The 144,179-nt window shown below is 45.5% G+C and overlaps 2 protein-coding genes across 4 annotated transcripts; both read left to right on the plus strand.

Annotated features, from left to right (window-relative positions):
- Positions 1 to 2,614: 2,614 nt before the first annotated feature.
- LOC119954265 (G protein-activated inward rectifier potassium channel 3-like) lies at positions 2,615 to 15,371 on the plus strand. 3 transcript variants are annotated; one of them, XM_038779354.1, is made up of 4 exons: positions 2,615 to 2,969; positions 5,982 to 6,220; positions 9,388 to 10,651; positions 13,149 to 15,371. In XM_038779354.1, the coding sequence occupies exons 1-4, from the start codon at positions 2,951 to 2,953 to the stop codon at positions 13,466 to 13,468; spliced, it is 1,842 nt and encodes a 613-aa protein (XP_038635282.1). In that variant the 5' UTR covers positions 2,615 to 2,950; the 3' UTR covers positions 13,469 to 15,371. The 3 variants fall into 3 exon arrangements, with proteins under 3 accessions (XP_038635282.1, XP_038635283.1, XP_038635284.1); XM_038779355.1 differs by having other exon boundaries at positions 2,616 to 2,918; XM_038779356.1 differs by lacking the exon at positions 2,615 to 2,969 and adding an exon at positions 3,926 to 5,442.
- An 8,996-nt stretch (positions 15,372 to 24,367) lies between these two features.
- zw10 (zw10 kinetochore protein) lies at positions 24,368 to 59,206 on the plus strand. Its single transcript, XM_038778979.1, has 16 exons — positions 24,368 to 24,522; positions 29,104 to 29,238; positions 30,337 to 30,438; positions 31,468 to 31,545; positions 32,364 to 32,535; positions 34,177 to 34,326; positions 35,702 to 35,893; positions 38,643 to 38,806; positions 40,584 to 40,766; positions 41,846 to 42,075; positions 46,620 to 46,691; positions 48,919 to 49,088; positions 51,871 to 52,001; positions 55,867 to 55,998; positions 57,499 to 57,701; positions 59,015 to 59,206. Exons 1-16 carry the CDS (start codon positions 24,418 to 24,420, stop codon positions 59,133 to 59,135), a joined length of 2,340 nt encoding a protein of 779 aa, XP_038634907.1. The 5' UTR covers positions 24,368 to 24,417; the 3' UTR covers positions 59,136 to 59,206.
- The last annotated feature ends 84,973 nt before the right edge of the window (positions 59,207 to 144,179 follow it).

Consider the following 144,179-nt stretch of genomic DNA (forward strand, 5'->3'; position numbering starts at 1 on the left):
AAGTTGGCGTCATGGTCCTGCTGGTCATGGCCGCAGATGGTGACATTGTCTAAGTACGGAAACGTGGCCCGCAGTTCGTACCGGTCAACCATTCGGTCCATTTCCTGTTGAAATACCGAGACCCCGTTAGTGACGCCGAAGGGAACCCTAAGAAATTGATACAGGCGACCGTCCACCTCGAAGGCAGTGTAGGGATGGTCCGATTTACGGATGGGGAGCTGGTGGTAGGCAGATTTCAGGTCAATTGGAGAGAAGACCCGGTACTGTGCAATCTCATTGACTATATCAGATATGCGGGGGAGGGGGTACACGTCGAGCTGCGTGTACCGGTTGATGGTCTGACTGTAGTCCTCGACTATTCTGTGTTTCTCCCCAGTTTTAACCACCACCACTTGGGCTCTCCAGGGACTGTTGCTGGCCTCGATAATACCCTCCCGAAGCAGCCGCTGGACCTCGGACCTGATGAAGGTCTTGTCCTGGGTGCTGTACCGTCTGCTCCTGGTGGCGACAGGCTTGCAATCTGCAGTCGGATTGGCAAAGAGGGAGGGAGGCTCGACCTTGAGGGCCGCGAGGCCGCAAATGGTGAGTGGTGGTAGGGGTCCGCTGAATTTGAGGGTGAGGCTCTGGAGGTTGCATTGAAAATCCAGGCCTAGTAAGAGTAACGCGCAGAGGTTGGGGAGAATGTCCAGGCGGAAACGGTCGAATTCCACGCCCTGTACAGTGAGTTTAACCAGGCAGAAGCCCCGGATCGGGACAGAGTGGGAACCGGAGGCTAGGGAGATCTGCCGGTTGGCGGGGTGGACCGCAAGGGAGTAGCGCCTTACCGTGTCCGGGTGAATGAAGCTCCCGGTGCTCCCGGAGTCGATGAGGCACGAGGTCACGTGGCCGTTGACCAGCACCGCCGTGGAAGAGGGTGCCAGGTTGCGAGGACGGGACTGGTCGAGCGTCACGGAGGCGAGTAGCGGGTGATCGGCTGACGAGTCTGACGAGTCCGACGAGTAGCGGCAGCGACCCGAGTCTCGTGGTCCCGTCCGAAGGGAGGACAAAATGGCGGCGTCTGGAGTACCTGTGAGGAAGAAGATGGCGGCGGACAAGATGGCACCGCCCATGGAACGCGCATGGAGGCGGAGGGTGAAGATGGCTGCTGTGTTCTGTGTGTTCACTGGTCATCCTGTGTGTCAATCACTGCCTGTCTGCACACCATCATATACCTGTGTGTACATTATGACACCGGGGACGGAGCCCCCCTCTCCCCCCTCCCATAGGCCGACCCCCCTTCCGTTCCCACAGAGTTCCCTCCGGCAGCGACCAGGGGTGAATGGCGCCAGCAGGAATCTGTCGTATCTGCGCGGCCGCTCGGCCCATCTGGGCCGGAGAATCGGTGGCCCCGCCGATTCCAGCAGCCCTCGGCCGGGGCCGCGCCAACCACGCTGGCGCAAATGGCACCGATTCTCCGCACCTCGGAGAATCGTGCGCTGGCGTCGGGCATCGTGGTGCAGTTGCGGCGATTTTCTGGCCCGGCGAGGGGCTCGGAAAATTACCCCCCCCCCCCCATATATCAGCTCACATGCAATGTATATGAGGTGTACTATTTCATTAAAAATAAAATCAATTGATAAGTGATTGGAAAGATTTGCAGTTAGGAAACACCTTATCCTATCTCAGAAAACTTTCACACTCAATTAACTACTTTGAAATGCAACTGATCCCAGAGAAGAACGATCAAGTTGTCAGTGTTCAGGACTTTTACCCACTCAGATGTGATTTGAGATTATTCTCTAGCCAACTGAAATTTCCACCCCATCAGCAGAAGCTGGATATTGAATGATCCAATACGTAGTCCGATGTACCATCCAGTCCCTCTGTTTTGCTCTGCTTTTACTGTGTCCGGTTCAAATGATCTATCTGCTAACCAGGACAGAAAAGCTTTTCAAGTAAAAGTACGCACCATGGAACGGATCCCAAGAACCTGGGTTTGATGGAGTTAGTCGAAGGACGAGAGGAGGCTCACATACAGCATAAACACCGACGCTGGGTGTTGTTGCTGTAACTGTGCTATGGCCGACACAGTAGCACATTAGTTAGCACTGTTGCGTCACAGCGGCAGAGTCCCGGGTTCAATTCCTGCTTGTGTCACTGTCCGTGCGGAGTCTGCCCGTTCTCCCCTGTGTCTGCATGAGTTTCTTCCGGGTGCTCCGGTTTCCTTCCACAAGTCCCGAAAGACGTGCTTGTTAGGTGAATTCAACATTCTGAATTCTCCCTCCGTGTACCCAAACAGGTGCTGGAATGTGGCGACTAGGGACTTTTCACAGTAACTTTATTGCAGCGTTAATGTAAGCCTACTTGTGACAATAATAAAGATTGTTGTCATTATTTAATTTGATTCACAAAAACTAACATGCCTAGTGCTCTGAGCAGCTTAACTGAACATTTACCATTAGGTACATTTAAGGTGACAACATGAGAATGGTGCAATTGATGGTCAGGAAGGCTTTGAGAGGAAACTGTGGTGGGTAAACGTTCTCCGTCTGGTTCTCACCGGAAATGAATTCTGTGTAGTATCCTGCTCTGGGCCCTCCCTTTCTGCTTATCACATCTTGAATTAATGCTGGGTGACCTTGAGGCAGATTAGGAAGGAGCCTGTGCCTGAGGGATTGGAAGTAATTAGCCTCACTTCCAGATCTCAACACTTCCATTTGGAAAAACAACGCTCTATCGAGGGAAAATAACTACATTTTGCCATTGGACAATGGATGATGTATCAGACTAAACACTGCGATTGAGATTTCATTTTTTTGTCTTAGACCAGCTTGGTTCTTTCTGAAGGAAGGAAATTGAAAGAATCTTCTTTCCATCTTGGAGCACTGAAAGCGGCTTAAGTACAGGACTGGATTTTAAGTTGAACTGAATTGCAACAGGTACCTTGTTTAAAGAATGAGCCCTACCTTGTATGTATCTTCTTGTGAAAGGTAACACTTTATGCCTCAGTTTGTTGAGTAAAAGTACACATCTCATGTATGAAATATAAATATAGGTATAGATAATCCTATATCCTTCCATTTGCATATTGTATGATTGGCAAACCAGCAAAATCAAACCTCTTAAAATTTTTCAACAGAGCAGAATCTGATATTTATGGAGATTGATTCTTAAAAATGTATTCTTTCATGAGGTGCTTGCGCAGTGGACAATGCCAGTGTATATTGTCCATGTGAAGCAGGATACATTGGTATAGTGATGTAGAACACCTGTGTGGCTTATGCTCAAAATAATGATAATGATTAGGAATGAAATCTCTCACCTGGTTCCCTTATAAGCGGATTTCAATCCGACTGGACTAAAGCACCTACCTTGAGTGCATGACAATGGTGTGTGAGAACGGGAAAATAATAGTCCAAATTATTCTGAGGTTTGGGCTGAGGGATATTGTTGGGGCAGGGTAGAGGAAGCTCTACCCTCCACCCGACCTGGGATGCTTGGTGTAAGTGTCTGAATTCATCAGCGCTGGAAATCCTCACCTTGAAAATCGATTAGCCAAAAAACAAGCCATTCTTCCTGGATGAGAATCGAATAAGAGCGGTGCTCTCTCTATAAGCCTTTTTATTCAAGAGTTGAACATTTACATTTTAACATGCATGCATGGGTTAAGGACATAGAATATAGAACCTACAGTGCCATTTGGCCCATCGAGTCTGCACCGACCCACTTAAGCCCTCACTGCCACCCGATCCCCATAATCGAATAACCCCTCCTAACCTTTTTTGGACACTACACTAAGGGCAATTTAGCATGGCCAATCCACCTAACCTGCACGTCTTTGGATTGTGGGAGGAAACCAGAGCAGCCGGAGGAAACCCGCACAGACAACGTGCAGACTCCGCACAGACGGTGACCCAGCAGGGAATCGAACCTGGGACCCTGGCATTGTGAAGCCACATTGCCAGCCATGTGTGCTACCGTGCTGCCCAGTCTCCAGATTAGATAATTTTACCATGCATATGCTGACCATAAATAAATTGCTTAGATAACTTGAGACTGAATGAGAAATATTTAATGCCAAGAAACGGGCATTTCAATTTAGGAATTATTTAATGGACAAGTACATTACATGTTCAAACCACATTGTTATGTCCAGAATTTAAATGGTGGCATTTACCTATTCCGTTTAAATAGGCTTGCCCACAGGTTAAACTAAATCTTGGAGAAATTGGATGCAGCCGTGTTCACTGTTTGCTGAACTAACAACAACAACTTAAATTTATGTGGCACCTGTAACGTAATAACGTGATAAGGTGCTTTGCAGGAGCATCATGAGCCAAAACGTGACACTGAGTTACACAAGGTGATGTTAGGTTTGTGGAGATTATAGGGAGCGGGAGAGTCACCACAATGGAGGGATTAGAAAACAAGAAAGAGCATGTTAAAATCAAAATGGTGATTGTCCGGGCGCTAATCTAGGTCAGTAAGCGCAGGGTTGATAAATGAACAGGACCTGGAACGAGTTAATAATAATAATAGCTTATTGTCACATGTAGGCTTCAATGAAGTTACTGTGAAAAGCCCCTAGTTGCCACATTCCGGCTCCTGTTCGGGGAGGCCGGTACGGGAATACGAACCCGCGCTTCTGGCCTTGTTTTGCATTACAAACCAGCTGTTTAGCCCATTGTGCTAAACCAGCCCAGCTAAGTCACAGACAGCAGAAGTAAAAGTAATGCCTAGCTTAGAGACAGGCACAAACAACTGCCATGCAGAGGAAATAATAATGATTTATTCTCCCCACAAATGCCTTCTGTTCTCCCCCGAAGGCTCTTTCACTTGCTGAGAAAACATTTTATGACTGCTGGTCAGCTACTTGTCAGCACATACTCCAGGTTAACCACATGTACCCACAACTGTATTGGGGCATCACATACAAGCCCAATCAATGCATGTACATTTTCCACTAGGAGTCATTAGACAACAATTAGAAACTGATACATTGGGCTCATACTTCCCTGAGCTCACTAACTTCAGGAACATGGCAACTTAGAGGATATCTTTCCCTTCTAATTGGGCACTAAACCATACATTGACTCTGCATAATACAAGTACACAGTGCAGCTGCATGCCAACAGAAACCAAGATAAAGCAATCTAGACAGGTTGAATGCCCACTTATGTGGATTCAGCATAAACATAGATTCTAGAATATGCCAAATATCAATAATTAGCTAGCAATTAATAAAGACCATCATTAAGCAGTTGCTATCTAAGTGTTGCTTTGCATTGTAAGCCTTTGAGACTAATTGCTACATTTTATTCACAAATTACCGCTGTTTATCTGTCTGGGAGTTTGAAACTCGGCCTTTGTGGATCTACAGAATGACAGAATAAAGTGCCAAGGACCTCGTAATGGTCCAGATCAGTGTTCGTGAATGATTTGTGGGCCGATATAAATTCAAAGGTACCTTCCTCAAGTGGTACTTCAGGGTTACAGCAACACATGGGTCCAGGCCTGATATTCATGACACAGCTCAATGTCTCAATTATCACCCCTGGGGAGTGTCACCAAGCAGAAATCTGAGCAGAAATAAGTGTGATTGGATGCACAGTGATTATTAAATGACTTTATTCCAAGAGGGCTCTCTCACTTGCTGAACGGATGCTGAGATAACCCAGTCCCTTGGTGCCATTTTACTTGGCGTAGCAATGAACAACAAGATAATTCATATTCAGGAAAGGCATGCGTAAGGTTCTGAGAGATAGAGCAGCAGTAAGTATGTGGAGGGCAGTAATGAAAGAGATGTCCACAGATGACTCCAACAGTACGAGGAATACCACTGGCCATATCTTCCAGTGACCCTGAAACTACTAGAGATGTGAAGACATATTTAAAAAGTAAAATAAAAACCTAAAGATCTTTCAGTTTAAGGGAAAATTACCAAAGAGCATTTTATCTGGTTAATTTTGGAATAACAAAGAAAGGTTCTTCTTTTGTAACAGTGCATTTCGGAGTAAGAGATACCATGAAAACCACCACAATGAGTTGTAGCATGGACCTGTACAGGGACAATGAAGTCTGTGCCTATCATCGCATCAGTTCTTTACCAGCAAACTACAAGGAGCGCAAAAGTCATCGGAACTCCATACCTCCTGCCCAAACTCCGAGAGGTAGGCACATGTTGGCGTATCTCCCGAGGATTTCGATGGACAGAGGCCAATATGGAACGTTCTCAGTAAAGGTGGGTAAATATAGGAGAATTGCTTGAATTAAAGGGGAAGGTATGTAAATGGACTGATAGTGTCTCATTTTTAATGCAAAAACCATTCTGAATGTTGACTCTAATTGTTGAGTCTTTCGCAAACAGACCAAATCAAAAAGGTTTGTCACTTTTGAATAAAACCTTCACGTGACAGTCTGGTGGTGTGGTACGGTGTCAAGCCAATGAGAAAATTCAACCTCCAATCCCATAAATTGGCTTCTGTGAGCTGAAGTCACAGTGAAGTTCTTAGAACTGGGATAAATGCCCTGGATTAAAGGCAAGGGACTGCTGTCCTGATCACTTTTTAACATCCACGATAGGGAAGAATGTGTGAACGTCAAGTAAGGAGAGGATCAGGCTTGTTTGTGAAGCTTGTCAGCAACAAATAGATGGCTGATTCCCACTGTCCAGGTATATGATTTGGGTTAGAATTTTGGAGGACGCTCATGGAACAATAGTCATCAGAATCGACATCTTCAGAAGATGGGGAGATAAAAAGGGAAAAATAAGCCTTTCTGTATGCTAGGATTCTACTAGTCTGTCTCTCTCTCTCCTTTAAAGAGTGGGGATCAAATTTATTTTTGGTATTCACTTCAAAATGGATGTTAATGAATTGGCAGATTAATCCATCTTGATTCTCTTTCAAAGTTAATCGAAAAGAATGTCAAGGTGATATAAAGAGCGTTTCTGATTCTCTATCATCCATTTTGCTGCAATTGCCCTGGATCTATTTCCACCCTTTGATTTCTTCAACAGAGTAAAATTAATGCTCAGAACTTGATAAGACTTAGACCCAAGAGTGCATACCACAGTGTAGAACATTGTGAATTCACACTGCACTGACTGCTTAATCAAGACAGCAATACATGGTTTGAAGAGGTCTTGTGGGGCAATGAGTGGTGCTCTTGCCTGAGCCAAAAGCTCCGGGTTCAATTCCCAGCCAGGACTTGATGACCAAGGAAGGTGCGTTCATAACACAGCCAAACAGGTTGAGTGTCAACCTGCAAAATCTTTCCAAACGCACCAATAGCTGATGGTAAGAGCGGGAGAGACTCCTGGCCAGCCAGCTTGATGCATAGTGATGCCTCCAGCGACCTTCCATAGGAATAACCATCTATGGAAACAGACAAAAGTCTGCTTAGTGTACCATTGGGTGCAGGAAGCGAAAGAATAAGAGCACATGGTTTCCTGAAACTTTTCAGGAGCCTAGACATCCATTGCTTCCATTTTCCTAATATTTGGATTGTGAAATTGAAATCAAAACTGGAATTGGTCTGGATGCTTCTGGCATTTAACCAATGTGAGAAGGCACATAATGGGAAAGGAAATGAAGTGCGATGAGGAGAGAAGATAAGTACTGATGTAACAGTATTTATGACAGTACTAAGTGATAGCTTGTGTGGGTTTTAAAATGCTCCTAATTATAGGATACAGCTGAGGCCAGTCCTACAGCATTGTGTGGTTGGGAAAGTGAAAATTCAAGTAGTAGCCAATGAGCCTTCATTGTAACATGGCCAGGATAAAGGAATTCACCTTGCAGACATTGATCATCGACAGGACTCCAAGGTGTTATTGAAGTTACATCTACTTCCACCTGTTGCCTAAATGAGTTTATCTAGCCAATACATGAGATTAGGAATGGTCCACATTGAGGGGTCTGTCCATGCCGAGTTAAGTGGTGTTGTTAAGATCTTGGATGAGACTCTGACATTTGTTTGGAAACCGGACAAGAACCCCAAACACTCCTTTTAAATTTTTAAAACTGAAGAAAGGATACCTTGCTCCAGGAATGGTTCCATTGACAAATAGGTATCTGGCATATTAAAACAAACTTTATTCTTAACACATGTCAAAATACATTAAGATCACAGAAAATAGCTTACAATTAACAGTTAAACAACTCTTAACAATAAAAGGTAACACTTTAACTTCTAACTGATACCTTCTCCATCTTCAATTAAGCAAAGTCCATCACGGGTCAATCGCCACTTATAAATAAAGTTGGCAAACACATGGATACTTGCTTTCCTCAGGATTGAGGTTTATTGGAAAGATTGCTTGGAGAGAGCGAGAGAGAGACCATTTCACTCACAGCTGCAAATATTGCTGCCTTTGAGAGATTATTGCATAACCTGACAGTCATTAGCAAGAGCTCACGCTCAGCTTCAAGCTCTGAGCAAAACTAAAAGCTAAACTGGCTGTTGCATACCTGGCTCCTCCTATTGTTACATCATTTTTATCCAACTTAGATGCCCTGCTTACTTAAGTCTAAACAAAATGTCTACACAAAATTATCTACTTTCCAGGGAATCTTCTTTCTATAAACAAAAGTCCATTAGCCCTTACAGTACAGCACAGAACAGGCCCTTCGGCCCTCGATGTTGTGCCGAGCAATGATCACCCTACTTAAACTCACGTAACCCGTATACCCGTAACCCAACAAATCCCCCCATTAACCTTACACTACGGGCAATTTAGCATGGCCAATCCACCTAACCCGCACATCTTTGGACTGTGGGAGGAAACCGGAGCACCCGGAGGAAACCCACGCACACACGGGGAGGACGTGCAGACTCCACACAGACAGTGACCCAGCCGGGAATCGAACCTGGGACCCTGGAGCTGTGAAGCATTGATGCTAACCATCATGCTACCGTGAGGCCCTCTCACATACATGGTTGGAACAAATGATGATCTCACTTCTATGAATTCTTAATTGCATCGTTTGCAGCCACAGAGTCTGGATATCTTAACCTAGATTCTTTATTGACATTACTGCAACATATAAATATATGTGTGTACCTAAACCCAGGCTTTGAAAAACATTACACAACAGATATAAAATGCAATACATATACCATTTTTTGACCCTAGTGTCAATGGGAGAATTGCAGTTGGTCCAAATTGAGGAAGCTAAATTCGACTTCAGGTAATAATGTCAAACTGGTAATATAGGAGCAACTGCCCATTGTACATCTCTCCCCATCTACATTATGAAGAGATTTACGACCAATGGTTGATGATGACCCAAAGTCAAAATTGCCTTCAGCTTTTTTTTAATGGTCGGGTTGGGGCGGGGGGGAGTTAGATAACAAAAGATAATTGTTGAAAAAATGTAAAATATTTCAACAACTTCTCTGTTGCAGTCAGAAACCAAGTTGATAGCCACATTAGAAGATATTCCAAAATCTCCATCACATAGCAATTCCTCAACTTCTGGAAGAACCAGCATTATCTCAAATATAAAGCCACTGGTAGGCTGGAAGAATTGTGAGACACAAACAACGAATGATGATTCAGCTCTGCAGTTTGCTTCTAGTCCAACCACAAATTGCCCCCTACTTACGCCCAACTCAAACGTCAAGCAGAGGTTAAGTGTGTCCATTGATGTGGACGAGCACCCCAGGCATCGTCGCATATTGACCAGCGGCACAGCTTCCCAAGATATTAAAACAAAGTGGTACCCAAGGCATGCTGGCAGCTTACCCAATCTTCCTAATCATACACAAAATCTACGAGCTTCAGCAAGGAGTACCTTATCTGTTCCAGGTTCCCCTAAACAGCGGTGCAAACTGATGAATGACAATCAGCAACTCTTCAATATTGCATATCAGAGGAAGCGACAACGTTATGTACTGAAAGATGGGAAATGCCAAGTGAATCTTGGACACATTGAAGAGAAGCACAAGTTCCTGTTTGATATTTTCACTACAATTGTGGATTTGAAGTATCGGTGGTTTCTCGTTATCTTCATGATGTGCTACATTATAACTTGGATGACTTTCGGAATTTTGTACTTCTTGGATGCATACCTTAGAGATGACATTAATCATGTCGGTGAACCTGACTGGAAACCTTGCCTAGATAACGTGGATGGCTTCATTTCTGCCTTACTGTTGTCTATCGAAAGCCAAAGGACAATTGGTTATGGGACTCGTATGGTAACGTCTAATTGTCCAGAGGGCGTCATCTTACTCATTGCCCAGTGCATCGTGGGTTCAATGATTGACGCCATGATGGTGGGCTGTGTGTTTGTGAAGATCTCACGGCCCAAGAAGCGGGCTGAGACCCTGAAGTTTAGTCAATATGCAGTGATATCGCACAGGGATGATAGGCTTTGCCTGATGTTCAGGATTGGTGACTTGAGGGAAAGTCACATGGTTGATGCAAAACTACGAGCCAAACTCATCAAATCTAGACAAACAAAAGAAGGTGAATTCATACCTCTGGATCAAACAGAAATTAACCTTGGCTATGACACAGGGAAAGACCGTCTCTTCCTGGTAGAACCCCAAACCATCAACCACACCATTGATGAGAGCAGCCCTTTCTGGGAAATGTGTGCTGAGTCAATGAAGAGGGAACAGTTTGAAATTATTGTGATCCTGGAAGGCATAGTGGAATCTACAGGTTAGTTGTAGCCTAACCTCTTAAATGTTCCCTGTGAAATACGTGGGGCATGTGTGCATCAAGGTTACAAAATAGGAGCAGAAGGAGGCCATTCGAACATTCGGGCCTGCTCTGCCATTTGTTAAGATTATAGAGGTCAAGGTCCCAGGTTCGATTCCCGGCTGGGTCACTGTCTGTGCGGAGTCTGCACGTCCTCCCCATGTCTGCGTGGGTTTCCTCCGGGTGCTCCGGTTTCCTCCCACAGTCCAAAGATGTGCGGGTTAGGTGGATTGGCCATGCTAAATTGCCCGTCCTAAAAAAAAGTAAGGTTAAGGGGGTGGGGGGGGGGGGGGGGGGGGGGGGTTGTTGGGTTACGGGTATAGGGTGGATACGTGGGTTTGAGTAGGGTGATCATTGCTCGGCACAACATCGAGGGCCGAAGGGCCTGTTCTGTGCTGTACTGTTCTATGTTCTATGTATGTTCTAGGTCATAAAGGTTTAGAGCATGAAAACAGGCCCTTCGGCCCAACTTGTCAATGCTGCCCAGTTTTTAACCACTAAGTTTGTCCCAATTGCCCAGATTTGGCCCATATCCCTCTATGCCCACCTTTCCCATAAATCTGTCTAAATGCTTTTTAAAAGGACAAAATTGTACCCGTCTCAACCACTGCCTCTGGCAGCTCGTTCCAGGCACTCACCACCCTCTGCCTGAAAACTGCCTCTCTGGACTCTTTTGTATCTCCCCCACCTCACATTAAACCTATGCCCTCTAGTTTTAGACTCCCCTACCTTTGGGAAAAGATGCTGACTATCTACCATATCTGTGCACCTCATTATTTTATAGACCTCTCTAAGATTACCCCTAAGCCTCCTACACTCCAGGGAAAAAAGTCATGATTGTGTTCCCAGTTCTACATTCCCATCTACCCCGGTAAAGTTTGATTCCCTTGCCGAACAAGAATCTAGCTACTTCCAACTTAAGAATATTCAATGGCCCTGCTTCCATCACCCTCTGAGACAGAGAGTTCCAAAGTTGTACAACTCACTGAGAAAACAAATTCTCCTCGTCCCTGTCCTAAAAGGGTGACCCCCTAATTTTTAAACAGTGCCCCCTATCTCTGGATTCACCCACAAGAAGAAACATCCTTTCCATATCCACCTTGTCAAGAACCCATTCAGGATTTCATTTATTTCAATTAAGTCTCCCCTCAACCTTCTAACCATCAGTGGAAACAAGTACAGCCTTTCCAACCTATCCTCATAAGACAGGCTCCTCATTCCAGGTACCAATCTAGTAAACCGCCTCTCAGCTGCCTCCGATACATTTATATGCTTCATTAAATAGGCAGGCCAAAGCTGCGCACAACCTCACTAATGCTCTGTATAACTGAAACATCGGGCCGGATTTACCGGCTGTTCACGCCGGCGGGAAGTTACGGTCAGACGCTGGTGCACGGAACTGGGAAATCCCGTTGGCAACAGCAGGATCGGTGCATCCCGCTGTCAGACCGCCTCCGTCACCGAAAAATACACGGCAGAGTACTCGGTAAATCCCGTAGGGTGGCACAGTGGCTAGCACTGCTGCCTCACAACTCCGTTCAATTCCGACCTCGGGTCACTGTGTGTGCGCAGTTTGCACGTTCTCCCGTGTCTGTGCGGGTTTCCTCCGGGTGCTCTGGTTTTCTCCCACAGTCCAAAAAGATGAGCAGTTTAGGTGGTTTGGCCATGCTAAAACTGTAGCATCCAGAGGAAACCCACACATACACAGGGAGAAAGTGCAAACTCCACACAGACAGTCATCGGAGAATTGAACCCGGGACCCTAGAGCTGTGAGGCAGCTGTGCTAACCACTGTGCCACCAAGAGGAAAAGTTTCTTCCTGTCTACCGTATCTATGCCCCTCATAATTTTATACATCTCAGTCATGTCTCCCCTTAGTCTCCTCTGCTCCAAGGAAAACAACCCCAGTCTATCCAATCTCTCTTCATAACCAACTCCAGTCCAGGCAACATCCTGGTAAATCTCCTCTGCACCCTTTCCAGTGCTATCATATCCTTCTGATAATGTGGATTCCAGAATTGCACACAATACTCTAGCTGTGGCCTAACCACCATTTTGCACTGTTCCAGCATAACCTTCTTGCTCTTAAACTCTGTACCTCAGCTACTAAAGGCAAGAATACCATATTCCTTCTTGACCACTGTATCCACCTGTTCTGCTACCTGAAGGGATGGCTGTACATGCACACCATGATCCCTCTGATCCTCAGTGCTTCTCAGAGTCCTGCCGTTTATCATGTATTCCCTTGTCTTGTTTGTCCTGCCCAAGTGCATCACCTCACTTAACTGGATTGAGTTCCATTTGCCACTGATAAGTCAATCTGACCTGCTCCTGTTTCACAGGTTGTTATGGCCTTCAATCTATGTACCTAATCATGTTACATTGCTCTGCGAATTGAACAAACAACAGAACTAAGACAATGACGGATGTGTTGCTCTTTATTTTGTGTTCCTTTACAGGGATGACCTGCCAAGCTAGGACCTCCTATAAAGAAGATGAGATTCTCTGGGGCCACCGGTTTGAGTCCTGCATCACCTTGGAGAAAGGTGCTTTCCGAGTTGATTACACCAAATTTGAGAAGACATTTGAGGTGCGGATGTCGTTGGGCAGTGCAAAGGACATGCAAGAGGCAAAAGAAAAGGAGAAAAGTTATCTGTCCTCACTCAGTCTGTACTGGGATAATCTGAATCACTCCTGTACCAAAGAACTGGGCCATTGTTTGACTGGGAATTACAATATTACAGAAGAGAGTAACATGGAAGACGTAGAGAGTAACTGAAGAAAGTAACCTTCTCGCAATGAAAAGGATGCATTCTGAAATCAGCTGGATAATAAGGAATAAAAACTCTTAAAATCAACTGAGGATCAGAAAAAAATAGTCACCTGACCTTGACTAAGATCTTCAGCAAGAACGAGATGGGAAATGAAAGCACGATCATTGCAAAGACTGAAAAACTGACATTCGAATGATCCAAGATCAAAAACGGATGTGGTAGAGACAACGATAGGATGGCAACATTTGGCTTGTTGGACCGATGAGCCTTTCCTCATTCTGCGTTTGCAAACATCTAAGTTTCACTTCCCATAATGAATCTTCTCTTTGTTCCTCCATATTGGGGTGTGATATTATTGTTTATTTAAACTGTACAAGAGCTAACTTGATTTAAGTAACAAAGCCTCACTGATTTCAAAGTTATCCTAGTTTAAATGCTGTTGAAATATAATGCGTAACCTACAATGTGGTGCAGGAGCACAGGGACCTGGATATATATGTGTGCAGAGATCACTAAAGGTGGCCGGACAGGTGGAGAGCACATAGTGTTCTGGGCTTTATTCACGGGCGTAGAGTACAAGAGCAAAGAGGTTATGCTGAATATATAGAAGACATTAGTTAGATTTCAGTTGGAATATTGTGAGCAGTTCCCGGCTCCATGCTATAGGAAGGATATGAATGCATTAGAGAGAATGCAGAAGAATGGATCCAGAAATGGGAAAGTTCAGTTACGGAGATAGATTGGAGAGGTTGGAACTATTCTCCTTGGAGAGGTGAAGGCTAAGTGGAGATTTGATAGAGAAGTTCAAAATCATGAGGGAGGTGGACAGAGTAGATCGGGAGGAATTGTTCCCAATTGTAAGAGGATCAAGAGTGAGAGGGCAGAGATTTAAAGTGATAAAAGAAGTAAATGTGATGTGGGGGAAAAAAACCTTTTCACACAATGAGTGGCTTGGGTCTGGAATGCAATGTCTGGAAATGTGGTGGAGGCAGGCTCATCAAGGCATTCAAAAGGGCATTAGATGATCATTTGAATCAAAAAAATGTGCAGGGGTGTGAGGAAATGGCACTAAACCATGATGCTCGTTTGCCGGTATGGGCCGAATGGCCTCCTTCTACACCATAACAGTCCTATGATTCTGTGAAATTCCTGAACTCATGAAGGACAGAGTGGTTGTTATCCAGTTGGATGGAGGGCAGGTTTGAGGACAATGTGAATGGGGAGAAAATACATTTAAGACAGATCTAGGATTCCACTCCTTGGCAATGACGCTATATTTTCTATTAGGGAGGGAAGGGGTCTGGATGGGTTTACTTCCCATCTCATTCTAAAGGTTATCTGGTTAGTTACCTCACAATATCTGCCCCTTATAACCTGAAAAGGTCTCAGCAGAACCCTAGCAGTTGAGAGGTGAGATCAGTCCCCCTCATTGTCTTCAAATCTTTACTAAGGAAAAGGTGATTGCTCCCGGAACAGTTGCCTACTTTGAGAGGTTCACTTACTGTTGGGAGAAGGTCATTTTGTTTGGTCTCTGGTGCACTCTGTCATTAATGGGGTTGAGTCCCACTCCCACCTTTCAACTGATGGTTCAGCATAGGTCCTGATGAACTGCTTTTGCCATCCTTCCGCATTGGGGAAGTGAATAATCCCTTTCATGCAATTTTGGGATGAGGTTTGAGGCTATCGTGGCTTGGGAAAATGGGGAGTTCTGCTCTCCTACACTGACACCAGGGGAGGAAGTTCTCTACCCTCTCTATGGCTGTACCAATAACTACATATTTGCCCAAAAATTCTCTTCTGTTGAATCTTTAGTTTGGTATGCTTGTATTTTACTTATTCCGAATCAGATTATGAAACGTCATTTACTGTATTCCAGGATAACATCAGTATTAAATATTTATTGGTGAACCCATTCTATTTCATTCAGTGACGAAGGAAGCGGACATCAGTGAATTAACCTAAATCTATTTACTTAATATTTCTTCTGAAATATTCGTGCCACTGAAAATTATGATGGCGCATTGGGAAGATTGGTTTCATATGGTTAGAACATTTAAATACCCCCGTCCCTTAGTCACAGGACCATTTCTATTGTACAATGAAAGATCTCCACATCTCAGACTTGCTCTCCAGGAGTCCTCAATATTCAGGGCCTTGGTGAGGCCACACCTGGATTATTGTGTGCAGTTTTGGTCTTCCTACCTAGGAAAGGATATACTTGTCGTGGAGGGAGTGCAGCAGACGTTCACTAAGCTGATACCGGGGACTCTCCCATGGGGAGAGATTGGTTTGATTGGGCCTGTATTCATTAGAGTTTAGAAGGATGAGAAAAGATCTATTGAAATGTGTAAAATTCTAACAGGGCTGGACAGACTAATGCAGGGAGGATATTTTCCCTGGTTGGGGAACCTAGAGCCAGGGGACACAGTCTCAGGATACGGGTAGACCATTTAGGACTGAGATGAGGGGAAATCTCTTCCCTCAAAGGTTAGTGAATCTGTGGAATTCTGTACCACAGAGGCTGTTGGCGCGATTCTCCGCAAATGCGGAGAGTCGTAAAGGCAGCCTCCGCGCCCCCTCCCGGGACCCGATTCTCCCCCCCCGGTCGGGGCTAGCAGCGCGGTCCCGCGAAGCATGGCATCGCAGGCTTAGCGACCGTCGCTGAGCCCGCGCGCCAAGGGTCACGGCGGCTGACGTGCACAGATGACGTCATCACGCATAGGCGTCAAACCCGCGCATGCGCGGGCCGTCATGCCCCTCAGCCGCCCCGCGGACTGATCCTGCGGGGCGGCGGAGGAACAAAGAGTGCGCAGGTTTGCACTGATCGCGGGCCCATGCCACCCTTGGCACGGCCGTGGTTGTTTTCATGAACGGTGAGAGCAGGTGTGTTTGCGTTCGTGAAAACGGCCGTAAAGGCCTGGGAACTCGGCCCATCGGCCAGGGGAGAATCGCTGTTCGCCGTAAAAAATGGCGAGCAGCGATTCGTGTCGTGGGGCGGCCGTGGGGTGAAAGAGAATCTGGCACTGAGATCGAGGATCAGCTATGATCATATTGAATGGCGAAGTAGGCTCAAATGGCCGAATGGCCATCTCCTACTCCTACTTTTTATGTCTTTGTGGGTGCGATTCAACCCCGATCCGCCTGGTACAGATCCGGGTGCAATGGGTGAATCAATCGAGATCTGCGCCAGGCCGATTGCAAGTCACCCAACTCGCTCTGCCTGACGCAAACAGCTCATTTAAATACCCGAATGCTGGGTCAAAGGCCAAACCTGGCAGACCTCACCAGGGCACCATTTAGTACTGGTCTACACAAACATGGACCAGGTGTAATGGCACCTGGGAGGGGGGGGGGGGTGCCAGGTGGATTGTAGGTGGTACCAGTGCCGGCCCTAGGGTTGCTGGCGCCCCGGGCAAGCTGAACTTCGGCGCCCTTGGGGGGGGGGGGGGGTGGCGGGGGGGGGGCCGGGGGCGGGGGCGGGGGCCGGGGGCCGGGGGCCGGGGGCGGGGGGGGGGGGCGGGGGGCGGGGGGGCGGGCGGGGGAGGGGGAGGCCGGGGGGGGGGCCGGAGGGGGGGAGGCGGAGGGGGGGAGGCGGGGGGGGGGAGGCCAGGCCGGAGTGACCACCGGCGAGCCTGGATCCATCCGCCATGTTTGTGCGGGGCGGCCTGAGGGAGGGCGGCCACCGCGAATGCGCTGGTTGGCACCGGCCCAACTGCGCATGCGCGGGACCCGAGTCCTTTACACGGCGCCGGGTCTCTGACGCCGGTCACGCACTCCTTCATGGCGCCCCCTAGCACATGGCGCCCCGGGCGACTGCCCGTGTTGCCGGTACCTTGAGCCGGCCCTGGATGGTACACACCACTGGCACTGCCCACCGGAGGTGGAGAGAGTGGATGTGGTGGTGGATCGGGTTATACTCTGGGATAACATCCTGAATAGTGTCAAACTTCTTGAGCGTTGTTGGAACAAGTGGGGAGCGTTCTATCACATTCCTGTCTTGCACCTTGCAGATGGTGGACAGACATTGGGGAGACAGGAAATGAATAACTCCTCACACATTTCTCAGCCTCTGATCTACTTTTGTTGCCACAGTAATTATGTGGTCGGTCCAACTCCGCTTCTGGTCAATGGTAACCCCCCAGGGTGTGGGTGGGGGTATTCAGTGATGGCAAAGGCAGTGAATGTCAAACAAAGGTAGTTAGATTCTTTCTTGTTGGAGATGGCCATTGCCCGGCATGAATGTTACTTGACACTGATCAGCTTAAGCCTGAATGTTGACCAGCCCTTGCTGCATGCAGGCGCAAACTGCTTTTGAAGAAAATTATAGGCAAGTGAACCTTACATCAGTGGTCGGGAAATTATTAGAAAAGTTTCTTAGAGATAGGATTTACTCACATTTGAAAACAAATGGACTTATTGGCGACGGACAACATGGTTTTGTGAAGGGAAGGTTTGCCTCACTAATTTAATTGAGTTTGTCGAGGAAGTGACAAAGATGATAGATGAGGGAAAGGGAAAGGCAGTAGATGTTATATACATGGACTTCAGTAAAGCCTTTGACAAGGTACCTCATGGTAGACTGGTACAAAAGGTGAAGTCACATGGGATCAGAGGAGATCTGGCAAGTTGGATACAGAACTGGCTTGGGCACAGAATACAGAGGGTAGCAATAGAATGGTGCTTTTCTGAATGGATGGCTGTGACTAGCGGCATTCCACAGGGATCAGTTCTGGGGCCTTTGTTTGTGGTGTATATAAATGATCTGGAAGAAAATGTAGCTGGTCTAATTAGTAAGTTTGCAGACGCAACAAAAATTGGTGGAGTTGCGGATAGTGAATAGAGTTGGCAGAGGATACAGCAAGATATAAACTGGTTGGAGTCTTGGGCGGAGAAATGGCAGATGGAGTTTAATCCGGACAAGTGTGAGGTAATGCACTTTGGAAGGTCCAATGCATGTCGGAATTACACAATAAATGGCAGAACTCTTGCCAGTACTGACAGGCAGAGCGTGCATGTTCACCGTTCACTGAAAGTGGCAACGCATGTGGATAAGGTGGTCAAGAAGGCATACGGCATGCTGGCCTTCATCGGTTGGGGCATTGAATTGATGCGACCCTCAAGTCACTCAAGGACACGAGTAGAAGCAAACTGCGGCTTTAATTGACTTACAACTGAGCCTGCCTGCGACTAGCTGAATTGAAGGCAGGCTCACAAGACCGCAGCACTTTGGGCGAAATTCTCCCAAAACGGGAAAAATCGTCAAACCGCCGTAAAACCCGGGCGGGTTTTACGGCATCGCGCCCCTTCCCGACGGGGGACCGATTCTGGTCCCCCGTCGGGGCTAGCAGCCCGACGTCGGAGGCCCCGACAAGTCGGGCTTAACGAAAATCGTTAAACCCGCTTGTCGGACTTAGCGCCGGCTGACGCGTCATATGACGTCAGCCGCGCATGCGCAGGTGGGAAGATGCCACCCGCGCATGCGCGGGTGACGTCATCGCGTTTTTGCGCGAAACCCGCGCATGCGCGGTCCGGGTTGCCCCTCAGCCGCCCCGCGTATTGATACTGCGGGGCGGCGGAAGGACAAATAGTGCGCGGGCATCGGGCCCGCTGCCCGCGATCGGTGGGCACCGATCGCGGGCCCATGGCACCCTTGGCACGGCCGTGGTACTGCCGTGCCAATCGGTGCCATGGTTATTTTTTTCCAGGTGGTCACGACGTTTTTACGAACGGCAGGACCAGGTGTGTTTGCCGTTCGTAAAAAGGTCGTAAAGGGCTGGGACTTCGGCCCTTCTAACAGCTGTGAATCGCTGCCGGCCGTAAAAAAACGGCGGCAGCGATTCGTGTCGGGATTTCGGCGGGGGGGTGGGAGAATAGCGGGAGGGCGTCAAAAAAGTCGGGAAGGCCCTCCCGCTATTCTCCCACCCGTCGTGGGGGGCGGAGAATTTCGCCCTTTATACTTCTGGTTGTGGGTGGAGCCATGGGCGGAGTCAAGGGTGGAGTCCTGTACACGCTCCTCATCTCCCCCTGTGGGCAGAGCCACGCAATGGCTCACAGATGGAGCCCACAGGAACACAGTGATACACAGTGCAAATTCATATTATACATTCATCACATGAATATAAAAATTGACAATCATATTGCAGCTGTATAGGACCTTAGTTAGGCTTCATTTTGAATATTGTGTACAATTCTGGTCGCCACACTACCAGAAGGATGTGGATGCTTTGGAGAGGGTAGAGAAGCGGTTTACTAGGATGTTGCTTGGTATGGAGGGCATTAGCTATGAGGAGAGGTTAGATAAACTCGGGTCTGTTCTCACTGGAACGACGGAGATTGAGAGGTGACCTGATTAAGATCTACAAGATTATGAGTGGCACTGGACAGAATGGATAGTCAGATGCTCGTTCCTAGGGTAGGAGAGTCAAGTACTCGGGGACATTGGTTTAAAGTGCATGGGGAAAAGTTTAGAACAGATGTGCGAGGCAAGCTTTTTACACAGAAGGTGGTAAATATATGGAACACTCTGCCTGGAGAGGTGGTGGGAGAAGGTAAGATGGTGGCATTTAAGGGGCATCTGGACATATATATGAATAGGGTGGGAATGGAAGTATATGGACTCCGTAAGTGCATAGGGTCTTAGTTTTATGCAGGCACCATGGTTGGTGCAGGCTTGGAGGGCCGAAGGGCCTGTTCCTGTGCTGTATTGTTCTTTGTTCCTCGATGCGGAACACTTTCCATCAGCAAAGGTGGCTGGTCTGATAACGTTTTTGGCCAATGTCAAATCCCAGGAAGTTGATGTTGTGGTTTTGGCACCTATGATGAGGTAAAATGATTGGCGCCATTTGCCTAACATGGTCACTACTCCATAATAAATGCAAACAATGTGAATGGTGGGGACTGTATCAGTAAAAGGCCATTTATAAATCATTTTAACTGACTGCATTGTAGAGGATGACACGAGGCAGCAAAGCAAGCATGGAAACATTAAACAGCTCAGCTATTTTCAGCTGTACGTTAAAGAGGATTAGCACTGAGCACTCTCCGATCTGTCTCTGCAAAGGATGATTAAAATCAGATCGAGCTTTCCTCAGTGAAATGCTGCTAAAAGTGATGGCACACAACTGATATTTAGCAGAGATTTAAATAAAGGAAGTGACGTCCATGTCCAAATCGTTTGCAGATGACCCTCCAGAAACTTTCTATAAAATGTACCTGGATTCATTAGTTACATTAAAATACAGAAACATTATTGAGAAAACCAACACAAAACTGCCATTGAAACTACCTGAACTAACGGGTTTATGTTCAGTTAGCTGTGACAAGACAAGAATTTTAAGTTTGTTTTTGAATTTGAATTGTTAGATTTCGATTCCAATAATTTACAGTGGTTCCTGAAATGCAGACAGTAAAATTATAGTTTCCACTTACATTGGGCACTGGAAAATCACAAATCTAAATTAAATTTTAAAAACAGCAAAAACCTGTAAACCAGAAATGAAGTTTTTAAAACAATGAATTGTGAGTTTTTATTCTTGGATGCATGATACTTTTAGGGGAAATTCTTGATGAACGTATTAGGGTTTTCACAAGTTGCTGCTATATTGGAGGCACAACTATTTACTGCAAAACTGTCATTACTTTCCCAAACTCTCGTGTGCCGCTGTGAGAGTGACTGTGCCAGTTGGTGATTCCTGTGGTGTGATAGAGTTGAGGTTTTTACCCTCAGCAATGGAACCATTTCAACCCGTTCTCCCTTCGGGATAATCTACAGCACTGAAATAGGCTCTTCAGTCTGACTGGTCCACACAAATGCTTCCTGCCCGAACAATTCCCAAGCTAAGGATGCTTCTCCTGAATTTCCTATGGATTTATTAGTGAATATCTTATGTTTATCACTCCCTAGTTTTGGTCTCCACCAAAAAATGGAAACGCCTTCCCTTTGTCTATCTTATCAACTCCTTCAATAATCTTACAGGACCTTTACTAGGTTACCACTAAGTCTTCTCTTTCTCTAGCTCAATAAGTCTTCACTGATATCTATAGCCTCTCTGACCTGCTGTCAACCTTATAAATCGTTTTTCCACCTTCCTTTTGTGGAAGTAATTACAAGGAGGGATGTGACTTGGGCTGTCAAATTGCCATCTCCATCTTACACTTGTGCACAAAGTCAAAATTACTCCCATGGTGTCTTCAGGAAGCTAACAATGCATCTTCAGCAGCTTTTTGACTTGGTTCTCACCCACAACAGGAGATTCTTGGACTGTTTATGCCTTTAAAAAAATTAATTTCAGAGTTGTTCTGAGTTTAAAAGGAAGACTTATATAGCAGTTTATTCTTACTCTCAACAATGCCCTAAATTGCTACATACAATTCATTAATTTAACATTGTCACGTTGGCAGAATAGAGTGTTGTTGCATAGTTGGGCAGCTCACATACTTGCATCCCGAAGCTGTCAAATGGTAACTAAACTCCAGTGTATCTCTTGAACTATACGCAAAAAGGTAAAGAAAAAGATCAAATGTAAAAAAAAGCAAATTAAAAAGTTTGATATCATTATTGCATGGATCTGTGAAATGTGCCCCAAACAGGCCATTTTAATTCTTGATTTAATTCACACAAACTATAATCCTAACGTCAAGCCATACAGACTGAGAGCAAATACCTGTGATTGATGCTTCCATTGAGTAAATGTGTTCATCATCAATCCACTACAATCTTTAAAAAAAACATTAAGTGAGAGGTATTTCTGAGTCAGCACTGCTATACGAATCATAATCACGGAATTAGGAAAAGATTTTATAAAGATGGAAATGGCCAAAGGATTTTGTCATGGACAGAATTTCATGTTTTTTGTATGTGAGGTGAGGCGTGTGTACTTTCTTACCCCCACAGTGGTTGTCTGAATTTAAAAAATTCTCAAGTTAAATAATTCCAGCAGCAAGTTTTCTTATGAGTTTTAAAATAAACATGGTTATCGATAATAATAATCTTCATTAGTGTCACAAGTAGACTTACATTAACACTGCAATGAAGTTACTGTGAAAATCCCCTAGGCCCGACTCTCGGGCACCTGTTTGGGTACGCTGAGGGAGAATTCAGAACATCCAATTCACCGAACAAGCACGTCTTTAGGGACTTTCTGGGAGGAAACTGGAGCACTCGGAGGAAATGCACATAGATACGGGAAGAACATGCAGACTCCGCACAGACAGCGACCCAAGCTGGGAATGGAACCTGGGTTCCTGGCGCTGTGAAGCAACAGTGCTAACCACTATGCTGCCGTACATGTCAATACTTTTCAACTCAGGTACATAATGTTTAGTTCGTATTTAGGACTGAGTGAACTATTATTAAAGATTGCATAAAGAAGTTAAAGGGGGAGGGATGTGTTGCCCTTAAAATTACAACTACCAGAGAACGTCAATATAGTTCCAAGCCAGGATGGACGGTGGCTTGGAGGGGAACTTGCAGGTGGTGGTGTTCCCATGTGTCTGCTGCCCTTGTCCCCCTAAGTGGCGGAGGTCACAGGTTTGGAAGGTGCTGTCATAGAATCATAGAATCCCTCCAGTGCAGGAGGGATTTGGCCCATCGGGTCTGCACCGACCGTCTGAAAGAGCACCCCAAACCACGCCTATTCCTCCACCCTATCCACATTACCCCATAAACCAACCTAACCTTCGGACACTAAGGGTCAATTTAGCATGGCAAATCCAAATAATCTGCACATCTTTGGACTGTGGGAAGGAATCGGAGCGCCCGAAGGAAACCCCACGCAGAGTGGGAAGAATGTGCAGACTCCACAGAGACAGTCACCCTAGTTCAGAATTGAACCCAGGTCCTTGGTTTTGTGAGGCAACAGTGCTGACCACCATGCTATTGTGCCATAACTTGCCTGCCGAAGGACCCAGAAGGAAAAAAACAGTAAAACTGAGAAATAGGAATACTGGCCTTGTATATTTTCATAGAATTTACAGCACAGAAGGAGGCCATTCGGCCCATCGAGTCTGCACCGGCTCTTGGAAAGAGCACTCTACCCATGGTCAACACCTCCACCCTATCCCCATAACCCAGTAACCCCACCCAACACTAAGGGCAATTTTGGCCACTAAGGGCAATTTAGAAGGCCAATCCACCTAACCTGCACACCTTTGGACTGTGGGAGGAAACCGGAGCACCCGGAGAAAATCCACGCACACACGGGGAGGATGTGCAGACCCCGCACAGACAGTGACCCAAGCCGGAATCGAACCTGGGACCCTGGAGCTGTGAAGCAATTATGCTATCCACAATGCTACCGTGCTGCCATGTGGATCTTGGCGAGTTGCTAACTAGTTGCATCCAATCAAAGTATATATGTATATTTTTAAAAAGGAACATGAAATTCACATCACCAAAAGACTTGTGTCTTCAACAATTACAAGAATCCCAAAGTGTTTCACAGCCAATTAAGTGCTTTTAGAACATCAGTTTTAATTCAAGGAAACTTTAGGCAACTTGGACACAGTAAGTTCCTGCAACATGGCCAAAAAAAATAATCAATTTTTTATATATAGGACATTGACCAGGGGAACTCCCTTAGGCTTCTTTGGTTTCACATGCCAGGCAGCACAATGCTCTGCAGTACTGCACCTAACGTCAGTCTGCATCTTGTGCTGAAGACTGTAGTTTGGGGTTTGAAGCAATAAGTGACTTAGAGACAGGAGTGACAACAACTGACTCCTGGCTGAGACTTGCTGTTGACAAGGGGAAAACATATGAATAATAATGCTGGTGTCGGCTGCAACCCCGGCAGTGGCCTGTAGGTCGCAGTGTGCTGGAGCCTGCGCATTGGCTTCCCGCGCCTGGGTTTGAACGGGAGGCGCGCGGGGGCCGACGGGAAGGGTTGTAGTTCCCGTCCTGCTTTGCGGCGGCCGCCGCGCCTGCGCGGGGAGCGGGTTTGACGCCAGGGCAGAAATGGCGTCTTTCGTGGCCGAGGTGCTGGCATCGTCCGGGAAGCTGGAGAAGGAGGACATCGGCACCAAGATCAGCAAACTGGCGCGCCGCGTGGAGGAGGTGAAGGTACGAGAGGGCCCGCCCGGGCCTCGTCTGTCTGAGCGTCCCGTCTGTCTGTCTGTCTGAGCGCCCTGTCTGTCTGAGCGCCCTGTCTGTCAGACTGAGGGCCCTGTCTGTCTGTCTGAGCGCCCTGTCTGTCAGACTGAGGGCCCTGTCTGTCAGACTGAGGGCCCTGTCTGTCAGACTGAGGGCCCTGTCTGTCAGACTGAGGGCCCTGTCTGTCAGACTGAGGGCCCTGTCTGTCAGACTGAGGGCCCTGTCTGTCAGACTGAGGGCCCTGTCTGTCAGACTGAGGGCCCTGTCTGTCAGACTGAGGGCCCTGTCTGTCAGACTGAGGGCCCTGTCTGTCAGACTGAGGGCCCTGTCTGTCAGACTGAGGGCCCTGTCTGTCAGACTGAGGGCCCTGTCTGTCAGACTGAGGGCCCTGTCTGTCAGACTGAGGGCCCTGTCTGTCAGACTGAGGGCCCTGTCTGTCAGACTGAGGGCCCTGTCTGTCAGACTGAGGGCCCTGTCTGTCTGAGCGCCCCGTCTGTCTGAGCACCCCGTCTGTCTGCCTGTCTGTCTGAGCGTCCTGTCTGTCAGACTGAGGGCCCTGTCTGTCTGAGCGCCCTGTCTGTCAGACTGAGGGCCCCGTCTGCCTGAGGGCCCCGTCTGCCTGAGGGCCCCGTCTGCCTGAGGGCCCCGTCTGCCTGAGGGCCCCGTCTGCCTGAGGGCCCCGTCTGCCTGAGGGCCCCGTCTGCCTGAGGGCCCCGTCTGCCTGAGGGCCACGTCTGCCTGAGCGCCACGTCTGTCTGCCTGTCTGTCTGAGCGCCCTGTCTGTCTGAGCGCCCCGTCCGCCTGTCTGTCTGAGCGCCCCGCCTGTCTGTCTGTCTGAGCGCCCCGTCTGTCTGTCTGAGCGCCCCGTCTGTCTGTCTGAGCGCCCCGTCTGTCTCTGTCTGAGCGCCCCGTCTGTCTGTCTGTCTGAGCGCCCCGTCTGTCTGCCTGTCTGAGCGCCCCGTCTGTCTGAGCGCCCCGTCTGTCTGAGCGCCCCGTCTGTCTGAGCGCCCCGTCTGTCTGAGCGCCCCGTCTGTCGTGGCTGTCTGAGCGCCCCGTCTGTCTGGCTGTCTGAGCGCCCCGTCTGTCGTGGCTGTCTGAGCGCCCCGTCTGTCTGAGCGCCCCGTCTGTCGTGGCTGTCTGAGCGCCCCGTCTGTCGTGGCTGTCTGAGCGCCCCGTCTGTCGTGGCTATCTGAGCGCCCCGTCTGTCGTGGCTGTCTGAGCGCCCCGTCTGTCGTGGCTGTCTGAGCGCCCCGTCTGTCGTGGCTGTCTGAGCGCCCCGTCTGTCGTGGCTGTCTGAGCGCCCCGTCTGTCGTGGCTGTCTGAGCGTCCCGTCTGTCTGCCTGTCTGAGCGCCCCGTCTGTCGTGGCTGTCTGAGCGCCCCGTCTGTCTGTCTGTCTGAGCGCCCCGTCTGTCGTGGCTGTCTGAGCGCCCCGTCTGTCTGAGCGCCCCGTCTGTCGTGGCTGTTTGAGCGCCCCGTCTGTCTGTCTGAGTGCCCCGTCTGTCTTGGCTGTCGGTCTTCCTGCACTGCCATTCTTTCTGCTTGTCCGCCCACCTGGTGTGCCCTCTGATTCTGACTCTTTGTTTGCCTGCCCATTCTGCCCTGTATCCATCTGGTTTGACACCTCACCAGTGTCAGGTCCCTTTTATTGTTGGTTTCTTTGTTTGTCTGTTCACTTATCCCAGTTAAGTGAACAGGAGTTTGTAGCAGACCCTACTCTTGATATTTTAGGCTTGTGATTTGTTCTGAGAAACGTTCCTAAATGTTTAGCTTTTTTGCAAATAATTAACTGCTGTTGAAATGTGCTTTGTCTGGCAAAATAGTCGCATCCTTTGTCAGACTAACTCCAAACTAAGGTGTTTTTTGTTTAAGTAAGTACAAAACATTTATTCTGGGATCAGTTGGAGGAATGTTCGGTATGAACTGGAGCTGTCATTTGACTGTAAATGATACATTGTGTTACTACTGCTGAACTTGGGGTTTGTTTATATACCATCTTGGGTACAACTCACAACCATGTTTTCTGACAGATTAACAAGTCTGTAAAGAAATAAAATTGAAATGAGCCAATTGGGAGACGAGGCATTTAAAATTTGTCACTTTAATCACTGACCCTAATTGAATTCATAAATCTTACTTGATGCCACATGGCTATCGCTGGCAATGTAAACAACATTCTGTTTTTTCCTGGTCATAACCCTGGACAGGGGCTGAGATGGCTTTTTAAGTTGCAATAGAATCATAGAATTTACAATGCAGAAGGAGGGCGTTCGGCCCATTGAATCTGCACCGGCCCTTGGAAATAACACCCCACTCAAGACCATGCTTCCACCCTATGCCAGTAACCACACATAACCTTTCGGACAGTAAAGGGCAATTTAGTGTGGCCAATCCACCTAGCCTGCACATCTTTGGGCTGTGGGAGGAAACCAGAGCACCCAGAGGAAACCCACGCAGACGCAGGGAGAAATTACAAACTCCAAACAGACAGTCACCCGTGGGTGGAGCTGTGAGGCAGCAGTGCTAACCACTGTGCCGCCATTTGAACTTTAAATTAATTAACAAAACATACTAAAATATTAACTAATGCTTTTAAATTGAGATTCAGAGGAATGGATGTATAATTACTGATGATGCAAAGCAATGTCTTCAAAAAAAGCTAGAATTATCCAGTAATTAAGGTCAGAAACGTGCATAACTGCCTCAAAAAAGCTAACCATCAGATCACTTCACTTCAGTTGGCTAGGTTGAATCAAACGGGCTTAGTTTGTGATAATTTGGCTCTTTGGTGCCTGATTTCAGTTAACGAAATTCCTGGGGAATCTGGAACGTCTTATTGAAAATCAGGCTCGTGGCAACAGCCCAAGGCTCAAGTATTCAAAACCACCCCACCTGCTAGCTTTTCAAGTTCTCCGTTGCTGCATTTATGAGTTCCTTTAGCCCTACCATCGCTCAGAATCGTCCAATTCTGTACTTTTGTGCATCCCTCGCCCTCTTTGCTCCACTGCTGGTGGTTAAGTTAAACTGCCCGCTAAGCTCTGCATTTAGCCACCTGAGACTCGATGCTTCATCTCTTCTCTGCAGGTGTATCCTAATAACGTATCTCTTTAACCAAGCTGTTAGTCAGCCATGTCAATATTTCTTTCTGCTCCTTGTCGATATTTTATCTGATCACATTTCTGTGAAGGTGGGGTGTGTTCCTACATCACAGGTGCTATATAAATGAAAATTGTTGCTCCCCACAAAGCACTGTCAGGATAGGATAGGTGCAGACTGGAAATAACGGATTGGAAGTGATGCAGTTCTGTTGTTTTAAAGGCAGCAAGTCTATTGTTGCTTCCAGAAGAATCCAAAGTGCTTGGACTTTCCAGTTACTTATTTTATTAATGTATTTTATTGCTAACATGTATCAAAATGGTCTTTCCAATTGCGGTTGATGTACATTGAAAGTAGAATGATGGACAGATTTCAAAATGTGTGTTACAGCTTCATTGTAAATCTTCAGAATCTATATTATAATGAAAGTGTAGTTTGTGCATATTTTCACAGTTTTGTCATACTTAATAGATTGATACTGATGAGCAATGCAATGCATTTAAACTGATGCATTTGAGATGCCTTCAATACATTATCTTAAGTTGCTCCCGTTTATTGCCATCAGTGACAGCCCTAACCCTAACCTTGATGGCATGTAGCTACAAATGGCTTAAACTGCCCGAGTTCAGAAAGCCAAAATCTTTAATTGTGCCACCAGTTGTTTTCTCATGGATTGTAACAATAGTATCCATGCAATGCAAAAGGAAGCCACCCTGCCCATCGACTCTGCACCAACTCTCTGAAAGAGTACCCTATCTAGGCCTCTCCTTCGCCTCATCCCTGTAACTCCACCTAACCTGCACATTCCTGGACGCTTATGGGGCAATTTAGCATGGCTAATCCACCTAACCTGTACATCTTTGGACCGTGGGAGGAAACCGGAGCACCCGGAGGAAACCCACGCAGATATGGGGGGAAAGTGCAAACTCCGCGCACAGTGACCCAAGGCTGGAATCTAACCTGGGTCCCTGGCGCTGTGAGACAGCAATGTCGGATTAAGTGGACACAATACAAACCTTTCACATATCCCCAGCTGTATTTGCTGAAATCTGTTTGGGTGGAAGGGATAACAGCCACAAATTCAGAGCTACATAAATATTTAATCGAGCTGCCATCATATTTCACTGCAACCTGGCAATGGAAAACCATCACTAGCAAAAGCCTCAAAGGAAACAGCTCAGGATGAAGCATTAGCAGAAAATGAGCCAAGCTCCTACCTTCAGCAGAGGATTTATAAATGGATGACTGAATATTTATATACGTTATACACTACCACTGACTTACCTCTAGATGACAGTTCAAAATACGAAAATAACTTTGGCATTAAATCACCAGCTTGTTTTATTCAGAGATGATAAGCTTGTTTTAGCAGCATGGTTACTTGAGGGTTATGGTAATGCTATAGTGCTGCTAAGGGGATTTTGTAAAACTTGTGGCCTAAAGGTATTTTCTTCCAGGGTGAAGTATGTGACATGATCAACAAGAAGTACGAGGAGTTCATCCCAAGTTTAAAAAATGGAGAGAATTTGGTAACTCAAGTGGACGGGATATCGATGGAGATAGACGTTCTTAAATCGCAGATTGAAAATGAGGTAACTGAAAGGAAGCAAGAATCCCGCCGGAGTAAATGACAGCAAGGCCTCGTTGCCTCAGCTAAAGCATTGTACGGGGTGTGTTTGGGTCCTGGACTGGTGCTCACAATACATTGAACACTTGGCAGAGTTATACGGGCAGCTGTTTCTTGTTGCAAGTCACGTGGAGCTCGACCTCAATGGAGGTCAGCAAAATTGAGCTTGATTGCATGCACAGAACTCTGTTCCCATTTGCTAATTTTCGGTGCTGGATGTGAGCAGGAGTATTCATGAAATTCCACAGGACAGAAATGGGCCATTCGGCCAAACCAGTCCATGCCAGCATTAATACTCCACTCATGTGATGTGAATAGCAACATTGTGTGAATACAAAAGGAAAAATACTTTGGATGCTGGAAAGTGGGAATATAATCAGAAAATATTGTTGATGCTCAGCAGGCCAAGCAGCATCTGTGGAGAGAGAAAAGGAATTAGAATTCCAGGTGTGTGACCTGTGGGCGGATTTGGAAGGTGTAATGAGTTTTAAATACGAATAGAGAACAGGGATGATTAGAAGAAAGAACAGAAGGAAAAACTTGTGCTGGTATGAAAGGCAGGGTTCGTTTGGAACTTTAAAAAAAATTTAGAGTACCCAATTATTTTTTCCCAATTAAGGGGCAATTTAACATGGCCAATCCACCTAGCCTGCACATCTTTGGGTTGTGGAGGTGAAATCCACGCAAACATGGGGAGAATGTGCAAACTCCACACAGACAGTGACCCAGAGCCGGGATCGAACCTGGGACCTCGTCCATCGGGCAAGTGAAGAAACAAAGGACAAAGCTGGCGAGCTGTAAATGGCAACAACAGAATAATTACCAGCATTGCAGACAGAGGTTTAAAATACCCAGAAGGCCCATTGAACTACTCAGTGCCCTATTAAATTAATGCAGACAACATCAATTAATTTATTGTTCCCTGTGGACCTAGAAGGATGAAACGTCGAGATTCCTTCAGATAGATGTAATGTCACATCATATTAAAGTTGTAACTTGCACTGAATTTACCAATGCATGGAACTAAGTTCTCAATACGGTGGTGCGTTGTGTGTTTTAACAGGTTCAGAGAGATCTCCGTGTTGCTGTGACTGAGTTCAGTGAGCTGAAACAACAACTGGAGAAAAGCACAGTTTTACTGAGTGTGTTGACACAACTACACGAGGCGAGTAGCTGCTTCGAACTCTGGCATTTGGTTCCCTCCTATCAGGGTTCTTGTAAACTGCTTTGGCGGATTTCTGAGTTGGGCGAGTGAAAGCCGCCCAGTTATCTCAATATAATTCCTTCACACATCACCTGACAAAAAACAATCTGACAGCCGTTGTTTTTATTTGCTGCAAAGAGGAGAAAGTAATGATTGGTGGAGGGAGGAGATTCAGTAAATCTGGCATTTGCTCCAAACAAAGAGGATGGCAGGAACTTTGGACGAATCACAAATGGTGTATAGAGTTACCGATCAAATTTAAAAAATTGAAATAACAAAAGGATTTTCTTGGATCGCTTTCGTTATATGGTCCACAGTAAAAATAAACCTATTGGACTTAAACCTGGTGTTGTGAGGCTCCTTACTAGTGCCACCCCAGTCCAGCGCCGACATCTCATCATCATTATATGGTCCTGACTCTCATTTCCCCGCCCCATTGGCAACTTTGACGTTTGTTTCTGTATTGCGCTCTGAATGCTATGTTTGTGTTTTCAGCGACATTGGCAATATTCAGTGTTGAAGCTTTATGCAAATACTTTGCTCAACTAATGACTTGCCTTTACTAAACGGCATGCCTTTATCCTGTACGAGAGCAGGAAATGCTGTAAAAGTAAAACCAACCAGGCAATATTTCCGAAAGTTTTTTTAAAAAGAGTTAATATTGATAGTGTGAACCTCACCAGAAGTGGAAACTTGGTGTACTTTTAGTAGAATTAAATGAAATAAAAAAGGAGAACTATTGAAATTTACGAATAGATTTTCATTTGAAAACCGAGAGAATTCAAAACTGGAAGAGAATTGTTATCTTTGGGAGGATGAAAATAACTGGAACAAATCAAACAAAAAAGTGGTTTGTAACTGAAAAGTCAAAAAATATGTGTTAAAACCACCCTCCTTATTGAAGCTCCAGCGCGAGTTCCTTTTTTGACACTCAATTGCCTGGGAAAGTTAGTAGAACTAATTTTTGTTTTTGCTTGTTATATTTTCCAGTTTGACACTGCCCTTGAAATGCATCATCAAGCTTTGTTTGAAAAAAACTACATAAAATCTGCTACTCACCTCAATAAAGTAAGCGCAATTGTCCCACACAACTGTTTTTTGAACCATTATGTCGCTAATTGTTTGAGATTGAACAGGATCATGCATACTGTAAATGTAACTTTAAGTTGGTCCTTGTGCTGCTTAAAGGTTGATCGAAACGGAATATAAAAATAAATTGTTACCATTGTCATAGTATGGGGGAATTGATTTATAATTTAGATTCTCTGAATCTTGCTATCTGGACCAAGTTTGAAATTTGCTGTAACTGCTCCGTGCAACTTGATTTTTCATTATTTCCCACTCAATGTCTCCAGAGCTTAATTGTAAGCTTGGTGTTCTAGGCATGTTGCTATCATTATAGTTTCAAGCACCTTAATATAATCCAGTTTTGCCAACTGCAATCACAGAAAAATTTGTATTTATATGCAAGCCTATCACATTTACCAAACATTTTGAGATACGTTGCCTACAGCGAATTAGTTTGTGCAGCAAATGCTACGTTGGCAATTATGGGAATGATTGGGCATAGTATGATCTCAGATTAAACTATTAATTTATCTGGGGAGTTGGTTGAGGGATTGTGTTGATTAGGGCACCAGGAAGATTCTCTGCTCTTCCGTTGTAGGCTTGTGAATTTTAAAATCCATCCCATCCATCAAATGGACAGACAGGCCTCTTGCAGTTTAACATTTTTAATTTGTCCATGAACGGATGTTTTTTTTTTTGGCTTGTGTTCCTGAAGTGCAGCATACATTTGTGACCAGACGAAAACATGCACAGTTTAATGTCCAAGTTATGGCTATAACTAAATCAAACAGCCACTTGTTTCTGCTTGTGTGTATCAGGCACAGTCCACTCTGACCCTGCTAAAATCGAGGAAGGGAGTTGAGCTGAAGATGTTGCAAGTGCTTCACACGGAGCTCATTGTACAGAAAGAGAAACTACTGTACCATCTGGGTGAGGAGTGGAAGCAGCTAGCAGTTTGGAGCCTGCCCCCTTCACCAGCTCCCACAAAAGGTGAATCAAGTATTCAATTTTTTTGAGGAAGTAGATAACATAACTGAGGTTGGTAGCAGGTCTTATGGCACAGTGGGTAATGTCCTTGCCACTGGGCAAGAAGCTCCGGGTTTAAGTCCCACGAGAGGACTTGATCGCCATGGAAGGTGTGCTCCTAATGTGGCCAATCAGCTTGATTATCAGCCTGCAAATCCTTCCAAATGCACGTGATGGAAGGCAGTAAGCACGGCAAAATTTCCCGGTTAGCGGCATTGCAGACTGCACTGCAGTACTTTGCCGAGTATAAACATGGACCAATCCAATGCAAGTCTATCATTGCCAATGCCGTCTTGGGGAATGGAATTTGAAACAGGAAGAGGGACTAAGGTATGAACTGTGAATACCTAGCCACATTTTATGGGGAGGCGGTGGCGTAGTGGTATTGTCACTGGACTAGTAATCCAGAGACCCAGGGTAAAGCTTTGGGGTGCCGGGTTCGAATCGCGCCATGGCAGAAGGTGAAATTTAAATTCATTAAAAATCTGGAATCAAAAGTCTAATGATAACCATGAAACCATTGCTGATTGTCGTAAAATCCCATCTGTTTCACTATGGCAAGGAAATCTGCCATTCTTCCCTGGTCTGGACTACATGTGGCTTCAGACCCACAGCAATGCGGTTGACTCTTAACTCTCTCTCTTCCCCCCCCCCCCCCCCCCCCCCCCCCCCCCCAATCAAAGGGCCTAGCAAGTTACTCAGTTAAAGGGCAATTAGGGATGGGCAACAAATCCTGGTCCAGCCAGCGACGCCCACATCACAAGAACAAATTAAAAAGAAATCTAGTTATATCAGTCTGACAAATATTCTATGCAAAACACATTTCCTGCTATTTTCGACTGACAATTCTTGTGCCCTTATTTCCAATGAAAACTGCCGATGAAATTACAGTTGCTGCTGATGAAATTACAGTTGCTCACGAGTGAAATTGCTGCAGTATCACCATTTGGAATGGGATGTAATTTGTGTGACGGTTTACATAGACTGCATAATAAGTGAAGTAAGAGTTTATGATCGAAATGTAAAAATAAAGACAGAATGTAACGTAAAAATAGGGACTGAGTTACACCCATGTACCTTGGTCCAAATAGCTGTCACCCTCTGACTTTTACCTGAATGATAAATTGGATGTAACTCCTCATGTGCGTGGTATTGGGAGATTGACTACTACGCTGTGTACACCATGCTAATATAGCTTCATGCAATACATTCTCCCTCTCACTTTGTTGACAGGCCTATTGTAAAGCAGCATAATTCTCTGATGAGGAATACCTTGAGAGTTGTAATATAAATGCAAATATCTATAATTAAAATAGTAAATAGGCTTTTTTACCTTTTATCTATTCTCCCAACTTAATCTTGGCTTTTCTGAAGTTTTATCGGAATTTGAATAACGTTATCTTTGTCCTTTTCCTTTCCGTGAATTGGGAACTCTTGTATCAAAATAGCTTGATTTTAGTCTCAACTAATTTTTCACAAGCATTGCAGTACAAAAGAAACTTATGCACCATTGGCCAGTGCATAGAGCAGGTTTTTGATGTGGAGGGATGATTAAAACTGTTGACATGAGGGCGGAACTGATCACTAGTTTCTGTTTACCTCCAGCTGAAGATTTACTCGCGTGGTCTTTGAAGACTGAGCTTCGCTTGTGCAACATGCAGTCGAAGAAGAAGAGCGAGCTTGAACCTCTGCTGGTGTCGATACTTCAAGGCTTTGCTATCCTCGGTGAACTGAGCAGGAAGCTGAAATTCTTCAGTAAGCAATTTTTGCAGTAAAATATCTCCAGATTTATTTTTTTTCCTTCGCCAGGATATGGGCACAATAGATTGCAAATGTTGGTTGTACAATCATGACTTTCTGAGTTGGATAAAGTCCTTGCAGCCAGAGGACATGACGGATATACAGATACTGTGGCATGGATTGGTAGGAAATTTGACTTTTGCCCTTTGAGTGTTGGGAAGAAAAGAATATTATCCGTTAAATTAATTCTTATAACTCTAAATGTAAAACTTGTCTATTCACATTCCATATGACAAACCTGAACCACTCCAACTACGTAGAATTCAAGTCTGAGATACAGACGTCGCACAGTAAGTCTACAAGCGCAATGGAATGTGCCGCAGAAATTAGCTTATCCAATCATAAAATAATTTCTGTCTGCAGATCAAAGCTTTTATATCCATCATAAAACTAAGACTTATCTCTGTTAACCGGTTTCAAAAGTCAGAATTACTGAAATAAAGGCACTCGAGCTTCAGTTAACCATTCAAAATCTTGACTGTTGTACAATGTAATGCATTCAGTGCACTGTTATTCAAATAACGGAACAGATACAAATGTGGAGTTACAAGGAGCTTGTATCTGCAAATAATCCATAAATAGTAATTTCCATATTGATTGTATGTGGTCTTCAGTGACCAGATTTGCTCGCTCTCTCTACCTTCATTGATTGCACTACTAAAATTCAAAAGCTGCTGTCTTATACAATTAAAGTTCCATCAGCATGTGCTCTGTTGGAGGGGGTGGGGCAGATCCTTACCTTCGGATGTTCTTTGTCTGAACTCGGTTCAGGTTAACTAAGTTGGCAGTTTTCCAGATGTGAAGCCGAGTGTGTGTTTGTTGGCAAATAATTAGTTGTGCTTATCAGTTTGTCAAGATACTGAATAACACAGATCTGGTTTTCTGGATTTTCAAGGTCTACCTTCTTTTAAATATCTCTTCATTCTCTTCTGATAAGTGTGGCTCCCGTGTAAAGAAATTACTTCAACAGACAGCCCACAGTCGAATAAACTTGAACAAAAGTTTTCCACTAATTTTGCTCCCAATGCCTTAAACCATGATAGCAGACAGTGATGCTAGAAGAGATTGAGTTTTGTTTTGCAATGTAAGCCTACTTGTGACACTAATAACGATTATTATTAATTGATTCCCTGCAGTTGTGAAGGAAGAGACTTATCCCTTTGTGAGCAATGGTTGAGGTCATATTGTAATTGTCATATATATGTGTCTATTTTTGATGCCAAGTTTGGAAAAAATTCTGCACTTTACAGTTAGAAGTAGAATGTCATTCATGGTTTTGCTCTGGACCTTTCATGACTTTAATGTGAATTCATGTCTCTGAATTGTGCAGGTCAGATCCTGATGAAATATATTTTGAAACCATTGGTACATGACCCTTGCCTTGATGTTGAGATTGAACTTCAGACGCACGATGCGATATTACGGTTCCATCCAACTGAAAAGCAATCTGATCATGACTCGCCAACAGAGGTTTACCAGAAGGTGATCACTGTGTTGGAGTTTCTACACCAACATCTTCTTTGTACGTACACTTACTTTACTTTGTCCCCTCTGCAAGAGAAATTTTGTTTGCATAAGAACCTAAGGAATTTTGTTGCCTTAGTAAGGAGATCGCAGAATTGTTACAGTGCAGAAGAAAGCCATTCAGCCCATCATGTCTGCACCAGCTCTCCGAATAAGCATTATAACTTGGTGCCGTCCTCCTGCCTTTTCCCCATACCCCCCTGCACATTGTTGCTATTCAAATCATCTAATGGCCTCTTGAATGCCTCAATTGAACCTGCCTCTACCGCACTGCTAGGCAGCGTATTCCAGACCCTAGCCGCTTGCTGCATGAAAATGTTTTTATCTCTTGCCGTATTTGTTTTCTTCCGCAAATCACTTTAAATCTGTGCTGTTTCATTTTTGATCCCCTTGCAAGCGGCAATTTCTCCCCATCTACTCTTGTTCAGCCCCCTGGTGATTTTGAACTCCCCTATCAAGTCTCCTTAGCCTTCGCCTCTCAAAGGAGAACAGTCCCAACTTCTCCAATCTATCTTAGCTGAAGTTTCTCGCCCCCGGAACTGCTTATGAAAATCTCCTCGGTGTTCTTCTCCCCAACACCTGCGCGTCCTTCTTAAAGTGTGGCACCTAGAACTGTATACAGTATTCCAGCTTAGGTCTAACTAGTATCGTACACAAGTTCAGCATAACCGCCTTGCTATTGCATTCTATGCCGCTATTAATAAAGCTGGATACTGTATAACTGCTCTTCCCGCCTGTCCTGCACACCCTTCAGTGTTTTACCCCTTATTTTATATTGTCTCTCCATGTTCTTCCTGCTAACATGAATCACCTCACACCTCTCCAATTTATCTCGAAATTTATCTGCCCACTCCACCACCAACTTGTCTGTCCTTTGAAGGTCCACATTTTCTCATCACAAATTAGCTTCCATATTTAGTATCACTTGCAAACTTTGAAATTGTGCCCTGCACACCATGATCTAGATCATTAAGGTATATCAGGAAAAACAAGAATCCCAATAAAAACCCCCTGGGGAACTCCACTGCAAACCTTCCTCCAGCCTGAAAATAATCCATTAACCATTACTCTCTGTTTCCTATTACTTAGCTAATTTTTTTATCCATGTCGACACTGTCCCTTATATTCCATGAGCTATAACTTTTCTAACAAGTCTATTGCGTGGCACTGTTTGGAATATCATTTGGAAGTCAATGTGTGCCACATCAACAGCGTTATCCTTACTCGACCCCTTCTCTTCTTCGAAAAAATCATGCAAGTTTGTTAAACATAATCTTCCCTTATGAAATCTGCACTGGCTCTTTCTATTCAACCCACATTTTTGCATTTGTCTATTAATTCTCCCCTAAATAATTATTACTAGAAGTTTCCCTAATTGCTGGGTTTATAAGCTTTTTTGATCAAAAATGTGATGTTTGCAATTCTCCCAGCCTCTAACACTTCCCCTGAGCCTGGGGAAGACTGTGCATCTGCAATTTCCACACTTCACTCTCTTCAGTATCCTTGGATTTATCTCATCTGGTCCTGGTGACATGTCACTTTAAGTACCGACTGTTTATCCAATACCACCACCGTATCAATTTTGAACCTTTCTATAACAGAGTTTCCTCTTCTGTCACCATGTCCTGGGTAGCATCTGCTTCTTTGGTAAAGACAGATGCAAAGTATTCATTTAACACCTCAGCCATGCCCCCTGCCTCCAGTATACCTTTTGCCCCCTAATCAGCCCTAATTACCCTCTTACCACCCTTTTGCTATTGATGTGCCTATAAAACACTCTGGGATCTTTATATTGGCTGTCAGCCTTTTCTCATAATCCCTTTTCACTTCTCTTATTTGCTTCTTCACCTCTCTTCTGGACTGTTTATATTTCTCTTGGTTCTCCATTGTATTCTCTACCTGACATCTGCCATAAGCATACTTCTATATCTTAATTTCCACCTCCTTGTTCATCGAGGGAACTTTGGATGTGCTGCTCTATCTTTCCCTTTTGAGAGAATATACCCTGATTGTGTCTGAACTATTTCTTCTTTAAAGGTAGCCCATTGTTCTGCTCCAGTTTTTCCCCGCAGACTGTCGTTCCAGTCTATCCGCACCGCTCCGTCCTTACCCCTTTGATTAGTTGGGGGAGAGCCAATTGTTCTTTTCAACCTTCATCCGAAACCTTGCGATACAATGATCACCGTCTCCTAACTGTTTCCCCCACCGGCACTTGATCTACTTGGCCCACCTCATTTCCAAGAGTGAGGTCTCGCAGTGCTTGCTTTCTTGTTGGACTGGACAGTGCTGTAGAAAATTCTCCCAAACCCGCTGTAAGAATTCTTGCCCCTCTCTGCCCGTTGCACTATTCTAGTCTACCCCCCATTATAGCTGCTTTATAATGTTTGCGCCTCTCTGTAATTTCCCTGCAGATTTGTACCTCTCCGTCCTTCCCACTGGTGGGTGATATTTAGACAACACTGAGCAATGTAATTGCCCCCTTTTTGATCCTTCAGCTTTAGAATTATTGTTGTGTGTACCGAGGTACAGTGAAAAGTATTTTTTGCATACAGTACAGTAGATCTAAATCTTAGCTCCAACCAATTAGATTCTGCCCTTGAAGCCTCTGTCTGGGACACCCTCTTTCTCCAGCACTGCAACGCATGATATGTCATTCTGTGAAATTCGTCTGATAGCATAATTCAAATATAGCTCTTACAATTGGATGTGTAGAATATTGACTGTCTTTCCTTTCATGTTTGTACTAGACGTGTCTCAGTGTGATTCTGTGATTTGTAATATGAAGCAGGATGTAATCCTAGCAGAGATGCTGGGAGATATGATCTGGGAGGATTTATCAGAAGTTATTATCAAGGACTGTTTAGTATATTCTATACCAGCAAACAGCAGCCAGTTGGATCAGTATGAAGAGGTAAGAAAAGTGTCATGTGAGGGTACCTTTAAGAAATGAATGTTTAAGCAATGTACCTTTAAGAAATTGAGCGGCTCATATTACTGAAGTGATGTCAGAGGGTGGGGGGAGCTGAGCTCACTTCTGCTTTTAGTTTCAGTTTGAGAGGGAGTAGCTGAAAAGTGCCTGGCTGGTTTGCTGTGAGCTGTTTGAAAGAAGAAAGCCGGGTTTTGAAAAAAAGAGCTTGGGTATGTCTGTGTTTGCAGTGAGTTGGATCAGCTGTGATCTCTGCCATGAAAGACTATCTCTGAATCATTTGGGTGATTTAAACTCATAATAGTAATGTTTTTAACCTGATGTGTTTCTGTTTAAAGGTGTTAAGTCTTTTGGAGGTTTGAAGGACCATTTTGAGGGATTATTTAGTGTTGTATTATTTTCGGGGTTATCTTGGAAGTAAGGGGTGTTAAGTGATCCAATGTTTATTTAAAAGGTTAAGTTGAATTCATGGAATAAACATTGTTTTGTGTTTAAAAACCCACGTGTCCATAATTGTAATACCACACCCGGAGAACAAGCCGGGTGCTTCAAAAGCAACAATCCATTAGAGGTGGGGGTTGGTTGAACTGCAGGATACATTTTGGGGTTCTGAAAACGCCTCTCCCATAACAAAAGCAGAAAGTTAACTTCACCAGTGGCTGGGAAAAATGTGATTGTCAGCCACTTTTGTGGGGCCTGCTTCGTGAAAACGTTTGCATAACAGTTTTGAAAACCTTGTACTGTGAGGATTTGCTGGTCTACAATAAGTTGATGAATTTTGGGAGAGCAAATATGCTCTTTGAAGAAATTATTTTTGTATGCGTATTATCTAAAGTGTTTCATAGAATGTTCGCTTTCTATCCACAAGCCTCGCATCCAGTAATCTCGAGGTTTGGCCGCATTTTGTAGCTATTAGCGAGAAATGTCGATGCAAGAATTTCCAATCAATTTTGCTTGCCAACCTCACACTAGTTGAAGACTCTAGTCCCAAAGTGGAGTGAGCTCATGTGTCCTGTTTGCCACCATCTTGTATATTTGGAAGAAAGTTTACCTACAAACTTGACCATGGGCAATTTACTAAAATATATGCTCATTGATTGAATTCTTAACTACAAAAATCATTAACGGTGGAAATGATCAGTCCGGCATGTAAGTACTGATGCTCCGAGCTAATATCAGACGTGCAAATACTTACTACAATTCAGGGTGTATTCTCCATCTCTTTCTTCACACCAAAGCAAATTATTAAAGGTGCTTCCCTGTTTCTGAATGGAATCAATGCCCCTCTCCCAACATTGCAGATGGAAGATTTTATATTCCCTCTCTTTCCCCAAAGGAGAGGACCCTCATCTGTGCCTTGGACTGTTGAGCACCAGCAGATCCTTTCTCAAATTAATTTGAGTTCATCTTTCCAATGAGCAGTAGCCCACGTTCCTGTGACTGCAGATCGCTACTAAAGTAAGTTGAGATGGGCTTCGGGGTGAAGCCAAATCTAGTGCTTTCATTTCCAGACGGACATACTGTGGAACCAGCCAGGCTAATCCATGGAGGATTAGTTTACACCAAACACCTGAGCCTATGGCCTTTGCTGTCATTTGAAAAAAAAAGAGACCTTATTGCAGCTTCAGTGGTTATAGACACCTGAGACGCCTCAGTAGTTGAGTTTTGAGGGACATAAATGAGAGCAGAATATTGCTATCCAGTTCAGACGTCCTGGTTTGTTTCTTTATCTGGCATTGACTTGTTTTTTCTGTCCCTCCAGGTGATAAAAGAAACTGACAAGTTTGAGAAGAAGCTTAAAGAGATGCAATTTTTGCAGGATCGTTCCACAGACTTGTTAAAATATGCGAGGAATGTAAATGTGCACTTTGCCAGTAAGAAGTGCCAAGATGTCATAGTCACTGCCAGAAACCTGATGACATCTGAGATCCACAACACTGTGAAGGTGAATTAATTAGTGTGCATAGCCCTGAGCAGTCATATTATACTGATTTGGAGGGGAAGTGAATTGGGGAAAGGTTTGACCATATCTTGGGCCCTTTGCAGTTTTGTTTTAACATAATTATAAATAACAGTAGAGTGTTGGAGCATTATCAACAGAACGCAGCTAATATCCCGATCTGCAAGGAATACTGGTCTTGCTTAAATCTCTTCAGTGGGCACTATATTTTCTTCCATGTCGTTCCTAAATTTATTTAGTTTTGATAACACTGCCACTGGGGGAAAACCACCACTGCATTTCAATTGTAAAACACATAATTTATTTCATTCTTCCCGCAACTACTTTATCTAATGTCTCATAATTCTCTCCACAGCCTAAGCGTGAAGGGGACACTTTATATTCCGCCGAGCCACCTCTCTTTTGTTCATAAGTTGCTACGTTTTGTTGCAATCTCTCACAATTACTCTTTAATATCTAACAGTTCTGACGAAAAGCCAAAAGGGCTCAAAACGTTACCTGTGCTTTCTCTCCTTAAGGAAGGCAGCCAGGGGTGCCAGAGTTTTCCCAGCATCACCGATTCTCGTTTCAGACTCCAGAACCCATTTTGCTTTTTTTTTATCACTGCACGCTTTATATTTGCACGGTTTGACATTTGTTGACAATTCGAGTCGGCATTGTGAAACATTTCGCAGGCCTTTCCACCTGCAACACTTCACTGAAATATCAGTCATTATTTTAAATGGATAATGTTAAATATCATTAATGTTAATGCAAGCCTGGAAGATTCACTATGCCGTCTCAATCAGTAATTTTTGGATTTTCATTCGTGCAGAGCACCCTTCAATACATTAGAGGGTGCTCTAACCTAACATTCAAAAGACTGTCCCTGAAGAAAATAGCAGAAGTACATTCAAGGGGAGGTTGGAGCCAGGAATAGGGGAATATGTGGATTTAAAAATCCAATTTTTGATTGTTAGCATTTTAATTTAATACGTAACCCTAAGTTTAAATTCAGTGCAAAGCCTTGAGCATGGGTTGTTTGCGCTAGATCAAAAGTACACTTGCTGTTTTTTAATCTTCAGATTACACCAGATTCTAAGGTGGCTGTACCAAAGTTACCCAGTCTGGGGTTGGTCAGCAGAGCAAAGACGTCTGCCATTGCTCCGAGCAGCATGGTAAGCCTGGGGAACGGGAGACAACTCGGTCATCGGACTCTTTGTGTTCCCACTTGCCGTATCAGCGAATCTGTCCAGAAACTGGTGGAATTAGCCTACCAGACGCTCTCTGAAGCCACCAGCGCCACGCCCGAATGGCAAGTAATTCTGTGCATTCAGTTACTAAACTGTAAGAGGTGTTTTTTCTTGGGGATGAATAGAGGTCTCTCCTTCTTTGGCAATATTGCCCATTCCCAGGGCCAGTGTAGATAAAAATATAAGTTCTGTAAATCCAAAATAAAACAGAAAATGCTGGAACTGTACAACTGCCTCATCAACATCCAGAAAATTAGACTAACATATTGCACAATCGTGGATCTTTATGGGCAGTGTTTAATGTAGAGTAGAATTGTTTTTCTCTACCTAAGTATTGAGCTTTAACCTTAACCTGAAAGCTGTTTTGCAGATGGTTGTTCATGCCTAGCATTCCACGTGGGGCAATAGTCGTTAGTGCATTTAATAATCTTCATTGTCACAAGTAGGCTTACATTAACACTGCAATGAAGTTACTGTGAAAATCCCCAAGTCGCAACACTCTGGCGCCTGTTCGGATATGCTGAGGGAGAATTCAGAATGCCCAATTCACCTAACAAACACGTCCTTTGGGACTTGTGGGTGGAAACCGGAGCACCCGGAGGAAACCCACGCAGACACAGGGAGAACACAGGTGGAGAAGGTAGTCAAGAAGGCATATGGCATGCTTGCCTTCATTGGCCGGGGCATTGAGTATAAGAATTGGCAAGTCATATTGCAGCTGTATAGAACCTTAGTTAGGCCACACTTGGAGGATAGTGTTCAATTCTGGTTGCCACACCACCCGAAGGATGTGGAGGCTTTAGAGAGGGTGCAGAAGAGATTTACCAGGATATTGCCTGGTATGGAGGGCATTAGCTATGAGGAGCGGTTGAATAAACTCAGTTTGTTCTCACTGGAACAACCGAGGTTGAGGGGTGACCTGATAGAGGTCTACAAAATTGAGGGGCATAGACAGAGTGGATAGTCAGAGACTTTTCCCCAGGGTAGAGGGGTCAACTACTAGGGGGCATAGGTTTAAAGGAGATATACAAGGCATGTTTTTTACACGGAGGGTAGTGGGTGCCTGGAACTCGCTGACGGAGGAGGTGGTGGAAGCAGGGACGATAGTGACATTTAAGAGGCATCTTGACCAATACATGAATAGGATGGGAATAGAGGAATACGGACCGAGGAAGTGTAGAAGAGTTTAGTTTAGATGGGCAGAATGGTCGGCATGAGCTTGGAGGGGCGAAGGGCCTGTTCCTGTGCTGTACTTTGAGAACGTGCCGGTTCCGCACAGACAGTGACCCAAGCCGGGAATCGAACCTGGCTGTGAAGCAACTGTGCTACCCACTGTGCTACTGTGCTGCCCACGGTAGCATTAACTGCGGGAAATAAGATTGTAGAGGAACTCTCTTTGTATCTCAATTAGAGAAATAGTTAAATAATTCAAGGACTTGTGCAACATAGAAAGGTGCCAGCTGGCCTGCTGTATCTGTCCCTAGCCTTTGAAAGAGCTATCCAATTTGCCCTCTATTCCTGTTCTTTGCTCATTGGGTGACATGCTTCTATCTCACCTGTTATATATTGCCCCGTTGTGAACCAGCTGATGTGTGTCTGAGAATGATGATTGGAAGTGTTTTTACGATGGGCATCTGTCCATGCCAACAATTATTTTGTTCTCAGAGAGTCAAATTTACAATTTTAAAAAATGACAATTATACATTGATAAACATTCAGAGTGGGATTAATTTATTTTATATATTGTTTCAATTCTTGTTACCTTCAATAAACGACTACCTGCTGGACTATTGTCTTTTGTGTGGGGGGGGCACTGCGACTGCACAAACACTAGTTTCCGTGCCCAGAAGCCGACAAATCATTCATCTCTTCATAGTGAGTTCATGATAAGAAACACAATCTGTGCATGTGACCTGATCTTGGCTGTGTCCATGGCCAGTGCATTGGAGGTGACAGTGTTTTTTTTTTACAATGAGATTTGAGGTGGGAAACAAGTTTCTACCTAATAATATAAAGAAGTCACTTGTGTTTTAGAAAACCTTTTAATTCCAGATGTCCTAAAGCACATTGCAGCCAATTAAGCACTTTCGAAGTTAAGTCACTGTTGTGAGGTCTGAAACATGGCAGCCAGCGCTGATTAGTTTTGCAAGTTAGCACCCGAGGACTGGTGGCAGATAGAAAAATATTGCACTGGTGCTTTGTGTGGTTTTAGTATGTTGCATTCTTGGGGCAGAGTGGAAAGAAATTCACTGTGTGTCTAACTGTGCTGTATTTGACATGATAATACTGGGTGCCTCAAATGACCAGAGTGTTTGTAGGAAGCAAATGAAGAAACAATATAAAATAAAGGGTAAAACCCTAAAGAGGGTTCATGTGCAGAAGGACATGGGTGCATACGTACATGAGTCACTGAAAGTGGCAGGACATGTTAATAAAACATGGGTGTATACATGCATGAGTCACTGCAAACATGGGTATATACATGCATGAGTTACTGAAAGTGGCAGGACATGTTAATAAAACATTGTATCTTAGGCTTTATCAATAGGAGCATAAAGAACAAGAGCAAGGAGTTTATGCTTATATAAGACAGTCGTTTGGCCTCGGCTGGGGTATTGCATCCATTTCTGGACGCCTGCACCTTCGGGAAGATGTGAAGGTATTGGCGAGAGTGCAGAAAAGATTCCCGAGAGTGGTTCCAGCGATGAGAAACTTCAGTTGCAAAGATAAATTGGAGATGTTAAGGCTGTTTTCCAACGAGAGAGAAGGCTGAGAGGAGATTTGTTAGCGGCAGGGCGCAGATTTAAAGTAATGATCAAAAGAGCCATAGGTGTTATTAGGGGAGATGGGGGGGGTGGAGTGAGCGAAGAATGGCATTAAGTGAATTGTTTGTTCGGTGGGCCGGTGCAGACACGATGGGCCGAATGGCTGCCTTCTGCACTGTAACAATTCTCTTTCATTTCCCCATATGAACATCGTGCAGCTCAAAGCCCAAAATTTTAAAATAAATTTTTGGGCTTTTTTTTTTACATTTCCTGATCTGCAGCATGTTAGTTTATTTGGTTAATGATGTACTGACATAAACCCTACTTCCAGTGCAGCCCACGTCTGAGCAGTAGTTACTAAAGAGCAGCAGTTAGAAACTAACCATGTAAATACACAGTAATCTTGCATATAGCGAGGATTTGTTTGCTTGGGTTGCCGGTGAGTGATCTTTACATTCCAGAATGATTGCCAGACTTCAAAATAAGAACGACACCTCGTAAAAACATGCAAAAGAAGCCTGTAAATATTTATGCATTATAAATGAATCTAGATTTGTTTATTGAGGGGTTTCCCCTGGAGATTCCTGTTGATGATAGTGTGTGCATGCTTAAATATTGAACTCTTGTCTGCTAGTTTAGTGGTGACATTAATACAAATTAGGTTTAATGTCTGCTTCAACTCATAGGGAGAACCTGCTGTATGGAATACATTCAGTGCTAATATTGGTGATAATGATATCTTGGTTTTTTTTCAAAGAGGGAAACTTTTTGAGTTGTCAGTACAGAAATACCTATTGAGAGGTTTTCTGAGATTGTTTGAGAACTGATGTCCTCGGCACTGCATATTTTGGCCACTAGGTGGTGCTAAGTTTCAGTTCTTTAGGTACAGTGATAGATCACCTCTTGAACAAAGTTGCAGGTTTCTCCAAACCGGAGCTGTTTAGTTTGATTCTGCATTTCAGCAGCTTTTCTGATAAAGCTGACCTGTTCATTGAGGCCTCCAGTGTTTTGTTAGCACCGAACATATCTTCCCCTTTCAGCATTCCCAACAGACTGTAAGTTCTGCAACACCTGATTCACCCCCTCCGCCATCCCCAGCACAGCTTCCCATGCAAACAATACCTGTGATGCAACACCTGTTCTTTTTACCTCTTCCATTCTCATCATCCAAAGCTCCAAACGGTCTTTTCAGGGGAATTACTGAGGTATACTGTGTTTCCTGCTCATGATGTCATCTCGTTGGGGGGAGGGTGGGGGGTTTAATGCAGATCAGGTGACCACTTTGAACAGCATCTCTGTTCAACCTGCAAAGACCCCCAAGCTTCCAGCAGCATGCCATTGTTAATTCTTCACCTTTCTCTCATTCACTGACCTCTCTGTCCTTGATCTCCTGCAGTGTTCCAATGAAGTTCACTCAAGCTTAAAACGCCATCATTTGACTGGTCACATTACAACTTTCTCAACTGGACACTGAACAACAATTTTAGATCGTAACCTCTGCCACCATTTTGTTCTCTTTGCCTTTCCTGGCTTAGGTTTTTCTCTCTTCTCTCTCTCTTTCCGCCTCTCTTGCTTTGGGTGCATGTTTCTGTCACTTGTCCCGGTTATTACTCATTACGGCCCTGCACTGATGACCTTTTTGTCATTTAGCCTTCTCTCCCCCCCCCCCAAATGTTCTTGTTACCCAACCTGTTCCCCACCTCCCCACCCACGCCCCCTTCATCCCTTACTTAATCTCTAATCTTTCCCAGTTCTGATGAGGGCATTGATCCAATGGTTTACTTGGTTTCTCTCTCCACTATCCCTGGTTTGTGGTTAACCATGTCCGTTTTGTTTTTCAGCGCTGTTCAGCTTTTCTACACAGTTAGAAACATGTTCCACTTGTTCTATGATGTGGTACCTACTTATCACAGGTGAGCATTTCATAGCGTTTTAAAAATCATTTTAAAATTCCGTTGCAACATTGAGTTTATAACTAAGTTACTATATTTGCTGTAACAATAATGCCTTGACCATATTGCTGATTAATGGTGTATTGAGTCTATTTGATGTGGTGAGTTGCCCAGTCCCTAATACAGGCATAAATTGACATGTGCTTAAATGAAAATCCTCTGTTCCTCATTATTTTGTTTTAACAGCTTAAATATGTATTTGTATTTTCATTCCTCGCTGTGCACATCTTTGTACTTGAGGTGTATATAATTATAAGTTAATAGGAAAGTTTGATGAAGAAAGTTGTTTATTGAGTTTATAGAAAAGTATTATTTGTAGGGGCTTTGATTTAACCTCAACCTAATGGGTGACTATATCTGGTGGCACAGAGATGGAATACCAGCTCTGTGCCTGATATTGCAGTATGAAAGCTACGGCCATACTAGGCTGAAAACGCCTGATCTCGGAAGCTAAGCAGACTCGAGCCTCGTTAGTACTTGGATGGGAGACCGCCTGGGAATACCTGGTGCAGTAGGCTTGCGGGCAGCACAGTAGCATGGTGGTTAGCACAATTGCTTCACAGCTCCAGGGTCCCAGGTTCGATTCCCGGCTTGGTTCACTGTGCAGAGTTTGCACGTTCTCCCCGTGTGTGCGTGGGTTTCCTCCGGGTGCTCTGGTTTCCTCCCACAGTCCAAAGATGTGCAGGTTAGGTGGATTGATCATGTTAAATTGCCCTTAGTGTCCAAAATTGCCCTTGGTGTTGGGTCAGGGTACTGGGTTATGGGGATAAGGTGGAGATGTGGGCTTGGGTAAGGTGCTCTTTCAAAGAGCCGGTGCAGACTCGATGGGCTGAATGGCCTCCATCTGCACTGTAAATTCTATGATCTATGAATCACTGTCCGTTTTTATAGAAGAAGCTTTGAACAATTTTATTTTAAATGACCTGTTGGCCATTGTTTAAATTGCTCCATCATTTCATACAAACGTAAATGTTGATATTATATCGAACAGTGTACTTTCCGAATTGAAAGGTTTGCCAGAGATTTTCCCAAGTGGGCCAACTACCTGACTTGGTTGTGCAGGGCTAATTGTTTCTCCTTACAGTTCTGAGTGCAGATCAGTTATATAATTCCTTCACAGACTGCATGGGTTAGTAATTCAACTTTTGTAATTCAGATTTACAAATGCAGGATTCAGATCTGACCATGTTGGAAATTTTTGGTCATGTGTTGGTCTTTGGGCTCAAAGCTTAACTGAGATCATCTTGTGGTCTCTTTCGAATCTGTAGATAGAAGGATGAGTGGCCCATTCTGAATTACGTGACTACATCCACTCCCAATCGAGCAGCATCTTGATTTTAAAATTCTCTCCCTTGTTTTCAAATCCCTCCAGGCCCTTGACCTCTCTATCTTTGAAATCTCCTCCAGCCCCCTCTCGGATATCTGCACTCCTCCAATTCTGATCCCTTGTGCATTCCCAGTTATAATTCCTGCACGATGGGGGTCATGCCATCAATAGTCTGGGACCCAACATCTGGAATTCCCTTCCTACAACTCTCCAGCTCACTTTCCTCCTTACAGACGCCCCTTAAAACCTACCTCTTTTGACCAAGCCTTTTGGTAATCTGACCAGCAGCACGGGTTCAATTCCCGTACCGGCCTCCCCCAACAGGCGCTGGAATGTGGCGACTAGGGGCTTTTCACAGTAACTTCATTTTTAGGGGCTGGTTTAGCACACTGGGCTAAATCACTGGCTTTTAAAGCAGACAAAGCAGGCCAGCATGGTTCGATTCCCGTACCAGCCTCCCCGAACAGGCGGCGGAATGTGGCGACTAGGGGTTTTTCCACAGTAACTTCATTGAAGTCTACTTCCAGGAATCGAACCTGGGACCCTGGAGCTGTGAAGCAACAGTGCTACCCACAGCCATTTTCTAAGTTATTGCCCTCCAACAATTCAGTATGGCATAATTTTATTATGGAAAGTTTGCTACTCTGTGAATCGGATCCTGCTTATTGCTGCTGTTGGAAGTATCAATGCAAACGCTAACAAAACCTGAGGTCGTTTTGTCCATCAGACTGTTTCTTCATGAAAATAGCTTTCTGGCCACTTTGGTTATTGAACGTCAAGACTGTTCCGGTTGCCATTTAGTTACCTTTGGTCGATTCATCCACAGAGCAATTCTAAATCTGTTCTCTTTTCCTTATTCAGAGATACCCTGCAAAAGTTGCCCCAGCTGGCTGCCATTCACCACAACAACTGCATGTACATTGCCCACCATCTGATCACCCTGGGACACCAGTTCCAGTGCAGTCTCCCAAGTCCTTTGTGTAATGGAGCTGCCACCTTTGTGGACTTTGTGCCGAGTTTTAGACGTTTAGGTGTGTAACTGGATTTTACTACACTAATCATTGAGCCCCTGTAACGGTCTGGGATTTTCGAAGCATTTTCTAACACAGCAGTTATGACCCATTTATTCCTTACTTCAAAAGTGGAGTTGGAGGTGATTTCAGGCATCTGTCCTTTAATTGCAACAGCGTTGAATCAGATTTGTTGCTGTGATATGTTTGGATTAAATTGAACAGTTATCTTCCTCTAAAGAATAAGGACTTTACCAATCTTATTATTGAGGGCTGTTCTTGTGATGTTATCGATGGTGACGTTTCTTGTTTTGCTTCTGGGACTATTCCAAAGTGAAAATTGACACTAATTCTGAGAGTTCCTTAGTGGTTATGAACATTCATTCCGCCATTCTGTGGCAGAGACTTTGGGATCTAAACTGCTTGAAAGATTGGTAAGTATTTCAAACTGAAGACGTCTGTGAGAACTGATTGCACCTTAGCAATAGGTGACTCTGTGGCACTAATCTAATCTTTTTAACCTGCTTGATTAGTATGATCACGTGATCTTAACTAAGTCCATCGAGCTGTTAATGTACAATTGCTGGCAGCCCTGTTCGTATGCCGGTAAATATGAGGTGAAGGCCTTTTCAGCAACATTTGGACAGTTTCCCAGTTGGATGTATCTTTTCTAACTTTTACAACTTGTGAAAACATTTCATTGCCTGTTGAACAAATCTTTAATGTTGAATGTAACTTGAATCATCAACATCTTACGATGTTGAAGTTCAGACATTGCTGATTTAAGTCGTGGATGATCTGTTCTTATTCATTCATTCACCCCTTCCCTCCTATCCATTACGTTTCACATTTGAATTTGACTTGTCAGCTTGACCCAGCAGTAGTGTTAGGAGTAGGAATGACAATATTCTTGCCTTTTGAGTTCTGGCTCAGGTTTCTACCTTGAAAACCGCCAAACCAAATTCATTGATCAAAAGCAAATTACTGCGGAAGCTGGAAAATCTTAGCGGGTATGGCAGCATCTGTAGGGAGAGAAAAGTGCTAACGTTTCGAGTCCAGATGACCCTTTGTCATTGATCATTCCAGTTTGTGGGACCATTGTGCGCAGAAGCCAGCTGTTTTGTTTGTTTGTGGAACCCCTGACAGAGTGTTAAAAGTGCAAGTTCTTTCTTTTAAGCCCGGGGCTCTCAGGACTCCATCATTCTGCATGCCGAAGACTAACTAGCATTCCAGTGACCGCCAGGTAATGCTCTGGGGACCTGGGTTCGAATCCCACCTAACTAATTTGAATTCTGTAAATGAAAATCTGGAATTAGAAGTCTAATGATGACCATGAAAGCTTTGTCAATTGGCGTAAAAACGCATCCGGTTCACTAATGTCCTTTCGGGAAGGGATTCTGCTGTCCTTACCTGGTCTGGCCTCCATGTGGCTCCAGAACCACAGCAATGTCATTGACTCCGGAATGCCCTCTGAAATGGCTGAGCAAGCCACTCAGTTGAAAGGGCAGTTCGGTATGGACAATAAATGCTGGCCCAGCCAGCGATGCCCATATCCCGTGATTAATTTTTAGAAAAATAACAGGTGGATAAAAGCACCTAGGGCGCGATTATCCCAACGGGAGACTGAGCGCCGACGCCGGAGTGAAACCCGGAGTGTTTCACTCCATGACGCGGCCGGCGGCGCCAAAGTGACGTCAGCCGTGCATGCGCAGGTTGGCCGGCTCCAACCCGCGCGTGCACGGTTGCCGTCTTCCCCTCCACTGCCCCGCAAGGCATGGCGGCTTGATCTTGCGGGGCGGCGGAGGGAAAAGAGTGCATCGTTTACAGACGCTGGCCCGACGATCGGTGGGCACTGATCGCGGGCCAGACATCTGCTGAGCACGCCCGTGGTGCTCGATCCTTGCTCCGCCCCCCACAGGCCCCACACTCACCTGTCGCGCGTTGTTCACGCCGGCAGCGACCAGGTGTGGTTGGCGTGAACCGGTTGGGTTCGGCAGGCCGCTCGGCCCATCCGGGCCGGAGAATCGCCGGTCGCCGTGATAAACGGCGGCCGGCGATTCTCCGAGCGGCCTGTCGAAAAACGCGACACGCCATTTTTGGGGGGGGTGGGAGAATCGCAGGGGGTGCCAGGGCGGCGTGGCGTGATTTGCCCGGCCCTCCCGCGATTTTCCCACCCAGCGTGGGGTGCGGAGAATCGTGCCCCTAGTTTTGAACATTTTTGATCCATCTCTGGAAAGTGTCTTTACATTGCAGTTGGGAATTGCGTGCATTAGCCAACAAGTGCGTTGAGGCCAGAAACCTGGATGTATTTCATTTTTCATTGAAGGCGTTGAACAAATTAGTCACTCTGTCTATGTGGCGGTGGAGTGGCAGCGTTTGACTGGAGGAATGGGAGAGGAATCAATAGCGAAAGAATATTGTATTTTAAATGATCGTACTTTAAATACTGTTCCATGTAGGTCACTGTATTCCATCACTTTTGATGTGTAATTGTACTTTCGTTATTCTTGTCCAAAGATCCAAACGTGAATCTTGCTTTTAAAAATTACAAAACAAGTTGCGTACTGGATGAATAGATTTTAATTTACTCGTTCTTCAAAAGCAGTTGTTATCTTAAATAGTAAATGTGGCTGAAGTGAAGTCAAAATCAATTTGTTGTTGGGGGGGGGGGGGGGGGGGGGAGTTGATGGATTGAGTGTCTTAGGAGTTTGAAGTCGGTCATTGCAACAAATTGCCTTTCTCAACAAATGAGTCCTATTTAAAAATCCTTATTTTTAAATGGCATTGCATTTTGCATTGCCAGGGACGGAGTGTTTCTTAGCGCAATTGCGTGCCCAGAGGGATGAATTGTTGGAAAGATTGTCGACTGCAAGAAATCTTTCAAGTCTGGATGATGTGGATAACTACTCGGCAGCAAGCAAAGCTGTCCGGCAGGTTGGTGTACTTTCACGTTCTTTCACGTTTGCAGAGGCATTGGAGAATTTACTATGGCAAGAAAAATTATAATGGTAAATGCCTAAGATCTGAAATAAAAATGAACCGTTTTGCATGGTGTTGCGCATAGTTATGATCTCCAGAATACAAGAAGGACTGGAGAATGTACGAATAAAGTTTTACAAGAATCATATCCGATATGAGAGGTTAATGACCATCGGGAGAGGCTGAACAGGATTGAGTATTGCGATCCTGGACCAAACCCCAACCTTTGCTGGAATCATCAATTTATTTTTTATTTGTAAAGCTGTGAGGAAAGGTAACTTAGCTCCAGGGGTGACTCCACATTCATATAGCGATATGCCATATTAAAACAAACATTATTAACACCACCATTAAACTAACTTTAACAGCGCAGAAAATATAGCTTACAATTGCCAGTTAAATAATGTTTAACAACAAAATGAAACACTTTCTTAACACCTAACTGCTATCTTCTCTATCTCCAATAAAGCAAAACCCATCATGGGTCAAAACCCGTTTTTAAATGCAGTTAGCAATCACAGGAATACTTGCTGTATAGAGATGGCATGGAGAGAGAGCGAGAGAGATCCTTCAGGAAACAGCCTGTAGGTTCTTGTCTGTGTCAAACCACTGTTGAAATTGACATCTTTTTTCCAAAAGCTGTTCTGTTCACAGCCAAATCTAAACCGACTGACTCAAAACCTGATTGCTTCAGCCCCAGGCTCCTCTCATTAATTGCATCATCCTTATCCCACTCAATTCCAATGACTTGATTACTTATGTTTAAACACAATGTACTCTCCAGAAATCATAAAATAATATAAATGAAGGAATAGGAGGGTATACTAATTGGGTTATGTGAAGATGGGTGGGAGGTGACATGAATGAAGCACAAGGAACAGCGTTGGCAAGTTAGGCTGGTGTGCTCAAAATGCTATCGACACACGGAAGAAATTTGCCAGTGTCTGAAAGAAGAGATGGGCTAGTTGTTTTCAAACTTGTTGCCTTGTGTTTTAGGACATAGACCTGCATGTATGATAGACCATCTACCATTAGTTATATCCCATTATATTGATGATTTGATTGAATTGTACTATTAATCTGAACAAAGGACAAAGAACAATACAGCACAGGAACAGACCCTTCGGCCCTCCAAGCCTGTACGGGTCATGAGACCAACCTTGGCCAAAACCCTCGGCACTTCCTTGTGCCATATCCCTCTATATCCATGTATTTGGCAGATGCCATTTGAACGCCGTTAATATATCTAGGCCATGTGATGGCCTGTAGCCATTCTTGAGAAAAGTAATGTTGAACTGCTAGAAAATACGAGGCACATTCATCAGAATCTACATAAAATATTAAACTGAAACTTGAAACGTGACCTGTCCTTTCACACTGACCGGTGTGGTTTCAGTGTTTCCTGTCCGTGTTGTATCAAACATGCTTCCAGACAGGAGATTCAGATTGCACTTCAGTACTTTGTGTGATGTTGGGCAGGAATCTAATTAGATATTCCTATTTACCCATTGACAACTCTTAGTGATTACTGATTCGGATATTTCAGTATCTTGTTTAAAGGTTGTAGAATGTTACATTTTAACTGAGCGCTTGAAAGTAGCTTAATATTTTTCTGTCTTCAGAAGAAGATTTTGCTGATTTTAGGCACAATCCTTGTCCGACTACAAAATTTATATTGGGCCATAACATCCTGGCTTCCCAGCATAGGGTTTGAGGGGCTACCTCAATGATGAACTGGGGAATCCCTCTCGGAAGTTCTCACATCAGGGTGCACCCGGCAATTGTCCAGAAGTATTCATTTTAGGTCAGTGGGCTAGACGGCTGGTTTGTGATGCTGAACAAGGCCAGCAGCGCGGGTTCAATTCCCGTACCTGCTTACCCGAACAGGCGCCAGAATATGCCGACTAGGGACTTTTCACAGTAACTTCACACTTGTGACAATAGAAGATTATTATTATTATGATTGTTTATCTGAACAATTACACTGGGCTGGGAACCATCCAGCACAGTGATTTAAATCACTTAACTTCGGATGATTCTGCCAGTTTTACCCTCGTAGTTACTCTGAGGGAGTTGGAAGGAAAAAAGCACTTCTAATTTCAGAGTAGCCAAGCCAAGCATGGGGCATGCCCTGTTTCCGCAGGCTACCGCTCCCACAACCACTCTCTTTCTCCCCAAAATGCCTGGACATAAGCTCACACCAGTCATGTGTAGACCTGACCCGACGCCAGGTCGACCCAGCCTCCCCCACGGCCGATATATGTGAATCCCCACCCCAGCATTCCATTCGCTTTCCGTTGAAACCTAACCTTCTCCCTTTCAATGGGCCCTTAAATCTCACCTGCTTTACAGCAGCTGGTACCATGTAAAGGAACTGTGCCCTCCTTCACTCTGCTCCTTTTACACTTTGCTGCTCGAGCCCCTGAGCTGCTTCGCTGTTCAGCCTCACCTGGCCTGAGTCAGCAAAGTGCGGCGAGACAGGTGCTGTGGATTTCAAGCTGCTACGGAGTGGCAGTCTGCCGCTAATTGCCCCTCCGAGGAAGTTACAGGCAACTATTAACTTGTTTTTCAGCAAACATCACTTGGAACATTGTGCAACATTTAAACTTTATTTTGAGCACCTCGTTGTCAAATTCAGCAGTCTAATTCTGATCAATGTTGTCAGCACCCTGTGACATAAACAGAAGTTAGTAGGACTCGGTCCTATTTTTAATTGTTGGCCAGAAGTTACAATTATTATCCATGGTTAACAGCCTTTGCTCTTCCATGTATGATCATTAATGTTTTGATATTAATCTATTGCTGTGCAATTGATGTCATTGTGTCTTTAGTTTAAACAAAAATCATTGACAAAAAAAAACCCCAAGACCAGGATCCTATTAGAAAACTGCCGACAATGTAGAAGGAGGCTATTCGGCCTCCTTCTACAGGCAGAATAGCCTCCTTCTACAGAAGGCTAACCCACTGAAAGCGCACCCTAACTAGGTCCATTCCCCCACCTGATCCCTGCAACCTAACCTATGCATCCCTCGACACTAAGGGGGAATTTAGCATGGCCAATCCATCTAACTCATACATCTTTGAACTGTGGGAGGAAACCGGAGCACCCGGAGAAAACCCACGCAGACACGGGGAGAAAGGCAAACTCCACACAGGAAGTCGCCCGAGGTCGGAATTGAACCTGGGTCACTGGTGCTGTAAGGCAGCCATGCTAACCGCTGTGTCATTTTGCCACCCTCGGCTGTGCTATACATGTATTCTAATCAGCAACTTGACAGTTTATTAGTAGCAAGATCACAATTTAATCATGACTTTTATCTTCAGATCAGTTTCATGCAAACCCTTTTCTGTTGTAGTCTCACTGATTCCCATTATAATAGTTACAAATCTAATTGAAAAATGGATCCCGTTGATAACTCAGCCATGGTATTGTCTGGTATTTGAGGGAGCATGTTGCGGAGTTCAAGTACCCCGTTGCCTGACTGTTTTCCACTCTCAGTTCTGTAATCTTTCATACAGTTTTGATGGGAGATCCTGTTGGCAGTATTGGGCAGCTTGTGGCATCGATCTACCCCAGTGATGTATTAAAATTGCTCTATTCTGTCTTCCCGTACCAACAATAGAGAATAAGAGGGGATTGCTCTATTTCCGTACCAGCCTCCCCGAACAGGCACCGGAATGTGGCGACTAGGGGCTTTTCACAGTAACTTCATTTGAAGCCTACTCATGAAATAAGCAATTTTCATTTCATTTTGTTCTAGTCATCAGCTGAGTTTATCTAAAAAGTTGCTTTTTTTGTTCCTGGTTTCTCTTTTTGCAGGTGATTCATCAGTTAAAGAGGTTGGGCAAAGTTTGGCAAGATGTGCTTCCAGTTCATATATATTGCAAAGCCATGGGCACTTTGCTTAACACAGCAGTCACAGAGATTGTGAACAAAGTCACAAAGCTGGAGGTAATTTGGAATAAAATGAAATAATCTTTTGAACAAGGGCTATAACATCCCCAGGAGTGCAATTCTGTCGTTTCATCATCAGGACGATGAAAGGTTTTTGTTCATTCGCACAGATCAGCTGTATTTGAAGTTCAGTACTAGACATGAATATGCCGGAGGGGGAGATGGATGGTGAAGTTGGATAGAAATTAAGTTTTTATTTTCATTATGTTTGTCTTCAATGAGGTTTTGTGTAACAGTATGTTTTGTACGGAGGGCATCAAATGGGGAATTAAAATGTTATTATTGATAAGTAATGCGGCCTTCTGGAGTAATGAACGATGCGCCAAAAGAAGTGTTTAATTTTATTTTGGCCGTTCATTATTTTGAATTAAAATTAAGATCCTTGCCCTACTGCCATTTTTAAGTTGTGCATGCAACACGAGACCTCTGAGTATCATGCACGGTTCTGGTCTGAAGATACAGAAGCACTGAGGAAGGGGTAAAAATGATGGACAAGAATGGTACCAGCACTGAGGTGGGTCTAACTATTGGAAAAGACTGAACAGGCTGGAGTTCCCTCCTTGAAAAAGCTGAGAGTAACTTAATAATGATGTCTAAAATTATGAAAAGGGTTTGATACAGTGGAGAAGTAGAAACAAATTCTGCATGCAGGGTCGCAAATTGGGTGCCGTTAATTTAAATATTAATTCCTAAATGCTCAAATTAATATTTAAATATTAATTCATAATAGGAAGGAACTTCTTTACCCAAAAAGTGGTTAGACTGTGGAATGTGCTATCATGTCGAATAGTTGGGACTGCTTTGAAGAAAAAGCTAGATAATCACGTGTGGGAGCAAAGCAGATGCTGGTTTATTGAGATAAGGTGTGGGAGAAAGCTGGTGGAGCAGAAACACTGTCATAGACCAGATAGGTTAAGTGGCCTGTTTTTATGCTGAAAATTCCATGTTGATGTTAAATGCTCATAATACCACAGATTGTAAGTCGGCCAAGACAGCAGGGCACCTTCCTGTTTGATTTTAAAAGGTATGATGGAATCTTCAACATTAACCAGAACAAGATGCCTAGCTAGAAGCTTGGTAAACTCGTGTATTATGCTGAAATGTCACCGTATGTGCTAGAGTGGAATCAAAATCTACCAACTTCCAATCACATTATTCATTGTATAGGGGCATTTGAAAAATTAAAACTTTAATGAAGCGTGGTATCCACCTTTGACACACACTCCTTCAATCTTTATATATGTTAAATATATTTAACAGCAGCTGGGAAGTGGGAATAGAGGAAAGTCAGAGTAATAATTGTGGCTTGTTAAAGTTTTATTCACCGCAGAACCAAGGGCCCATTGACTCCCCATCTGTTGTGGCAGTGAGATTATTACTCAGCTGGTACAGTGGAGAGGTCTATGTCTTATTGAGGGCTCTGCTTATGGACTCTGGATCAAGTTTGTGACGAACTGTATTAGTTTTATGAATCATTCAATTCTTTGCATGTTGCAGGATATCTCCTCGGAAAGTGCAGACTGCCTCTATTCATTGTGTAAAACTGTACTCGAAGAAGGACCACAGATCTTTCAACCACTACCTGAAGAAAGCAGAAACAAAAAGTATCAAGAAGAAATTCCAGTATATGTGCCAAAATGGTTGAAATTCAAGGAGCTAATGATAGTGCTTCAGGCTAGTCTGCAGGAACTGGTGGACAGGTACATTCCTGGATTATAAATGACTCATAAATAGATCATTTCTGCTTTTTGCAATACTGTGTATTACAGTACTTAAATAGCTGCGTCAGGGTTTTTTCATCAAAATAATTTTCCGTTGAATTGCCTGCTGTAGCAGTAGGTTGCGCGTAAGCATTTATTTGTTGTTTTTGCCACATTGTTATTTCTTGAGGCCAACTTGGTTGGAATATCTGGTGTGGAGGTTGGGCCTGCCAGTTTGCAGAGCTGTACCAGTGTGCCTGGTTCTCTGCCTCCCCACCTTCCCCTCTTTCTTTCTCCTTTTCCTGGAATATGGCAGCCTCTGCACATCATCTTGTCGGCTTGTCACTGAGTTAAATGGAACTGGTTTTCCCATGCCCTGGCGTTTAGTGCACGTTGATGCTTCCTTCGCACACTGCCATGCCATGTTGCACAAATTTAAATATTCAGCCCACCTAGGCAAGCATAAAACAATAGAACTGATTTATGGAAACAACTGCCAACTTCGGTGTGAGTTGTTTTTGGAGAAGAATGCAGGCTGGGGAAAGGATATGAATTGAACTTATATTAAAAAATCTGTTGGGCAAGTTCTTTATTATCCATGGAAGATCTCTTACGTTTTGGAATATTTGATCTCATCATCTGCCAGCTGAGGTACCATGAGCAAATGTGTCTTTGGATCAATTATGTCTTGGATGCCAGTGTTAGCCTGTGTGTCAAGGATCAATGTCAATGGATAATTATTGTGTTCCATGTTAAACAAAGTTCTTGTCACCCCAAACGTATTTGCAGATGCTGGATAAGAGAATAATGGGCAATGCTGGCATTTACGTACTTTATCAGGTCGCCAAAACTTCCCAAAGCACCTCACAGTAGTTGGAGCTGTGATGATTGATGTGCAAAACACAGATCCCGTTCCGAATTAGCAAGCGGCAATGAGATAAATGACCAAGTCAATCTTTAGTCATGAGAAATGGTTCCGCCTTAAAGTCAGGGGAATTGGCATCCACACCTGAACATCTAGATGAGACCTTGGTTTAGCATCATGTTCAAGGATTAAAGACTGGGCTATTGTTTTGGCAGACGATTATGTTGCGAGCCAACGAATCCTGCAAGCCCCTCGCACACCACCACCACCCCCACCAAACTTCTGATGTTCGCCCTCCGCTGTCAAATGCACAAAATATTGATTTGGAATTTTTGCTGAAATCCAAATTGATGAGCGTATCTTTAAATGCCCTCGTCACCGTAAATGAACAGGATGTTTAGAACCGTAGACCTGTTTTTGATTTCACTTTGTTTTTACATCTGTTTAGATGGACTGATGGGAAGGGCCCCCTTGCAGAAGAATTCTCACCAATTGAGGCAAAGAGCCTAATCCGAGCTCTATTCCAGAACACGGAGAGAAGAGCGGCAGCCCTGTCTAAAATTAAATAAATATGGTTCTGGTTTTCTATGTATTCAATGAATGAAATGTTAATAAATGTGTATTTACCTTGTAAACACTACCTTTTTTGTTTTCTCAATGTAGAATATTGCTTGTTCCGTCAGCTGTTGCCTGCTTAGTTGCTTTTCAAATTCTACCCCATGTAGATGTGACAGATATGGACTATGGGTGGCATGGTAGCACAGTGGTTAGCACTGTTGCTTCACAGCGCCAGGGTCCCAGGTGCAATTCTCAGCTTGGGTCACTGGCTGTGCAGAGTCTAGGTTCTCCCTGTGTCTGCGTGGGTTTCCTCCGGGTGCTCCGGTTTCCTCCCAGTCCAGAGATGCGCAGGTTAGGTGGATTGGCCGTGCTAAATTGCCCATTAGTGTCCAAAAGTTCAGGTGGGGTTATGGGGATAGGGTGGAGGCGTGGGCTTAAGTGGTGTGCTTTTTCCAAGGGCCGGTGCAGACTCGATGGGCCGAATGGCCTCCACTGTAAATTCTATGATTCTGTCTTTTGCTCTCTTCGAACTTGTGTTGGCTGTAAAAATACAGCGACTTGCAACAGGAAAATGTGACCAAACGGTCAGTGATGGGCCATTGAACAATAATGATCTCTGAAGGGTGAACCAGGTTGCTTAATAAGAAATATTTTTCATCTATTCATTTGATTAGGATTAACTGCGCATTTGTTTTAAGGGATTTAATTGCGTTTAAAATCACTGTAAAAATCACGCTGCCACCTCTGGAGAAAATACTGTGTCAGGGAGAAGGTAATTATTTCCACTGAAGCAGGTCTTGTTACTATTACAAAGGCAACATATTTAGAGGCTGGAAATCTGAAATAGGAACGGTGCTGTAAATACCCTTGAGAGAGACTTAATGTTTCAGGGCAATGTACTGCAACGAAAGGTCACAGGCCAGCAACTCTGCTGCCTGACCTCAGTATTTCCAACATTTTCTGCTCTTATCACTGATCCTGTTGCATTTCAGATCAACTGTCATGACTTAAATAGCTGCTGCTTAACCCTGGCTACTAGTTTCTGTATTTAAGATTTGTGAATTGTGTCCTGGATGTTGCCCATTGAAAAGACAACTGAGCTTGACATTTTTTTTTGTTTGGCTAAATGACCAGCAATCAAAACATGGGCGTTGGTGGGTCTTGACACTTGGTTCTTGACTGCTACCCAACCCTCCTTGCGTTTTCTGACGAAGGCAGTTTGCTTCCTCCGCCTGTGACATTCCCATTTCTATGTTAATCGCGAGGATGCAACCAATTAAGGACAGGTTTTGGACGGTTATGGTTCACGAGCAACAGCGTTAAATCCAGCCACTTGTCAACGTCCGTCAGAGAGCATGGCTTTCACCCCATCTGTTTAGGACCAAACCTTGCTTTAAAGTGTTCTAATTGAGCAAGTGACTCAATTGACATGGGAGTGGATTCTAGGACCTCTGAAAATCATAGCATCATAGAATTTACAGTGCAGAAGGAGGGCAAAAGATTGAATCGTAGAATTTACTGTACAGGCCATTCGGCCCATCGAGTCTGCACCAGTCCTTGGAAAGAGCACTCTACTAAAGCCCACTCCCCCACCCTACCCCAGTAACACCACCTAACCTTTTGGACATTTAAGGAGCAATTTAGTACGGCCAATCCACCTAACCTGCACATCTTTGGACAGTGGGAAGAAACCGGTGCTCCCGGAGAAAACCCACGCCGACACGGGGAGAAAGTGGTGAAGATGATGTAAAATAAGTCAAGCCTTTTTAGGAGATTTGTGACACCACATTCTTCCATCACTGAACTATTTAAGTGTTCTGCAAGGTAGCAGAAATGTCAATCCCATATGCAGGACTTTTATTTTCCCTCTTCATTGATAAATACAGATGGACATCACAAATTGTGAGATCAAATGCTTTCTATCCAGGCTCGAGCCTCAGCTGGGTACAACATTGAAGCTGAAAAGTGTTGAGTGGGATAGGTTGATACAGTCAGAGAGTAGAAAGCTGATCGAAAGAGTGGATTGAAGACAGCTTTATGGTGGAAGGAAGCAAAGTGGCATATGGATGGAAATAAAATGTGAGCAAGGTGTTTTTTTTTTTAAATTGTTCATGGGACTTGGGTGTTGCTGGCTGGGCCAGCATTTATTGCCCTTCCCTAATTGCCCTTGAGGGGCCAGTTAAGAGTCAACCACTTTGCTGTGGGTCTGAAGTCACATGTAGGCCAGACCGGGTAAGGATGAAAGATTTCCTTCGCTAAAGGACATTAATGAACTAAATGGATTTTTACGACAATCGATTCATGGGCATCATTAGACTTTTTAATTGAATTCAAATTTCACCATCTGCAGTGGTGGGATTTGAACCTGTGTCCCCAGAGCATTACTCTGGGTCTCTGGTTTACTCATCCAGTACGCACTGGGAACCTACTCTAATTCCAATGGTCAGCTCACAGTTCCATTCGCTTGATTTTGCCTCTGATGCTCTACTAGTATATCTTTGTATGCGGTAGTTCAAATGCTAAATGTAACTTCACTTGGTAAAGCTATGGTGAAGCTCTGCATTAGACATCTTGTTAGATGTGCCATCTTCTCTCCCAGGAGTTGCCATGGTAAATGCCAGAACTGTCTGTTCATTGCCTTTGGTGGCAGAGCAGAATGTAAATACCGGAAGACACTATTCAAATAGCAGCAATGTTTTAATCAGACGTATGTTTGACGAGAACACAGTTAATGAGCATGGAAGCTGTTGAAACCCTAATGAAAAAAAAATGTAATAAGGATATTTGAGTTTCATCAATCCAGACTGAGATTTTAATGTCAGTTGTGGCCTGAAGCTTGTGAGGAAGTGGCAATAATCTTAAGAAGAAAGGGCATCTATTAATGAGATATCTTGGTTATTCATGAAGGCCTGCCTTCTCACCCTTGCTCGTCGCCCGAGGTGTGGTGATCCTAAGGTTAAACCACAACCAGTCAGCTCTCCCTCAAAGCCTATGGTCCTCTGGGACTACCGCAACTTTACCTTGCCTGCCTTGGTTTAGTTTAGCCTATTGACCCAAGACTGAAGGACGGTAGGAGCGACTAGGCATGAAAGCAGTATCTCCTTAGCACTGGGTTGTCTGAATCGCAGTCTCCGCATGGGGGAAGAGAGTGGTGTAATGGTAATGTCACTGGGCTAGTAATCCAGAAACCTTGACAGATGAGTAAATTTGCAGATGACAATAAAGTCGGTGGAGTTGTGGACAGTGCAGAAGGATGTTAAAAGTTACAGAGGGACATAGATAAGCTGCAGCGCTGGGCTGAGAGGTGGCAAATGGAGTTCAATGCAGAAAAGTGTGAGGTGATTCATTTTGGAAGGATTAACAGGAAGACGAGTACTGGGCTAATGGGAAGATTCTTGGTAGTGTGGATGAGCAGAGAGATCTCGGTGTCCATGTACATAGATCCCTGAAAGTTGCCACCCAGGTTGAGAGGGTTGTTAAGGTATACGGTGTGTTAGCTTTCATTGGTAGAGGGATTGAGTTTCGGAGCCATGAGGTCATGTTGCAGCTGTACAAAACTCTGGTGCGGCCGCATTTGGAGTATTGCGTGCAATTCCGGTCGACGCATTATAGGAAGGATGTGGAAGAATTGGAAAGGGTGCAGAGGAGATTTACCAGAATGTTGCCTGGTATGGAGGGAAGATCTTATGAGGGAAGGCTGAGGGACTTGAGGTTGTTTTCGTTAGAGAGAAGAAGGTTAAGAGGTGACTTAATTGAGGCATACAAGATGGTCAGAGGATTAGATAGAATGGACAGTGAGAGCCTTTTTCCTCGATGTTGATGTCTAGCATGAGGGGGACATAGCTTTAAATTGAGGGGAGATAGATATAGGACAGATGTCAGAGGTAGGTTCTTTACTCAGAGTAGCAAGGGTGTGGAATGCCCTGCCTGCAACAGTAGTGGACTCGCCAACACTACAGGGCATTCAAATGGTCATTGGATAAACATATGGACGATAAGGGCTTTAGAGGGGTTTCACAGGTCGGCGCAACATCGAGGGCCGAAGGGCCAGTACTGCGCTGTAATGTTCTATGTTCTGGGGACAAAGATTCAAATCCCACCATGACAGTTGGTGGAATTTAGATTTAAGTAGTTATCTGGAATTGTAAATTAATCTCAGGGTGACCACAAAAGCATTGCTGGCCATTGTAAAAACCAACCAGGTTCACTAATGTCCCACCTGGCCTGACTTGCATGTGACTCTGAACCCACAGCAATGGAGTCTTGAGTGCCCCCTGCAATGGCCTCACAAGCCACTCAGTTCAATGGCCATTAGGAATGGGGAACAAATATTGACTGTGCTAGTGATGCCTGTTGCCCATGAATGAATAAAGAAAAATAAATTATGATTGTTATGCACCAAAATCTGCCTTAGGACATAGTTGAATTCAGCCTTAGAGCTCGAGACAGGATAGCAAATGCTGTTGGGTGATTCAGAACTAAATTAGTAATTAGGATTGCATGCATGACTGATTTGGACAAGTGAATGATTGAATGAAGGGTCAGCAGTGGGAATCCCATGCTGCTAAAATAATGTAACCATAATTCCAGATGACCATAGGCTGCTTTCCCCTTTGAGGAGGGAAGCTGACTGGTGGCGATTTAACCTGAGGATCGCCACAGCTCAGGCGAGGGCAAGGTTGAGAAGGTAGAGCCTGAGAATAAACTCAGCTGATACAGGAGTTGAACCCACACTTTTGGTTTCATTCTGCATCACAAACCAGCTGTCCAGCCAATGAGCTAAACCAGCCTGGCCATGCTGCTATTTATAAAGTGAAGAGGTGGCTGTTTGAGGCGTATGCTGATGCACCTGGCTTTAGAGTTGACACAAACTGTGAAAGGTTCCAGTGCGGCAGTAAAAATACAAGGGACTGTGGGCTACATTTGCACAAGGACACTGGAGACTCAGTCCAGCCTCAGATTGGATTGGTGATTCCCAAAGTATTTTGCAGGTCCTGCCAAAATAAAAATGGAGAGAGATCTAGTAGGAATGACGAGAGAGAGGAATCTGAATGAGGAAATAACCCCGGGAGGGGGGGGGGGGGCACGATGATCAGCACAGTTGCTCCAGGTCCCAGGTTCGATTCCCGGCTTTGGTCACTATCTGTGCGGAGTTTACACTTTCTTCCCGTGTCTGCATGGGTTTCTCCGGGTGCTCCGGTTCCCTCCCACAGCCCAAAAATGTGCAGCTTAGGTGGATTGGTCATGCTAAATTGCCCTTTGTCCAAAAACATTGGTTTGGGTGGGGTTACTGGGTAACGGGGATAGGGTGGGGGTGTGGGCTTAGGTAAGGTGCTCTTTCTAAGGGCCAGTGCAGACTCGGTGGGCCGAATGGCCTCTTCCTGCACTGTGAAGTAAATGACTTTTGTACCTGTTCTCCTGATTTTGATCTGTATGTGGAATAATTACTCCTTGAGGGATGGCTTTCAATCAGGAGAGCTGAGCATTTAATGAGTCGTGACTACTTCAAACCACTGGCAGTCAGTCAGTGGAGAATGCTGACTGCAGATGGAAGATCTTTAATAAATAGTCTCTCCTGGGTGATATGGGGAAGCATTTGACCTTGTTAAAAGTAGGAGTTTTCTTTTAATTATTGCTCTTGTCTTTCAGGTCTCTTCACCTTGAATGCAGGGTTCACGTGTCGATTGCCAACTCAGCTCAGCTTTCAAATTGCAAGTTTGCTGCAGTTAATACACTGCTACCCTATAATAAAACTGGCACTGTTCTTTTTTTAGGAGAATAACATAGTTTTCCAGGATTCTTGGATGCATATACCAATGTTTAAGAATAAATTGCATTTATATGGCATGCTCCATGACCTCAAAGCGTCCCAAAATACTACAATCGTTGAAGTACTTTTGAAGTGTAGTCACTGTTCTGCTGTAATCCCAATACTTTTTTTAATTTGTAAAGCGGTGAGGAAAGGAAACTTTGTTCCAGGAATGATACCATGCAAATAGGGATATGATATATTAAAAAAAATTATTTTAACACAGCATTACAGTACCATAACCTCACAGAAATATAACTTAGTTATCAGTTAAATAATGCTTACATGAAACACTTTAATTTCTAATTTATACCTCCTTTATCTCCAGGGTCTGGTTTAGCACAGGGCTAAATCGGTGGCTTTGAACGCAGACCAGGGCAGGCCAGCAGCACGGTTCAATTCCCGTACCAGCCTCCCCGAACAGGTTCCGGAATGTGACGACTAGGGGCTTTTCACAGTAACTTCATTTGAAGCCTACTTGTGACAATGAGCGATTTTCATTTCATTTTTCATTTCAATCAAGCAAAACCCATCTCAGGTCAAAAATCACTTTTAAATGCAGTTAGCAAACACAGGATTACCTGCTGTACACTTGAATAAAGTTTCTTTGAAAAGACTGCTTGAAGAGAGAAAGAGGGAGAGATCGTTCCAGGAAACAGCCTGCAGATTCTTGTCTATGTCAGATTACTGCCAACCCTGACAACCTTTTGCAGAAGCTGCTGTTCAGCTCACTGCCAAAACTAAACTCACATCGAACAGATTGCCTGCTACAGCCCTGGCTCTGCCCATTAATTACATCACCCCATTCCACTTAACTCCCATGGCCTACTTGCTTAAGTTTAAACACAATGTGCTGAATTCTCCATTCCTATGTCTAAGTGCTGGCGCCAATGGAGAATCCGAGGTGTCTCATGATGGACAAATTGGCGCCACACCTGCACCGATTCCGCTACCGGTGAGAGGCTAGAAACGGCGGGACGTGAAAACTGGTGGGAGAATCGCTAGATCTGTGTTGGACATATGCAGGGATGACAAGCTGCAGCTGGGCGTACATCTACACCCCTCACACACGCACCGTTCGCGCCAGAAAAGATGGTGCCGTTTGTGCTGGGCTGCATACCTGTCCACCCCTACCCCACAGTCAACCTCCTGACCACTCTCCACTACTCCCCCCAGCCTTGGCAGAAGCCCCCCTGCTAGCAGCACAGCTCTCGGAGTAGTACGGCGGTGCTGGGCACTGCATGCCCTCACTCTCTGCAGCCGTGGCCACGCCAGGCTCACAACTGCTGAGACCACACGTGGTCCACGCCCTCGGGAACTTGACTCATCGGAGGCGGAGCCTCGTGGGTGGGCCCGATAACGATATTCAAACGGTGTTGCGATTGCGCGCGGCACATTTCTAGATGATGCTGATTCGGAGGGGGTGGAGCATCGCGATTCGCCATTAAACTGCCATCTGCCACAATTTTGGCGTCGGGAACCATTCTCCGTGGGATCGCCGTTCCCGAATTCTGCAGAGAATTCTGGCCCATGTCTCTAATTATCTACTTTCCAGAAATCATAATAAAACCCAATAAGGCCACTCCTTGTAAACATGCACATGGCTTAAAAGAATGATTATCTCACATTTACAACAACTGTACCATTTTGCAGCCACAAAGTCTGGCTCTCTTTCAAACCAGGATGTTAAAAAAACATTATGCAGCAGATACAGACATACCCTAACCCAGGCTTTCAAAAATATTACTGCAGCAGATACACACACAGCTTTTAAAAACATTAGTGCAGTGGATACATATAATACAATATATACAAATGTACATTCATCACAGGAGGAAACATGGCAATCAGATTGTGTAAGTTAATGGCTCAGACACTAATATGACTATCTTTTTTGGACTGTTGATTGATGGAATAAATATCACCCAGGGCACGAGGGATAGCACCACTCCTTATCTTTGAACTGGAGATAGATACCTTCTATGTCCAACTGAGAAGGAAGACGAGGATTTTGTTTTAAGGGTCTCATCAGAAAGAGGGGATCTTTGACAGTGCAGCATCCCCTCAGTGTTGCATGGAATGTCAGCCTAGATTTTTGTGCTCAAGTCTTCTGGAGTGGAACACGAACCCACAACCTTCCGACCCCAAGACAAGAGTGCTGCCACTGAGCCGAGTCAACACTGCTCAATGGGCTGGAATTGGCACAGGGAAGATTATGAGCCTGGCCCAAGTGTTGGAGCACTAATCGGTGAGGGGAAGATGCAGGTTGAACTCTCCAGCTCAGAAAGGAAGTGCACGTGTCAGGACTTTTATTTATTTATGTAAGGTACTCAATTCACAGCTGCAAGTCAAGGGGCATGTGCAGAACAAAACAAATTATTGCCTGGAATAGTTTTCCAGATTTGGTAGTGGGAGTAGAAAAAACTCTGGGAGCTATCAGGAGGTAGCTAAATGCTGTGACAAAGTCTTCATTCAAAGACTGGAACTAACTTATTTATGTGACATTAAACTGATGTTACACTTAAAAAAACATCTTGCTGCTTGGCCAAACAGAACGTATTTCAGCTGCGATGGCCATCGTGGGTTTGTCAGCTGGTACTTCCTGGCTGGGAGTTGCAATTCCTTTACTCGAAAGCACAATCTGAGAAAGTCGTTTTGCACTTCTGCAGTTTCGCCAGCTGTTTCCAAGGAGGTATTTGCAACGGCCACCAACTCTCCACTGGGGATTTGAGAAAAATGAAAGGTTTAACAAGGCAAAAATGTGTCGGGAGCTTGTGATCACATAAATCATTAAGCACAATTCATTTTTTGAAGGTCGCAGCCATCATTTTGACGTTGTCTTGATGGTCTTCAAACTCAGCAGAATGGAACTATAGTGGTTTGATTAGATGAGGGTTTATGTCAAGGTCCAACCTAGCTGTCTGGGTGGAGGATTACGTTCCCACAACATTCCTTGAATAACAATCGGGGATTACCCTTGGAGGCCAGACCAACTGTCCTTCCTCACTCTGATCATATTGCATGTCAGAATAGCCTCGAAGGGCCAAATGGCCTCGTCCTGATCCAATTTCTTGTACGAACGTATCATGTGCAACCTAAGGGGAAAATAAACTGATGGTTCATCTAATTTTGATTGGTGGAGTGCTGCAGTTTCAGAATGGAGTCTGCATTAAGCTGCTGCCTTTTACCAGGCAAAGATTAATTCACCGTGGAACGTTTTAAGACTTTCTGACAACTTGGGAAGTCTTCATAAAAGTCAAATAAATCATCCCCAACAGGTAGTTTGAATCGATTTTGCATTTAAAAAAAAGGGAATTATCAGATAGTTTGAATGACATAAATTAAAAATAGACAATTGCATTTTTGACAAAGAACTAATTATTCATGGTAGGTTCGCGTATCATCTCAATTTATTGGTGTGACTGACATAGAGTCCTGAAAAATTTCAAAGAACCATATATGTTTCCTTGGCCGTGACTTTGAAACCAATTCCAAAGCGACAGTTTCCAACATTCTAGTAGTTACAATGAAAAAGGTCATATAGTTTTACATTAAACTTCTGTAACAGTGCTCTTGCAGTCTTCTCCTTTCTTCCGCCCTCCAAGGCACGGATGCAGAAAATAAATTAAATGATTGGATCTACTTTCCCTCAGGAGCTTTTCTGCAACATTCTCAAGAATATTCCTTTCTGGAAATGAGAGAAGTTACAAGGACAATCACTCTCCACTGAGAGAATTGCTTTTCACATAATTAACCCAGGAAATAAAAGTGTGTTGAGGAGTATTTGAACCAAAAGTAAAATGACATACAATTGAGTCATCATCTAGGTCCTTTTAATGTGGAACAATTATGGGGTGACTCATGACTGAAGTGTATATGTTAACAATCACAATTTAAATTTCTGAAGTCAAGTGCAAAAGTTTCTGCTGCAGTTTCTGATGTAAATCAGAGTATATTCAAGATACTTTTGGCGGGGCTTCAGATAAAGGAACCTTGAAGAAATTCCATTAAGGGTCATTTGGCAAAGTGCTTTTACCTCGGCACCCAATGAATACATTATTAAAAGTCCATTAAAGGCCTCATCTAATCTTGTCTTGTCACTATATGTTTGATGACTAGACCTGAGCCCAAAGTAGGAGTTCAGGAGAAAAGCACAAAGGTTGTTATTAAATTAAACATCTGTAATCAGTCATTAAAATTGTGAACCGTACGCATTTAATACAATACTCACAGCATGTCAACATTTTAAAATTTGTCCTTGAAATGACTCTTAGTGTTACGAAATTGATTTATTTCCCATTCATTCCGGGCATTCTTTCTCATGTCAGACATGCCAATGTAGCTATAAACCTGCAAAATCAGTTTTGATTTTTAACCCAAAAGCTTCAGTTCAAACATCACTAAATTTCAAGGAAACAAAAGGGGAAAAAGTTACAATCAATTTAAATAGCAACCCACAATCATTTACATTATTTACAGACACCACCGGCTTTTATCTGCGATTTGGAGACGAAGTGCTGACCCCGGCATGGGAACAGTGCCGTTTTACGCCCAGAAAACGGCGCAAAAGCTGCACCGATCCTTCATCTGGTGGGGGCCGAGCAGGCAAGCAGCATAAAACCCCCCAGCTTGACCTGTGGATACGGCCGGAGTATTTCTGGGTCCATGGCCGCGCATGCGCACGGCGGCGGCCTGCAGCAGCTGCGCCGTCCAACATGACGCTGGCTGTGTGCGGTCCTGGCCTGCCAAAACCTGTCCTCCTTTGACCAGGCCGCTACTCCCAGACCACACCCCCCCCCCCCCCCACCAGTGCACGCAGACCCTACCAAAGCCTCCCAGGCACCCCCCCCCCCCCCCCCACCCACCGACTGTGGCAGCGCTGGATGCCGTTTTTGAGGGGGAGCATCATCGCAGCACCGCCTCCGATTTCAGCGTAAACGGGGATTCTCCAGACGATCGCCAAACGCGATTTTGGCGTCGCCGACTGGAGAATCCCGCTCCACATATTTAAACTCCCAGATAATAATTTTATAAAGCATAACAATATATAACATATTGAGACCACAAATTATTTGCCAGAATGAAGATGATTGGGAATTCCTCAGGAAATTAGTCATAGAATCATCGAGATTTACAGCACAGAAGGAGGCCCTTCGGCCCATTGAGTCTGTGCTGGCCTTCAAGCACTGGCGATTCTAATCCAATTTTCCAGCACTTGCTCATCTAAATATTTCTTAAATGTTGTGAGGATTGCCGTCTCGACCACTCTTTCAGGCAGTGAGTTCCAGATTCCCACCACCCACTGGCTGAAAAGGTTTTTCCTCAAATCCTCCCTAAATCTACTGCCCCTTACCTTAAATATACGCCCCTTCGTTACTGACCCATATACTTAGGGGAAAGTTCCTTCCTATCCACCCTATCTATGTCCCTCACGATTTTGTACATGTCGATCAGGTTCCCCGGCCTTCTCTGCTCGAAGGAAAACAATCCCAGCCTCTCTTCGAAGCAACATCTAGGTGAATCTCCTCTGCAACCTCCTTGGCGCAATTGCATCCTTCCGACAGAACATACAGTGCAGAAGGAGGCCATTTGGCCTATCGAGTCTGCACCGACCCACTTAAGCCCTCACTTCCACCCTATCCCCGTAACCCAATAACCCCTCCTAACCTTTTTAGTCACTAAGGGCAATTTATCATGGCCAATCCACCTAACCTGCTCGTCTTTGGTCTGTGGGAGGAAACCGGAGCACCCGGAGGAAACCCACACAGAAACGGGGAGAACGTGCAGACTCCGCACAGACAGTGACCCAGCGGGGAATGAAACCTGGGTCCCTGGCGTTGTGAAGCCACAGTGCTATCCACTTGTGCTACCATGGTGACTGGAACTGTACACAGTGGCTGTGGCCTAACATGCGTTTTATACAGCTCCACCATAACCTCCCTGCTCTTATATTCTATGCCTCGGCTAATGGAGGAAAGTATCCCATGTGTCTTCGTAACCAGCTTATCTATCTGCCTTATTGAACCTCTGCAGTCCATATGGTGCAGGTACACCCACTGTGCTATTAGGGAGGGAGTTCCTGGATTTTGACCCAGCCACTGTGAAGGAACAGTGATTTATTTCCAAGTCAGGATGGTGAGTGCCTTGGAGGGGAACTTCCAGGTGGTAGTGTTCCCATATATCAGTTGTCCTTGTCCTTCTAGATGGTAGTGGTCATGGATTTGGAAGGTGCTGCCTAAGGAGCCTTGGTGAGTTCCTTCAGTGTATCCTCTGCATCCTCTGTATGTCCTAGTGTCCTACAATTCATTGCGCATTCCATTGTCTTGTTAGTCCTCCCAAAATACATCACCTCACACTTTTCAGTGTTAAATTCCATTTGCCACCATTCTGCCCAGCTGACTAGTCTATCTTTATCACCCTTTGATCTGGCTTTCCTCCTCGCTACTTACCGCACCACCAATTTTTGTGCCAACTTACTGATTACACTGTTGAAAGTGACTGGGGTTGTTTTTATGCACAATTTCTATCATGCAACTATCCTCCACTCACTGCTCTTTGTTTGGAAATAATTCTGCTTTACAGAAGTGACTTTGCAGCAGTTTTTGTTGGGAGTTTGGAGGCTCTGGTTTAGTCAGGCTTCCTGTCACCGTGACGATGCTGCATTGAAAATAGTTTGAGATTGCGTAAGTGAATGCTGTGTGACCCGAGCAAGTCTTTGATGGATGACCTCAATCTTCTGAGGTCAATTGACGTGCCCACTGTCTCAGTGTCCAGTTACTCTTGCTCCCTATCTATTATGGAATAAATATTATGGGCTGGACTCACTGCTTTTGAGACTAAGTGCAGAGGATCTGTGGCGTTTTATGTCAAAATAATCAGTGCCGACCTGCGATCGGTGAAGGGCTAGCAGCCGCGCTGAGTAAAACTGCTGGCAGAACGGCTCCCACCCGATATCTGGCAGAGTTGGACACAGTCCGCAGTTGCCACGCCGACTTCCTGACCACTGAGACCACATGTCAACCATGCGGTCGGGAACTTGGCCCATTGGGGGCGGAGCATCGGGGGAGGGCCTCCAGGTGACGCACTAACGCCGTCCCAATGGCATTCGCCGCACGCGCGATGACGCCATTTCGGAGGGGGTGGAGGATACAAAACCTGCGTCAAACAGGCGCCGCGCTCGATTTCGGTATCAGAAGGGATTCTCCGACCGATCGTCAATAACGAAATTGGCATCAGGGGACCTGTGAATCCCACCCTACATTCTGTAATCCAAAACATTTCGATATTTGCAGTATCTACAGTTTATCCAGAGCCACTTAACAATCCAAACTGCACAATCGCCGTTTCTGTTCCTCCTGAAACTTGGGTCCAGGGATGTACGGGCATCACATCAGCAATCTCAGTTGGACTGTTTTGCCTTCCTCTGCAAGTCTTGCTGGGTTTCAGCTTATCTGAATGAACAAATATTCTCCTCAATCTGAAAATTATTGGCAGTATTTGTACATGGCATTAGTGGTTTCCACTCCCAGGAGAATGATAATCCTGCCAGCCTGATGATTTAAATTATCCTTTGCGTGTGGGTGGCCCAACCCAATGAAATATAGGAGCTCATCATTATTCTGCTTCCCTCAATATTTCATAAAAAGCAGCAGAAGAAAACAGACATGAAAAAAAACAAATCATAGTCAGATGAAGGGATATCTGGGGGAGAATATTTGAGTTACGCGGTACAATCAGATCAATAATACCTAACTTAATTAAGTATTGTACCAGCGAAAGATAAGGAGCTGCTTTGTAATTAGATACAAGGATATACTGACCCATCTTTCACATTAAAGTTCCTGTTGTACTTGTTATGATCCGGGGAAAAACGTTCTTCCTCTTCTGTCTTTTCATGCATTATTGACTTACCAGCATAGAGCCACCAGGTAATGACAGACATTTTATGACATCTGACTTTTTTCCTTGTCCAGTCATTAATCAAGATGTCTTTCTGAATTTGCTTCAGCCTGGGCAGGGTGCGGAACGATCCAGAGCACCCTGGATGCTCTTCTTGCCTTGCCTTAACATCCTTGGTGAAGGTAGGGAGAGAAAGCAGCTTTGTGTTTTATACAAATATCCTTCTGAAATCTCTAATTTTAAAAAAACAGGACGGACGTGAGCAGAAACAGAGCACCTGGACAGAACGGTATCTTCCTGTGTTTGAAAGTTGGCGTAATTCTATTTCAAATGTGGATTTATCTTTGTGTCTTTCAGATGGTCAAAGTTGAGTTAAGGTCACAGTCAGATCAGCCATAATCTTACCAAAATGCCAAACTACCTACTGTGTGGATGCCTCCACCTCTGTCCGAATATGCAAATAATTTGAGATACATAGTGAACAAATGGGAGGTCTTGTGGCACAGTGGGTAGTGACCCTACCGCTGGGCTAGGAGCTGAGGGTTCAAGTCCCACTTCAGGACCTAATGATCCTGGAAGGTGCATTCATAACATGTCCATTAGGTTGATTATTAGCCATATAAAACTCTGGTGCGGCCGCATTTGGAGTATTGCGTGCCATTCTGGTTGCCGCATTATAGAAGGATGTGGAAGCATTGGAAAGGGTGCAGAGGAGATTTACCAGAATGTTGCCTGGTGTGGAGGGAAGATCTTATGAGGGAAGGCTGAGAAACTTGAGGCTGTTTTCGTTAGAGAGAAGAAGGTTAAGAGGTGACTTAATTGAGGCATACAAGATGATCAGAGGATTAGATAGGGTGGACAGTGAGAGTCTTTTTCCTCGGATGGTGATGTCTAGCACGAGGGGAGATAGCTTTAAATTGAGGGGAGATAGATATAGGACAGATGTCAGAGGTAGGTTCTTTACTCAGAGAGTAGTAAGGGCGTGGAATGCCCTGCCTGCAACAGTAATGGACTTGCCAACACTAGGGGCATTCAAATGGTCATTGGATAAACATATGGATGCTAAGGGAATAGTGTAGATGGGCTTTAGAGGGGTTTCACAGGTCGGTGCAACATCGAGGCCCAAAGAGCCTGTACTGCGCTATGTTCTATGTTCTATGTATCCTTCCAATAAATGTAAATGTCGCCAATCCCGGAGGACCATAGGCTGTTCTCTCCTTTTTGAGAGAGCTGACTGGTGGTGATTTAACCCGAGGGTCACCATACCTCAGCGGGTGGGGGGCAAGGTTGAGAAGGCAGGGCCATAATGTATAACTTCAGCCAGTACAGGAATTGAACCCGCGCTGCTGGCAAAGCCTGATGGGTAGGCAGTAAGGACGAGAGAGTTTCCTGGTCAGCTAGACTGAAGGTGGCGATGCCAAATGACTACAGTATCTTGCTAAGGATAATCGTGGAACAATCGAACGGAAGTCTGTGGTCACCAATGCTCACTTAGGGCATGGTCCCTGAAGAAGGAAGAAGATATAGTGAACAGAAATTACCCTAAAATAAAACTCTTCAAGGAACCACCACTCTTTTAAGCACTCTAAAAGAAATTGCCCTTAACTCCCACTGACACTTTCCTCTCTTCTAACCCATATTTACTACATTTCCCATAATTCTGGATACAGAAGGGTGGCTTAGTGGTTAACCCTGCTGCCTCATGGCACTGAGGACCTGGGTTTGATCATGGCCCCGGGTCACTGTCCGTGTGGAGGTCGCACGTTTTTCCCGTGTCTACGTGGGTCTCACCCCCACAACCCAAAGATGTGGAGGTTAAGTGGGTTGGCCACCTAATTCTTCCCTTAATTGGAAGAAAAAGAATTGGGCACTTTAAATTTATATTTAAAAAGATTCTAGATACAGAAAGGTACATGGGAGAGGAGGAGGCGATACATTCCATCATATCCTGGCCAGCTGAGAAAGAGCTACCAGTCTAATGCCACCTTCCAGCTCTTAGTCCTGTAGCTTATGATGCCTCAAGGGAAAATCAATTTCTTAAACGTGGTGAGGTTTTCTGCTTCTGCCGCTCTTTCAGACAGTGACCTTCGGACCCTCACCAACCTCTGGCTGAAAAGATCACCCCTTGTCTCCCCTTGTGTCCTTCCACAATTGTTTTAAATCTATGCCTCTTTTTATACCTCTTAACCTCCATTGATCTCCCGTGAGCTACCTTATGAAAGATGCTCCGAACGTCCAGGCACTTCTGTTTCTCCATCCACCATATCCAGAGAATTACAATCAGGGATTCTGTTAGACAGCATTGTGGGCTGCAGCGTGAGCTTCAACCTGAAGATGGAACCCTCCCCATATTACATCAATAAGATTTTACCTCCTTGTGCACTGCCTGGGCCGGTTAGACCGTTCAGTCGCTCCATAGACAGTCTGTGCCTGTAATGAGTGTGCCCCAGCGCATCCGCTGACTGTGATCATGCAGGATTTCTCAGACAGTGGATACCGTAAGTTAGGATCATTGCCAACCTCACCGGAAGTTTTGCTGAAGTCGTTGAAAGCATTTTACAATTTATTGTGATTTGATTTTCTGCAAACTGGAGTTTATAGATCCGCAGATTTCCTTAAATTAAATGAATTCTGCTGACAAATGGGCATCAGGCAAATGCTAATAGTGCAATTGAGCGAAATAAATAACATAAACGAGCAGAATGGTAAACATTCGGCCAAACAGCATTTGGTACAATTGAACTCATTTGAGGAGAATGATCATCCCCACAACATTTCTGAAATAAACGCAATGCCGGACCAGCAGAAACAAAAGCAAAACATTCGGAATGCCTGAAACTTGAAATGAATACTCAGCAGGTCTGCGGAGGGACCTATCATCAGAACTGGGGTGGCCGGTAGCGCAGTGGTTAACACTGTTGCTTCACAGCTCCAGGGTCCCGGGTTTGATTCCCGGCTTGGGTCACTGTCTGTGCGGAGTCTGCACCTTCTCCTCGTGTCTGCGTGGGTTTCCTCTGGGTGCTCCGGTTTCCTCCCACAAGTCCCGAAAGACGTGCTGTTAGGTGAATTGGACATTCTGAATTCTCCCTCTGTGTACCCGAACTGGTGCCGGAATGTGGCGATTAGGGGCTTTTTACAGCAACTTCATTGCAGTGTTAATGTAAGCCTACTTGTGACAATAATAAAGATTATTATTATTGCTTCTCAGCCTCCTTTACACTTTTCGTAACTGTTCCTGTTTGGTTACTGTTGTTATGTTGTGGGTGAGCTTTAAGCTCTTGTACTAATTAGAGTTTCAAGCATCTCAGGAGATACCTATGGGTGGAATTAATTAATTAGGCTTAAATTAATGTCTGCTTAAAGAGCTTGAAGGGACCTTTTGATGCATGAGTTCAGACAAGAGAAAGCCATCTTCACGTTTCAAAGACTTTTCTATTTTACAGACAACCTTTTTCTCAAACATTCATTGCTCTTTTGTTGAGTTTTTTTTGTCGTCTGAATAATTTCTTTGCGTGAGGGTAAGGGATAATGGTGCCGGGGAATTTCCAATTCCTTTTCAGGCACCTTGTGGAGAGTGGATATTATTAGAGTGGTGGTTAAATTTCTGGCCTCGTAACCCAGAGATTGTGACCTCAAACCTTGCCTATGACAATTTAAGAATTTGGACAATAACAACAAATTGCTTTTGTGTGGTGGTTTCAACATAAGAGAAACATCCCAGGGAACTTCACATGAGTATCATGAAACAAACCTTGACCTTGACCTCAAGCCGCATAAAGGGATATTAAGGAAGGAGTTGGTCACTACATCTTTATTGTCACAAGTAGGCTTATATTAACATTGCAATGAAGTTACTGTGGAAAGCTCCTAGTCGCCACATTCCGGCGCCTGTTCGGGTACACTGAGGGAGAATTCCGAATGTCCAATTCACCTAACAAGCACTTCTTTCAGCACTTGTGGGAGGAAACCCACGCAGACACGGGGAGAAGGTGCAGACTCCGCACAGGCAGTGACCCAAGCCGGGAATCGACACTGAGATCCTGGCGCTGTGAAGCAACAGTGCTAACCACTGTGCTACCATGCCGCCCATGTCTATTGCGATGGGGCCCAAGACAATGGGGTAAAACGTCCGGTGCTGCCTGTCACAGGAGCTGTCACAGGGGGAGCAGAAAATGTGAAAGGTCTGTTGATTTTTAGTGGGAATTTCTAGTCGCAGGGCAGGTGGGGTGGGAAAATCCCGCCCAATGGTTCTGGGTCTTTGATGGACGATCAATTGCACAGAGACGAGAGTTTAATACAACTGAGGCTTTATTACACTAAGATGTGTGGCCTCCTACAGCAGCTGGCGAAATGGCCGCTGCATAGGGAGCACACATATTTATACTCTGCCTACTGGGCAGAGCCAGTAGGGACTACCCCCGTACCTGTAGTACAGGGTCTCACCACACACCTCCTAATATATGCAACAGTGATTACCACAGTCTTCCCAATATTTAATTAAAGCAAATTTCTGCTCAACTGGTACTAAGCAGTCTGATGATTCTGAGACTCTGGAGGAGTCAGGAGGAGTGAGCTGGAGCTGATTTCTTGATTCAAGCTGATTGTGGTGGTGGACTCCAGTATTAGATACAATACGGTACACTCTGTAATCCATGGGGTCACCTGGAGGTCGAAGGTCAGGTAGCACATGTTAGAGAAGTTTGCAACAAGGCTGCAGATGCCTTGCAGTTGTGTGTTCATGTTATAAAAATGTGCTATGCATAAAATCGGAGTTCAAAGCAATGACGTAGGTTATGCTGCATCATAAAAACAACACAGATGTGTGAAACTGGGCATTGGATGAGGGCAGCATGTTGATGAAAAATAGAACCAAGAATAGATCATTGTGAGGACATCACTATCGGAGCAAGAAGAAAGGCCACGGCAGTCGATTGTTTGGCTACCACTGGATGGATAACAATGGAACCATGTGATTGCCAATTGTGGCTCATTATTCTGCCCCAACAATGTACTAATCGGAGAAGAGCTGCTACTTTGAAGTGATTTTGAACATTTTAATGCTAAATTAGTGGCAGGTTTGTTCTGCATGATTTGATTTAACCCAGGTTACCGAGGTCAAAGATCAGTGTCCAGCCCCTGAGCCATACCTGTTGCTCAAACAAATGGGAAGAGACAGGCTTTGGTTGTGATATTAAGGCTGGGTGCTGACATGAGCATTTCTTTACTCTCACAGTCCGAAATTGCTGCTTTCAATTTGGAAACAGTTGGAACGAGGACAACATTTGTACGCAGCCAGTCTTTTCTTAGGGTTATCGTCAGGAGAATTAAAAGAGCTTTAAGGGAATGTTTGACGCAGGAGTACAGTAAGAAGTCTTACAACACCAGGTTAAAGTCCAACAGGTTTGTTTCAAACACGAGCTTTCGGAGCACGACTCCTTCTTCAGGTGAATGGAAAGGCTTGTTCCAGAAATGTTTATATAGACACAGTCAGAGATGCCCCGGAATGCGAGCACCTGCAGGCAATCAAATCATCAAAGATGCAGAGAGAGAGGTAACTCCAGGTTAAAGAGGTGTGAATTGTCCCAAGCCAGTTCAGTCGGTAGGCCTCTGCAAGTCCAGGCTTGTTGGTGGGGGCCGAATGTAATGCGACATGAATCCCAGATCCCGGTTGAGTCCGCATTCATGCGTGCGGAACTTAGCTATAAGTTTTTGCTCAGCATCTCCACATCATGACGCAGGAGTGACATTGTGCATGATTGTGGGAGCAGAACGTAACTCAGTTTTAATGAAGTACTTTGAGATTCTCCACCTTGTAGTTCAGTTCGATCTTTAAGCTTGCCAGGAGTTTACTCTGCTGCGAATGATTAATGGGGTGCATTAAGGAATTTGTTGCAGCAAACTTTCCAATAGTGATAGAGAGGGGAAACAGGTCATGCTGGATAATGGATACTGTTTGGGTGTGATGGATGGCACGCTATAATTAAATATTAATGGTGTAGTGGTTTGACATTCTAATGCACCTCTGTCACAAAAAGCATAATGATAAGGGTTGCTGTTAGATTCCAAAAAGAAATCGTGAATGAGGCTTTCTAAAACCATTTTTTGTTAAACGCTGGCATTCACTCACACTAAAATGGATCACTGAACGTATGTTCTGTTAAACACTATGCAATCCAAAGCATTTGAGCATTTGAATGCGCCACTTAGAAAGGAAGAACTTGCATTGACATAGTACCTTTCACATCCACAGGTCATCACAAAGTGGTTCACAGGCAAGCGCAGCAAACATAGATTTCAAATTAAGTGGAGCAATCTCCCACAAACAAGATTTGAGATGATGGGCTGGATTCACCACTGCCCGAGAGATCGGCGATCGGACGGGCAATCCAGTGTCGTCAAAAAAAAAATAGTCGCCAGGCGGTGATCATTTCTTATGCTCTGCTCCCCCGCTGGTGGCAGTATCGAGGTTCACACCCTGCACCAGTGGGAGAATGCACCCAGTTGTATCCTAGTTACGAGCTGGACACCAGATTCTCCATGCCTCTGTAACTCTCTGGTTCTCTGGGCTACGATTTGTGTGGGTGTGGATTGGTGCAGATATTTGTCAGCACGGCCCAGGTGTGGTGGGCCAAGGAGTGACTCTTTCAGGTGCCCACAAAGTCCATCGGAGGGCTTCCCTCCCCCACAATGCAAATCCTGTCCACCCCATCAAACCTCCCCACCATGCCTCACCCACCAGACCTCCCACTACATCCCCCAACAGACACCTCATCAAAGTCCCCCACCAGAGACCCCCACCAGAGACCCCATATCAGAGACCCCAATGGAGACACCCATTCCAGAGACCCCCCCACCAGAGACCCCCCACCAGAGACCCTCCCTACCAGAGACCCCATATCAGAGACCCCAATGGAGGCACCCATTCCAGAGACCCCCCCACCAGAGACCCCCACCAGAGACCCCATATCAGAGACCCCAATGGAGACACCCATTCCAGAGACCCCCCACCAGAGACCCCCCCACCAGAGACCCTCCCTACCAGAGACCCCATATCAGAGACCCCAATGGAGACACCCATTCCAGAGACCCCCCCATCAGAGACCCCCACCAGAGACCCCATATCAGAGACCCCAATGGAGACACCCATTCCAGAGACCCCCCCACCAGAGACCACCCCACCAGAGACCCCCCCCCACCAGAGACCCCATATCAGAGACCCCAATGGAGACACCCATTCCAGAGACCTCCACCAGAGACCCCCCACCAGAGACCCCCCCCCACCAGAGACCCCATATCAGAGATCCAAATGGGGACACACACCAGAGAACCCCCACCAGAGACCCCCACCAGAGACCCTATATCAGAGACCCCAATGGAGACACCCATTCCAGAGACCCCCACCAGAGACCCCCCCACCAGAGACCCCCCCACCAGAGACCCCCACCAGAGACCCCATATCAGAGACCCCAATGGAGACACCCATTCCAGAGACCTCCACCAGAGACCCCCCCACCAGAGACCCCCCCCCCCCCACCAGAGACCCCATATCAGAGATCCAAATGGGGACACACACCAGAGAACCCCCACCAGAGACCCCCACCAGAGACCCTATATCAGAGACCCCAATGGAGACACCCATTCCAGAGACCCCCACCACAGACCCCCCGCTAGAGACCCCAAGCAGAGACACCCAAACCAGAGACCCCGACCAGAGATCCTCATAAAAGAGACCTTAATAACAGAGATGCCCCAATAACAGAGGCTCCATAAGAGAGATTTACCCCCCGCCCACCCATAACAGAGACCCCTGTCTGGAAGCCAGAGAGCCGTCCAGATCGAGACAGTGAAAAAATATCGCTGAATTAAAACTCACCTGCGCCCTACACCTGTTGCCTCAGGCAGAGAAAGCAGCAGCTATAAATTCCTAGGAAGTGAAAATCTCCAGTTTTTAAACCCTCTCAGATCTTTGCTCAGCAAGGCTTTTATTCATACCAATGAGAAATTGTCTGTACTAGGCTGTGATTGACAGCTTCCAGACGGATTGTTTAATTTCATTTCTCTTCACACTTTGAGTACCCTGCTGTGAAACTAACCGCAATGTTTACAAAGATCTAGCGACAACTGGCAGCTCGTGGCCGCATCAAAAGCTGTAACGTGTTTCTCTCTCAGAAGAATGCACCTTATTGCATTTGCCTTTTCATCCCATGACTTGGGGCTGGCCTGCCCAGGGTGCATTTTCTCTTGGATTTCCTCTGTCTTTGCAGACCTTGGGCTGGATTCTCCGCACCCGACGTTGAAATGGCGGGCGACGCCGGGGAGGAGAATCCATTACCGCGCATGGAATCGGGACCAGCGGCGGTTCCCCGATTCTCCGGGCCCCGAATAGCGCAGTACTCTGATAGTACGGCGCGCCGCGTACCCCCCTACCTGTGGCCATTGCTGGAGGCTCGCCCTGCCATTCTCTGCCCCCGACTGGCTGAATTCCCGATGGCGAGGATCTAACATAGTCCTGCCAGTTGGGATACTAGCGTGGAAGCTGCGAAGGGGGGGGGGGGGGGGGCAATTGGAGGGCAGGAGGGGCCTTATATGGCACCGGGCTAATTTTGGGCGGGCGGCCCGGGTCGGGGCACTATTTGCGAGGTCCAGCTCCGAGGTCCATGGAGCACAGTGCGACCGCTGGAGGCCGCCACCATGCATATGCACGGTCTCTGACCCGGAAGCGCGGGGGCCCATATCTGCAACAAAAGCTGCGAGCTTCCAGACAGGTCACTCCGAGTCCCCTGCTGGGATATGAATAGGTGGCCCTTTCACACCAGTTTTTCTGCCGTGAACGGCCACAGTTTTTAGGATGGCGTGACGATGTAGTCCCTGAAACGGAGAATCCAACCCCTTGTGTCTGCTCATGCAGCTAGTTGACAGTTTGTGTGTGGGCCTGTCCATCAGGTGTCCTTCCTTCCTTTCCCTTAGCTCCTCCCTCTTCCACCCTCGAGCCGACAATCCCCTCCTCCAACGAGGGGCAATCTAGGCGAGTGAGTGGGTCGCATTCGCAGCCCTTCTTCATCTCATTGGGCCGCAAGTTTGAAATGACTCCATGAATGAGATTAAATACATTTATTGTGTACCAAATATTTCATAACGAGTTATAGAAAATACCTAATCATTTATGTATTCATAGAACTTTCAGCAAATTCAAATGGTAAAGACAAAATAAATATTTACACTTTGGACGCAAACGTTAAAATGATAGGTTATCGAGGTGAAAAATATCCACATTTAATTGTTGAGTGGGTGCAGCACCTTGCGAATTGTCATTTACATATAAATACCGATAGATGTGGGAAAGTTTTTGGACTCCTTCAAAACTGAGAGAAAAGGGCTTTTCAAAGCCAAAATGATGAAGTTTTCAGTCAATGACGAGGAGGGTAATTTACTGCAAAAGCATTTGCTTTGTGTGCTTTTATTGCTGGGAAATGATTTTGACTGACTCAACAGATCTATCTGTCGACCGAAAAAGATGTAATGCAGTCTTCTGAGTGGTGGCTGTTTTATTAAATAGTTTGTGTAGTTCTGGAATATTTCAGAGATGATCTTGAGAAGGTGGATTGCATATTATAGATATAAATAATGCTAATTTAGTTTTTCAGAGGAGTCGAGGGACAGACGTTAGTGCCTCTCAAAATAGGTGACGTGGGAGGGAATTCACTAGTTGAAATGAGGAATGGGTGGGCTGGATGGCCTATTCTTGATCTCTAAATTTTTATGCTAACGTAATACATTCTAGTTATTTTATATTACATTTAACACAGATTGGGAGTCAATTATAACCAGAATAGTCAGCCACAAAGGCTAAGCTTGAAATAAGTTGCAATTTTTAAATAGATCCCAATTTTAAAATGTGTTGCTCGTTTTGCTGAGTGTGCTTTGCAATTAATTCGGCTCTGTTTAATCACCTTGCTCTAGAGTCGCCAGGTATCTTTATGATACCACCACGAGGTTCAAGTTCAAGTGCTGATCAATAACTCAATACACCAGTTAGAAAGGTTCAAATCAAAACACATTTATTATATACACAGTCAATCGCTACTCATGCATAAAATATTACAGAACTAGACTATTTCTACCGCTAAAGGCCAATACTTAGCTTTGGAAGAAGAACCCACTAGGTCAGGGAACAATGGCCTCTCGTTCGATCCTGAGACTGCAGGCTTCCGGCTGGTATGGACTAAGGATTAGGATTGTCTATCTCGTAGCGTGCGTTGACTGGACACTTACTTGTTGGTGCAGCTGCTAGGCAGGTTTCTGTCAAGGGTTGTTTCGAGCTGCTGGGAGACCCTGCCAAGAAGACCAAATTGAACTTGGGGACTCTAATTTATAGTCCCCAGGGGCTTCGCGCCCTTTTGGGCGGACCCCGTACCTGGATCCAATTGATTGGACCATGTTCCCAATCAATTAGTTTGATTTCCCCAATACTGGGGCTGTTCCCTGATCGCTGGGCGGTTCCTAAGTGTCCGTTGGCTTATTTTGTTTTGGACTCCTGCTGGCGCCGAGGAGTCTGGCTTTACCTCGATTATCTTAACTGTTGCTATTGTTCCCGGGGATCGCTCATCAATATGTAGATGGTCGTCAGTTTCAGTGCTGTCTGCTTTCTGCAACTCGAATATACAGGACACTTTGCATTCTGCTTGCTTTTCTGAGCCTGTCCATTTTTCCCTGCGTTCTTAGCGAATCTCCATTTTAAACTCGGGAAGTGGCCAACCCAGGTGGCTACAAATGTGGTAACCTTCTCAGTGAATACTTGGAAAGTTTCTATAATTACAGAAATCTCATGCCTGAACTTCCAAGATTTGTGAGTTTATTTCCAATTCCATCCTTGATCTTCCCATCATGTTATTTGAGTCCTTTTGTTCAGTCATATATCCAACATACTTCCGCTTAGGCTGGATCTCTGCTGAGCCAACATTAATTCTTTTTCTGCCTTTTCGAAGCCTCTTCAAGTTTTCCTTTACAACTGGATGTTTTAGCTGACCCCCCATCCAAAATCAGTTACTTCTTTCTGAGTCTGCACCTCCACTTGTTCAAAACATTGCAACATATTCTGAGACATGAGGGGTTCTCTGCAAGTTGTTGCGTTTTTTTAACAAATTGATTTTATGGGATGTGGATGTCGTTGTTTAGGCCAGCATTTATTGCTCATCCCTAGAAGGTGGTGGTGAGTTACCTTCTTGAACCGCTGCAGTCCTTGAGGTGTAGGTACACCAACTGTGCTGTTAGGGAGGACGTTCCAGGATGTTGTCCCAGCAGGTTGACAGTTTGTGCGTGGGCCTGTCCATCAGGTGTCCTTCCCTCCTTTCCGTTAGCTCCTCCGTCTTCCACCCTAGAGCCCACAACAATCTTCCCCAACGACGGGCAACCTAGGCTGGTGAGTTTACCGCATTCGTGGCACCCCCCCTTCATCTCAGTCAGCCGCAAGATTAAAATCGGCCTTGTTCAAAACGATAATAATAATAATTGCTTATTGTCACAAGTAGGCTTCAATGAAGTTACTGTGAAAAGCCCCTAGTCGCCACATTCCGATGCCTGTTCGGGGAGGCTGGTACGGGAATTGAACCCACGCTGTAGGGCCTTGTTCTGCATTATAAGCCAGCTGTTTAGCCCATTGTGCTAAACCATTAATGACCCCATGCATGAGATTAAATACATTTATTATGTACCAAATATTTCATAACGAGTGATAGAAAACACCTAATCATTTATGTATTCATAGAACTCTCATCAAATTGAAATGGTAAAAACAAAATAAGTATTTACACTTTAGATGCAGAGGACGCGCACGGCTCTCACAGTCAGTGTTGTGAGCAATCAGCGCACACCTCACTTCACTTATCCATGCTTTACGTGTGAATCACTTCAGTTATACCGGCAGGAAAAAAACTCTGTGGATAGAAATGAGCAGAATGTGGCAACGCTGCTAATGGACCGGCTCCCGGCCACATGTTGAACACCACTTCCCTAGAGCTATGGTCACACCAGTTCCCTTCACTCCTCACACCTAATGCACCCCCGCCCTCCCATGGACTGGTCAACAACAATTCCCCATGGTAAATTGCCAATCTGTCCCTCATATTTATCGCCCAGAGTTGATCACCCTGCCCATAAAGAAGGAGACAGTCAAACGTTCAAATGATAGGTTATCGAGGTGAAAAATACCCACTTTTAATTGCGAACTGTCATTTACATATAAACACCGATAGATGTGAGAAAGTTTTTGGACTCCTTCAATACTGAGAGAAAAGGGCTTTTCAAAGCCAAAATGATGACGTTTTCAGCTATTGACGAGTAGGATAATTTACTGCAAAAGCATTTGCTTTGTGTGCTTTTATTGCTGGGAGATGATTTTGACTGACTCAACAGATCTATCTGTCGACTGAAAAAGATGTAATGCAGTCTTCTGAGTGGTGGCTATTTTATTAAATAGTTTATGTAGTTTTGGAATATTTCAGAGATGATCTTGAGAAGGTCGATTGCATATTATAGATATAAATAATGCTAATTTAGTTTTTCCAGAGGAGTCGAGGGACAGACGTTAGTGCCTCTTAAAATAGGTGGCGTGGGAGAGAATTCACTAGTTGAAATGCGGAATGGGTGGGCTGGATGGCCTATTCTTGATCTCTAAATTTTTATGCTAACGTAATATATTCTAGTTATTTTTATGTTACATTTAACACGGGGATGGGAGTCAGTTATAAACAGAATAGTCAGCCACAAGGCTAAGATTGAATTAAGTTGCAATTTTTAAATAGATCCCAATTTTACAATGTGGTAACCTTCTTGGTGAATATTTGAAAGTTCCTATAATGGCAGAATTCTCATGGCTTAACTTCCAAGATTTGTGAGCTTAATTCCAATTGCATCAATGATCTTCCCATCATGCTATTTGTGTCATTTTGTTTAGTGTTATGTCCAACATACTTCCGCTTAGGCTGGATCACTGCTGAGCCAACATTGGCCGTTGAACATTCATTCACTGTAGCTCTCCCTCACAAATATTCTGCCTCGGTAATTTTTTTTCTGTCTTTTCGAAGCCTCCTCAAGTTTTCCTTTGCAACTGGATCTTTTATCTGTCCCCCAACCTCCCACATCCAAAATTAATTACTTCTTTCTGAGTCTACACCTCCACTTATTCAAAACATTGTATAATATTCTGAGACATGAGGGGTTCACTGTCTGGTGTTGCTGGTTGTTTAAAAATTGACGTCCACTGGTTCTCCTCTGTCTAACTTCCTTGTTACCGCCTCAAAGAATTCTATCAGATTTGCCAGGTATGATCTCCCCTTGACGAAGCCAAGCTGACTGAGCCCTATTTTCTCATGCCCTTGTAAGTACTCCACAATCGCATTCTTAATAGTACACTCTAAAATCTTACAATCGACAATCGAATTCAGGCTAACCAGCCTATAATTTCCTGTTGCCTGCCTCCCCCCCTCCGTAAACAGGAATATTACATTAGCCATTTTACAATCATCTAGGTCCCTCCCTGCCTCCAGTGATTCCTGAAAGATCACCACCTTCACAATCTCCTCAGCTATCTCCTTCAGAACCCTGGGGTGTAGTCCATCTGGGGCTGGTTTAGCTCACTGGGCTAAATTGCTGGCTTTTAAAGCAGACCAAGCAGGCCAGCAGCACGGTTCGATTCCCATACCAGCCTCCCCGGACAGGCGCCGGAATGTGGCGACTAGGGACTTTTCACAGTAACTTCATTGAAGCCTACTCGTGACAATAAACGATTTTCATTTCATTTCATCCAGTCCAGGTGATTTATCCACCCTCAGACCTGTCAATTTCACCAGCACCTTCTCCTTAGTGATGGCCATTACACTCACCTCTCCCCCCCGGCCTCTCTTGAAGTTCTGATGTGCTACTGATGTCTTCCACTGTGGAGACTGATGCAAAGTACCTATTTAGTTCCACTGACATATCTTTGTTCCCTATTACTACTTCTTCAGCCTCATTTTCCAGTGGTCTAATGCCCATTCTTGCCTCTCTCTTGCCTTTTATATATCGAAAACCACTCTTGCAATCTTCTTTTGTATGACGAGCTGGCTTCCACTCATATTTCATCTTAGAATAGAATAGAACAGTACAGCACAGAACAGGCCCTTCGGCCCTCGATGTTGTGCCGAGCAATGATCACCCTACTCAAACCCACGTATCCACCCTATACCCGTAACCTAACAACTACCCCCTTTAACCTTACTATTAGGACACTACGGGCAATTTAGCATGGCCAATCCACCTAACCCGCTCATCTTTGGACTGTGGGACGAAACCGGAGCACCTGGTCTTCCCTTATTGCTTTTTGCTTGTTTTTAAAGGCTTCCCAATCCTCTGGTTTCCCACTAATCCTCGCCACGTTGAATGATTTTTCCTTTGCTTTTATGCTGTCCTTGACTTCCCTCGTCAGCCAGGGATGCCTTGTCCTCCTCCCCTCAGCATGTTTCCTCCTCCTTGGGATGAATTTCTGTTGTGCCTCCTGAATAAACCCCCAAAACCCCCGCCATTGCTGTTCCACTGTCTTCCCTGCTCGGCTCCCCTTCCAATCTATTCTGGCCAGCTCCTCCCTCATGTCTTTGCAGTTACCCTTGTAGCTCAATTGTAAAACCTTTAACCTGATTCCAGCTTCTCCCTCTCAAATTGCAGGGTAAATTCTATCATATTGTGGTCACTGCCCCAAAGGGTTCCTTCACCTTAAGTTCTCCAATCAAGTCGGCCCCATTACACGTCACCAAATCCAGAATTGCCTGTTCCCTAGTAGGCTCTGTCACACGTTGCTCCAAAAAAACTCACTGCTATTACTGAATCACCACCCATTTATTTTCCTCCTCGACTGAAAGAAATTGATTCCTGGCTGGAATTCTCTTGTTCTTCTTCACTTAGCACCACAGGATCTTTCTCATCCGCCCCAATGCGTTTGCAGAACCTTGGTTTATTGTCTGTCCAAATAACAGCACCTCTAACAGAGCACATTGTAGCACTCAAATTATTGCCAAGCTTATGTGCTGGAGTGCAGCATGAATTTACAACCTAATGACTTGAAGTTGCGAACGCAACCCGCTGAGCCAAGCTGACACTTGTGCTTAGATCAGAGGTGTGAGTACTCATGGCTGTGGATTCCGACAGGTACCAATGTTGTAAGCCGGTAAGATAGTTTGTTTTGATTCTTCAAGTAATTCTTTTTAATATTCCACGCAGAGTTCCGATTAGGTGCGTACTTTGTCAGATTTTCATTTGCATTCTGTTGCTGGCATCTGGGATTAGGTAGGTAGGTCAAGTGTTTTTCATGTGTTGGTGCAGACCTGATGGGCCGAAGGGCCTCGTCTGCACTGTATTTCCTGTAACTCTGTCAACCAGCTGAGCAGTAACAACTGAATTTCCGCACCTTTTCCTTCATCCTTCCTATCCTGTGATGTATTAATGGAATTCTTTTAAAAAATAAATAAACTTAGAGTACCCAGTTCATTTTTTCCAATTAAGAGGAAATTTAACGTGGTCAATCGACCTAGCCTGCTCATTTTTGGGTTGTGGGGACGAAACCTCTGTAAACATGGGGAGAATGTGCAAACTCCGCACGGACAGTGACCCAGAGCCAGGATCGAACCTGGGACCTCAGCGCCGTGAGGCAGCAGAGCTAACCATCAGCCTCTCGGGATCTACCAGCCTCCCAAAGAGGCCGCAGCCAGGTGCCGTTCAATACTGGTCCACACAAACAAGGATCTGGGGGGGGGGGGGGGTCTCCCAGGCCGTCAGAGACCACTGAGTGGCCAGGGATAGTGCAGCATGGCCCCCTGGCCCTCCCCTCTGGAACACAGGCACCTTGGTACTGCCCAGCTGGCACCTTCTGCCAAGCTGACAGGAGCACTGCCAGGGTGATTGGGAGGCAGTGAAAGGGTGCCTGGGTGCCAGGGTGGCACTGCCAAGAGTTGGAGCCTAAAGAGAGCCATGCCCATGAACGTAGGGAGGAGGGGGGTATGAAGAGTAGGGGGGATGCAGGACAGGTAAGTAGGACTCTAAGACGTTGGGGCATTGATGGGTGGGGGTCCTGGAAGGGGGGGCCTATAAGGGGATGTGGGAGATCCTGAAGAGGAGGAACCTCAGGGACCCCATAGCGTGTGTCCTCACTTGGGGTGGGGGCGTTATTGGGTAATGCCCATGTGTGTGGGGGGTGACGCTGCACATGGATGAGGGGGTGTAGGGGGCCCATAAGCTCACTTAGAAATCAGGGCACTCTTTGAAAAAGGCAGACCAATCTCAGAGTTCAGCTTCCCAGTGATGAAAAATATTCTAAGTGTGGGCTAAACCGGTGGGAATCTCCCCAGGGCTGAAAAAACGGACTAAATCCATAGATTCCCTACAGTGCAGATAGAGGCCATTTGGTCCGCACGTATCCTCCAAAAGAGCACACGACCTAGGCCCACTAACCCTGCCCTTTCCCTGTAACCGCTCCTAACACGCACATCCTGGACACGAAGCAGCAATTTACCCTGGCCAATCCACCGGACCTGCAGATCTTTGGACTGTGGGAGAAAACTGGAATACCCGGAGGAAACCCATGGAGACACAGGGAGAACGTGAAAACATCACACACAGTCACCTGAGGTTGGAATTGAACCCAGGCCCCTGGTGCTGTGAGGCAGCTGTGCTAACCACTGTACCACCATGCCGCCTCTCAATGGTTTGATCGGTTGTTGTGGATTTCAAGATAATGTCTTCTGGCCATTGAGAGTGTGCGTTCACAATGACTAGGAACATGTGGCCCTCCACTAGACAATCATATTCCAATGTGTATTCTCTACCATGGCTGTGTTGGCCATTTCCACCGATGTAATTGTTGCTGTGGGGGAGTGGTATCTTACTTTTGCACACTTTCTCTTCAATTTGAGCATCTAATCCTGGCCTCAAAAAATAACTTCATGCCAGTTCCTTCATCCTCACCACACCAGGATGTCTCTTATGCAGTTGGTCAAGGACTGTGCTGCGCAAACGCGGAGGAACAATCACTCGGATTCCCTGTAATAAAACTCTGTCCTGTACTGGAACAGCTTGGCCTGTGGTGTGGCATGTTCTGCGCAAGTCTTCAGTACTGTATTTTCGTCATGGCCCAAAGCCTTTGCAGCATCCAGTGCCTTCAGTCTTTTCGTGATATCATATGGAGTGAGTTGAATTGGCTGAAGACTACCCCCTGTGATGCTGGGGACTCTGGAGGAGATGGATCATCTACTCAACACTTATGCTGGAAGATTGTAGCAAATATCTCAGGTTGATGCTGGGTGGTCCATCCAGTTTCAACCCTTTTTGTAACAGTCTGACACAACCGAGTCTCTTACTAGACCATTTCAGGGGCAGTCAAGAGTCAACCACATTACTGTGGATCTGGAGTCACATGTAAGCCAGGTCAAGTACAGAAGGCAGATTTCCCTCCCTAAAGGGAATTAGGTGGGTTTTTATGAAAATCGTGTCATGGCCATCGTTAGACTTTCCACTTTGCCATGGTGGGATTTAAACCTGGCTTCCACCTGGATGAAAGGGATGTCCAGAACAAGGGGTCACAGTCTGAGGATATGAGCTTGACCATTTAGGACGGAGATGAGGAGAAATGTCTTCACCCAGAAAGTGGTGAGCCTGTGGAATTTGTTACCACAGAAAGCAGTTGCGGGAAGGGCACTGTGGCGGGATTCTATCTCCCCACTGCTTGTCAATGAGATTCCCCATTGTAGCCACCCCACGTCGCCACAAAACCCACGGACGGAGATGCGCTGTCAGCGGGAAAAGAAAATGCCAACCACTGGAGAATTCTGGTCTGTATGTTTCCAAAAAGCAGTTAGACATATCACTTGGAGCAAAGGGGATCAAAGGATAATGGGGGGGGGGGGGGGGGAGGCGGGATCAGCTATATAAGGTGGCATGGTGACATGGTGGTTAGCACTGCTGCCACACAGTGCCAGGGACTCGGGTTCAATTCCCGCCTTAGGTCGCTGTCTGTCTGGAGTTTGCACGTTTTCCTGTGTCTGCGTGGGTTTCCTGCCACAGCCCAAAGATGTGCGGGTTAGGTGGATTGGCCATGCTAAATTGCCCCTTGATGTGCAGTTTAGACTATGGGGTTACTGGGCTAGGTAAGGATGGACGGGGGAAGTGTAAATGGGTAGCTCATTCAAAAGGGTTGGTGCAAACTAAATGGGCTGAATGGCCTCATTCTGCACTGTAGGGTCTTTATGATTCTGTTGAGTTGGATGATCAGCCAGAATTATAATGAATGGTGGATCAGGCTCGAAGGGCCGAATGGCCTTCTCCTGCTCCTATCTTCTGTGTTTCTATGTGATTTATGTGACAAAATAAATGACGAAACTATGATAAAAGAAATGAAGATTTGCATTTATATATTCCCATTAATCACATCTTTCAGTCTGACTTCTGGTTTCATTGAATTACTTTGAACGAGAACAATTGCCATTGTGTCGGGAACACACCAGCCTGCAAAAAGCATTGAGTTGAATAACAAATAATTTGTTCTGTTGAGGTTTTGGTCCAGAGATAACAGCTTATCACGAAACAAGGAAAAGCCTTTGTTCTCTGAGTGGCGTTATGAAATTGTTGGCACTTAGCAATGTGCAGCCAAATAGTCAGACGGGCCCTTGGGTTAATGTTCAAATTAAGTGCTCATTTATCTTGAAACCATATTAGTTTCTTCTTGTCAGCCAAAGTAAGTGAATGTGTTTCACTTTTAATTTTGCACCGCATACACTCAATATTGCTGGCAGCTTATTGATTTTTATGTTGCAGAAACTGTTGTATTTTCTGTGGGGTATTTCATATTGTTAATTTGTGATTTTGTGGCTGACATGTTTGGTCAGTGCTATAATCAAACCAGGGTACTAAAGGAATCTAACCATCTGCATCACTGAAATTCTTTATTAGAATTTATGCCCTAAAACATTACAACATCTAAAGGCATGGGTTTACCATTATCACCTTTATCCCAACTGGATCTTCTTTCTTTGGAGGAATATTTTACTCTGTCTGTTGCTCTCTCAACTTCAGTTGGCAAACCTGCTCCCTGCCCTTTGGTGCTTCACCTTGAAACTCGTTGACACAACTTTTTTGTAAGTTTTCCTTAATAAATTTAGAGTCTCCAATTCATTTTTCCAATTAAGAGGCAATTTGGCGTGGCCAATCCACCTACCCCGCACATCTTTGTAGTGTGGGGGGCGAAACCCACGCTAACACGGGGAGAATGTGCAAACTGCACACGGATAGTGACCCAGAGCTGGGATCGAACCTGTGACCTCGGCGCCGTGAGGCATCACCTGGTCCACCCACATCGATGCTACCACCAAGAAAGCACAACAGCGCCTATACTTCCTCAGGAAACTAAGGAAATTCAGCATGTCCACATTAACTCTTACCAACTTTTACAGATGCACCATAGAAAGCATCCTATCGGGCTGCATCACAACCTGGTATCCTCGTGACAAAACTTGCTTAACAGAAGACAACTGCCAGCCTCTCGGGCTTTTACCCTATGAATATCTTCCAGCGGCAGCAAAGGCTGATACCAGATCTCATTTTAAAGCTCTGTACATTATACTCCAGTACACTGTATTATTACAGAAACTTAAAGCCATTAATCTGTGTAAACCTTTTATGGAGTACATTATTTATGTGTCCTAAATGTAAATTCAGCAAATTGATTCAATTTTAGTAACTCTAGGCATGATTCATTTTTATATTCTGTATTTTAAATATCATATTCGCTCTGATGCCAAATGGTTTATTGTGCGTAATGTATACCAACAACCAGAACACCATAATGCAGATAACCTGCATTTTCGCTTTGGGTTTTACATTTTTGGAGTTCAAACTCTCTGTTGAATTCTTAAACAATATGCCCAGTCCAGCACCAAGGTCAACTCGGTGCATTCCTTCCAGTGAAAGTTGGACTGCTTCTAGCTGGGGTGGAGATTACAGCTACCTCCTTCAAGAGGTATGTGTTGCAGAGTATTATTCAGATCATAGTTACCTCCTGGATAAGTTTCGACCACCATATATAAATAATATAGCGTGATACACAAGCCATCAGAATTTAGAGGTGTGGGTTGGATGGGCCAGAAGAATTTCTTTCTGTCTGCCATTGTCTAGATGTGCTTTCATAACTTAGATTACCTTCAACCACCTAAGGGTCAATAGTGGAACCAATTTATTTACAAATAATTAAATGCTTTGCAGTTATGGATTGGATTTTGTTTATTGTCATGTGTACCGAGGTACAGTGAAAAGCATTTTTCTGTGAGCAGCTCAACAAATCATTAAGTACATGAAAAGAAAAGGAAATGAAAGAAAATACATAACAGGGCAACACGAGGTAGACAATGTAACTACATAACACCAGCATCGGGTGAAGCATACAGGGTGTAGTGTTAATGAGGTTAGTCCTTAAGAGGTCGTTTAGGAGTCTGGTAACAGCGGGGAAGAAACTGTTTTTGAGTCTGTTCGTGTGTGTTCTCAGACTTTTGTATCTCCTGCCCGATGGAAGAAGCTGGAGGAGTGAGTAAGCCGCGTGGGATTAGTCTTTGATTATGCTACCCGCTTTCCCCAGGCAGCGGGAGGTGCAGATGGAATCAATGGATGGGAGGCAGGTTTGTGTGATGGACTGGGCTGTGTTCACGACTCTCTGAAGTTTCTTGTGATCTTGGGCCGAGCAGTTGCCATACCAGGCTGTGATGCAGCCAGATAGGATGCTTTCTATGGTGCATCTGTAAAAGTTGGTAAGAGTTAATGTGGACATGCCGAATTTCCTTAGTTTCCGTAGCAAGTATAGGCGCTGTTGTGCTTTCTTGGTGGTAGCATCGACGTGGGTGGACCAGAACAGATTTTTGGAGATGTGTACTCCTAGGAATATGAAACTGCTAACCATCTCCACCTGGGCTCGTTGATGCTGACAGGGGTGTGTACAGTACTTTGCTTCCTGAAGTCAATAATCAGTTCTTTAGATTTGCTGGCATTGAGGGATAGATGGTTGCCACTGCACCACTCCACTAGGTTCTCTATCTCCCTACTGTATTCTGACTCGTCATGGTAATGTTTTCAAGGACTCTTTACAGGGCCTTTTCTGCTTAGTGAGGAAATTTAATCTATGATGATATATGTGCCTCAGAGTTACATTTTGACCTTTTTCAGCAACAATGGATGATCGGATGCTAAGTGACTCTGCTAACTTCTATTTGCACCACAGGGTACTTTATAATTGAATTTCTCACAGCCAGAGTGTTTTTTTTTCCCCTGAGGTATTAGCGACTATCTCTTGAAAATCTGGCATCAGCCTTTAAACTCTGATTTTAAATAATCCACGATACAAACATGGGCTACTGATGACTAACAATGAGGGTTGGGCTGTAATCTTATGTTTCCATCTGTGCCTTTTCCTAGTTAGCAATGCCTATCTAACAAATCACCCTGTCTGTGTTACCTGCTGTCGCCTTTGAATTTGCATCTCTAGTCACCACACCATCCCTTAAATATTAGTCACGATGAAAGAGGAGGCAATGATGTTGCGTTTAGTTTTGATCAAAAGAACCTTGGGCTGGTTTCTCCAATTTGCAGACTAAGTGCTGACGCCGGTGTGGAAATAGTGGCGTTTTACATCAGAAAAAAACGGCGCAAAAGCTGCACCGACCCCCCGCCCGGTGGGGAGCTGGCAGCTGCACGGTGTAAAGCTCCTGGTTTTAGCTGCGGATACGGCCAGAGAATTGCCGGGTCCGTGGCCGTGCATGCGCACGGCGGGAGCCCGCAGCGACCGCGCCGTATAACATGACGGCGGCCACATGCGGACTCGGCCTGCCAAAAACTGCCCCCGTAACCAGCCTCGCCACCCACGGATCACCCACCCCCACCAGTATATATAGGTCTCTTTGTAGTTTCCTCATGTCCTCTCGACAACTTACTTTACTACCTATGTTTGTGCCATCACAAATTTAGAAACCATACCTTCAGTCCCTTCACCCAAGCCATTTATATAAACTGTAAAATGTTGAGGCCCAACACTGATCCTGGTGGCTCAATACACATTCCACCTTGCTAACTGGAAAAAGACCAATTATGCCTACCCTCCATTTCCTATTAGCTAGCCAATCATCTATCCATGCTAATATATTACCCCTGCACCATGACCTTTCATTTTCTACAATGACCTTTTATGTGGCACCTTATCAAATGCCTTCTCGAAATTTAAGAACAGTACATCCACCGGTTCCCCTTTGTCCATAGCACATGTGATTCCTTCAGAGAACTCCAGTAAATTGGTTAAACATGATTTCCCATGGGCAGCACGGTGGCGCAGTGGGTTAGCCCTGTCGTCTCACGGCGCTGAGGTCCCAGATTCGATCCCGGCTCTGGGTCACTGTCCGTGTGGAGTTTGCACATTCTCCCCGTGTTTGCGTGGTTTTTGCCCCCATAACCCAAAGATGTTCAGACAAGGAGTTTGAGTAAAGGCAAGCAACCAGCAGAGGGCAGCAGAGCAGAGCTACTGATCAGCTGTTCTGGGGAAATTTGCATACGTGCAGTGCGGTCAGCCTAAGTCGAAGGTGAACCTGCGAAGAAGACCCAAGGAGTTTGAGTAAAGGCAAGCAACCAGCAGAGGGCAGCAGAGCAGAGCTACTGATCAGCTGTTCTGGGGAAATTTGCATACGTGCAGTGCGGTCAGCCTAAGTTGAAGGTGGTTTGTGGAGGGGCTGTTGGCAACTGACAGTTAAACCCGAAACACTTTGTGAGTGTTTCCCACCCTACCTCCTCCTCTAACCAACCCCCCCACCCCACGGTGGTTGGGAAGCGGGAGCAGGGGCCTGTCGTGAAGGTGAGTGAGTGCCTTTAAATTTGCTTACCTTTCAGCGGGATCAGGGTTTGAGGTAATATCAGGTAAGCTCTTCCTTTCTTTTTCTTTTTCTTGTTTTTTTTTAATCTAGAGGGGATGTCAGGGAAGGCAGTACAATGCTCCTCCTGCAGAATGTTTGAGGTGAGGGACGCCGTCAGTGTCCCTGCTGATTTCATCTGTGGGAAGTGCACCCAACTCCAGCTCCTCAAAAACCGTGTTAGGGACCTGGAGCTTGAGCTGGATGAACTTCGGATCATTCGGGAGGCAGAGGGGGTCATAGATAGGAGCTTCAGGGAAGTAGTTACACCAAAGACTGGAGATAGATGGGTAACTGTAAGAGGGACTGGGAAGAAGCAGTCAGTGCAGGGACCCCCTGCGGTCGTTCCCCTGAGTAACAAGTATACCGTTTTGGATACTTGTGGGGGGGACGACTTACCAGGGGTAAGCCATGGGGTACGGGCCTCTGGCACGGAGTCTGTCCCTGTTGCTCAGAAGGGAAGGGGGGAAAGGAGTAGAACATTAGTAATTGGGGACTCAATAGTCAGGGGCACAGATAGGAGATTTTGTGGGAGCGAGAGAGACTCACGTTTGGTATGTTGCCTCCCAGGTGCAAGGGTACGTGATGTCTCGGATCGTGTTTTCCGGGTCCTTAAGGGGGAGGGGGAGCAGCCCCAAGTCGTAGTCCACATTGGCACTAACGACATAGGTAGGAAAGGGGACAAGGATGTCAGGCAGGCCTTTAGGGAGCTAGGATGGAAGCTCAGAGCGAGAACAAACAGAGTTGTTATCTCTGGGTTGTTGCCCGTGCCACGTGATAGTGAGATGAGGAATAGGGAGAGAGAGCAATTAAACACGTGGCTACAGGGATGGTGCAGGCGGGAGGGATTCAGATTTCTGGATAACTGGGGCTCTTTCTGGGGAAGGTGGGACCTCTATAGACAGGATGGTCTACATCTGAACCTGAGGGGCACCAATATCCTGGGGGGGAGATTTGTTAGTACTCTTTGGGGGGGTTTAAACTAATTCAGCAGGGGCATGGGAACCTGGATTGTAGTTTTGGGGTGCGAGAGATTGAGAGTAGAGAGGTCAGGAGCACAGTTTTGACTTCGCAGGAGGGCGGCAGTGTTCAGGTCTGTGGTTTGAAGTGTGTCTATTTCAATGCCAGGAGTATACGAAATAAGGTAGGGGAACTGGCAGCATGGGTTGGTACCTGGGACTTCGATGTTGTGGCCATTTCAGAGACATGGATAGAGCAGGGACAGGAATGGTTGTTGCAGGTTCCGGGGTTTAGGTGCTTTAGTAAGGTCAGAGAAGGGGGCAAAAGAGGGGGAGGTGTGGCGCTGCTAGTCAAGGACAGTATTACGGTGGTAGAAAGGATGCAAGATGGGGACTGTTCTTCCGAGGTAGTATGGGCTGAGGTTAGAAACAGGAAAGGAGAGGTCACCCTGTTGGGAGTTTTCTATAGGCCACCTAATAGTTCTAGAGATGTAGAGGAAAGGATGGCGAAGATAATTCTGGAAAAGAGCGAAAGTAACAGGGTAGTTGTTATGGGAGACTTTAACTTTCCTAATATTGACTGGAAAAGATATAGTTCGAGTACATTGGATGGGTCGTTCTTTGTACAATGTGTGCAGGAGGGTTTTCTGACACAATATGTTGACAGGCCAACAAGAGGTGAGGCCACTTTGGATTTGGTTTTGGGTAATGAACCAGGCCAGGTGTTAGATCTGGAGGTAGGTGAACACTTTGGAGACAGTGACCACAATTCGGTGACCTTTACGTTAGTGATGGAAAGGGATAAGTATACCCCGCAGAGCAAGAGTTATAGCTGGGGGAAGGGCAATTATGATGCCATTAGACATGACTTAGGATGTGTTGGTTGGAGAAGTAGGCTGCAAGGGTTGGGCACACTGGATATGTGGAGCTTGTTCAAGGAACAGCTATTGCATGTTCTTGATAAGTACGTACCAGTCAGGCAGGGAGGAAGGGGTCGAGCGAGGGAACCGTGGTTTACCAAAGAAGTGGAATCTCTTGTTAAGAGGAAGAAGGAGGCCTATGTGAAGATGAGGCGTGAAGTTTCAGTTGGGGCGCTTGATAGTTACAAGGAAGCGAGGAAGGATCTAAAGAGAGAGCTGAGACGAGCAAGGAGGGGACATGAGAAGTCTTTGGCAGGTAGGATCAAGGAAAACCCAAAAGCTTTCTATAGGTATGTCAGGAATAAAAGAATGACTAGGGTAAGAGTAGGGCCAGTCAAGGACAGTGGTGGGAAGTTGTGTGTGGAGGCTGAGGAGATAAGCGAGATACTAAATGAATACTTTTCGTCAGTATTCACTCAAGAAAAAGATAATATTGTGGAGGAGAATGCTGAGACCCAGGCTATTAGAATAGATGGCATTGAGGTGCGTAGGGAAGAAGTGTTGGCAATTCTGGACAAGGTGAAAATAGATAAGTCCCCGGGGCCAGATGGGATTTATCCTAGGATTCTCTGGGAAGCCAGGGAAGAGATTGCTGAGCCTTTGGCTTTGATTTTTAGGTCATCATTGGCTACAGGAATAGTGCCAGAGGACTGGAGGATAGCAAATGTGGTCCCTTTGTTCAAGAAGGGGAGTAGAGATAACCCAGGTAACTATAGGCCGGTGAGCCTAACGTCTGTGGTGGGTAAAGTCTTGGAGAGGATTATAAAAGATACGATTTATAATCATCTAGATAGGAATAATATGATTAGGGATAGTCAGCATGGTTTTGTGAAGGGTAGGTCATGCCTCACAAACCTTATCGAGTTCTTTGAGAAGGTGACTGAACGGGTAGACGAGGGTAGAGCAGTTGATGTGGTGTATATGGATTTCAGTAAAGCGTTTGATAAGGTTCCCCACGGTCGGCTATTGCAGAAAATACGGAGGCTGGGGATTGAGGGTGATTTAGAGATGTGGATCAGAAATTGGCTAGTTGAAAGAAGACAGAGAGTGGTAGTTGATGGGAAATGTTCAGAATGGAGTTCAGTTACGAGTGGCGTACCACAAGGATCTGTTCTGGGGCCGTTGCTGTTTGTCATTTTTATAAATGACCTAGAGGAGGGCGCAGAAGGATGGGTGAGTAAATTTGCAGACGACACTAAAGTCGGTGGAGTTGTAGACAGTGCGGAAGGATGTTGCAGGTTACAGAGGGACATAGATAAGCTGCAGAGCTGGGCTGAGAGGTGGCAAATGGAGTTTAATGTGGAGAAGTGTGAGGTGATTCACTTTGGAAAGAATAACAGGAATGCGGAATATTTGGCTAATGGTAAAATTCTTGGTAGTGTGGATGAGCAGAGGGATCTCGGTGTCCATGTACATAGATCCCTGAAAGTTGCCACCCAGGTTGATAGGGTTGTGAAGAAGGCCTATGGTGTGTTGGCCTTTATTGGTAGAGGGATTGAGTTCCGGAGCCATGAGGTCATGATGCAGCTGTACCAAACTCTGGTACGGCCGCATTTGGAGTATTGCGTACAGTTCTGGTCGCCTCATTATAGGAAGGACGTGGAAGCTTTGGAACGGGTGCAGAGGAGATTTACCAGGATGTTGCCTGGTATGGAGGGAAAATCTTATGAGGAAAGGCTGATGGACTTGAGGTTGTTTTCGTTAGAGAGAAGAAGGTTAAGAGGTGACTTAATAGAGGCATACAAAATGATCAGAGGGTTAGATAGGGTGGACAGCGAGAGCCTTCTCCCGCGGATGGAGGTGGCTAGCACGAGGGGACATAGCCTTAAATTGAGGGGTAATAGATATAGGACAGAGGTCAGAGGTGGGTTTTTTACGCAAAGAGTGGTGAGGCCGTGGAATGCCCTACCTGCAACAGTAGTGAACTCGCCAACATTGAGGGCATTTAAAAATTTATTGGATAAGCATATGGATGATAAGGGCATAGTGTAGGTTAGATGGCCTTTAGTTTTTTTTTTCCATGTCGGTGCAACATCGAGGGCCGAAGGGCCTGTACTGCGCTGTATCGTTCTATGTTCTATGTTCTAGGTGGATTGGCCACGCTAAATTGCCCCTTAATTGGAAAAAATGAATTGGGTATACTAAATTTATTAAAGAAAACATTATTCCCCCTTCACAAAACTATGTTGAATCTGTCTGATTGCCTTGAATTTTTTTCAGTAATCCTAAAGCCACTAGAGGAATGCAAAGAGAAAAAGATTGGTGAACAAAAATGAGATCCGCCACAGCCAGAAACAGGGGGACCTTCAAAAGGACAATTTTCCGAATGACAGATGTTAAGCTAACTGACCAGTAGTTTCCTGCTTTCTGTGCCCTTCCTTTTTTGAATAGAGTCGTTACATTTGCTATTTTCCAATCTAATGCCACCTTCCTCCAATCAAGGGAACTTTGGGAAATGTAAACCAACGCATCAACTACCTTTCTGACGCATCAACTACCTTACTAGCCGCTTCCCTCGAACGAAGTTCAACAGGACCTGAGGATTTGTTAGCCCGTAGCTCCAACAGTTTGCAAAGGACCACTCCCCTAGTTATTGTAATTTTCTTGAGTTCCTCCCTCACTTCTATTCCTGATTCATAGCTATTTCTGGGATGTGACTTGAATGCTTTATAGTGAAGACCGATGCAAAACGTCTGTTCAAGTCCTGCTATCTCTTTAATTTCCATTATTAACTCCCCAGACTCACTTTCTGTAGGGTCAAAGCTTTGTTAACTCTTTTCTTTTTTAAGTATCTGCAGAAACGTTTTCTATCTGCCTTTATATTTCCAGCTAGCTTTCTCTCATACTCTAATTTTTCCCTTCTTATTACTCTTTGTTACTCTTTGGTGTTCTTTACATTCTGTCCAATCTTCTGACCTGCCATCTATCTATGCAAAATTATATGCTTTTTCTTTAAGTTTGATACTATCTTTAACTTTTTTAGTTAACCATGGGTGGTGGGTACTCCCTTTGGAATTTTACATTCTCGTTGGAATGTATCTATTCTGTGTATTCCAAAGTATTCCTTTTAATGTCTCAGCATCTCTATTGACTTACCCCTTAACCTCATTTTTCAGTTCACTTTCATTAGAAACCTCGTGAAACCTTCCCCCGTCCCCCCCACACTCTCCACCCCCTCACTTCACCCAACAATGGTTTGCAGATCCCACTTTACGGTTACTTGAGGGCGCAGACACACTAAATATATTCTATTTAACGTAAGGTTTAATACTTTCTCTACATTAAACTAATTTTTCACTTGATATCCCACACAATTCCTGCTAGATATGAGTCATGCAGCTAGTTGCAGGCACTTTATCCTTTATGTTTGATGTATTTTAGGTAAGTTAAGGAATGTTCATTGTTTAAGATGACTGATTTCCAACCATCCATTTATTTAAAGAAGTTCCACACAATTCTAATATAATTTCCCATTAGCTACCGAGGAGTTTGACACCATTCTGCACGATGGTGTCAGCAAAAATGAAACTGGAAGCTTCTCAAATTTAATTCAAACTACTCCGAGTGGTATATAGTCCTGTAATTCAATTTATGTTTCCTTGTTCAATTTTCAAAAAAATTGCAGCATTGAAATTCGTAGGAAATTGCCTCTGCTGATATTACATGACAGCCGCTAAGAATCTTTTTTGGAAATTGTAAAAGGCTTTCAGTACTCAAAGTGGCGATATTATTTCATGCATATGAATGTAGAACTATTGGTTTATTTTAAAGAAATGGGGGAGCTCAGTTCTGTCATTCAAAGCCTGTTTGTAAAAGACTGCCCGTAGGATAGAATGACGATTCCATGTTCCTTACTGGCCTATGTAGGAAAGGCTTCAAGACTGGCTAGGGACCCATTTTCCTTTTGCACCAGAACTTGTCTGGAACCGTGACCCTTCTAGCTCGCAAAATCGCTCCGTGTCCATGGAGACAGCGGTTAATAAAGCTGTGCCAGTCACACACAACACTATTGGGTGAAGATTGAAAATACAGGAGCTGGTAAACAGCCAGATGAGGGAACGGCAACTTATTGGGTACCAGGTCACATCTGGGGGAATGTAGAGGAGGGATGGAGAGATGAAGTGGTTGGGCGGGGGGGAGGGGGGGGGGGGGGGATGAGGGGGATGGGTTCGGCGATGGGGTTTGCAGGAGAACAAGAGCGATCATGAATGCAATGTCAGACGTGTAGGTCAGGGGTTGGAAATTTCTGGGGAAAGGCCCGTTGATTTATTTCTCTTTTATGGGGTTTGGGCATCGTTGGCAAAGGCGACATTTGTTGCCCATTCCTAATTGTACTGAACTGAGTGACTTGCTCGGCTCGCCAGCAGGAAATCACTCTAAGTGCGGCCTTGGTGGAGAGAATCTCCCCGAGGCCAAATAAACCGGCAAAGTGCCCGCTGAATAACGAGATCTTTCTCGGTGTTGCAGCCGCCGGGAGATGCCCCACCAAACATGCCTGAAACCAGACACGGAAATCTTTCTGCAAAATCACACCTCTAATCTTCGTGGAATTAAAATTGCCTTGAATAATGTAACTTAAATTTCATTCAGCCTCCCTCCCATTAGACAAAGCTGTCTTTCCAATGTAAGGTTAAACAGAGGCCTTGGAAAAGTAGGTTTCAGCAGTGTCTTGGCCAACATCCAGCCCTCATCCACCCTACCTAAATCAATCAAGTCGTCGCTCATTTATGAACATACATGAAAACAAAGATGGCCACAGAAAGATCCTCTGGCCCAACCGTCCTGTATTCCCCAATTGCGCTGTCCCCACGCCCAGCGCCGGCTCTAGGGTTGCTGGCGCCCCGGGCAAGCTGAACTTCGGCGCCAATGGGGGGGGGCGGGGCCGAGGGGGGGCGGGGCCGGGGGGGGGCCGAGGGGGGGGCGGGGCCGAGGGGGGGGCGGGGCCGGGGGGGCCGAGGCGGGGGGGCGAGGCCGAGGAGGGGCGGGGGGGCGAGGCCGAGGAGGGGCGGACCCGAGGGGGGGGCGGACCCGAGGGGGGGCGGACCCGAAGGGGGGGCGGACCCGAGGGCGCGGCGGGGGGGCGGACCCGAGGGGGGGGCGGACGCGGGGGGCGGACCCGAAGGGGGGGCGGACCCGAGGGCGGGGCGGAACCGAGGGCGGGGCGGGGGGGCGGGCCCGAGAGGGGGGCAGACACGCGGGGGGGCGGACGCCGGGGGGCGGACCCGAGGGCGGGGCTGGGCGGGGGGGCGGACCCGAGGGCGGGGCGGGGGTCGGACCCGAGGGCGGGGTGGGGGGCGGACCCGAGGGCGGGGCGGGGGGGACTGAGCGGGGGGGCGGACCGAGCCGGGGGGCCGCCCTGGGGGCGGGCGGCCACCGCGCATGCGCTGGTTGGCACCGGCCCAACTGCGCATGCGCGGGACCCGAGTCTCTGGCGCCCCCGAGCACATGGCGCCCCGGGCAGTCGCCCGAGTTGCCGGTGCCTTGAGCCGGCCCTGCCCACGCCATTCGAAATCGTGTGATCAATGTGGAAATACCCAAGCAATTTGGGAATTGCTCCCCAACTCCTCTTCGATAATCAGAACTAGTTCAGGGCATCAATCTGGTGCTGTTTCACATCAAGCATTGTCTACCCTTTTGTACAAGGTTATCTCCCCCCAGCCAGATACGGATTCAATCAGTGGTTTGCGAGATTTCACCGATGATACTTTGAAAGTAATTAATTGCTGCCGAATGTCTTGGGATGTCCTGCGGGTGTTATTTTTATTTTCTTTCTTGACTTTAGTTAAGTTTTGTTTTTTGAGGAAATGAAAAAGTTGGCGATTTCCACCTCATAATGTTAAAGTATATTCCGAGATTTCCATCAACTGCAAATGTGCGCGGAGGACATTATTCAGCAATTTTGGCTTTGCAGTGTTCTTTTCGACTGAAAATGAATGAAGTGTTCTATGGGCACAGAGTGAGAAACCGATGGCGAGGAGGGAATAAACCGGTTTAAATGAAATGTTAGAAGCTTGGAGCACTGTGAAATAAGCACATCACATGATACTGCTGAACCTGAATTAATTTCCACTAAAGACAATAAATTTCTCTAATTCAAACATCAGGCGCTAAGGTAACACTTGATGTGATTTATCTGGTGCGCTTCCATGTCAGCAATCAGTTTATTAATGATGGCAATACCTGTTCTGGCTTTGTTTGTGATTGCAAGATAACAGTTAATCCTGAAATTAGATAGTACAGGGATCTATCTTCAAAGGACATTATCTCTCTTTTCATCTTGTGTCAATATTTGGTAGGTAGGTGTGGGATGGGGGAGAGGGGAGGGGGATCGCTCGAGAACTCTCTTTCTTCAGTCAGGGGTGAAAAAATTCAGCTTCATGGTTAAAGGTGTGCAATCCAGAATAAGGGGCAGGAGTTCTTCCTTCTGGGGACTAATCCCCATTCCCGCTGGATATCGGGCGGGAGTCACGCCGGACTTTTTCCTCGAATGTCCGGGCTGATTCTCTGTTTTCCAGGGGGCTAGCAGAGCCCCGGCATGCGCCCCACAGCTCTGGCTGCTGGCGGGGCCCTGCTAGCCAGATCGTGCGGCCACGCATGCGCAAGATGGCCGCATGCGGGTTCGCGCATGCATGCGGTGGCCCACTTCGCCCAAGAATTCCACACTGATTACTGTTTGTATTTCATAGAATCATAGAATCCCTGCAGTGCAGAAGGGGGCCTAGAGTTTGTCCTGACCTCTGAAAGACTGCCCTATGTAGGCCCATTCCCCTGCCTTATCCCCTTAATCCCACCTAAACTTTTCGACACTAAGGGACAATTTTATCATGGCCAATCGACCTAACCTGCACATTTTTGGACTGTGGGCGGAAACCGGAGCACCCAGAGGAAACCCACATAGGCACAGGGAGAAGGCGCAAACTCCGCACAGACAGTGACCCAAGGCCGGAATTGAACGCGGTTCCCTGGCACAATGTTAACCACTGTGCCACCCCTACTTAACCCTGCTTTATTCTACTTGACCAATCGATTTGTAAGAATAAGCTTTAACCCTCACTCAGATGCATTCAAGAGCTTCTCACGCACGCACACAAGTATACGCACACAGGAGAAAGTTACAAAGAGTAAGGATGGGTCAGATTGAATCCCAAAAGAATGTCAACCACATACAGATCTAGTAGGTCGATGGCTTGGAGAGTTTCAGGTTGGGGGATTGGTGATGTTTCAGCCTTCTGCATCAAGATGATTTAAAATGGTGACTGATGATCTTCGTCTTCACCTGAATAATTCTTTAAAATATTTTTATTAATTCATGGGATGTGGGCATCGCCGGCTGGGCCAGCATTTATTGCCCACCCCTAATTGCCCTTAAACTTGCTAGGCCATTTCAGAGGGCATTTCAGAGTCAAGCACATTGCTGCGTGTTTGGAGCCACATGTCGGCCACACCGGGTAAGGATGGCAGATTTCCTTCCTTCAGGGGCATTAGTGAACCAGATAGGTTTTTACAACAATCGACAATGGTTTCATGCTAATTATTAGACTTCTAATTCTAGATTTTAATTGAATTCAAATTGCACCCTCTGCTGTGGTAGGATCCGAACCTGGGTCCCCAGAGCATTACTCTGGGTATCGGGAGCGCAGTGGTTAGCACTGTTGCTTCACAGCGCCAGGGTCCCGGGTTCGATTCCCGGCTTGGGTCACTGTCTGTGCGGAGTCTGCACGTTCTCCCCGTGTCTGCGTGGGTTTCCTCCGGGCATTCCGGTTTCCTCCCATAAGACATGCTGTGAGGTGAATTAGACATTCTGAATTCTCCCTCGGTGTAACCGAACAGGCGGCAGAATGTGGCGACTAGGGGCTTTTCACAGTAACTTCATTGCAGTGTTAATGTAAGCCGACTTGTGGCACTACTGTAATAAAGATTATTATTATTATGCCGGAATGGTTTTTGGGAGTTCCATAGATGGCAATTCACACTCATTTAACTTATTTTCCTTAGTGGGCGACACCTGGACAGCCCAACTCCCTTCTGACCGTTTTGTGAATTGTCAAGTCACATTATGTAAATGAAGGTTTGTAAATGTCTGAAAAGGTATGTAAATTGAGGTATGGAAATGAGAGTATCTAAATACTCACAGCAACTTTTCACAGTAACTTCATTGCAATGTAAGCCTACTTGTGACAATAAAGATTATTATAATTATAAATTACATAAATTAAGTTATGTAAATATTTGGCCATCTTGTTTAGGTCACTTGAATGTATTTTAAACGTGTTCTGTGGCTCTAGCCCACTCGATAAACAAAGTCATTTTCTAAAGCAAAACAGGGTTTTATAGCAGATGTCTTCCAGGATTGTTGGGATTGTGGGATGGTTTCCCCCTCCCCGACCTTTTGGCTCGGGGCACAGAGACCACAGTGTTGTCTAAAACCCAGCCCCATATTTCAACGCATCATTATATCTCATTTACCCCATTCTTGCCCACTCACTTCACCTGTATGTATCCTTTTGCAGCCCCTTTCTGTCCTCTTTACAACTTGCTGTCCCACCTAGCTTTGACTTCTGAGCCATCTTGAATATATCACACTCCATGCCCCCATCTGAAGTCACCGATGAAGCTTGTAAGTAGGGTGAGGCTCTGGCACTGATCTTTGTGGTTGCCCCACCTGCCAAGCTGAAAATGATCAAATCTTGCAATCACAAACAAATAAAGGTCGAAGAAGAATCGCCCTTATTAATAAACTGATTGCTCCCATGAAAACACTCTGGATAAATCACACCAAGTGTAAACCAATCCTGAATCCATGGTAATCCAATTACCCAGAATCCATCAGCCCGAATATTGTGCAATAAACTCCTCCCTGTCACCTTTAGAAAATCTAATAATACATCCGTTGCTTCCCCCTGCTGAGTTACAAGCTCACAAAACTTTATTACATTTGTCAAACATGGTTTCCTCTCCATTAATCCAAATTGACCCTGCCCAGTCTTATTATCATGTTCTAAGGGCCCTGTTTCCAGGTCCTTAAGAATAGGTTCTAGAATCCGGCTATTATGATGTTGTGGTTTGCGACGATTTCCCAAGTGATGAATGGTTCCTGGACCAGAGATGGAACACCATCACTATTGCTGGTCCTCAGGTTTCTACCGGCTGTTTGTGAGGAGTCAAATGGTGCAGGACTGCATGTACGGAAAGATTAAAATGAAAGGATTGTGGATAAAAATGTGTACACACAGGGGAAGTCAATTCTGTTATTATTGCGGGAATGAATGACTAGTGCAGCATGAAGACAGTGATATGGTGCTGCAAAATATGAGGGAGACTTATTAATATAAGGTAACAAGGATATGTTAGTTTACTGGTTATGTTATTGGGTGAGTAATTCAGGAATCTGGATTACTGAGACTAAAAACTACCACAGCAATTGGAGAATTTAAATGTGGTTAATGCCGTCACAGCAGATGTTGAAATTTGAATTCAATAAAATCTGGAATTAAAAGTCCAATGATGACCATGAAACCATTGCCGATTGTCGTAAAACCCATCTGGGTCACTTTTGCCTCATTTGATAGGCAGCACCTTCCAAACCCACGACCACTACCACCTCGAAGGACAAGAGCAGCAGATACCTGGAAACTCTACCACCTGGAGGTTCCCCTCCAAGTCACTCACCATCCTGAATTGGAAATATATCGCCCATTCCTTCACTGTCACTGAGTCAAAATCCTGCAACTCCCTTCCTAACTGCACTGTCGGTGTGCCTACACCTCAGGGACTGCAATGGCTCAAGCAGGCAGCTCACCACCACTTTCTGAAGGGCAACTAGGGATGGGTAATAAATGCTGGCCTAACCAGCGATGCCCACATCCCGTATATTAACTTTTTAAAAATTGCTATCAGTGGGATGTAGATTGTCAGGAAGCAATATTTTGAATCACAGCAAATTAGGCTGTAGCTTGACTGATGGTTTTAACTTTCCCAATGACTGAGTGAGTAAGCTGTCTAACTTGGAAGTACACCACGGAGTTCCCAAATTCAGTGCCTCGTCTCCACTGAGCTCAAAGCCGGCGTATTAAAGTTAATCTGAGCACCCATAGATGTCAGGGTAATACATTGAGAAAGGTTTCCGCTCCAAAATATCCCATTGTGTTTATACTTGAGTTGCTTCTGTTAATGTCTACGCAGTGCCGATATTGAAGGATAGGAAGTAGTTGTTGATGCTAATATATGTAGACTTTTCTGTAATCAGACATGCATCAGAAAACTCCAACTCGCAACAGAGTCCAGGAATCATTTGTTCTCCAGGGGAGGCAGCTCAGGTGCCTGCACTCAGCTGAAAGATAGATTAATAATAATAGCAAATAACACACCAATTCTAAACACTCCAAGATATAAGTAATTAATAACTTCATGGTTTTTATTTTGAAACTTGTCCTTTCTGGTTACTCTCATTTCTCACCTGACTGATAAGGATGACTTTGCCTCTTTATTGGATATGTGAAGCCCAAGCTCCAAACCTTTCTTTTACAGGGTAAGTAGTTTTATTTATCTCCCTTTACAAATTCATTATCAATTTAAACCGCATCCATATCTTTCCATGCATTTCAGTTGAGTAATTGAGAGGACCAGTCCAAATTTCCAATAACACGACCTGTTGTTGGGCAGGTTTTTGATCAATGTTCCTGTGTTCCCCATTTGTTTCTTTTGTGTGGAACCTGGTATTGAGGGGCTTCATTCATGGTTGAAGTGGATAAATATGGTGAAACGGAATCATTGACACCAGTTTCTCAGATCTGGGGCAGAATTCTCCGACCCCGGGGCCGGCGTCAATCCTGCACCCTCCGTGTCCCGATTTCTCTGCCCCCGAGATTCGGCGGGGGCGGGAATTGCCCCGCGACGGTCGGCGGGCCCCCTGCGGCGATTTTCCGGCCCGCGATGGGCCGAAGCCCCGCCGCTAACAGGCCTTTCCCGCCGGTGTGGTTTAAACCACCTCTGGTACTGGCGGGATTGGTGGCGCAGGTGGGCTCCGGGGTCCTGGGAAGAGGCGCGGGGCGATCTGACCCCAGGTAGTGCCCCCACGGTGGCCTGGCCCGCAATCGGGGCCCACCGATCAGCGGACGGGCCTGTGCCGTGGGGGCACTCTTTTTCTTCTGCCCCGCCATGGCCTTCACCATGGCAGGGGTGGAAGAGACCCCCTCCCCTGCGCATGCAGCTGCTATGCACCGGCGCATGCGCAGACTTCCGCCGGCCGGCGAAGGCCTTTTGGCCCCGGCTGGCGGGGCGCCAAAGGCCGTTTGCGCCGGCCGGCGGAGCGGGAGCCGCTCCGGCGCGGGCCTAGCCCCTAAAGGTGTGGAGAATTCCGCACCTTTGAGGAGGCCCGACGCCGGAGTGGTTCACGACACTCCGTCCCGCCGAGACCCCCCGCCCCGCCGGGTAGGGGAGAATCCCGGCCCAGATCCTTGGTCTGTGCTGACTTCACTGCTGCAAATTTGCTTCTGTTCCCTGAACCTCTCCATTTTAAAATTCTCATCCTCAGATTCAAGATGGCTTCACCCCCACCCCATCTCTGTAACCTTCCCTAAGACTACAGGCCACCAAGAACTCTGAAGGGCCCAGGGGCGTGTGCAAATATTCTAGGGTGGGAGTTCTGGGGAGTGTGTCAATATTTACCAGAGTGGAGTGTGTTCCAGGGTGGGTTCCCTTTTCCATAAGGACATAAGGATTATGCGGTCTCCCACCGCATGTTTCTTGCAGGCGTGCCCGTTCGTTGCTGGCAGAATTCTTTCCCGCCTTTTACCATTGGGATTTCCATGGAAGGCAGTCCATGCCGCTGGGGAAACCTGCGGGTGAGGGTGCGTTTCTGACGGGATCTAGAATCCCAATGGCCGGAGAATTGCGGCCAAGATCTCGGAGCAGATCAGCCCCTCGAGTCCGCTCCGGCATTCAATATGATCATGGCTGATCTCTCGGCCTCAACTCCATTTTCCCGCCCGTTCTCCATTACCGTTCAACACATTACTAATTGAAAGTCTATCTATCTCCTCCTTAAATTTACTCAATGTCCCAGCACCCACCGCACTCTAGGGTAGTGAATTTCACAGATACACGATCCTATGAGCGAAGTAATTTTTCCTCATCCCTGTTTTAAATCTCTGGAATCAATTTAGTGAACTTCCTCTGAACTGCCTTTGATGGAACCATCAATTCAGCGAACACTAGTTGGATCTGAACAGAGGCTTTAATACACTTACAACAGAGCCAGCCTATTCGTCGTTGAACTCTAGATGAACTGGCAGGCTGGCTCTAAGGCACTGATCTTTATACATCGGTCCCAGGGGGAGGGGTCCTGGGCGGAGCCAAGGGAGGAGCCCAGTACAAACTCTCGCGTACTCCCAGATCGACTCCCCCTGGTGGTCGGATAGTACAACTGCACTTACAATGGTGGATAGTGAACATATATACACGGAGTTATATTGGCAACTATATACAGCATTGATCTTACAACGGGTAGATAACGAACATATATACATGGAGTGATATTGACAACTATATATAGTGTGAATCACATTCACCATAGCCTCTAATGCAACTACATCCCAGATGTGGTCTCACCAATGCCTTGTACAGTTGCAGCAACACTTGCCTACTTTTATTATCTCTTCCTTCAGCTACAAAGGCCAAAATTCCATTTGTCTTCCTTATTACCTGCTGTACCTGCATACTAGTTTTCTGCCACTCATGCACGAAGACACCCAGGTCCCTCTGCAACGAAGCACTCAGAAGTATCTGTTAATTTAGATGATAAGTTACTTTTCCATTTTCCCGATCAAAATGGATAACCTCACGCTTATTCACATTAAACTCAGTCTGCCAAATTGTTCCCCAGTCACCCAACCAACTATATCAATTTGTAAATGTTTTATTTCCTCATTGGAACTTGGGGCCCCAGAAGCGCCCAACCTAGAATATTAGCACATTTCCCACAAGTTTCCCCCCCCGCCATCACACTTGGGAATATTGGAAGGCTTTCCAAGTAAATATTGCCGTTCTCCAGGACCTGTGCCTGCGACATATGAACCCTCCTCAGGATCCTTGCGAGTTCTTGGTAGGATGTGGTCTTTGGAAGGTTCACAGAGATGAGAAGAGAGCCAACATTTACAGAGACCCTTTTTCCTCACTGAAGCTGAAAGTTTTATGGACAGCCATCCAATAAAATTCAATTCATCTTCTGAGGATAAAGAAAGGTAAAGCAAAATTTCACTGGGTCAACTTAATCTTGTAGGCTACATCGTAAATCACTGAATGTTAATAAAAATATTACACCTTTTGCCTGGTGCTCAATGGATAATGATATATTGGCAACCAATGAGAGAGAGAAGATGACTCTGGGTGTAACAGTGGGTGTGTCATTTCCTGCCCGTGTGGGGAAAAGGCTGTGAGTCGAGATATGGACAATCAATCAATGGGTGATATTTGAAGATATAGCGGAAGGTTATTGCAGTCATATCCCTTGTGTTCTCAATTTCCACATGAACATTTCCTGTTTAATTAAGTGTGACTTATTTTGCTGGCTTGTATCTGATTCTCTGCCTTTTACGTTTCATCGGTGTCTGGCTTCCCAATCTTTCTGTTATTATTGATCGTCCCCATGGATCTGATTGACAGGACAACAAAATATCAATCTGTGTGATAAGGTGCTGAGATTAAATTCATTCTGCAGTTTTATTGTCCACAAAGCATCGCGACAGAATGTTCTACTTTAACAATTTGTCACAGTTGCATTGTGCTCTCAATGAACACAGGGGTTTACTGAGCCAATATTAATCGGTAACAATACTTTAATTGCATGCACACAGATTACATAATCCTCCCTGCCAGTAATATGGTAAATGAGCATCCACTTCAGGAAAAACGTGCTGATTTTCCAGTGCATGTGACACATTTCCCGTTCTGGGACCTGAATCATTAGGATTGGCGGGATGGAGCAGGCAGAAAATTAGCAGAGTGTTACCTCTCCTCTTCCATGCACCCCCTTCCCCCACTCCGCCCCACTAACACTCCCATCCCCTGCCTCACCTGCTGACTAGTTGCAGCTTCGCATATTGTAAACTCAGAGAATCCACGAATCATACAGTGCAGAAGGAGGCCGCTCGGCCCATCCAAGTCGGCACCAACCCTCTGAGAGAGCACCCTACCTAGGCCCCGCTGTGAACCTTTTGATGTGGTGAGGAGGCTGTCAATCATAGCAAGAGTGTTTATAAAGATTGTGGTTCATGTCAAAGCAGGGAATGGAGATGCATTGAAGCATGAAGGGAAATATCAATAAACAATCCTCCAAGTAGTTGTCTCTGGAGTAATAAAATCGTCAATCATTGACTAATGAAATGTATTGCTATGTGAAATTGATGGGAGTTTTGCATTTCAAAGGCTGTCGGGGATCTGAAATCTTTTTAAGCGTGCTTGGCTTTCAAGGAAGCCTATGTCATCTGTAACAGCTGTTGCTTTAAACATATTTGTCTGGGGCAACAGATGTTAGGGAAGGGTATATGAAAATGCAGTGACCTTTCACTGAACTGCCTGTAATGCTCTTCAGATTTCAGGCAGGGGTGACTGATGGGGGTCTCTGATGGGGTGTTTGACCCGGAGTCTGATGTGGTGACTGATGGGGGTCTGATGGTGGGGTCTGATGGAGGGGACTGGGGCGGGGTCGGTGGGGAGGGGGTCGGGCCAGCCTCATGTGTGCATGCTGTGGTAGGGAGGAGGATGCCCCTCCTTGTCAGTGGTGGGGGGGGGGGGGGGGGGGGGGGGGGAGAGGCCAGATTAGCATTGTGGGGGGAGGGGGACCTGCCACCCAACCTCGGGATTGGGCCTCCTGCTCAAAATGTCAACCTGATACCGGGAATCCACCGGAATCCTGTGAGCTCTCTCCCATGGATATATTTGTATGCTTAAGGAGAGAGGGTCATACCTGGGCCCCACTCCCGGCACCAGTTGAGTCCAGTCCTGATTCTGTGCTGGAGGGAGCACATAGTCTCCAGAATAGAGAATCCAAGCCCTGATTTTTAAAAATTCATTCATGGGATGTGAGCATTGCTGGCTAGTTCAGCATTTAATGTCTATCCCTATTTGTTATTGCGAAGGTGGTGATGAGCTGTTGTTTGACTGTCTTCCCCACTAGGCTCTCCTTCCAATCAACTCTGGCCAGCTCCTCCCTCATTGGAACATAAGAGCATAAGAACGAGGGGTAGGCCACCTGGCCCTTCGAGCCTGCTCCGCCATTCAATGAGATCATGGCTGATATTTTGTGGACTCAGCTCCACTTTCCCACCCGAACACAAGAACCTTTTATTCCTTTATTCTTCAAAAACTATCTATCTTTATCTTGAAAACATTCAATGAAGGAGCTTCAACTGCTTCACTGGGCAAGGAATTCTATAGATTCACAACCCTTTGGGTGAAGAAGTTCCTCCTGAGCTCAGTCCTAAATCTACTTTACCTTATTTTGAGGCTATGCCTTCTAGTTCTGCTTTCACCTGCCATTGGAAATAACCTGCCCGCATCTATCCTATCTATTCCCTTCAGAATTTTCTATGTTTCTATAAGATCCCCCCCGCATCCTTCTAAATTCCAATGAGCACAGTACCAGTCTACTCAATCTCTCCTCGTAATCCAACCCCCGCAACTCTGGGATTAATCTAGAGAATCTCCTCTGCACACCCTCCAGTGCCAGTACATCCTTTCTCAAGTAAGGAGACCAAAACTGAACACAATACTCCAGATACTAACACCTTATAGTGTTGCAGCATAACCTCCCTTGTCTTAAACTCCATCCCTCCAGCAATGAAGGACAAAACTTCATTCGCCTTCTTAATCACCTGTATGTCTTTATAGTTACCTTTATTCAATAGTAATACCGCTGCAGTGCATCGTGTATGGGGTACACATGGGTGCCACTGTGTGTCGGTGTTTGAGAGAATGAATATTTGGGGATGTGGTATCAATCAAGTGGGCTGTTTTGCCCTGGGTAGTGTCAAGCTTCTTGAGTGTTGTTGGAGATGTACTCACCCAGACAAGTGGGGAGTATTCCATCACATTCCTCACGTGTGCCTTGTAGATTGTGGCAGGCTTTGGGAGTCAGGAAGTGAGTCACTCACCACAGAATTCTTTGCCTCTGATGCGTTCTGGGAGCCACAGTATTTATATGGCCAGTCTATTTCAGCTTCTGGTGACTGCTAACTTCCAGGTGGGGGAATTCAGCGGTGGTAATGCCATTGAATGTCAAGGGGTGATGGCTAAATTCTCTCTTGTTGGAGATGGTCATGGCTTGGCACTTGTGTGAAGCAAATATTACTTGCTACTTGTCCAGCCCAAACCTGGACATTGTCTAGTTCTTGCTGCATTTGGACATGGGCTGCTTCAGTATCTGAGGAGTCGCCAATAGTGCTTCAAATTGTGCAATCATCAGCGAACATCCCCATTTCTAACTTTATGTTGGATGCAAATCATTGATGAAGCAGCTGAAGATGGTTTGGCAGAGGACACTAGCATGAGGAACTCCAGTGTTTAGGATGATTAAAGACGCTGGCAGGATAGAGAGAAATCGGTTCCTCTAGTCCACAACAAGGGGACCACAAACTTAAAATGAGAGCTCGGCTCCTCAGGGGTGATGACAGGAAGCACTTCGTCACACAAAGGGCGGGTGGTATTCTGGCTGTTCAGGCAGAGGACCCGGGGGAAAGCCCACTGAAAACTTTAGAACTGATATTGGTTTTTTTATTTGTATATTAAGGATCACGAAATGGCCACAGGTCAGTTTTTGAGACATAGATCAGTTGTGATCAAGCTGAATAGTGAAATAGGTTCAAAGGACTGAATGGCCTCCTCCTGTTCCTAAGACAAATTGGATTCACAGTACTTTTATTCTCCTCCTTTTTCACATTTTCGTCCACATTTACACCCACCAACAAGGATTCACAGTACTCAAATGGGGAAGGCAGCGGCGTAGTGGTATCGTCACTGGACTAATAAACCAGAGACCCAGAGTAATGCTCTGGGGTCCCAGGTTCAAATCCCACCCCTGCATATGGTGAAATTGGAATGCAATAAACATCTGGAATTAAAAGTCTGATGGTGACCAGGAAACCATTGTCATAATAACCCATCTGGTTCACTAATGTTCTTTCGGGAAGGAAATCTGCCATCTTTACCTGGTCTGGCCTACATGTGACTCCAGGTCCACAGCAACGTGGTTGACTCTTAACTGGCCCCAGCCAGCAATGCCCACATCCCATGAACAAAACAAAAAATGTGAATTAGTGGTTTCCACTTTGGCAATTCTAACAATAGTTAGAAGAAAATCATGGCAACTTGTTATTCAGGCCAGAGACTACATTGAGGCCACAGAGCTGAGCATAGGAGTAGCACTTAATGTTTTTTCAACTTGTATCTTCATTGGATATATTATTAGCCGAGATGGTTATCTTCACACATTGAACCTCTTACATATCTAACATTGAATGGCAGCTTCGTGAACATACCTCAGCAATTGAATTCAGAGGATAAGTAATGTAGCATTTGAGAGATTATGTTCTGTATGAACTTTTCAATTTTGATTTGTTTCAGTAATGAACGTTTTTTTGGTTGATACCTGATCATTTGAAGAGGTACAGTGGGTTTGCTTTTCTGAGACGGAAGGAACAGTATGTCAGCATGGTAGCATGGCGGTTAGCATAAATGCTTCACAACCAGGGTCCCAGGTTCGATTCCCGGCTGGGTCACTGTCTGTGCGGAGTCTGCACATCCTCCCTGTGTCTGCGTGGGTTTCCTCCGGGTGCTCCGGTTTCCTCCCACAGTCCAAAGATGTGCGGGTTAGGTGGATTGGCCATGCTAAATTGCCCTTAGTGTCCTAAAAAGTAAGGTTCGGGGGGGGGGGGGTTGTTGGGTTACGGGTATAGGGTGGATACGTGGGTTTAAGTAGGGTGATCATGGCTCGGCACAACATCGAGGGCCGAAGGGCCTGTTCTGTGCTGTACTGTTCTAAATTGCTACACAGACAGGATGAATCTTTTTCTCATTTTCTTTATCTCATTCTCTTCCTCTCTCTTACTGGCCTCTCTGCCTCACTACTCTCTCTTTCTCTTTCATCCCATCACTTTCTCTCTCTCACTCCCCTCTCTGTCTCACTCCCTTAGTAAATGTGATTGTTCCAACAATTGTGCTCACACTTGTTTGAGGAGGTGGTGGTGGTACAGTGATATTGTTGCTTGACCAATAATCCAGAGACCCAGGGTAATTCTTTAGGGACCCAGGTTTGGATTCTACCACGGCAGATGATGGAATTTGAAAGCTCAATAAAACACCTGGAATAAAAAGTTTAACGAAAACCATAAAACCATTGTAGATTGTCTTAAAAATCCATCTGGTTCACGTAGGGAAGAAAACCTGCCGTCCTTACCTGGTCTGGCCAAAATGTGTTCCCAGATCCACAGCAATGTGGCTGACTCTGAAATGGCCTAGCAAGACACTCAGTTGTATCTGCTATAAAGCCAATAAAAAGGAATCAAACCAGACGGATCACCCAACATCAACCCAGACACCGGATATGGCAATGGCAAACCCAGCCCTGTCGATCTTGCAACATCCTCCTTACCAGTGTCTGGGGGCTTTTTGTGGACCACGAAGGAGCTCACACCGAATTGTTAAAAGGGATTAAAGATTAATTACAATAACTATTATTTACACAGCACAAAAGACTCCAATCGGGTTTCTCCAGTTGGCACCCAAGCTGGCCGACTTTATACAGAAGATAACTATACATGGTTAGGGTTCCCCACCCCCTGTAACAGGAGAGCTTGTATTCGGCAAGGATCACAGGGAGTTTAATCATTGCCACCTCTTAATCGCGTGTGGGTAATGCCAGGGTTTGGAGAGATGTGTCATGGACTAGTCAAGCAACAGCCTGACATAGTCACGCTTATGTAATCATAGCTTTCAGATAATACTCCAGACACCACTATCACTGCTCCTGGGTATGACCTGTTTCACCAGCAGGGCAGATCCAGTAGAGGTGGTGGAACAGTAGTATACAGTTTGGGAGGGAGTTGCCACAGGCATCCTTAACATCAACTCTGGCACCACGTCAAACAAGGACAAGGAAGCCCCCTGCTGATTACCACCCACCATTCCCCACTTAGCTGACGAATCTCTACTCCTCTATGTTGAACACTAGTTGGAGGATGCACTGTGGGTGGCAAAGGTGCAGAATTGTACTGTGCATGGCGGGCTACAATGTCCATCACCAAGAGTGGCTCAGTAGTACCACCACAGGCATAGCTGGTCGGGTCCTGAAAGCCATAACTGCTAGAGTGGGACTGCGGCAGGTACTAAGGAAATCAACAAGAGGGATTAATATACTTGCCTCATCCTCACCCATCTGCCTGCAGGAGATGCACCTGTCTATGTTAGTATTGGTAGGAGTGCCCATTGCACAGTCCTTATGGAGACCATGTCCCACCTTCAGATTGAGGAAGCCCTCCATCATGTCATGTGGCTATACCAATGTACTAAATGGGATATTACAATCCCATTGTCCTGGGGTGTGGGCAGGTTTCCTTTTGAACAACACCATTGCCGATGAACTTTGCATGGTAACATGTTCCGGTAAGGCATTAAACTTCATGTTGAAGTTGTACAATGATGTGGATGATGTGGGAAGTTGTATAAGGTATTGGTAAGACCACACATGGAATACTGCGTTCAGTTCTGGTTACCCTATTATAGAAAGGATATTGTTAAACTAGAAAGAGTGGAGAAGAGATTTACGGGGATGCTACCAGGACTTGATGGGTCTGAGTTATAAGGAGAGGCTGGATAGGCTGGGACTTTATTCCCCTAGAGCGTAGGAGGCTTAGGGGCGATCTTATAGAGGTCTATAAAATAATGAGCATAGATGAGGTAGATAGTTGACATCTTTTCCCAAAGGTAGAGGAGTCTAGAACTGGAGGCTGTAAGTTTTGGGTCAGCGGGGAGAAAGACCAGAGCGGAAATTTCTTCACACAGAGGGTGGTGAGCATCTGGAACAGGCTGCCAGAGTTAGTGGTAGAGGCAGGTACAATTTTGTCCTTTAAAAAACATATAGACAGTTAATAATAATAATAATCGCTTATTGCTACAAGTAGGCTTCAATGACGGTACTGTGAAAAGCCCCTAGTTGTCACATTCCGGTGCCTGTTCGGGGAGTCCAGTACGGGAATTGAACCTGCGCTGCTGGACTTGTTCTGCATTACAAGTCAGCTGTTTAGCCCACTGTGCTAAACCAGCCCCTACATGGGCAGGGTGGGTATAGAGGGATATGGGCCAAATGCGGGCAAGTGGGACGAGCTTAGTGATAGAAACTGGGCGGCATGGACAAGCTGGGCCGAAGGGCCTGTTTCCATGCTGTAAACATCTATGACTCTATTAGGAATTTGTTTCCTCTTCTTGTCAATGTCCCTTCAACCTTCGATGCTTTGATAGAATGCTTCAATGATTGCACAAAATGTTTGGGCAATCCATTTGTTGCTGGATGATACGGAGCTGACTTGATAGGGCGGATACCGTTTCCCTTCAAGTTGCCCTCAAACTCCTTCAAAGTAAACTGAGTACCATTGTCACGAATAATCTGCCCGGTGTTCCAAATCTTGCAAATACTTTCTCTGGTCTCTCAATGGTCTGCTCCGTTGTCATTGGTTTCACTGGCGTGACTTCTGGCCATTCCGAGTGCGCATTCACATTCGGTAAGAACATGTGATCCTGCAATGGACCAGCATAATCGATGTGGATTCTCTGCCTTGACTGTGTCGGCCATTCCCACGGATATAACGGTTCTAATGGTGGAGGGTCTGTTAGCTTTGAACAAGATTGGCATTGCCCCAACTTTCTCTTTAATTTGAGTATCTGACCCTGGCCATCAAAAATAACTGTGTGCCAATTCCTTCATCCTCACCACACCAGGATGTCCCTCATGTAGCTGGTCAAGGATTTTACAACATCAAGGGCCATCTTTGCAATGTACTAGCTGCCAAAGAAGGTAAACCTTTATACGGCTCAAAGATTGTCATCAAGAGTCAATAATCACCCAAGAGTTAAATACCACCATCCAGGAAAAAGCAGTCCGCTTGAGTACTCCCTCTTCCACAAACATTCAACCCCTCCACCAGGGATGAACAGTGGCAGCCGTGTGTACCATCTACAAGATACATTGCAAGAACTCACCAAGGCCCCTTAGACAGCACCTTCCAAACCCACACTACTATCACGTAGAAGGACAAGGGCAGCAGATACCTGGGAACCCCACCACCTGGAGGTTCCCCTCCTAGCCCCTCACCATCCTGACATGGAAATATATCGACGTTCCTTAACTGTGAAAATCGTGGCAATCCGCCCCCCCTCTCAATCGGCATGGTGGGTGTACCTACAGGGTCTACAATAGTTCATAAAGCAACACACCACCACCTTCTGAAGGGCAACTAGGAATGGGCAATAAATGTTGGTGGAGCCAACAACACCCACATCCCGTAAATGAATACATTTCCATAAATAGGAAGCCGATTCTATTTTCCAAGTCATTTTAATCCAGTGGACATGTTTTCCTCTGGCTGTTGTTGAAGGGAGACCAAAAGGGGATGGAGAGGCTTCTACAATTGCTTCTTAATGTACCACTGAATTATTATAGAAACTAGTGAGCTCCTGGTTTTGACCAACAGTCTGTTTTGAACTAACTGAACTTAGCTAAGAATAAAGATCGGATCAGTAAAACTGATCAAGATATCTGGGCTTGCAAGAGTAAAAATCAGCCATCTAATATCCAGTGACCTCCTGTTGTGAAATGTTTAAAAAAAAAATTTGGATGGTGATGTTTCACCATAATGCCCTGAAATGGGATGTGTTCATCAATGGAGAATTGCTGCCTGATAAATCAACTAAAAGAGTTGCATCAATGGAAACACACACAGTATAATCCACCTTCAGGAGTGGGGGCAATACATATGTCCAATTTGACCATCAGGGAAAGACCAGCTGGCCCATCAGGTCTGCCGCACACTCATGTTGGCTCAAACTCCTTAATACTTCCTCCCATCGACGGTCACGGAATTACCTGGGATTGGCAAAACGAGCAAAAAAAATGAACCAGAGCCATAAATGGAACAAATGCTCTGGAACATTGGTCTCCAACACTATTGGACGACCAGACCTAGTCCAGGAGATCGTGAGGGCACCTCCTATACGAGTCGATCTGTGACCCAGTCAAGAACCAGCCCATTACACTCTTGATGGCAAAGGCTTGGTACCAAGCAGACCACCGGCCATGTGCTCCAGAGACTCACTGTTCCCTACGAGAAGATTAGCCACCCAACAACCAATCTGTTCCTTCTCTTGCATAGCTTGTGAATGCGTGCTAGCGGGCTCTCTGATACTGTACCGAGGGAATGGATGTATTGTTGGCTGTCCTGTCCTTAAGATGAGGGGTTAAGCGGACCTCCTGCCTATCTGGTCTGGTGGGTTTTAAAGGTGAGGTGCTGTCATATGAGGAGGAGCAGTGTGTTCACCTGGAGTGCTGGCTAACAATCTGCTCTCAACCCATATCACCAGCACGGTAGCACAGTGGGTAGCACCGTTGCTTCACAGCTCCAGAGTCCCAGGTTTGATTCCCGGTTTGGGTCACCATCTGTATAGAGTCTGCACGTTCTCCCCGTGTCGGCATGGGTTTCCCCCGGGTGCTCTGGTTCGCTCCCACAAGTCCCAAATGACGTGCTGTTAGGTAATTTGGACATTCTGAATCCTTCTGTGTACCTGAACAGGTGCTGGAATGTGGGGACGAGGGGCTTTTCACAGTAACTTCATTGCAGTATTAATGTAAGCCTACTTGTAAAGATTAATATTAACCAACTGGATTGGCCATCCATCCTGCTGTGTGTGTGGGCTATTGTTGGTTGAGAATGGTTGTTTGCATTGGAATTGTAACTGAAATCTAATTCTGTACATGAAATACTCTGAGATGTTCTGTTGAGATTTAGGGAATTTTGAAAGTATAAACGTGAATTGCAAGCATATTAAAGTGAATTAAAGAAGTGGGAATTCATAAGGGCTGTGCTTGCACTCCAGACACCAGTTAGCAATGCTTAATTAGCTATAATAATTTGATCAAATTTAAAGGGCACATTGCATTTAGTGGAATGTTCCTGCGGAAATCCTATCTTCTCCATGATGTTTGTCCCTCCTGTACGTGGTGGAGCTCTGATTCAAACACATTCAGTACATAACTGAGGAATGGTCTTCAACTTGGGGCGGCATGATGGCACAGTGGTTAGCACTGCTGCCTCATAGCTCCAGGGTACTGGGTTCAATTCCGGCCTCAGGTGACTGTGTGGAGTTTGCACTTTCTCCCCGTGTCTGCGTGGGTTTCCTCCGGGTGCTCCGGTTTCCCCCCACATTTCAGAGATGCGCAGGTTAGGTGGATTGGCCACGCTAAATTGCCCCTAAGTGTCCAAAAGGCTAGGTGGGGTTACGGGGATGGGGTGGAGGTAGGGTGCTCTTTCCAAGGGCCGGTGCAGACTCGATGAGCCGAATGGCCTCCTTCTGCACTGTAAATTCTATGATCTATGATCGAACTCTCAGATTGAATGGAGTTGGGTGTGATCTTGTTTTTTTTTCCCTTGTACTTGGGCACCTGCAGTAATGGAGATTGACTACTGAGCCGTCTTCTAATGCTTTCCACCGCATGTCAGCTAATTGCACTGATGAGCAGAGTTATCCATGACAGTCTAACCTGTACAGAACTGAGCTACGCAGTCAGTGGTGTGACTGTGGGGAGTGATTGGCTGCTGCTAAGTTCAGTGCAGTAAGATACTGACTCGTGATAACACTGGCCTGTTAATGGGCTGTGATTACAATTTGTTAATGAGTTGGACTGCTGCCAGTCCACAATGAAGAAGCTCTTCATTTCACTCTTCCTTTTCTTTATCTATAATAAATTAGTCATTAATATGAAATTCATATTTTAATTTACACATCTGGTATGAGTTTTGGAGATAATTTTGTATTCGCTGCCTGAACAGTTCCAGATTATGTCAGCTGTATCCATTGGCCCACAACCTGCTGGTAAAAGTTTATGCTGCTCTCTGTTATTACTTTAATTTGACTCTCATTCTCTCTCTTTTCTGCTCTATTGTTCCTCTCTTTCATTCTGCATACTAAGTTTCACTAGTTAGAGATACACTGCTGATACCATCATTCACCAAGGTCATAGATGGCCTGTCGTTTTTTACTGTGCCGTTGTCAATATTGGGACGGCACGGTAGCACAGTGGTTAGCACTGTTGCTTCACGGCGCCAGGGTCCCAGGTTTGCTTCCCGCTTGGGTCACTCTCTCTGCGGAGTCTGTACATTCTCCCCGAGTCTACGTATGTTTCCTCCGGATGCTCCGGCTTCCTCCCACAAGTCCCGAAAGACGTGCTTGTTAGGTAAATTGGGCATTCCGAATTCTCCCTGTGCGTACCTGAACAGGCGCCGGAATGTGGCGACTTGGGGATTTTCACAGTAACTTCATTGCAGTGTTAATGTAAGCCTACTTGTGACAAGAAAGATGATTACTATTATAATAAAGATTATTATTATTAACTTGGGCTTTCAGCAACTTTTCGGGGCATGTGTTTTTCTAACTGAAAGGTGGAGGGGGTTAGATACATGTCCTGCTGGGGGTAGGGTGCGGTACACAGTGTGGGGGACCCCAGTCCAGCAAATTCTGGGCCAATTACTGTGACAAAGCCTTTGAAAGATTAGGAACAATTTTCCTTTTACGATAATCCCATTAGCCACACTCCAATCATCTATGTTCCTGATAACCTGCCCCAATTGTGTGAGATAACGTTTGGATCCAAGGTAACCCTGAGTTTGCTTTAACATTGAGAAATGCTGTCTTACGTATCAATAATGCGGTTAACCAACCAATTAGATTCAAACAAGTGGTCGGTGAATCTATAAAGTAGAATTTGTAAGCTCCCAGTGAGTGATATACAAGTAGGCTTCAAATGAAGTTACTTAGCGCAGGAGGAGATCAGGGCACTATTTTAAAATGGCGTTGATCCCTCGACACCCTCGACCCCACCCCAACCCTCAACTCACCTATCAGGGGGTCCTCAGGCTCCCCACCCACAGCCCACCTCACACGGCCAGGGCCCACCCAGACCAGATCCCCGGCGCGAGCACAATGCCAGCCGAGCACCCTGGCAATGCCCCAAGGTGGCACACCCAGGCCTGGCAGTGCCAAGGTGTCTGGGTGGCACCAGCAGTGCCAGCGTACCACCCTGCCCAGAGGCCAACTACCTGGGGGCCCCCGATCCCCTGGGAGACCCCGATCCCCTGGGAGACCCCGATCCCCTGGGGGCCCCCGATCCCCTGGGAGACCTCTCTCATGTGCTGATCGGGGTTGTGCCCATTTGTCAGGACCAGTACTGAGCGGTGCTCGCCTAACGTCTCCGAGGTCAAGAGGTTAGATCCCAACACCTCGGGTAGGTCAGACTAGCTGCTCACTCTAATACAGATTGCAATGTGAAAAAAATTAAAATGAAAATGAAAATCACTTATTGTCACGAGTCGGCTTCAATGAAGTTACTGTGAAAAGCCCCTAGTCGCCACATTCCGGCACCTGTTCGGGGAGGCTGGTACGGGAATTGAACCGTGCTGCTGGCCTGCCTTGGTCTGCTTTAAAAGCCAGCTATTTAGCCCAGTGTGCTGAACCAGCCCCTTAATATCTCGCGAGATTCTATTAGATCTCGCAATTCGGCCAGTACGCGACAGCACAGGAACGGGGGCACCTGGGCGGCACAGTATCACAGTGGTTATCACTGCCGCCTCGCAGCTCCGGGGTCCCGGGTTCAATTCTGGCCTTGGGTGACTGTCTGCATGGAGTATGCATTTTCTCCCCGAGCTTACGAGGGATTCCTCCGGGTGCTCCGGTTTCCTCCCATAGTCCAAAGTTGGCCATGCTAAATTTCCCCTTAGTGTCCACAAAGTGGGGTTACTGGGTTATGGGGATAGGGTGGGGATGTGAGGCGAGGTAGGGTGCTCTTTCCAAGGGTTGGTGCAGCCTTGATGGGTCGAATGGCCTTCTTCTGCATGTAGGGAGTCTATGCTCTATGCAGTAGATTGCGGCCATAAAGTATATTTCAATTTAATAAAGCCATGCATTTCCCCCCCATTTACTACCTATTTTATTAAGAATGCTAAAAATATAACACAGATATTGACATATTGGCATTTACTGCAGAAAACATTCAGCCCCAGCCACAAACTTTGTATTGCAGATTCATAGAAACATACATAGAAAATACAAGAGGAGGCCATTCGGCCCTTTGAGCCTGCTCTGCCATTCATCATGATCATGTTGATCATCGAGTTCAATACCCCGATCCTGCCGTTCCCCCATATCCCTTGATTCCTTTAACCCCAAGAGCTGTATCTAATTCCTTCTTGAATTTACACGTTTTCACCTGAACCACTTTTTGTGGTAGCGAATACCACAGATTCACCACTCGCTGGGTCAAGAAATTTCTCCTCACCTCAGTCCTAAAAGGTTTATCCCTTATCCTCAAACTATGACACCCAGATCTGGACTCCCCCACCATCGGGAACATTCTTTCTGAATCTACCCAATCTAATCATGTTAGAATTTTAGATGTTTCTATGAGATCCCCCTCTCGTTCTTCTAAACTGCTGTGAATATAATCCTAATTTATTTAGTCTCTCTTCATATGACAGTCCCGCCATCCCAGGAATGGTAAACATTCGGTGCACATCCTCCATAGCAAGAACATCCTTCCTCAGATAAAGACACTAAAATTGCACGTGTGGCTTCACCAAAACCTGAGACAATTGAAGTAAAACATCCCTATTCTTATACTCAAATCCTCTCACTATAAAGGTCAACTTATCATTTATCTTCTTTACTGCCTGCTGTACCTGCACGCTTACTTTCAGCGACTGATGCACGAGGACACCAAGGTCCAGCTGAGTATTCAGCTTTCTCAATTTACACCCATTCAAATAATAATCTGTCTTCCTATTTGTGCCACCAAAGTGGATAATGTCACATTTATCCGCATTATACTGAATCTGCCATGCATGTGCTCACTCACTCAGCCTGTCCAAATCCCTCGTGCACTGGAGGCCGAGACCGAGGGAGGGAGTTCAGGATGTTGCCCCAGCGACAGTGAAGGAACGCGACATGTTTCCAAGTCAGGATGGTGAATGACTTTAAATTGCTTATTGTCACAAGTCGGCTTCAAATGAAGTTACTGTGAAAAACCCCTAGTCGCCACATTCTGGCGCCTGTTCGGGGAGGCTGGTACGGGACTTGGTGAGGAACCTCCAGATGATGGCATTCCCACTGCTGTCCTTGTCCTTCTACATCATGGAATTTACAGTGCAGAAGGAGGCCAATCAGCCCATCGAGTCTGCACCGGCGCTCGGAAAGAGCACCATGGTGGCGAAATGGTGGTAGTGTGAGTTTGGGAGGTGATGTCTAAGGAATCTTGGTGAGCTCCTGCAGTGCATCTTGTAGATGATGCAAAGGGCATTGATAGAGCGAATGTTTGTGGAAGGGATGCCAATCAAGTGGGCCACTTTGTCCTGGATGGTGTTGAGCTTCTTGAGTGTTGTTGGAGTTGTACTCATCCAGGGAAGTGGACAGTATTCCACCACATTCCTGCCTTGTGCCTTGTAGATTATGGACAGACTTTGGGGAATTAGGAGGTGAGTTTCCGCAGGATTCCTAGCCTCTGGTCTGATCTTGTAGCACAGTATTAATGTGGATATTCTAATTTAGTTTCCGGTTAATGGTAACCCCCAGGATGTTGATAGTGGGGATTCAGTGTTGGCAATGCCATTTAATGTCAAGGGGCATTGCTTTGATTCTCTCTTGTTGGAGATGGTCATTGCCTGGCACCTGTGTGGCACGAATGTCACTTGTAACTTGTCAACCCTGGATAGTGTCAAAGTCTTGCTGCATTTGCTCAAGGTACTGAACATTGTTCAACCATCGGGGAACATTCCCACTTCTGACCTGATGATGGAAGGAAGTCGTTTCTTGATCTCATGTGGAGTGTCAAACGCAGCTTGGTTACTGTTGACCAAAAATGGACTGGACCAGTAATATAAATACTCTAGTTATAAGAGAGCAGGTCAGACTTTAGGAATTCTGTGGCAATGCAAGTAACTCAACTCCTGACTCCCCAAAGCCTGCACACTATCTACAGGACACAAGTCAGGAGTGTGATGGAATACTCCCCCTTGTCTAGATGAGTGCAGCTCCCAGAACGCTCAAGAACCTCAACACCATCTGGGATAAAGCAGCCCACTTGACTGGCACCCCATCCGCAAACAGTCACTCCCTCCGCCACAGACACACAATGGCAGCCGTGTGCACCATCTGCAAGATTCACTGCAGGAAACCACCAAGGCTTTTCAGACAGTACTTCTAAATCCATGACCACTAACTTCTAAAAGGACAATGGCAGCAGATACCTGGGAACACTACCAGCTGGAAGTTCCCCTCTCAGTCACTCATCACCCTGACTTGGAAATACATCGCCGTTCCTTCACTGTCGCTGGGTCAAAATCCTTGAACTCCCCCCCCCCCCAAACAACAGTGTGTGTATCTACACCACATGGACTGCAGCGGTTCAAGAAGGCAGCTCACAACCACCTTCCCAAGGGCAATTAGGGATGGAGAGTGAATAATGAAATGAAATGAAAATCGCTTATTGTCACGAGTAGGCTTCAACGAAGTTACTGTGAAAAGCCCCTAGCCGCCACATTCCGGCGCCTGTCCGGGGAGGCTGGTACGGGAATTGAACCGTGCTGCTGGCCTGCCTTGGTCTGCTTTAAATGCCAACAATTTAGCCGAGTGAGCTAAACCAATACTGGCCGAACCAGCAACATCTACAAAAGAAATGGTATCTCAACTCTGCGATCTGCAATGCGCACTCCTAGGGGCTGGTTTAGCTCAATGGGCTAAATCACTGGCTTTTAAAGCAGACCAAGGCAGTCCAGCAGCACGGTTCGATTCCCGTACCAGCCTCCCCGGACAGGCGCCGGAATGTGGCGACTAGGGGCTTTTCACAGTAACTTCATTGAAGCCTACTCGTGACAATACGCGATTTTCATTTTCATTTTTCATTTCTCAACCTCAATCTCTTTTTAAGACACTCCTTAAAGCCCATCTCTGACCGAGTTTATGTCTGCCCTTCCTAATATCTCCCCACCTTGGCTCAGAGTTCATTTTGGCTCAACACATCTCTATGATGAGCCTTGTAATGATCTAGCTGAAGGTACTACTATAAAGACAAGCTGCTGCTTTCTTCACTTGCTGATGAAGATTTGAGCATGGTCAGAAATCCAGTCACAAATTAATATTCAGCAAATTATAATCCCATTAAATCCTGCATTGGACACAATTAGAATATGTGTATTATTATTCTAAGAGCTGCTAGAGACGCATAATTGTTTGACAAATGACTATTAACTGTACTTAGTTATAATATTAAAACGTTAATGGGTTTTGGCAGATGAATGCTCTTCCAATCACTCACAAATATAGTTTAATAAGCCTGTTGTGCAGGTGAATTATGGAGATCTCTATTGTTGAAATAAGGTTCAATTTTTGACAGGTAATTCTTTGCTTAATGGAATTTCATTGTTTGTGGTCATGCTGTGACATTGTTTATATAAAACCCAATTCTGCCCCTGCCCCTATTTCTTCCTTGATGCTAGTGCAGAGCTGTCAATGCTCCCACTGGAGGTTACTCATTGCTTACCTGTCATACCCTTGAGCCAGTGCGTGGCATTCAAAGGTTTCTCAACATCAAAGCAATATGGAACAACAGTTTAAAAAATATATATATCTTGGCACGGATACAAGTGATCCTTTTAGAAGCTACACTACAGTGAGGTGGGCATCCGTACTTGAGCTCAGTCCATTGCGTTCTGGGGTTTTTGTAGTGTAGCTGTCGAGTTAGTTGCCCAACAATCTAGAAAATGTGAGTTCAAATCCCCTCAGGTCAGCTTTGAGAATTTGAGTTCTGTCTGGAAGTGAAAAGCTGGTGTTATAACCTGCCCGGATCATATCGACTGGGGACAATTGGTTACCCCATGTTCTTTGAGGAACATAAGCTCCCCCAATGAGTGGGGGAGCAATCATTAGCAGCTAGAGCTAAATGGCACCAGCTAGAGAGAGACCAGTAGGGGCTGGTTTAGCTCAGTGAGGTAGACAGCTGGTTTGTGATGCAGAAAAAGGCCAGCAGCATGGGTTCAATTCCCGTACCAGCTTACCCGAGCAGGTGCAGCAATATGGCGACTACGAGCTTTTCACAGTAACTTCATACTTGTGACAATAAAAGGTAATTATTATTATTAACTGCTGGTACATATTGTAGATTAAGTTACTTCTGTTTGACTCTCCAAACTCGTGCTTGATTCTTCATGGCCCTCACAAAAAGCTGGTCTCGTTAACAAAGTGAACTTGAGGTTGTTGGATTGTTACATAAACTCCATTGGTCCACTCACGTCCTTTTTTAGGATGTTACCTGCTTATTCTCACCTTGCCTGGCCAGACATGACATCAAGCCTTTAACAATGGAAGGATTTGAAAACGGGGATCAGAATTTTAAAGTCAAGACGGTCAAGAGGGAGCAAATGTAAGTCAGAGAGCACAAGTGTGACAGTGGAATAGGACTTGCTGAGATTGAAGACATGGGTAGCAGAGTTTTGGGTGATCACACGTTTACAGAGGCGAGGATGCTGGAGAAGATCTGCGAAGTTGGCCAAGTCTAGAGGCAACAAAGGCGTGAATGAGGGTTTCAGCAGCAGATGACCTGAGCTGGGACAAAGTCGGGCGATGCTACGAGGGTAGAATTAGGCAACCTTAGTGAGCTGGAATAATGAGGTCAGAAGCTTATCTCGTTTTCAATAATAATCGCTTATTGTCACGAGTAGGCTTCAATGAAGTTGCTGTGAAAAGCCCCTAGTCGCCACATTCCGGCGCCTGTTTGGGGAGGCCGGTACGGGAATTGAACCCGCGCCGCTGCCTTGTTCTGGATTACAAACCAGCTGTTTAGCCCACTGTGCTAAAATGTGGTACCAAGGCTTTTGAACAAACTAGCTAAAGCACAAGCTGTTGCCAGGGTGAGCGAGGGAAAGGATTTGGGACAGGCTTTTTTTTCCAGTCATGGGATGTGGGCATCGTTGTCTGGGTCAATATTTATTGCCCTCGAGGGGGCATTTAAGAGTCAACCACATCGCTGTGGGTCTGGAGTCACATGTAGGTCAGACCAGGTAAGGACGGGCGATTTCCTTCCCAAAAGGGCATTCGTGAACCAGATGGGTTTTCATGACAATTGATTCATGGCCATCATTGGACTTTTAATTCCAGAATTTTACTGAATTCTAATTTCACCATCTGTAGTGGTGTGATTCGAATCAAGACCCCCAGAGCTTTACCGTGCGTTTCTGGATTACTAATCCAGTGACAATACCACGAGGCCACTGTCTACCCAGGGTCTGAAAACAATAGCTTCCCAATATTGAACTGGAGGGAATTTCTGCTCCTCCGGTTGGTGAACAGTTTGGTAAATTAGCAACAGTGGGGGAGAAGAGTCAAGAGATGTGGTGGTGAGGTAGAGCTGGGTGTCATCAATGTACATGGGAAGCCTAACACTGTGGCTTCAGATGTTGTTAGCGAGGGGCAGCACATAAATGAGAAATAGGAGGGGGCCACGGACAGACCCCTGGGGGGGGGGGGGGGGGGGGGTTAACAGGTCCAGTGGTGACGGTGGTGTGAGTAGGAAGAGCAGCCATTGCAAGTGGTCCTCTGTACAAAACGGGCTATGTGCGGCCTCGGCCGTTCAGGCCCCTTATTCAACGTGAGTGCCGGGGAACACGCGGCTAAACGCACTTGCTCACGCACTTGTTCCCTTTTGGGAGAATCGTGCCCTCATGGCGCAGTCCGGAGGCTGAATAAAAGTCTCCCGTTAGTGCTCCAATTTAACACATTACCATCTTTATTTTCTCACAGAATATATTTAAAAAACACAGTGCCAAACTTTGGACAGTTTTATGCGGTGATTCAGCCTGACGAGGATGCATTTATAACTTCCCAAATTCATCTCCAACCCTTATGAAAAAGCGAAAAACTCCCACTTTTACCACATTGTAAAACGGTCCACCTATAATTTTGATTTTTAAATTCCATAGCTTCGTGAATTACAAAGACGAGAAACTTATGAAAATCATCTTTACCTTTCACAAATAAAAATGACATTTTGCATTAGGAAATTCTGACGCTGATGCTCCGATTTGGAAGTGCAGTGTCCTACATGGCCAGGAGGTGGGGCTAGTGTTCCATTCGCTATTTCCTCTCTGTGTTCTAATGTCCATTCCTGCACCATAGCAATTGCTGGTTGCTGATTAGCGGTCTTCCGCTAAAGCTTTCGGAAGAAATGTTCTTGTCCTCCCGGGATTAGGGTGGCCTGGCTTGACCCTTTAATCCCAACGATACAAAAGCACAAAGCTTAGAAACAAGAAGAGCAGAGGCCTGTCACTTGGCCTTTTTCTTGATTTCTACCAGAAAATAATTGCTGGATTTCAGATCAAAGCTGTCAGCTCTGACATTTCGGCAACAAAATCTGATTGACAGCTTGCAGGAAGGAAAGAACTGTAACGTAGGACACTGTTATAACCCCCATGACAATCATGAGAAATGGGGCTCATTGAGCACGAGCTCCCCGGGTTGGGGGCGAAGACCTACTATCTGGGGTTGGTTAAACAGTATGAAAGTAGGCCTCAGTCTGGGCCTGGCGAGACCTATCCTCCCATTCGGGTTCACACTGGGAGTGAGATGCTATGTAAAGTTTAACTTGCGTATTGGTAAATAAATTCACCTACGTTTATGATGGTTTCCTTAGGACGTTATTATGGGCACAACTCAACACCAACCCAACACTATCAAAATAAATGATCTGCTTATTGCTTATCCCACTTTGTTGTTTGTAGGGGCTCGCTGTGGGAAATTTGACTGCCTACGTTTCAACAGTGATTACACTTCAGTACTAAGGTGAAGCTGACATGGTAGATGAGAATTAAGCTTGAGCAATTTGTGACCATTCCTGAAGACTTTGATGAGCAAACAGCCCTTGTGGTGTTAATTGTGTTGCTAAATTCAGGCTGGTTGGCGTAGTGTTCACAAAGACCACAAAATAGCTTTAACATGAACAAAGCTATAAATTTATTAACACTACTAATTTGCATTTGACACGTACTCCTATAATATACAGTTGATAATAAACATATAATCTACACTCATCTACTACTAATCTCTGCACTATGACATTAACTATGATCTGCTCTCACTCACACTATCTTTCCTTCTGTCTGTACTCTAGCCTTCTCCTCAACCTCTCACCCCTCAGGCTTAGCATCAATGTCTTATATACTTGTACATCGAGCTCCCTCTAGTGGTTGAGTTATACATTTCATTAACCCTTGCAGTTCTTACATTTATGATAATACCACAGCCCTGAAATCATCCTTTTACTCCGTTATCATTTAATATATAGTCCCAACAGATTTTTTTGAGATAATTCTACATACCGTACGTCCTACTTTTGTCCGCTGTCCTGATTCCAGGAGCGATGGAGGGAGAGAAGAAAGATGCTGCATTTAGCGTTGAATATCCTCCTTATTTTTCATCTTCCATTTTGAAGGAATGTTTCATTTTAAATCGAGAAACTTCAGTGGAGAGCCACCTCGGCGGAGAAGATGAAGCAAACTGGCGGTTAGACGATGCAAAGCTAGGACTTTGAAAAACACTTCCGTTTTTTTTGAGGAAGTAAAATGCGGGAAAAGTAAGACGGGTCTCAGTTTGGTTGCTGCCGAAATGTTGCAGTGAGCCACGATGCCAACATACCAGTGACACTGGGAAGAGCGGGGAGGAACTTGCAGGATGGCATATTGGGAGGTTGGGAAAAATCTCTCCTTTCACAAGCCCAGGAGATTCTATGGTGCTTTAAAACAGTGAAATATTCTTTTGAAGGGTAGTCACTATTGTAGTGTGGGAGGAACTATTTTTAGGTGTACAGATCACCAACAATTTCAAGGTGAGAGGGGGAAAGTTTAAGGGAGATGTGCGTGGAATGTTTTTTACGCAGAGGGTGGTGGGTGCCTGGAACGCTTTGCCAGTGGAGGTGGTAGAGGCGGGCACGATAGCATAATTTAAGATGCATCTGGACAGACGTATGAACGGGCGGGGAACAGAGAGAAGTAGACCTTGGAAAATAGGAGACAGGTTTAGATAAAGGATCTAGATTGGCACAGGCTCGGAGGGCCGAAGGGACTGTTCCTGTGCTGTAATTTTCTTTGTTCTTTGTTCAACACAGCAATATACTGTCCTTGTTGACTCTCTTGTGTCTGCCTTAATAGTTGGAATCTTCCCATGGGATTGGTCTTGAAGGCCTGATAAAATTCAGACATCCTGGCGTCGGTACCGTGGTCCTCTGGTTCCTCCCAGAAGCATCATTGGTAGAGGCTACCTGTGGGTATCCAATGAACTATCATTTCTGGGTTGTTTGGGGGACTTCCCTGACTGAGGTTCAAGCCTGGAAGGTGCCAGGAGACAGATGTGGGTGCAGTTTTAGTCCGTGGCTCACAGTTGTGGAAGGGTTCCCCTGCACAGGGGTAGCCTGGGTAGCTGTGTCCAGATTTTATGTTTAGTACGTTCAAAGTCCTTCTGAGGTCCTGAAGGCGGAGCTGGCCTTATGGTGCCCATCCTGTTGTGCAAGTGCCCTCCTCTGCCAGCACTTCAGGAGGCAGCCTTCAGCCAGCTTCAGGAAGACCAGCCAGGCAGCTGCGCTGACATCTAGTAGCCCCACCCCTTCAATTATTCTGAAATGGGACAAGATTCCACCCAGTGTGAGAAATACTATGAGAGAAAAACCGGTAAGACTGGCTGATGGGTGGAATCGATTTGTGGCTTAGAGCTGGTGTTGCGAGACTGGGGAGGTGAGCGGGGTGGGATTCTCTGATCCTAAGGCTAAGTGTTGACGCCATCGTAAGCGGTGTCATGTTTCTCGACGGCGTCAACATGGCCTGAGGAGTGGCAATTCTAACCCCTACATGGGGCCAGCAAGACACCGGAGCGATCACGCCACTCCAGCTGCCGATCACCGGCATCAGATGGGCTCCGCGGGTCTGCGCATGCGCAGTGGGACTGGCGCCAATATACAGTGGCTCCATTCTCCGCACCGACCACGACGCAACATGCCATCAGACCCCCCTCCCTCTCACCAGGTCGCCCCCGGATGGATTCACGCCGAGGCCCCGCTGGGTAAGAACATGTCTAAACGGCGCCGGCGGGACTCGGCATTTTTTGCGTGGCCTCTCGGCCCATCACGAGCGGAGAATCGCCGGGGGGCCCTGTAGAGCGACCCCGTCCGGCACCGGCGCCAATGGCGCCGATTCTCCGCCTCTCCAGAGAATCGGTGGACTGGTGTCGGGGCTCCCCGGTGAATCGGCGGACCGGCGTCGGGGCTCCCTGGTGAATCGGCGGACCGGCGTCGGGGCTCCCCGGTGAATCGGCGGACCGGCGTCGGGGCTCCCCGGTGAATCGGCGGACCGGCGTCGAGGCTCCCCGGTGAATCGGCGGACCGGCGTCGGGGCTCCCCGGTGAATCGGCGGACCGGCGTCGGGGCTCCCCGGTGAATCGGCGGACCGGTGTCACGGCGACGTGGAGCGATCCGCGCCCGCCCCGGCCATTCTCCAGCCCGGCCCCGGCGTGAGAGTATCCCACCCGAGGTTTTTAGTTATCAATGTGAGAAAAATGCCAAGCCGCAACAAACAGAATTACTTATGGAACAGTCAGCGAGAGAGAGAGAGAGAGAGAGAGAGAGGCATTTGGATCTTTCTGAAGGTTCTGACAATCATGTCCACGACACTGACTTGAAATTTGCATAATTTATTATTTTGATGTTAAGAGGAGTGAAAGGAAGTGGGTAAATCCCACTGTGAAAATGCGTTTTGTTTGTTTATTCCCACACTGCAGGAAAAGAAACAAATGTCTTCTTACAACTGGGTTTGCCTCAATTTATTGTGTGTAAGCCTATCTTCTGAAAGATTAGGGAAAGGCATAACAACATAAACAGGTCAACAATTCCCAACATGCATGCCAAGGCATCCTTTATTTACAGTTTTTGCATCGTGCTATAATTTAATTTGATGTTGCGCAGTAACCATATACTCCTGATCAGAACTGAGGTGAAATCTGTTTATGTGAGTGATGAATGAGGAATCTGATAATATCTCTCTCATTCAGAACTGGTATTTTTAATGCTCAGTGCTGCATATTTTATAGAACAATGCAGCGATGACAGGGTTTCTTAATGTGCAGGAGCTTTATTCACAAAGTCTTTTTTAAACGATGCTTTCATGTCTACACCATGCTTCAGATCTTAGTGTCTCGTAGCTCCTGTAGTGTCTGTTTTATTTTTCTCCGAATCAACATCCAGGCTTAACCAATCAAGCACAGTGAGTTTATTAGACCCACACAATCGAACACGGAACAATCAAGCAATTGAACACTACCCTCACAATTACCATTTTTGACCCTTCATGATTTCCCGCTGCCATATTAACCTTGCCGTGTCCAAACATTGCCCATCTTTGACTTTGGAACTGAACTTTCTGAATTTCCACATGATTTAAGGATGAGTTGTCCTGGTCACCTTCCGAGGCTTTACTGAAACTGGACTTTGACCTGTTCCACAAGTTTCATTTTGCCATCCAGCTGATTTAGGTGTTTAGGTTCCTTCGCTTTATAAACTTATGATGGATATTATAATCATCTATGTATTGTGTTCCTTTTCACTCCTTGTTGCCTCCTTATTAGCTTAATATTTATATTTCAGTCAATCACATTTGTAAACTCAACGGTTTAGGAATGGCAATGTCGGTTTTGTTTCTCCCTCTGCTGAATCTTTTCCTTCCTCCATGTCTACATCGTCCCATTTCTGCCCAATCTATCCCTCCAATTGTCCTCACCTCCATTTATGTAGAATCATAGAATAACTACAGTGCAGAAGGAGGCCATTCGGCCCATCGAGTTTGCACTGATTTATTTCTATCCATTTCTGTTTCTCGCTATGTTTATTTCCCTATTTATTTGTACCTTGCTCCATTATTGGCCAGTGACTTTTGTTTTTATTTTCACGCATCTCCGCTTCTTTAGCCATAGTCCTGCTCCCTATCCTGTCCTTGCCCTTAACTCCCCCCACCTTTCAACTTTATTGAAGTATCAATACATGAAATAGCCCGTGCTTTGATAGTCGATTACACAGTCTGGTCTCTTACTCAGCTGCCCCTTTCTTGAATAAGTCGCCACAGTGAATAATGCAGTGCAGAAGGAGGCCATTTGGCCCATCATGCCCAGACCAGCTCCTTGTTCAAAGCTATCCACAGTCTCACTCTTTCCCCCAGCCTGATAATTACTTTCCCCTTCACATTTTTATCAGCCACCATTTTTTTTTAGACAGTTAACCATGATTCACTTTTTCTCACCTTTGTGCATCTTAGATGAGGTTGTTCATGGTCAGAGTTTGACAGAGTCTGCTGGAGGCAAGACTGTTGCTTTTCCTTTTCCTTTAATTGAACATTCTACTAAGTATGTGCAGTACAAGGCTTAGTACGATACTTCACATAGAACTATCTCTCAGCATATGCTGTTGTCCTGTGATCTAGCATCACTAATGATGTAAACCGTTTAGATAGGTTTTTAAAATATAGATTTAGTGTACCCAATTCATTTTTCTCCAATTAAGGGGCAATTTAGTGTGTTCAATCCACCTACCCTGCACATCTTTGGGTTGTGGGGGCGAAACCCACGGAAACTCGGGGAGAATGTGCAAGCTCCACACGGACAGTGACCCAGAGCCGGGATCGAACCTGGGAACTCGGCGCCATGAGGCAGCAGGGCTAACCCACTGTGCCACTGTGCTGCACTTTGTTTAGATAGTTAACATTAACCCTTTACAGTGCAGAATCTGCTTCCACCGTTCTTTCAGGCGAAACATTCCAGGTCAGCACTACTCGCTACATTTCAAACTGTTTCCTCACGCTAAGAACGAAGAAGCAACACGGGGTGGAAAACATTAGTGGGAGATGTCTATGGGACTCCAAACAGTAATGCTAAGGTTGGGGTACAAGGTTCTACCATAATCATGGGAGACTTTAATTAGCATAAAGATTGGGCGAACCAAATTGGAATTGGTTCGCAGACAGAGGGGAGGAATAAATGGGCCTCTTTTGAAGTGCCAGGTGGTGACTAGTGGGGTCCTACAAGGATCAGTGATTAGGACCTAACTATTACAATAAACATCAATGATTTGGATGAGGGAACCAAATGTAATATTTTGAAGTTTGCTGATGACACAAAACTAGGCGGGAATGCGAGTGGCGAACAGGATGTTAAAAGGCTTCAAGGCGATTTAGACAAGTTGAGTGAATGGGAAAATACATGGCAGATGCAGTATAACATGGATAAATATGAAGTTATCCACTTCAGGCAAAGAAAGAGAATGGCAGAATATTATTTAAATGGTTATAGATTGGGAAAGTTTGATGTTAAAGAGACCTAGGTGTCCGAGTACACCAAAAACTGACAACAAGCATGCAGATACAGCAAGCAGATAGTATATCGGTCTTCACTTCAAAAGTACTTGAGTACAGGAGCAAAGATGTCTTACTGGCTGTACAGGGCCCTGGTGAGACCACACCTGGTGTATTGTGTGCAGTTTTGGTCTAATTACCTAAGGAAGGATATTCTTCCCATAGAGCGAGTGCAGCAAAGGTTGACCAGATGACTGATTTCTGGGATGGCAGGATTGTCGTATGGGAGTGATTGGGTCGACTGAGGTTGTATTGGCTGGAACGTAGAAGAATGAGAGGGGATCTCATTGAAATGTATGACATTCTGACAGGGCTTGAGAGACTGGATGTAGGAGCCTTGCTTCCTCGGGTCGGGGGAGGGGGAGGGGTATGGAAATGGGGGTCACAGTTTCGGGGTAGGCCATTTAGGACTGAGATGAGGAGTAACGTCTTCACTTCGAGGGTGGTAAGATTGTGGAATTCTTATCACAGGAGGCTGTGGTGGACAAATCACTGAATATATTTGAGAAGGAAATAAGTAGATATCTAGACCCTAAAGGTGTCAAAGGGTATGGAGAGAGCGGGAGTATGGTGTTGAAATAGAGGATCAGCCTTGATCATACTGAATGGTGGAGCAATCTCGAAGGGCTGAATGGCCAACTGCTGCTCCCCTGTTCGACATTTCTATTGAGGACAACCCCAGCTGCTCCACATGACTGGACATATCAGGACATCGAGATAAATAAGAAAGGCCACAACTGAGAGACGACAGTTGAGAGAAGTCTTTTTCTTTTTTTAAAAAATAATTTTTATTGAAAAATTTTGTATTTATACAACATCGCACCATAATAAAATACCAACAATAACAATAATGATAGCAATCATAAGCATTCGCCCCTCCTCAATGAACAACACAACATATTAACAACAACTTAAATTAACACAATGTTAAGTTCCCCCCCCCCCCCCCGGGTTGCTGCTGCTATTGACCAAGATACCTATCTTTGAGCCAGGAAGTCCAGAAACGGCTACCACCGTTTATAGAACTCTTGTATTGATCCTAGAAGTCTTTTTCTTCCGTTGTAGGTGAAGGAAAAGTTAAAAGAGCTTGCCCTTTTATAAAAAACAAATTTAGAGTAACCGGTTATTTTTTTTCCAATTAAGGGGCAATTTAGCGTGGCCCATCCACTGAACCTTCACACCTTTGGGTTGTAAGGGTGAAACCTACGCAGACACGGGGAGAATACACGAGAACATAAGAACTAGGAGCAGGAGTAGGCCATCTGGCCCCTCGAGCCTGCTCCGCAATTCAATGAGATCGTGGCTGATCTTTCGTGGACTCAGCTCCACTTTCCGGCCCGAACACCATAACCCTTAATCCCTTTATTCTTCAAAGAACTATCTATCTTTGTCTTAAAAATATTTAATGAAGGAGCCTCGATGAAGGAGAATGTGCGAACTCTACACAGACAGTGACCCGGGGCCGGGATCGAACCCGGGTCCTCAGCTCCGAAGGCAGCAGTGCTAACCACGGTGCCATCGTGCCACCCTAAAAGAACCTGCCCTAATGCACATTAACACTGTGTCTGAAAGAGCACAGTATTGAATCTGCCTTTTTTGTTATGTTGATTATCAGGGGATTCACGATACTGCATATATTTATTCTAAAAGAAATTTCAAGTAAATAGCAAACATTTTGGATGCAACCTCAATCCCTGATCATCCATCCGCCTCTTGTAGAACGCTGGTCTAATGGTGGGGTCTAGCATTACAGTGAGGAATACAAAATGTATGCATCAATCAAATCCAGGTAATTGTAACTAGAATCACTCACTAAAAGCTGCGTGTCAGATTGTGATGAACGGTATTAATAACTGCCGTAAACGGTACCTGACCTTTAATACCTTGCCCCTTTAAGAGGCTTGGAACCCTGGGGGACTCCGCCTCTGGCTACGCCCCCAGGAAATGGTATATAGGATAAGGCTCCATGTGGTGAGCACACTTCTCTCGGATGCTGTTCAGTTCTCTGTAGATTAAAGCCTTTTGATTACCGACCTCGCTCTCGCGTCGTAATTGAGGGTGCCTCACAGATTGAAATTGTAGGGCCCTTTTTTTTAGAAGCTGGAACTAATCCACGAATGTAACATGTGATCAAAATGCCTCTCCCTTCTCAACGTTTTGGCTGCATTTGGGCAGATTAGAATCGGGCTCCCTCGCTCTCCAGCATACAGTCTGGTGCAGCACTGAGGGGGTGCTGCACTTCTGAGGTGCCGTCTTTTTCGATGAGATTTTAAATCAAATGACGCTGAGCGATCTGATGAGGCGGATCTGGCAGGTCTGGCAGCATCTGTGGAGCGAGAGAGAGAGACAGCGGTAACGTTTCAACTCTGATATGACTCCTCCTCGGAGCTCATTTTATGCCTAACGCGGGAGATCTGGCCACCTGCTTCCTTGCCACGTGTGGGATCTTGCTGTGTGCAAATTGGCTGTCATGCCGGAACTGTGACTGAATGTCAAAATGTGGTTCATCGGCTGTGAAGCAGTTGATGATCTCCTGGGGCTGATGTGAGGCACTATCTACATGCAAGTGTGATCATTTTATTCTCAAAATCTTCCGTTCAGGAAAGAGAATTCTCCATAGCGACTGGAAGTTACAAATAGGGAAAGAAATCAGGGCAGCTGCTGCCTCAATCCAGCAGGCATGGATTTTGGCACCCAGTGACGTCAAAATCTCAAGGGTGTAACCTGGGACAGTGGGTGGTGTTGGGGGTGGGGAATGGGGGCATTGAGGGGGGGAGGGGACTGTCAGAGAAAGGACCCTTCTGACTAATGTTGAGAAACCCAGGTGAAGCGAGGTAGGGTATCAACAGCTTTCACCAGAATTCCCCCAGCGTGCCTCACCTCCCAATTCCAATTGCGATCTCTTGGCCACGAGATCTTGTGTTGGCCATTTTGTATTCTTGCAATAAAAAGCAACACACATAACAAGCTGGCAGATGTTGTATGAGTAATGTATTGCAGAAAGAGGCACAGTATGATAAGTGTACTAGTGACAAAGTGGATAATTAGAATGATAGATTGTAATAATAGCGATACAGTAATATAGCAATGCAGCCAAGCAGGAGTGAATGAAACACAGCAGTGGTGATGCATAATATCAGCACATTCTGCCTTATTTTTATATTGTATTAAACTATCAGGTACAATAATGCATGTTTGCTGAGTTATATTTTCACTTTTCAGTACATTTGCTCATGAAATGGCCAGGAAAGGCCAAGTAAAACAGCATTCTATTTTTATAACATTTGACTTCATACTAATCGATTTGTTTAAGATAAAACTGTGCATTAAGTGAGACAGATTTGATAGGGTTGTAATTTTGCCCTTAACAAGCTTTCAAACTTCAGCGAGCTGTTATCAAACAAAGGACTATAGCAAATTGGAGGAACTCACCAAGGCTCCCTGGACAGCACCTTCCAAACCCACGGCCACTACCCTCTAGAAGGACAAGGGCAGCATCAGCACCTGCAAGTTCTCCTCCAAGTCACTCGCCATCCTGACTTGGAACTATATCACTGTTCCTACACTGTCGCTGGGAACTCCCTCCCTAACAGCACGGTGGGTGTACCTGCACCTCATGGGTTCAAGAAGGCAGCTCACCACCACCTTCTCAAGGGCAATTTGGGATGGACAATAAATGCTGACCTAGCCAGCGATGGCCATCTCCCTTGAATGAATAAAAAGAGTTGCAGTTTGTATGGTGTAGGTGCACCCACAGTGCTGTTAGGGAGGAGGTTCCAGATTTCAACTCGGAGATGACGAAGAAATAGCGATGAGTATCATATTTATAGGAATTAGAGTACGACTAGGACAGGGTGTGGGGAAGATCTGATACTGTAGCCAAGGGACAGTTTTGGGATAGAATCAGATGTGAATAATATTAGAAATGACAGTCGTGGCAATGAACAGGTATGGATACTTTGAGATAAGAGTAAGATAGGGTAAGTGTAGGACAATGAACAAGTTGGAAATGGTGTGAGGAGGTGCAGTGTTTGAGAGAGCTGCTAATGTTCCGATTATTTTGTTGCCTGATTTTTCATTTGCAGAATTGCCTGCACAACGACATTGGCCCAAAATCTCAGGAGCATTGTGTCCTGATAGATCTCCCCAAGCGACTCGCAGAATATGAGCTTCCCGGGTAGTGGGCGGAGGTCTCCCGGCTGGGGCTCATACTGTCGAAATTACTGCAAGGCATACACAGGAATACTTTTTAAATCAATCTTTATTGACTTGTGCACAAGGAGAGCAACTCAATGGGGCTCATTGCATTGCTCTAAGCACAGCGAAGCGGAAACAGCTATAGCTTTTTCAACCAATAGATTTACAGGTTGCAGTCTAATCCTTCATTTGCATGCCACACACACCAATAATATCACAGTTGAACTTTCATTTTCAACCAATGAAAGGACAGCAGTTCTAGCCAATAGAAAACAGGGCAAATGGACCAATAGAAAAACGAGCATTTTCGATCCTCCTTTTGCATAATCATTTCCCCTCCTGCCCTTGGAGGTTATGGTAGTTTACAGAAAAGCGCATTCTTGTTAAGGCTATCTCCATCAATCTGTCTCCACAGACCCACTTCATTCACTAAGAAACAGGATATTATGGTTTCCACACTGACCCATGTCCTTCACTAAGGAACAGGATATTACGGATTCCACACTGCGAAACCCAGTATATACGTCAGCCCAGATAGGGAACGATATGTTGGTTATCTCAAAGGGACTGCACTGTGTAAATAGTTCTCCTCCATAGGCAGACTTTTTGTGACCTTGATTCAACAAACGCTCCCCTTAACGCTCGGCTTTGTGAGTTTTAATACATTGCAAATTTGCTCAATGCAATTGTGAGCAGCGCAATGTTCCTCAATTTGAATGACCAACAGACCTGATACCAAATCACGTTGATCAGTCATCATCCAATTTACTTTGATTTCCAGTTAGTTAGCTTATTTGCCGCTTACGTTTCAGCCTTTTCTTCAAGACCGTCTCCTTTATAACAGCCTGCGAGAAAAGTCTGGAACTTTAGCATTAAATAACAGAAATAATTGACTGGAAATCAATAAAGTAGATTGGATGATATCTGGACGACGTAATTTGTGAAGCTAAGTGCGAGGTAAAATACCGAAGGCTGTCAAGAAGGTTTCTGCATAAATACACATTCAATTTAATGAAATGTCACCCAACTGCAATAAACAAATTGAATGGTTGGATATTCCCTTCATCACCTGAAATGAGATAATGGGCTGCTTTTTCTGAAAGGGTGAAAAGAATAATTGTTAGTTCGGACGTGGCTGTGCTCTGCTCCATGTGTCTTTACTGGCAGCAGCCAGAAGTATAACTAACAAAAGTTTCAAAACAGTTAATCGCCCTTTCTGTATAAAGGCCACTGTGGTGATTGTCATTTTAAGGGCAACACAGCAGAGTAAAGGTCACCTGGTCTGGGTGACCAATCAGGGCGCGGAATTACCCCATAGTGATCTCCCTCCAAAGGCTCTAAGGCAGAGACATTTTGGGAGCTGGCTACAGCCATGTGGTTGCTGTACAATTCTTCTTCAGAAATACCTTTTAAGTTCACTAATTAAGTCTGTGAAAGTGCATCTTTACAGCCACAGGTACCTGTATCGTGAAGGAAAAACTCTTCATGCATGAACCTGAAATGTCTACTATAGTCAACTCTCCTTAATACTGGACCTTTTAAACAGAGCCATTTTCTACACATAACCCTGTTCATCTTGATTGGATGAACGTCTGTCTTGGGTTGAGATGCTATGTCAGATGCAACGTTCTGAATAAAAGACAGAAGAAAATATCATAATCTTTATTGTCACAAGTAGGCTTACATTAACACTGCAATGAAGTTACTGTGAAAAGCCCCTAGTCGCGACATTTCATCACCTGTTCGGGTACACAGAGGGAGAATTCAGAATGTCCAATTCACCTAACAAGCACGTCTTTCGGGACTTGTTGGAGGAAACTGGAGCGCCCGGAGGAAAGCCACGCAGACACGGGGAGAACGTGAAAACTCTGCACAGATAGTGTCCCAAGCCAGGAATCGAACCTGTGACCCTGGCGCTGTGAAGCAACAGTGCTAACCAACTGTGCTACCGTGTCGCCCACATTGAACTTGACAAAGAATTGGTGCTTGACCATTTAAAGATGATCGTTTATTTGAACCTTGGGCATAGGCTGGGGCACTTAAAAGCACTGCCCTACCTCAATCCCTAAAGTTACATGCAAAGAAACCTGTTATACGCTGTGAGGATTGAGAATCTCACTGTTGGAGTTTTGTGCTAGATTTTCTTTTGACGCTGCGCAAAGTACTGCCGTGTCCTGAGTAAGGAGCAAAATAAGTGCGCTGCACTTGGGTTGAACTCACAGTGACACAGAATACTCTAATGCAGGCCGACATGCATGACTATCCTGCTGATGCATATACGCTCAAGGGAGAGCTCATACTTGAGCCTCATTATGAAATGAAAATGAAAAAATGAAAATGAAAATCGTTTATTGTCACGAGTAGGCTTCAATGAAGTTACTGCGAAAAGCCCCTAGTCGCCACATTCCGGCGCCTGTCCGGGGAGGCTGGTACGGGAATTACCCATTATTACTCAAAGATTAGAAAACACTCCCAAGGACCTGGGGTCACCAGTGTTCATTGACTTGTGAACCAGAATTGATGGCGCAACAACCAGTCTTGACCATTCAGTGAGTAAGAATAGTTATGTTGAATGGCAGGGCAGAGTTGTGAATTGAAGGGAGTTCATTGGCCCATACTGAGTTAGATTATCTCAACTATCGCGACCACAGGACTGATTTTCCAGCTACATATGCAGATACTTACACACCATATTTATAATATAATAGTATAAATTAATCAAAGCAAAAACCCCTCCAGTAATGAGAAAAGGTGCACTCAGACGCTCATTTTTAATTATTAAAAAAAAAAGACCGATGGCTTGTGTGGTGACTGGGGACAAAAGGGGGTTTATTAACAGTCGTCAAAAACAACGATAAGGCAAGCACAGAGCAATGATGGTTAGGTCTTGACTCCCGGGTCCACACAGACCCTGCTCCCAGGGCCCCGTGCTTCCTCCCTACTGGTCAGGGTTTTTGAGTGTTCCCACGCAATTGGTCCCGGGCTGGCCATGTGGACTGCAAAGTCCACTCCCTTAAAGGGGCCACGCTACCACAGCTGGTAACTGTAACTGCTTGCTGTGACAGCTGAGCATGATGTGGCGATGCCGATGTTGGGCTGGGGTGGGCACAGTAAGAAGTCTTACAACACCAGGTTAAAGTCCACCAGGTTTGTTTGGAATCACTAGCTTTTGGAGCGTAGCTCCTTCATCAGGTGAGTGAAGAGATAGGTTACACAAACACATATATAGACAACGCCAATGATGCAAGAAAATGCAGTTAATGCGAGTCTTTGAAGATCATTACATTTCTACAGGTCCAGACAGTGCGACTGGAGAGAGGGATAATCACAGGTTAAATAGGTGTGATTGACTCAATCCAGGACAGTTGGTAGGATTTTGCCCAGCCCAGGCCAGCAGCATTTCACAGTTCCAGGGTTCGATTCCCGGTTTGGGTCACTGTCTGTGTGGAGTCTGCACGGTCTCCCCGTGTCTGTGTGGGTTTCCTCCGGGTGCTCCGGTTTCTTCCCACAAGTCCCGAAAGACGTGCTGTTAGGTAATTTGGACATTCTGAATTCTCCCGTGTACCCAAACAGGC

Source organism: Scyliorhinus canicula, chromosome 19, assembly GCF_902713615.1.
Source record: "Scyliorhinus canicula chromosome 19, sScyCan1.1, whole genome shotgun sequence".
NCBI classification, from domain to species: Eukaryota; Metazoa; Chordata; class Chondrichthyes; order Carcharhiniformes; family Scyliorhinidae; genus Scyliorhinus; species Scyliorhinus canicula.

Bases quoted from the DNA above. Each gene is read 5' to 3' on its own strand.
- LOC119954265 (XM_038779354.1), top strand. The intron at 6,221-9,387 runs GTGGGTAAATAT...TCTCTGTTGCAG, and splicing joins ATGGAACGTTCTCAGTAAAG to TCAGAAACCAAGTTGATAGC. The intron at 10,652-13,148 runs GTTAGTTGTAGC...GTTCCTTTACAG, and splicing joins AGGCATAGTGGAATCTACAG to GGATGACCTGCCAAGCTAGG.
- zw10 (XM_038778979.1), top strand. From the start codon at position 24,418: ATGGCGTCTTTCGTGGCCGAGGTGCTGGCATCGTCCGGGAAGCTGGAG. The intron at 40,767-41,845 runs GTGAATTAATTA...TTTAATCTTCAG, and splicing joins AGATCCACAACACTGTGAAG to ATTACACCAGATTCTAAGGT. The intron at 46,692-48,918 runs GTGAGCATTTCA...TTCCTTATTCAG, and splicing joins GTGGTACCTACTTATCACAG to AGATACCCTGCAAAAGTTGC.